This window comes from Osmerus eperlanus, chromosome 25, assembly GCF_963692335.1.
Source record: "Osmerus eperlanus chromosome 25, fOsmEpe2.1, whole genome shotgun sequence".
Taxonomy (NCBI): Eukaryota; Metazoa; Chordata; class Actinopteri; order Osmeriformes; family Osmeridae; genus Osmerus; species Osmerus eperlanus.
Genome location: NC_085042.1, coordinates 683206 through 827384, shown reverse-complemented (window position 1 = coordinate 827384; position 144179 = coordinate 683206). Strand labels below are relative to the sequence as shown.

Here is a 144179-nt window from a genome sequence, read left to right as displayed (position 1 = left end):
ATTAATATTATTGAAATTACATTTCATTAGGTTTACAGTGATTTATTGGGGGGACAAATCATATTTTTCCCAGGATGGGGGGTTCGTGTCCCCCCGGGATTTCCGCCTATGACCTATACTAATCTAAGACAAGTGGGGTACAGTTAGTGCAAGCATCAGCAATATCATATATAAAGTGCAACCAGTAGCTTGGGAGTCAGGTGGCTGTGATTTATGCATACAAGATCATTATTATTGTATTTTAATACATTTTTAGCTAAAATTCTCATTACCGCAACGTGTCCCCATTCATTTCAGTGGTTCTTTTACTGTATTTTAGATTGAATACATGAGAATAAAATTAATAAAACAATATGTATATTGTTTATTATGTATTGTAGTAATATAAAATAGGCTGCGTAATACAGTTTTACTTTCCCCCAAAAAAATTGTGTGGAAAAACACGGTGTCCGTGGGTGCAGTTCTCATCCTCCGCAACATTGTTCTTGTTCCTGTAAAGACTACAAGTATTTTTTAAATAAAGTTTTAATTTCCCAAGATGCATCACAAAGAAGAGAACCTACAAGATGGATACCAGGTAATATAAGTCTCTTCAATTTTTCATACTTTAAAATGAAAACTTCCCTCTTTAACCCCTGTACACGACATCATTGATTATCATTACCGTAACATGAAATATTACTTGTTAGAAAGAATAATTTATTATAAATATTTGATCAATATAAAGGTAGCTAAGTTCCTAACATGAACCATGATTTTATTTTTGCTTAGTGGCTTCTCCATTGTTAGCAACATATGCTAGCTCCTCTCATCCTCCGCAACACACATCTCATTTACCGCAACACTGTGATGCCTGTTGCGGTAATGATAATTGTTGTTGCGGTAGTGATAATTCATCAAGTTTTTAATGAGTTTTTGTTGTTTAAGTGAGTTATGTAAATATTTATTTAATTTTATATAGGTATTGTAAAAGCATATAGCGCCACCTACAGCTCTATGATTACATCTGAAATATAGTAGGCCCCCAATGTATAAATTAGAATATAAATATATATAAATAAATCAAATTAAATCTGATAGTGCCATTTTAGTTGGGCATTGTAGTGCCTGTAGCGCCAACTACAAGTCTATCTTTGAATTGATTAGCATATTAACATGACATTTAGCAGATTTTTATTGCAGGGTTAAAGCTAGTGTAAAAAATAAAGCTGCAGCAAGTGCTAGATTAAAAAAGCATAGAGAGAAGATATACAGCAACCCAGAACTCCTGGAGGAGTACAGGAGGAAGGAAAGAGAAAGGTCAGGAGTCAGAAAAGTCATTAAGCAGGGCTTGTCATGTGTAGCTGTTATTGCATGTTTATTTAGTTGTAGTGAGTCCCATTGGTTGTTATACACTGATCACTCATTCACCCATTCATTCACTCATTCCCTCACTCACTCAACATTTGTTGTGGTATTATATAAAACAATTAGTCAAATGGCATTTTATTGTAGAACTACAATAGCTCTACTGTAGAGGGAAACTTTAGTCGGATAATAAATATTTCACTTTCAGGTATCAGAGAAGAAAACAACATGGAATAATGAAAAAAACTGAAAGTATTATGCTAAGAATAAATCCCTGAATGCAATTTTGAATTTGACCCCTCCCTCCATCAATGAGCCAGATTCTGTACAGGTACATGATGTACAGGTAGCACCAAGTCCCCCACAAATGCTTTTCAACTGCTCGACTCCAGTGCAGACCTCCACCCCCAAAGCGGGAAGAAAAAGGAAGGCAACCATAACCTCACTGAGGTCGAAGTTGAGGGAGAGCAAAGATAAGATGGAAATCAAGGCCAGAACAATTAGTAATTTAAAGAAACAGCTTAGAAGGCTCCAAGAAAAAAAAGAGGTCCAGCTCAAACCACTAGTCACAAAAAAGCTACCCACCGGAGAGACCCCAACACCCTGCCCAACAACAGCCAGAGATGGCTGATGGGACATCTTGTCAGTCGTTTCTTGCACCAGGATGACAACTCTACCATAGTTAATGGCAAAACTGGTGAGGCCCGCAAGAAAGGTCAAGTATACCGGAAGAGGGCCTTAAATGATACATTGGAGAGACTCCATTCAAAGTTTATACGTCAGTATCCACAAAATAAGATGTCCAGGGCTCAATTCTGCAGACTAAAGCCCTTCTGGATTATCAAACCAAATATCTCACAAAGAGAAACATGTGCGTGTAAAAGCCATGAGAACATCAATTTTAAGATCAGGAAACTTCACCAACTGGGCATCATTGCAACCCCTAATGTACAGCAGATCATTGAGTCGTGTGTCTGCAGTACAAAAACATGGGATGCATGTACAGAAGGTGCATGCAATGTAAAGAACAAACCTTCCCTACAGCCATCGATCAGTCTACCAAAGGAAACATCATTTCCTGGGATGAGTGGGTCACCCGTACCATTCCAGTGACAAAAAAAGGCAGCAATGGTGCACTGGAAGAGATTGAAGTCAAAAATACCATACTTGAAAAGAAGCACACTTCAATAGAAAAACTTGCTGACCTTGCTCAGGAGCATGTTAACAAATTCACCATCCATCTGTTTAACATCCAGCACCAATTTCAGAGACTAAGTCACTCTGGGAGAGCCTGACCGAGAAGGATGTGGTTGTGCACATTGACTACAGTGAAAACTACAGTTGCAAGTACAGTAGGGAAGTGAAAGACACCCACTTTGGTGGGGGAAACCAGCAGGTTACGCTTCATACTGGGGTCAAATACCTGAGCGGTGGATGTGTGGAGTCTTTTGCCTCCCTGTCAGCGTGCCTGAAGCATCATGCCGTTGCAACATGGGCTCATCTTGATCCTGTGCTGAAGGCCATCCGAGAGGAGCATCCAGCAGTCAGGAATATTCATTTTGAAGATACGTATGTTATCAAATCTAATTATTGATGATGTGTCACTAAATTCAATCTCTGAGTTGAATCTCACCCAAAAACACTTTCTTTTCTGCTTATCATTAGCTGACATCGACAAAACCAGGGGTTATCCAGACCCGAGAAGTGTCCTGCTTTTGTGGCTGTGCATGTGGCTGCTTTTTCCCGAAAGAGTTCAATTTCAGAGAAGGCGAAAATGTGGAGACAGAGAAGGAGAATGTAGAGCCAGAACCAGTTTTAGAAGTGGGAAAGTGGGTCCTTGTAGAACATGATGCAGAACTTTTCCCTGGTACCATCACAAAGGTATATAGAACTATAGTTGGAGGCATGGACACTCCATGTTAATGATAAATCCTGAGTACTATTCTGTACCTTTTTATTTGACCTATTTCCTCTACAGATTGTGGGTGATCATTACGAGGTGGACACTATGAATTGTGCTGGAGAGAATAAGTTCTACATTCCGTCTATGAGATACAATGGAGAGATAGTGTGGTACTACTTTGATGACATCAAATGTATCATCCCGGAGCCACTACCTGCCACATCCTCTGCACATCATTTCAGTGTCGCGGCTGAGATCTTGGCTGAACACACAAAGAAACATGTCTAAAACGTATGTGTGGAGGTGGGGGTTCTATAAGTCTATGCTTGTTTCACATTTCGTCATGATTGTTTGTGTTCTGTTATTATGTATGTATGTTATTATGTATGATGAATTTTGTATAGGCCTACCTGTTTTTGACCAGAATAACTATATGAATTGAAATTCTTTGCAATAATATTTGCTTCATCAGGCCTATTTAATAACATTTGTAATAGAGTTTTTTATTAATTAATTTCTTAAATTGTATTTTCTTTCACAATTTCTTTTAAGCATTTACAATTTAGCAGACGCTCTTATCCAGTCGACTTACAGTAAGTACAGGGACATTCCCCCCGAGGCAAGTAGGGTGAAGTGCCTTGCCCAAAGACACAACGTCATTTGACACAGCCGGGAATCGAACCAGCGAGCCTCTGATTACTAGCCCGATTCTCTAACCGCTCAAACATGCGGTCCCTCTCCGTGCAGCTCCCATACCACATCAGTATGCTCTGTAGGCCCACCTATGGGCAATGGTGGGCCATTTGTGGTGTGGTAGTAACTCATGGCCTATACTTTCAATGTTTCAGAACTTGGACAACTTTTTACCATTGCATACAAAATCGGAAATGCAATAACACCAAGATCCACAAAGGCCTTCTGTAAAAACCAAGGAGTGAGGGTGGGGGCTTGGTCAGCCCACCCTTTTCAAAAAACCTTGGATGTGTGTGCGTCTCCCTAAGCTTGCATGTGCGTCAGGGGCCAGGATGTGTCTGTGAGAATTTGGAGCATGCGTGCTGTGGGGCAAGGGAGATGTTCATTGGAAGAAGCCCTAGCTTCATTGGAAGAAGCCCTAGCAATTAGCCAAGCATGCATATTTCAAATATTCACAATAAATCTACTTTTCTTACATTCAACTGTTTCTCAGATTTTTGTACTAAACATTGTCAAGAGTCTTCCATTGAACTTGTGATTGAATCGGAGTATCGATTAATGTATAGTGGATGTATAAAGCAATATTTTAGCGTTAGCAAAAACATATTTCCATTTCATTAAATAAATAAAGATATGAAATTGCCTTTGCACATGGTAACATTTTGTAATGTCTACCTCGTGTATGGAACAATGTATGGAACAGATCAAGTTCCTAAGTCAATGTGTCACTCAGGGGCGGACTTACCAATTAGGAAAAGTAGGCAACCGCCTGGGGCCCCCAGCTGCCAGGGGGCCCCTTGAAAGACTCCATAAAAATACTATATGATCAATAATAACGATAATAATAATACAAATCAATTAAAAGTCATAACCTTCCCCAAAAGTATCAACAAAGATACCAACAGAGCGTTTATTGGGTGTGCTCAAGCCTTCGGCGAGAGCACAACCTTTGTTCTCTCACATATATTTATTGTGAGAATGCTGTTAAGCATTCTCACTATTGTTTTCCTGTTTCTCTTTATTGTGAGAATGCTTAACAGCATTCTCACTATTGTTTTCCTGTTTCTCTTTATTATTATTATTATTGTGAGAATGCTGTTAAGCATTCTCACTATTGTTTTCCTGTTTCTCTTTATTATTATTATTGTGAGAATGCTGTTAAGCATTCTCACTATTGTTTTCCTGTTTCTCTTTATTGTTGGAATGCTGCTTCAGCATTCCAAGTATTGTTCTTTGAATCTTTATTGTTGGAATGCTGAAGCAGCATTCCAAGTATTGTTCTTTGAATCTTTATTGTTGGAATGCTGAAGCAGCATTCCAAGTATTGTTCTTTGAATCTTTATTCAACTTATTATTATTTATCTTCTATTTCTTCCGTGGCACCTTTCAGCGCCTTCAAATCTTCAGCTATTAAAACCGTTCAGCTATCAAAGAATTCAGCAGTTTCAGGCCATGGGTGCTATGACTTTTCAGCTTTGTACCTCTTATGCTTGAATTAATATAAATCAATATTCATAATATTTTTAACATGGGTTTCCAATGGAGTTTTCTTTCAAATCCTCTCAAACTTCTTTAAACTTCTTCAACTTCCAAATCCTTCTTCTTCCTCAATCTTTCAGCTAGAGCCACCATTTAAACTTTAAAATGTTGACAAAACCCTAAACTATTTGTAAAAAATTCAGCTTTTTGATATCTATTCAACTTTTTTCAATATCACTGATTATGTTTCATGACTTTTTCAAGCCGTTTCTGAGATTTACATGGGTTTCTATGTAGAGAGCTAGAGTGAGGCATTGGAATGTTGCGCAAATTCAGAGTGACAGCAGAGTCCGAAACCGTTTTTTTTTTAAATGGCACTTTTGCCCTCACGGCCACAATATTAACTTTTCAAGCTTCATTTTGGATCAAAACGATGCTGTGCTTGTGCTGGTCGGACTCATATGGGTATGGAAACACACAGTTATTTACTTTTTGCGTGAGGAGCCCGAGAGTGAGACAAAGTCTGTCTCAAGCCCCATAGAGACTACTGCAAATGTTGGGACAAATTTGTCAGAGAAAGCAAAAAGAACAAGATTTTGAAACTGCCGGTAGAGTCGTATTTCTGACCGCACAGAAATATAAAGGACATCTCTGGTTTCGGCAGAGTCTTGGGTCTCGGAAAATATCTGTGATGGCATTTTTTGATATAGTTACTAAGAATGTATTTTTAATAGACTGAGGTTGTGTTTAAACAAATGGATGTTGCAGTTGGTCTTAAGGTATTTATGGTGTTGGGTTATGATGCCTGATTGAGAAGCTAGGGGCACGGAGGTTGGGGGATGTTTGAGTTCTGTGGCCTAAAGGGAGATGGGTCAGTTGATCTAGCAGCCCTGACCTTTTGGCCGAGGAGATTGTGTCCTGTGTCCTGTTTATGTTTCATTAAGGGTATCTTTACTGTCCTCATTTAGAGAAAGAGCCGTGACATCAAAAGACTTTGGTCACTTGACCTGGGGGGTTATATTGTCTTAACTGTCACTGAGCAGTGCTGACCAATCACAGAGTTCAGAAAAACCATTTGATATAAAGTTTATATAAGGCAGGGTTTTGGGGTTGTTCTGTATCACTCTGGCGAACGACCTGTGGCTAGCACCTCCTTCGTTATGACTGATCACAAAGTACTTTGTTAAATCATGATCTGTATAAGCAAAATAAATTTATTGTAACCGCCATCTCTTGACTATTCAAATCTACACAGTGCCGCTAGAATTTCTACCATTACACTTGGTGGCCAGTAGGGGGATCCTCGTTGGTCTACGGCGTTCAGCAGGCGGCTCCCCTCGGCGAATTGATCTTCCGGCAAAAAAACGCCTTTCCTTCCGCCATGCGTGAGACAGCAGGGCCAGGGGGGGCGCCCGTTGGACGTTTTGTGGCTGACGCGGGGTCTTCAAAAGAACCGGTGAGATATTCTTTTGGTTACTGTGTGATATTGAGTTGTCTAAATGTGTGTTGTTTAGACTATGGTCAATAATTCGGTTTAGTTAGTAATAGGGCGGAGACTGGAGAAGAGCTTTGTCCTGTGCGTGCAAGTCGTACAAATTGGGAGAACGTTGGAACGTTGGTCCCGTTACGTTAGAGTCGTACAAATTGGGGGAACGTTGGAACGTTGGTCCCGTTACGTTAGAGTCGTACAAAAAGCATGCAGGAAATGTGCTGACGAGCGCATAAAGGGTAATAATTCACACGTGATATCGTGCTGTGTGTCTTTAAGGCCCTGGGAAATTGGGTCAGGAAATGTATTGATTTCTGAGTCCCAAGAGTAAAATGGTAAAAAGTATACTTTAGAGGATTGGTAAAGATTAAATTGGTAAAGATTAAAATTGGTAATTGGTAATCAGCTGAGTGTTTAAGAAAAAAAAAAGCTTAGGAGGTATTGGGCCTGTGAAATTTCAAAGTAGAGGTTTTAAGTTTGCAACACGCGTGTTCATTTTTTGTTTTAATTGCAAGTTATGTTTTTTGAGGTTAAAAGAAGTATGAGTAACTAATGGTGTCTATTATTCAACCTATATACAAATTACAAAAATCAAAATTTAAATTATTTTTCAAAAACTTTAATTATTTTTCGGTTTGAATATTTGTAATTTAAGATTGTGCAGTTATTTTCATTGAAAGTTGTGAAGTCGGAATTTAATTGTTTTTAGAAAAGAAAAGGGGTAATTGTGTCTTTATTTTCCGTCGTTGGTTATCGTTTATGGATTGTAATTCTGAAAATGAATGGTCTGGAGACAGAATTGACCTGTCCAAACATCGATTACATGAAGCAAAAGTATGGTAACGATAGTTTATTGCAAATGCAAATATGGATTGATAAATGTGGATTTTCGAGTGTGGAGTCGTTTTGTTTTAAGGACCTTATTGTATTGCGAAATGGGTTCGTGGAGAGAAATAGATACACGATTTTTTTTGAAGTGGAGAAAAGAATAGATTTTAGCCTGATTGGAGAGCTTTTTTTCTGATTGGATGGAGATAGGTAGAGGGATAAAGAAATATTAGGACAGAATAGTGTGGGGAATTTTTCATCTATTTCCCCACAGATTCACGATTGAGATTTTCTGGCTGTTCCGCAAACAAATTTCGCCTCATCCGCAGCCAGGGGTGTTGCGGCAGGATGCGCGGGCGCATGAGGGTTTGCGGGAATGCGAGAACAGAATACGAAGAGGTCAGACATTTGCCATTTCTTCTGACAGCCGGTTATATCTAGGAAAAGTCAAGAAAGTAGGATCCTGGAATGTTTTTTATAGATTTGCTTTGGATTCCCGCAAAGATTGAAGCTTGTGCCTTGACTTGCAATTGCCATTGTGTTTCCAAGAAGGAAAGGTTAAAGTCCTCTCCGGAACAAAGGGTTTGAGTCCCTGTTGTGTTTGGAATAAGCGTGTTGTGGGCTATGGTCAAAGCTGATGCAGAGCGTGTTGACATGCTGTTGAAAAAACATGTAGGCCAACACGAATTGCTAGGTAAGGTCAATCCAAACTGCGTGCTTTAATTGTGGGAATTTGAGCAAAATGTACGTGAATGTCCGGAGATGTGTCATCACTGTTGAAAGTTTTTTTGGAAATTGTGAGCGAACTCTCAAATCAGAGGGGTTCGTGACCGGAAGTTGAGTTCCGAAATGGTGGCGTACAATGTTTATCGGTTATGACACTGTTGGTAGAGGAGAGACGATTGTTTTACAACTCTGTGTTAACCGTTATATGTTTGATGTTAGACTTTACATCGGTCTGATTACCGCCAGAAGGCATTTGTTTTTGAAGACGGAGACATTCTGTTTTGAAAATGCTAATGTTAATTCTTTGACTGAATTCTCCACTTGAAAAGAGGCGCATGCGCTTGAGCCTAGCGGAAGTTGATTCTTTCAGTGAAGCTCATTCTGCGTGCAGTGCCCACACATGAGTGCAAAAAAAAAAAAAAAAAAAAAAAAAAAAAAAAAAATTCACTCATTTTATTGAGAATTTGACGTTGAATTGTGAAGTATATTGGTTGGGAAAACAGATGTGTGTTTCTGTTTCTTTGTCGAACTTAAGAAAATATTGTGAGTTGCCATACTCTTGATTTGGAAATTATGTACAGACCGATTTTCTATATTATGAGCTTGATTCGTTGTTGAATAACGCGCTGGAAATTTAGTGTTTGGGTAGGATAATTGGTAAAAGGCCAGTTTTGGCAATAAAAGCGGTATTCATTTTAAGAATTACAATCCCGGGGTTATTGAAACTTTTATAGAAAGTTATGTGTTCAAACGGAAATGTTATGTTGTTTAAGGAATATTTTTGTTTATGTCTGGAAATGTTCGATGGTTTTTAATTAATTTTGTGGAAGTTCACAGATGTTACTGTTGTTTAAAGAAATATGTAAAGGGTTATGAAGAAGTGATTAGAAAGATTGAGCCAGTCCGAGGGACTTAAGTGTATACAAGGGGAACTAGTTAGAGAGACTGAATTGCAATTGTTGTCAAGGGCAAAGGTGCTACATATGTGTGTTTATTGCTGCTGAGATGATTTGTTGAAATGTGTTGGGTTTGGTGGTATTCATATTTACCTATTTAAATGGACTTGAAGTTGAAGCTTTGTCCAACCAGAATGCTAATACATGGGTAAACTGTCGTCCTCTGACGAGTGATATTAGGTGCATATGTAGATTTCGGAGCCTAATTTTTATGTTGAAAATAAAATAGTACTAATGGTTGTAATTGTAAAGAAAATCTAGGCTGTGACTGTTGGTTAATGGCTAATGGTGAAAACGTGGAGGAAGTGCATTTTGTTCTGTCCTGAGACAAAGGAGAGTCCAGGAAGTTGAATTTGCAACTATGGCAACGACATTGGCCAACAAACTAACACACCGACAGGCGGGTACAGGCTAGTAAAGGAATTGCAGCTTGATATTTGAGATCCAGGATGAGTAACCGCATGACGCATGCGCAGATGGAAATTGAGAAATTGACTAAGACGAAAATTTAGAGAAATAGATCAATTTGAAGCGAATTTACATATTAATTTGGTTACTTTTGAAATATGTTACGTGATGAGTATTTTGAGACATTTGCTAACAAGGTTTTTGTTTGTTTGAGGACATTTTAAATGAGTTTCAGAAATTCCGAGGAAAGGTGGGGGCTACAAAAAAAAAGTCCCGTTACGTTGAGTTTTACAAAGGTGATCCCAGAGGGTGTAATTCTGCATACTTATGTGAGTATTAATGGTGAAAGATGTGTCCGTTTAGATGAATTCGAAGTTTGGTGGTTTACGAATGTATGATTTAACATTTGTTCTAAATCCTAGCCAAACAGGGAGGTAGAAGCCTTTCGGACCAGAACTTGTATTTACGAGCGGAAAATCTGTGGTGTGTGATGGTATCCATAAAAATGCAGAAATTAGACCATGGTTCATAAATTAGTTCTAATTGGATTGGAAAAGTTATACTTTAGCAAAATTAAGTGAATAGATGGTAAACGCCAACCATCTGTGTTGTTTAAAAGAGAAAAAAGGTTGAGACTTTTTTGCTTTGTTCCAGAGGGAGTTTTGAAATGCGCGATGGTTTATTTGAGTTGATACACTAACAACGAGTAATTGAGATAGCTGGTAAATATAGGAATATTCAAAGGTGTATACATTACATGCTTTGATAAAACTTTTGAGGTGTTAAAGAATAAGGTTTTGTTTTACGGGTTTATGTTAAATTGTGAATTTAAAGGTTTAAAAGAAAAAGGGAGAGTTTATATTTTCTTTTGTCTTAAGGGCATGGTACACTGTTTTGGGATAAACAGTTAGGCTGTGATGAGGTTGTTTTATTATGCTATTGGTTCATAAAGAGGGTTATGATAATTTGGTTTTGAAATAATTTGGGAAGACTCATTAAGTCTGATAAATTGTGGTCATGATGGTTTGTGCTAAGTAGCTTGTTCTGGACTGCAGCCAAAGCAAGTTATGAAGTTCTACCTATCTAACCTATATAGAAATATAGATGGGGTATAAGTTTGGCTAATGGTTACATTAAGAATATTTTATGGTCTATGTTTCATTTTGGAATCATACAGATTAAATTCTGGTTTAGGGTAGTGATGCTAGTTTTCTACAATGTCTTGGAAAAAGAGAGATTTGATTTGGTGAATTTAAATACAAAAAATTAAAAGGGAATCTGAAATATAAAGGTATTCATTTGAACTGTTCCTAAAGGTTTTTTGAAGAAAAGATAATAAGAGACTAAAAGTTGAGGTTATTCGTAATTTGGCTGTTTTCTAAAATAGTTTTATTGTATACAAATTGGTTCAAAAGTTGGTTGCTTCAGTGTAAGCTTGTTAATTCATAAAAGGGAAAATAGTTAAAATATTTACTGATAGTTAAATACATCATTGGTGTTACATATGATTTTGGGAAAGGTATGGAAACAGGAAGTTTCTGAGTTTGATCTGGGACACAACTTGCTGTATGCAAATGTGGAATTCACTCTAACAATTATGATTATTCCACAGGGAAAATGCTAGTGCTGATACTAGCTGGAGCAGTTTCTGGATTGCCTGAATGCATTGATGAACTAACTAGAATATGTTTTTGATGTTGATATGTTTACAGGAAGTGATGAGATGATGTTGATGATGTTGCTATGTCAGGATGAGCCTAACTTGACAAATTTGGTCTTACAGGACTCTTTTGAGGAAAATTGTTGTGTGACCTTGATACAACATTTGTTACAGATTCTTTAAGGGAAGCGCAGGCTTCTTAGAGAGGAAGAGGTGACGTTTAGGAATTTATGACTGACTGATGACTGACTGATCCAAACAGAGTGTGACTATGGGGGTTTTATGGTTTTATGAATTTAGCTTTAGTAGTTTGGATTTGTGATAGGATTGTGAGGGTTTGATATGATATTGCTGAGTTGAAAATATTGGACTGTATTTAACCCAGAGTGAGAATTTTGTTTTGTTTGAGTATATTTGATAAGAATTACAGAATACAGCGGACAGATGGAGAAAGGAATGGTGGAATGGAGATTCGAACTTGGACTAATCCACAAGAAAATGCGTTTTGGAAAAAGGAAGGATATGAGAATAAAAAATGGAGGTTGTATGGTCTGCATAAAACATTTATCTTGAGATTTTGCTAAGTTAACACATGGAAAGATCATGCCTCTACAGTTTGTGTGATATCAAGAATGCATCATTTTAGCATACAAGAGGATTTGTAATGGATGCATAGTCATTTTTTTGTTAATATTTCATATGTGGGACAAGTATTATGAGAAAAGGAATTTAAACACGATAAGCTTCACAGTTAAGGTTAGAGAAACCATTTGGGTATTGATAGATGGATTTTGTAGAGTTCAATTTTTGGAGAAGTGATACTGTTTAATGATTGTTGATGGGAAGAAGTTTTAGACTTCTCAGGGGCTCAGTGATCAAGCTTTTGTTAATTTAGATTATTTTCGATGGGATTTTTCTTTGAGGTTATGTAATGATAATGGGTCACACTTGTTTATGGAAGTTATTTTGGTGTTGATAGGATTCAACATTGTGTTAAACACTTTGGTTGAATGAGAGAACAGAACTTTGAAGACTAAGTCAGACGACAAGAAGTCAGTTACCTTTAACTGACCTCTGTGAGAATGTGCTTATCACTTGCAACCTGTGCAACCTTTTTGGAGTCTATTTTGTGTGAGATTCACAGGCAGGTGAAGGAGGCTATTCCTATGACTGGACCGCTGCATGATTTGATACCAGATGACTGGATCGTGGTGAAGGACCTGAAACGCCTGGTAAAACCCATGGTGGACGGGGCCATACCAGATTCTCCTGACGACTAATCCGGCGGTTAAGATCGAGGGGAGAGCAACGTGGATACACGCTAACCATTGCAAGCGTGCACCTTGTCCGGAGACGGAAGCAGAGGATACGCGTTCTGCGTAGTACCAAGGAAATTTCCGAGCTGTACGCGAAGTGCAGTGTCGTTGAAAGTTGCCCTGAGCAATTTGATCGTCGTTTGCAATCGATTCGACTAGACTACACCGCCTGACAGAAGTTTGCCTACATTCAACTGAAGATGGCCACTACGGATGCACGACCATGGCATCAGTTCCGACAACCTGGACTTTGTGGTATACGGGGTGCAGTGGGTTTTGTCTTGGGAATGGCATTTCTTATTGCTCTTAATGTATTTTCGCTTTTGTATTTTAATAAAAGTATGCATAATTCTGATGATACTATGACAATAGATCCAATGACTTCAACTGTTTCACCTGCAACGTTCCAGATGTTGAAAAGTGATGAGAGAGAGGTTGTAGATGAAATGGAATCGGAGATGGAGTTTAATTCTTGGTATAAGTTAGCAACATATTCAGTAAAACAAGTTTTAGGCGAAGAACACCCACCATGTGTATTGCCACCATTTAAGGATGAAGAGGCTACTGTGAGTGATATGTAATTCTCTTGTTATTTTTGGGGTTATGTTTGATTAAAGGGGGTTACTTTATTTTCTTGCCTCCATATCTGTATGGATGTTTTATATTTTTGTATGCTTATGCTTTTGTATGCCTTTGTTGTTTAAAAAGAAAAAGTAAGGAATGTGATGGCATTTTTTGATATAGTTACTAAGAATGTATTTTTAATAGACTGAGGTTGTGTTTAAACAAATGGATGTTGCAGTTGGTCTTAAGGTATTTATGGTGTTGGGTTATGATGCCTGATTGAGAAGCTAGGGGCACGGAGGTTGGGGGATGTTTGAGTTCTGTGGCCTAAAGGTAGATGGGTCAGTTGATCTAGCAGCCCTGACCTTTTGGCCGAGGAGATTGTGTCCTGTGTCCTGTTTATGTTTCATTAAGGGTATCTTTACTGTCCTCATTTAGAGAAAGAGCCGTGACATCAAAAGACTTTGGTCACTTGACCTGGGGGGTTATATTGTCTTAACTGTCACTGAGCAGTGCTGACCAATCACAGAGTTCAGAAAAACCATTTGATCTAAAGTTTATATAAGGCAGGGTTTTGGGGTTGTTCTGTATCACTCTGGCGAACGACCTGTGGCTAGCACCTCCTTCGTTATGACTGATCACAAAGTACTTTGTTAAATCATGATCTGTATAAGCAAAATAAATTTATTGTAACCGCCATCTCTTGACTATTCAAATCTACACAGTGCCGCTAGAATTTCTACCATTACATATCCTTATTTTTTGGATTGGACGTATAGTTTTGCGTCTAGGTCAACTTGTTTGAGGTGTGGATGCTAGGTAAATGTTCGTTTTTCTCTCTGCCTAGCTCGTTAGCCATCACAGCTGCGCCATCATCGTGGCAACCAAACAAACACGCACCAGGAAAGCAAAAGGAACACGTTTTTGAAACTGCAGGTAGAGTCGTATTTCTGACTGCACAGACATATAAAGAATATCTCTGGTTTAGGCAGAGTCTTGGGTCTCGGAAAATATCCTTATTTTTTGTATTGGACGTATAGTTTTGCGTCTAGGTTAACTTGTTTGAGGTGTGGATTCTAGCTACATTAGTTATTCTCTCTGCCCAGCTCGTTAGCGATCACAGCTGCTCCATCGCCGTGGCAACCAAACAAACACGCACCAGAAAAGCAGAAGGAACACGTTTTTGAAACTGCAAGTAGAGTCGTATTTCTGACTGCACAGACATATAAAGAATATCTCTGGTTTCGGCAGAGTCTTGGGTCTCGGAAAATATCATTAGATTTTGGATTGGACGTACAGTTTTGCGTCTAGGTTATCTTGTTTGAGGTGTGGATTCTAGCTACATTTCTCTTATTCTCTGCCCTCAGCGCGTTAGCAATCATAGCTGCACCATCACCATAACGACAGACACGCACCACTCAGTCTCTCACACAGGTGATTGGTACGTTTACTTGACCATGAGAAACACGATTACTAGCAATTGTCGGTTTATGCCAATAATACGATTACTCCGTTTACATGTGTAATTAGTTATGCGATTACTCAATAAACGCGTCTACATGATTCTTTTTTATTAATCGTTGTATGCTCCACGGACAAAACTTGCACCATCATCCTTCTGCAACAAAGTGTCGCCGTGTCTTCCTGTATCGGCTCTACTGCTGTATGTTTCATTCCATCAACACATTGAATCCTACTAAGAAAGCCGAGTAAACGCATAGGCTACATCTGCTACTGCTAATACTATCCCAACTATAATTTAATCTGTTAAAACGATAATATTCTTGTTATGACTAGCTAGCCTACTTCTTCTTCTGTTTAACAGTTCAGCTTTCAGCTTCTCCCACATTGTAGGCTATTTTAGCTCTTAGCTTTGTTAAGATGATGCAGATGATGCAGTTCAGCTTCCACACTGCCTCTTTTGTGTCACTCACACATTTTTGAAATTCATTTCAGCTTGCGGGTATTTTCTCATTTCTCACTTTTATACTTTTTAAAATATAAAGGTTTTTGTGCAAATTATTCTCCCTTTAAAAGTAATGGTAAATCCTTTCAAATCATTGTTGGAATGCTGCTCCAGCCCCTTTCAAAAATACCTTTCGGTTGCTTTGAAGCTTCAGCTTATAACTTTCTACTAAATATTCACTATTTTCAGCTTTTTTAGCATGGTCAGCTATCCCCATTCAGGTTTTCAGCATTCTCACTGCTGTTTCGCAGGAACAGCCGTTTCTAGTTATTGTGAGAATGCTGTTAAGCATTCTCACTATTGTTTTCCTGTTTCTCTTTATTGTGAGAATGCTGTTCAGCATTCTCACTATTGTTTTTCAACTTCTTAGTTCTTCCGCCGTTTTTTGGCCTTTAACTCGTTCTGCATACTTTAACCGATTCCTACAACTTTTGTATCAAAACGTTCAGCTCCTTCAGGAGATGATGGCTATGACTTTTGGTATTTCTCACTTTTATACTTTTTAAGAAATTAAGGTTTTTGTGCAAATTATTCTCCCATTAAAAGTAATGGTAAATCCTTTCAAATCATTAAAAAGCTTCCTCCTCTTTCAAACGTAACTACTTCAGCATACTTTCAGCTAGAGACACCATTCAACCTTTAAAATGTTCACAAGACATTCAGCTATTCCCAAATGATTCAGCTTTTTCAAATGTTCAGCCAATTTTGAATTATGACAGTTTGAAATACATTAAAATGTTTGCTCCTTCTTGATTTTTATGAACAAGCAGCAAGCAGAGTGGCACACTCTGCTTGCTGCTCTTTTTCTGATATTCAACTAATTTGTCAAACAAATTCCTCTAACGTTCATATAGTTTAACTTACAGAAACAAGTTATACCTTAAAATGTAGGAAAAATTGTCCTCTTTCAGCCAATGTAACTACTAAAGAGCTCACATTTACAGATTTTCAGCTATGAGCCTTGAAGCGAGAGCAGCCTTTCAAATTCTCTCACTAACTTCAATGGAGAGGTGGGTAAAATTCGTCAGAGAAAGCGAAAGAAGCAAGATTTTGAAACTGCCGATAGAGTCGTATTTCTGACCGCACAGACATATAAAGGACATCTCTGGTTTCGGCAGAGTCTTGGGTCTCGGAAAATATCCTTATATTTTGGATTGGACGTATAGTTTTGCGTCTAGGTCAACTTGTTTGAGGTGTGGATTCTAGGTAAATGTTCGTTTTTCTCTCTGCCTAGCTCGTTAGCTATCACAGCTGCGCCATCACCGTGGCAACCAAACAAACAAGCACCAGGAAAGCAAAAGGAACACGTTTTTGAAACTGCAGGTAGAGTCGTATTTCTGACTGCACAGACATATAAAGAATATCTCTGGTTTCGGCAGAGTCTTGGGTCTCGGAAAATATCCTTATATTTTGGATTGGACGTACAGTTTTGCGTCTAGGTTATCTTGTTTGAGGTGTGGACTCTAGCTAGATTTCTCTTATTCTCTGCCCTCAGCGCGTTAGCAATCATAGCTGCACCATCACCGTAACGACAGACACGCACCACTCAGTCTCTCACACAGGTGATTGGTGCGTTTACTTGACCATGAGAAACCCGATTACTAGCAATTGTTGGTTTTTGCCAATAATACGATTACTCCGTTTACATGTGTAATTAGTTATGCGATTACTCAATAAACGCGTCTACATGTTTCTTTTTTATTAATCGTTGTATGCTCCACGGACAAAACTTGCACCATCATCCTTCTGCAACAAAGTGTCGCCGTGTCTTCCTGTATCGGCTCTACTGCTGTATGTTTCATTCCATCAACACATTGAATCCTACTAAGAAAGCCGAGTAAACGCATAGGCTACATCTGCTACTGCTAATACTATCCCAACTATAATTTAATCTGTTAAAACGATAATATTCTTGTTATGACTAGCTAGCCTACTTCTTCTTCTGTTTAACAGTTCAGCTTTCAGCTTCTCCCACATTGTAGGCTATTTTAGCTCTTAGCTTTGTTAAGATGATGCAGATGATGCAGTTCAGCTTCCACACTGCCTCTTTTGTGTCACTCACACATTTTTGAAATTCATTTCAGCTTGCGGGTATTTTCTCATTTCTCACTTTTATACTTTTTAAAATATAAAGGTTTTTGTGCAAATTATTCTCCCTTTAAAAGTAATGGTAAATCCTTTCAAATCATTGTTGGAATGCTGCTCCAGCCCCTTTCAAAAATACCTTTCGGTTGCTTTGAAGCTTCAGCTTATAACTTTCTACTAAATATTCACTATTTTCAGCTTTTTTAGCATGGTCAGCTATCCCCATTCAGGTTTTCAGCATTCTCACTGCTGTTTCGCAGGAACAGCCGTTTCTAGTTATTGTGAGAATGCTGTTAAGCATTCTCACTATTGTTTTCCTGTTTCTCTTTATTGTGAGAATGCTGTTCAGCATTCTCACTATTGTTTTTCAACTTCTTAGTTCTTCCGCCGTTTTTTGGCCTTTAACTCGTTCTGCATACTTTAACCGATTCCTACAACTTTTGTATCAAAACGTTCAGCTCCTTCAGGAGATGATGGCTATGACTTTTGGTATTTCTCACTTTTATACTTTTTAAGACATTAAGGTTTTTGTGCAAATTATTCTCCCATTAAAAGTAATGGTAAATCCTTTCAAATCATTAAAAAGCTTCCTCCTCTTTCAAACGTAACTACTTCAGCATACTTTCAGCTAGAGACACCATTCAACCTTTAAAATGTTCACAAGACATTCAGCTATTCCCAAATGATTCAGCTTTTTCAAATGTTCAGCCAATTTTGAATTATGACAGTTTGAAATACATTAAAATGTTTGCTCCTTCTTGATTTTTATGAACAAGCAGCAAGCAGAGTGGCACACTCTGCTTGCTGCTCTTTTTCTGATATTCAACTAATTTGTCAAACAAATTCCTCTAACGTTCATATAGTTTAACTTACAGAAACAAGTTATACCTTAAAATGTAGGAAAATTTGTCCTCTTTCAGCCAATGTAACTACTAAAGAGCTCACATTTACAGATTTTCAGCTATGAGCCTTGAAGCGAGAGCAGCCTTTCAAATTCTCTCACTAACTTCAATGGAGAGGTGAGTAAAATCAGTCAGAGAAAGCAAGAAGGAACAAGATTTTGAAACTGCCGATAGAGTCGTATTTCTGACCGCACAGACATATAAAGGACATCTCTGGTTTCGGCAGAGTCTTGGGTCTCGGAAAATATCCTTATATTTTGGATTGGACGTATAGTTTTGCGTCTAGGTCAACTTGTTTGAGGTGTGGATGCTAGGTAAATGTTCGTTTTTCTCTCTGCCTAGCTCGTTAGCTATCACAGCTGCGCCATCACCGTGGCAACCAAACAAACAAGCACCAGGAAAGCAAAAGGAACACGTTTTTGAAACTGCAGGTAGAGTCGTATTTCTGACTGCACAGACATATAAAGAATATCTCTGGTTTCGGCAGAGTCTTGGGTCTCGGAAAATATCCTTATATTTTGGATTGGACGTACAGTTTTGCGTCTAGGTTATCTTGTTTGAGGTGTGGATTCTAGCTACATTTCTCTTATTCTCTGCCCTCAGCGCGTTAGCAATCATAGCTGCTCCATCGCCGTGGCAACCAAACAAACACGCACCAGGAAAGCAGAAGGAACACGTTTTTGAAACTGCAGGTAGAGTCGTATTTCTGACTACACATACATATAAAGAATATCTCTGGTTTCGGCAGAGTCTTGGGTCTCGGAAAATATCATTAGATTTTGGATTGGACGTACAGTTTTGCGTCTAGGTTATCTTGTTTGAGGTGTGGATTCTAGCTACATTTCTCTTATTCTGTGCCCTCACCGCGTTAGCAATCATAGCTGCACCATCACCGTAACGACAGACACGCACCACTCAGTCTCTCACACAGGTGATTGGTACATTTACTTGACCATGAGAAACACGATTACTAGCAATTGTCGGTTTATACCAATAATACGATTACTCCGTTTACATGTGTAATTAGTTATGCGATTACTCAATAAACGCGTCTACATGATTCTTTTTTATTAATCGTTGTATGCTCCACGGACAAAACTTGCACCATCATCCTTCTGCAACAAAGTGTCGCCGTGTCTTCCTGTATCGGCCCTACTGCTGTATGTTTCATTCCATCAACACATTGAATCCTACTAAGAAAGCCGAGTAAACGCACTCAATGGTAGGCTACATCTGCTACTGCTATTACTATCCCAACTATAATTTAATCTGTTAAAACGATAATATTCTTGTTACGACTAGCTAGCCTACTTCTTCTTCTGTTTAACAGTTCAGCTTTCAGCTTCTCCCACATTGTAGGCTATTTTAGCTCTTAGCTTTGTTAAGATGATGCAGTTCAGCTTCCACACTGCCTCTTTTGTGTGACTCACACATTTTTGAAATTCATTTCAGCTTGCGGGTATTTTCTCATTTCTCACTTTTATACTTTTTAAAATATTAAGGTTTTTGTGCAAATTATTCTCCCTTTAAAAGTAATGGTAAATCCTTTCAAATCATTGTTGGAATGCTGCTCCAGTCCCTTTCAAAAATACCTTTCGGTTGCTTTGAAGCTTCAGCTTATAACTTTCTACTAAATTTTCACTATTTTCAGCTTTTTTAGCATGGTCAGCTATCCCCATTCAGGTTTTCAGCATTCTCACTGCTGTTTCGCAGGAACAGCCGTTTCTAGTTATTGTGAGAATGCTCTTAAGCATTCTCACTATTGCTTTTCAACTTCTCAGTTCTTCCGCCGTTTTTTGGCCTTTAACTCGTTCTGCATACTTTAACCGATTCCTACAACTTTTGTATCAAAACGTTCAGCTCCTTCAGGAGATGATGGCTATGACTTTTGGTATTTCTCACTTTTATACTTTTTAAGACATTAAGGTTTTTGTGCAAATTATTCTTCCATTAAAAGTAATGGTAAATCCTTTCAAATCATTAAAAAGCTTCCTCCTCTTTCAAACGTAACTACTTCAGCTTACTTTCAGCTAGAGACACCATTCAACCTTTAAAATGTTCACAAGACATTCAGCTATTCCCAAATGATTCAGCTTTTTCAAATGTTCAGCCAATTTTGAATTATGACAGTTTGAAATACATTAAAATGTTTGCTCCTTCTTGATTTTTATGAACGAGCACTCTGCTTGCTGCTCTTTTTCTGATATTCAACTAATTTGTCAAACAAATTCCTCTAACGTTCATATAGTTTAACTTACAGAAACAAGTTATACCTTAAAATGTAGGAAACATTGTCCTCTTTCAGCCAATGTAACTACTAAAGAGCTCACATTTACAGATTTTCAGCTATGAGCCTTGAAGCGAGAGCAGCCTTTCAAATTCTCTCACTAACTTCAATGGAGAGGTGAGTAAAATCAGTCAGAGAAAGCAAGAAGGAACAAGATTTTGAAACTGCCGATAGCGTCGTATTTCTGACCGCACAGACATATAAAGGACATCTCTGGTTTCGGCAGAGTCTTGGGTCTCGGAAAATATCCTTATATTTTGGATTGGACGTATAGTTTTGCGTCTAGGTCAACTTGTTTGAGGTGTGGATTCTAGGTAAATGTTCGTTTTTCTCTCTGCCTAGCTCGTTAGCTATCACAGCTGCGCCATCACCGTGGCAACCAAACAAACAAGCACCAGGAAAGCAAAAGGAACACGTTTTTGAAACTGCAGGTAGAGTCGTATTTCTGACTGCACAGACATATAAAGAATATCTCTGGTTTCGGCAGAGTCTTGGGTCTCGGAAAATATCCTTATATTTTGGATTGGACGTACAGTTTTGCGTCTAGGTTATCTTGTTTGAGGTGTGGACTCTAGCTAGATTTCTCTTATTCTCTGCCCTCAGCGCGTTAGCAATCATAGCTGCACCATCACCGTAACGACAGACACGCACCACTCAGTCTCTCACACAGGTGATTGGTGCGTTTACTTGACCATGAGAAACCCGATTACTAGCAATTGTTGGTTTATGCCAATAATACGATTACTCCGTTTACATGTGTAATTAGTTATGCGATTACTCAATAAACGCGTCTTTTTTATTAATCGTTGTATGCTCCACGGACAACTTGCACCATCATCCTTCTGCAACAAAGTGTCGCCTTGTCTTCCTGTATCGGCCCTACTGCTGTATGTTTCATTCCATCAACACATTGAATCCTACTAAGAAAGCCGAGTAAACGCACTCAATGGTAGGCTACATCTGCTACTGCTATTACTATCCCAACTATAATTTCAGCTGTTAAAACGATAATAATCTTGTTACGACTAGCTAGCCTACTTCTTCTGTTTAACAGTTCAGCTTTCAGCTTCTCCCACATTGTAGGCTATTTTAGCTCTTAGCTTTGTTAAGATGATGCAGATGATGCAGTTCAGCTTCCACACTGCCTCTTTTGTGTGACTCACACATTTTTGAAATTCATTTCAGCTTGCGGGTATTTTCTCATTTCTCACTTTTATACTTTTTAAAATATTAAGGTTTTTGTGCAAATTATTCTCCCTTTAAAAGTAATGGTAAATCCTTTCAAATCATTGTTGGAATGCTGCTCCAGCCCCTTTCAAAAATACCTTTCGGTTGTTTGAAGCTTCAGCTTATAACTTTCTACTAAATTTTCACTATTTTCAGCTTTTTTAGCATGGTCAGCTATCCCCATTCAGGTTTTCAGCATTCTCACTGCTGTTTCGCAGGAACAGCCTTTTCTAGTTATTATTATATCAACTTCTTAGTTCTTCCGCCGTTTTTTGGCCTTTAACTCGTTCTGCATACTTTCACCGATTCCTACAATTTAGGTATCAAAACGTTCAGCTCCTTCAGGAGATGATGGCTATGACTTTTGGTATTTCTCACTTTTATACTTTTTAAGACATTAAGGTTTTTGTGCAAATTATTCTCCCATTAAAAGTAATGGTAAATCCTTTCAAATCATTAAAAAGCTTCCTCCTCTTTCAAACGTAACTACTTCAGCTTACTTTCAGCTAGAGACACCATTCAACCTTTAAAATGTTCACAAGACATTCAGCTATTCCCAAATGATTCAGCTTTTTCAAATGTTCAGCCAATTTTGAATTATGACAGTTTGAAATACATTAAAATGTTTGCTCCTTCTTGATTTTTATGAATGAGCAGCAAGCAGAGCACTCTGCTTGCTGCTCTTTTTCTGATATTCAACTAATTTGTCAAACAAATTCCTCTAACGTTCATATAGTTTAACTTACAGAAACAAGTTATACCTTAAAATGTAGGAAAATTTGTCCTCTTTCAGCCAATGTAACTACTAAAGAGCTCACATTTACAGATTTTCAGCTATGAGCCTTGAAGCGAGAGCAGCCTTTCAAATTCTCTCACTAACTTCAATGGAGAGGTGAGTAAAATCAGTCAGAGAAAGCAAGAAGGAACAAGATTTTGAAACTGCCGATAGAGTCGTATTTCTGACCGCACAGACATATAAAGGACATCTCTGGTTTCGGCAGAGTCTTGGGTCTCGGAAAATATCCTTATATTTTGGATTGGACGTATAGTTTTGCGTCTAGGTCAACTTGTTTGAGGTGTGGATGCTAGGTAAATGTTCGTTTTTCTCTCTGCCCTCAGCGCGTTAGCAATCATAGCTGCTCCATCGCCGTGGCAACCAAACAAACACGCACCAGGAAAGCAGAAGGAACACGTTTTTGAAACTGCAGGTAGAGTCGTATTTCTGACTACACATACATATAAAGAATATCTCTGGTTTCGGCAGAGTCTTGGGTCTCGGAAAATATCATTAGATTTTGGATTGGACGTACAGTTTTGCGTCTAGGTTATCTTGTTTGAGGTGTGGATTCTAGCTACATTTCTCTTATTCTGTGCCCTCACCGCGTTAGCAATCATAGCTGCACCATCACCGTAACGACAGACACTCACCACTCAGTCTCTCACACAGGTGATTGGTACATTTACTTGACCATGAGAAACCCGATTACTAGCAATTGTCGGTTTATACCAATAATACGATTACTCCGTTTACATGTGTAATTAGTTATGCGATTACTCAATAAACGCGTCTACATGATTCTTTTTTATTAATCGTTGTATGCTCCACGGACAAAACTTGCACCATCATCCTTCTGCAACAAAGTGTCGCCGTGTCTTCCTGTATCGGCCCTACTGCTGTATGTTTCATTCCATCAACACATTGAATCCTACTAAGAAAGCCGAGTAAACGCACTCAATGGTAGGCTACATCTGCTACTGCTATTACTATCCCAACTATAATTTAATCTGTTAAAACGATAATATTCTTGTTACGACTAGCTAGCCTACTTCTTCTTCTGTTTAACAGTTCAGCTTTCAGCTTCTCCCACATTGTAGGCTATTTTAGCTCTTAACTTTGTTAAGATGATGCAGTTCAGCTTCCACACTGCCTCTTTTGTGTGACTCACACATTTTTGAAATTCATTTCAGCTTGCGGGTATTTTCTCATTTCTCACTTTTATACTTTTTAAAATATTAAGGTTTTTGTGCAAATTATTCTCCCTTTAAAAGTAATGGTAAATCCTTTCAAATCATTGTTGGAATGCTGCTCCAGTCCCTTTCAAAAATACCTTTCGGTTGCTTTGAAGCTTCAGCTTATAACTTTCTACTAAATTTTCACTATTTTCAGCTTTTTTAGCATGGTCAGCTATCCCCATTCAGGTTTTCAGCATTCTCACTGCTGTTTCGCAGGAACAGCCGTTTCTAGTTGTGAGAATGCTGTTAAGCATTCTCACTATTGTTTTCCTGTTTCTCTTTATTGTGAGAATGCTGTTAAGCATTCTCACTATTGCTTTTCAACTTCTCAGTTCTTCCGCCGTTTTTTGGCCTTTAACTCGTTCTGCATACTTTAACCGATTCCTACAACTTTTGTATCAAAACGTTCAGCTCCTTCAGGAGATGATGGCTATGACTTTTGGTATTTCTCACTTTTATACTTTTTAAGACATTAAGGTTTTTGTGCAAATTATTCTCCCATTAAAAGTAATGGTAAATCCTTTCAAATCATTAAAAAGCTTCCTCCTCTTTCAAACGTAACTACTTCAGCTTACTTTCAGCTAGAGACACCATTCAACCTTTAAAATGTTCACAAGACATTCAGCTATTCCCAAATGATTCAGCTTTTTCAAATGTTCAGCCAATTTTGAATTATGACAGTTTGAAATACATTAAAATGTTTGCTCCTTCTTGATTTTTATGAATGAGCAGCTGCTCTTTTTCTGATATTCAACTAATTTGTCAAACAAATTCCTCTAACGTTCATATAGTTTAACTTACAGAAACAAGTTATACCTTAAAATGTAGGAAAAATTGTCCTCTTTCAGCCAATGTAACTACTAAAGAGCTCACATTTACAGATTTTCAGCTATGAGCCTTGAAGCGAGAGCAGCCTTTCAAATTCTCTCACTAACTTCAATGGAGAGGTGAGTAAAATCAGTCAGAGAAAGCAAGAAGGAACAAGATTTTGAAACTGCCGATAGAGTCGTATTTCTGACCGCACAGACATATAAAGGACATCTCTGGTTTCGGCAGAGTCTTGGGTCTCGGAAAATATCCTTATATTTTGGATTGGACGTATAGTTTTGCGTCTAGGTCAACTTGTTTGAGGTGTGGATGCTAGGTAAATGTTCGTTTTTCTCTCTGCCTAGCTCGTTAGCTATCACAGCTGCGCCATCACCGTGGCAACCAACCAAACAAGCACCAGGAAAGCAAAAGGAACACGTTTTTGAAACTGCAGGTAGAGTCGTATTTCTGACTGCACAGACATATAAAGAATATCTCTGGTTTCGGCAGAGTCTTGGGTCTCGGAAAATATCCTTATATTTTGGATTGGACGTACAGTTTTGCGTCTAGGTTATCTTGTTTGAGGTGTGGATTCTAGCTACATTTCTCTTATTCTCTGCCCTCAGCGCGTTAGCAATCATAGCTGCACCATCACCGTCACCAACGACAGACACGCACCACTCAGTCTCTCACACAGGTGATTGGTACGTTTACTTGACCATGAGAAACCCGATTACTAGCAATTGTCGGTTTATGCCAATAATACGATTACTCCGTTTACATGTGTAATTAGTTTTGCGATTACTCAATAAACACGTCTACATGATTCTTTTTTATTAATCGTTGTATGCTCCACGGACAAAACTTGCACCATCATCCTTCTGCAACAAAGTGTCGCCGTGTCTTCCTGTATCGGCTCTACTGCTGTATGTTTCATTCCATCAACACATTGAATCCAACTAAGAAAGCCGAGTAAACGCATAGGCTACATCTGCTACTGCTAATACTATCCCAACTATAATTTAATCTGTTAAAACGATAATATTCTTGTTACGACTAGCTAGCCTACTTCTTCTTCTGTTTAACAGTTCAGCTTTCAGCTTCTCCCACATTGTAGGCTATTTTAGCTCTTAGCTTTGTTAAGATGATGCAGTTCAGCTTCCACACTGCCTCTTTTGTGTGACTCACACATTTTTGAAATTCATTTCAGCTTGCGGGTATTTTCTCATTTCTCACTTTTATACTTTTTAAAATATTAAGGTTTTTGTGCAAATTATTCTCCCTTTAAAAGTAATGGTAAATCCTTTCAAATCATTGTTGGAATGCTGCTCCAGTCCCTTTCAAAAATACCTTTCGGTTGCTTTGAAGCTTCAGCTTATAACTTTCTACAAAATTTTCACTATTTTCAGCTTTTTTAGCATGGTCAGCTATCCCCATTCAGGTTTTCAGCATTCTCACTGCTGTTTCGCAGGAACAGCCTTTTCTAGTTATTATTTATTTTTGCCCCCCTAAATCTTTGTCAATATTTGGCCTACATAGACAACCTAGGTGTCAAAAGTTTCGTCTTGGTAGCGATTGAGTTGCTTGTATTTTTATTTACGTTCCGTTGCATGGTTTAGGCTGAAGTTAAGTTTTTGTGGCGAAAAGTGAAGCTAACGGTGGCTAATTTGCTAGCCACAGTCACTGACGTTACTAACGTCACTACGTCACTAACGTTACGAAAACACGCGTGACTACCTTTGGCAGAACATTCGTTTCGCATCTGTTAACTTGGGGGATAGCTAGGCTAACTATAGCTTTACTGCAAGGCAGCTGCAGAAACGCCACAAGCAAAGAGGCCAGGGTGATAACTATTTACTCATTTTACTTTGCGATATGACACACAATTGTGATGTGTAATGTACAATATAAGCTGATATTATTAAGGAAGTACATCTACTTTCGGAAACAGTAGTCTACTATTTCACTGAAGTATTAGCATCATGACATTAGCCCGTGTTGCCCGGGCAACACATACTACAGTGGTCTATGATGTATCTGTTTTCAATCGTTAAAATAAACATTCCTCACATATACATTTTCGTTGTAGGATTTATTATGACATTAGTAAACGATTTGTTGGTGAAATTACCATTACCTGTGGTTTCAAACCAGTGTAGCTCACTGCAACGCTGTAGCTTACGCGAGACACACTACAAAAACATCTACAGTACACCGCTGTTTAGGAAGTCAAACGGCGACAGAACATGTTCGGCACTCCCCTTACTTAAATCAAAAGTCTATCTAACTACTAATCTGAACTTCATTGCCACAGCCTAAACTTTGTCAATCTGTTCATGAAAATAATTAATTTCAGCCTAAACCGTACAACGGAACGTTATATCCAATTCAACCAACGCAATCGCTACCTAGACGAACACAGCAGTAGTCTAGTACTGTACCGTAGTAGTACAATTTACCGGGGCAGCTTCTCCACACAGGGCTATATCGCATTTTGCGTTGTTACTGACAATGATCGCTACCAGTGAGCTTTTTATGAATGAGCGATTTTCCACTAAATAAATGTCAAGCTTATTTACGTTTTGGGGGGCATATTTTCAGTTAGCAAATGGTACTGTTTGAATCGCGATTCTATCTTCTACTGCCGGGTAACGTCGTAGAATAATCTTCAAAGGGGGTTCTTTATTAATGAATGAATGCAATGAGTAGGCTAAATGCCTGAAAATATCATGAGAAGGGAAAAACTTAAAATGACGTTTAAGTCATAGAGATTAGATAAATTTTTACACCGGTCTGCCAAATTTATTCGTTTTGATTCAACTATGAGGCTGCCTCTTGCAGGGGAAATGAGAAGACATCTATTTCATTCTACACTTCACTCGTATTTTCAGTTGTAAATGAGCAGCAAAAAAAAAAGCTTTTAAATCTATGTCATCTTTATAAATAATAAGTATGCATTTTTATATAAAATATACATAAATATCAGTTGTAAAAATGTCATTCAAAAACGGACCCCTGTGCAACCGACGCAAGCAAGCACACCCTACAATTTCCCCAGAAATTGTACCCTCTCTAGTTCTATTTGTGTCAACCTAGGCTTCCCCTCCCACCCGATACTACTGTGGACTATTCCATCGATTGCAGCAACTGCGCAGCAAAGCACGTCATTTCAGTTGGTTAATATGAGACAGTAGAAGAGTTAAAGATCCTGTAAAGTAAATTCCATGTTTTGCTTCTAAGTACATTATATACGTGTGAAATGAGTTCCTGACAGCATGTGCAAAGCGCTAAAACTTTGTCACACTGAAATGTGGAGTTAAACAGAAGAACGGTTTCTCTTCCGTTTTCAGATCAGGTTTTAATGGGCGGAGCCAAAAAATGCCCTATCTACGTCATTTCGCCCTATCTACGTCAGATCACTGAATGGCTCCTCCTGCTGTACTGTTATTGTAGCCTACATCAGCTAGCTAGCTAGCTTCAGGATGTCTCCCACCACCCGCAACTCCATCTTCCCTGGATGCAAGAAGAACTACAGCTGCGCTGCAACGCCATTTAAGTTCACTATTGCTAATGAAAGGAAAAATAGGTGGATAGATTTTGTGAAGAGACACGCTCATGTAAAGCTTCGGATAAACTCCAATAGCCGCCTCTGCACTGACCATTTCACAGCGAACAGTTTTAACATGGACCAGAGACAGACGGGGTTCACCAACACACGGCTTCTCTTGCAGCGCGGAGCCGTACCGAGCATCGCCCCTCCGGCCGTTCATCCTCCGGTCGCACCTGGACCATCCACCGCCGCCAGCAGTTCATCACTCAGTTCTGTGTGCTTGTTATAATTATACTAGATAACTTTTCCAGAGGTATCTCTGCTATGAGTTAGTGCAAACCGCTAAATTGATATTAGGCTATTCGGTGTAGAATGATGGTATTTTGGTGAAATGGTAGCTAATGTGTTAGAAGTAGCCTAGTTGGAGAGCTCACTGTCTGCTGTCTCTGGTGTCCATTTTTACTGTTACAGCTCGGGAACATTTCATTTATATGCATCTGTATGTTTCACTCATTGAACAAATAAATACTAATTCTATACGGTTTTGTTCGGCTTGGCCATTATTTGGGTCGGAGGTAGGCACTAGGCAGCGAGGGGCGTAGCTTCAGCTCCTTCAGGCGACACGCCCCCCCAGTCTCAAGGAGAGAAGACTGCTGATTTTTTCACGATTTCAAAGCCTAATTTAACATACTTGTCGGTGTTATTTTTTCATTCGAATTTGGATGGGTAGTTAATAACACATTATTCTGTGATGTGGCGAACTTAAAACTCGTTTCCAGGTCCACTTTACAGGATCTTTAAGTGAATGCAAAAACCAATTTGCTAAATGAAACGCAACTCCCCGAGTGGAGCACAAAAGAGAATGACAAAAAAAGAGGAGAGTAAACAAGTAGTTGCCAAACTGAAACTACTGAAGGAAACGTCATTTTCCTCTCCACTGGTATCCAATGATGCGGCAGCTAAGTGCTGCTCAGTGAAGTTTGGCTAGCAACAGCAGCTACTGTAGGCTAGCTTGTTCGTAGCACAATTTACCGGGGTCAGCTTCTCCACGCAGGGCTCTAGACTGAGACCAAATTTGGCATTGTTACTGACAATGATCGCTTCCAACAAACCTTTTTTGAATTAGCCATGTCCCACTAAATAAATGTCAAGCTTATTTATGTTTTTGGGGGCATATTTTCAGTTAGCAGATGGTACTGTTTGAATCGCGATTCTATCTTCTGCCGGTAACACAGCAAAAACGTCAGTGTTATTTCAACTCCCATAGTGTTAAATTTAACACTTTCTCTGAGTTTATATAATCCTCACCAGTTCAGAGTTAAATTAACACTTTGGATAGTGTTAATATTTTAACTCCATAAGAGTGTTAAAAATGTAACTCAGTGTTGTTTCTTAACACATTTAAGAGTAGTTTTTACACTAAACTCGTGTTAGGAATTAACATTCAGTGTTATTTTATGACACTTTAAATAGTATTTTTAACTCTTAATCGTGTAACTCCCTTACTCTTAACGTGTTAATTTAAATCATTCAGTGTTATTTTACAACAATAAGTGTATTTTTAACTCTAAATCGTGTTACTCCCTTACTCTGAAAGTGTTCATTTAAATCATTCAGTGTTATTATAACACTTTAAAGTGTATTCATGACAGTTGTGTTACATTCGATGTTCTGAAAATGTTTTTTTTCACTACAGGAAAAAATAAACATACAATGAATTCGTCTTTTTTAATGAAGACAACAATATCCAAGCACCATACAACTTAAGTCTGCACATTTACAGAGAAAATAATGGTACAATATAAAGGCTATCATCACCACCATAAGCACTGTGTAAGTCAAAAGGCTTATAAATTTGAATACAGTCTGCTTTCACCACATCTTTTTCATCACTTTCAAACACATTGTAGGCATGAAAGTGCTCACTGAAATGGTCAACCATAAGCTTGTTCACCATGAAGTAGATCACACTGTTAACTAAAAGTATTTTTTTAATTCTGCAAAACAAAGGTATTTCGTGTTCCGTGCTACTGCAAATGACTAACCCGGCTCTGTACTCGACCCCACTGATCCTTACCCAGTTAGTAGAGAAGATGTCTTTTGCTACAGCGGGCAGGGCTTGGGTGAACATTTCACCATTTTCATCATTGTCCACATTAAATGTTTTCAAAGGTCCGTACTCAACATGGTTCAATGGAGATGTTTCCCAATTGGATGCTATGGACATTTGATGTTTTTTGGCAAGTGATACTGTGATGTTCTTGAAGTTTTTAAGTGTGCTTTTGAAAATCATACATAGCCCTTTGGAGAAAAAGGATCCTTCAGTGTGGGAAAGAGAGTAATAATTCCCAGGGCATACTTCTCCTTCTGCTGACGGGAAGGAATCCTGCTATAGAGAGAAGAAAGTTAATCTTTGATCATTTTTCTTCATGTAGTACAATAAACATTAGTTGTATAATTACAAGTTTACAGCCTTTAATTGCATTCCATTGTAATAAAAACCTTTTTAAATCTTACCCATGGCTCTCAGTCATATCACTCGCCAATATGTTGACAAGCTGTCTCCGAGTGCGGTGCTTAAGTGAATTTTCTGACTTGTACTCTTCAAGAATATCCTCTCCTCCAGGCTTCTTAAGCAAGGCCTTTTCTACCATCTACTCACATAACAGGAAAAGTTTTACGTTTTAGTGTTCAATTTTGTCTATTAGATAACATCACAACCACAACATGTCTATATAGACTAAGGGTGAAAGTTCAGTGGAATGTAAAAAAAACTGCAGTGTTGTGAAAGGTAAAAATTTAGGAAGGGGGCAAATTAATAACATTTTCTTTGATAAAAAGTGAGTTTGGAAGCAAATGCATTGATTAGTAATAATCTCAATTTAGTGTGCCACCTTATAATTGATGGTAAATCAATTACCTCCTTTGCCGCCTCTGACACAGAAGCCTTTGTTGCAGAACTGCTCCTGTCTTCTTTGTTGGATCTATTTCTGCCTGTGGGAATACCCAGTTCTCTAAAGTCACTTTCACTTGAAGAAAGTGATAGGGTATCCGTGAGGGAAGATGGTGTAGAATGATCTAAAGGAGAAAAGTCTTTGAAGAGAGAATTTGATTAACTTAACTTTTTGTGGCTTTATCCATTTTAGTATAAAACATGTAAGTAACCTTTAAGTATTCAGATGATATTTTTTTGTAATCTGTAACAAACTTGACACAACGTTGCCCACTGCCATGTTTGTTCCATGAAGAAAGGTCGATGTCAGCTGCATCACAGAGCCCTAACCATTAACATAGGTTTTCTGGCTGACACCTACCTTCATCTGAAATGCTGTCACGTACTGTCAGGCAAAAGTCTGGATTGCCCTCCAACAGCTCTAGAAGAATATCTTCCTCTACTGCTGTGTCAGTTTCATCAAAAATGTGAAGTTGAGCTGCATCATCAGGAAGCCCAAACTTGTTTTTGACTATAAAAGAGGGAATGTAACCAGATAAAGTCAACTTGAGCAAATTGTATATCATCCTGCTTAACTTTGTATTTCCTTATCTTGTAAATGTTAAACAAAAAGAATCTGCAGCAAAACGTATACTGCCATGTACTACTAATGTTGATGATTCCACTATGTACTGTCATTAAAAGTAAAGCCCTAAAATTAAACTAAAATTTGATACATTTTAATAAACTGTTAAATACAGCCAAAAGTATTTAAATAGTTCAGCCACAGAGAATCTTGTGCTGTGATTTGTTACTAAAGAGGCTACATATTTTGTTGGGCCTTTAACCTGTTTACGCTCCTGTTTCGCCCGCGAGACAAAAATGCTGCCTCCCCCTTCCTCAGTTACGACGCACTAAATTCTAAAAAATATATTTTTTAGACGCTACACATGTTATACATCGTTGGAAAGCTACGATTCTTGTGCTTCCATTGAAATAAACCAATTCAAGATCAAGTCGCAATAGCAAGCAAAGTCAACGTCTTTTTCCGGTGAACATTCCTTCAACAATGCCAAAGAAAAAAGTTGTACTCACCCTAAGTTGTTCAAATAGGTCCAGGTGTGCAAATCATGCCATCAAAACTTGATCTGCGTAAGTCCCAAGGGTTCAAAGTATCTAACCATGTAAAGTAATTCGTCCAAATACAATGTTTTACGTTCATGAATAGCCATTATCCTTTGTTTCATTATGCAAGTTAGCCGAAGGAAGAAACAACTTGTTCACATAAAAGTGTTATTTTCTCCGATTTATCAACGGAGTATTTACAAAATGAAGGTCTCAAAATGTCCGTTGAACCCTCCCCTTTTGATTGACACCTTGTTCGACCCAATAGGAGCTTCCATGCCCCGTTGACAGCCCTCTAAAGCCAACTAGGTCTGTGCGTCCTGCCCCCCCCCGCCCCCCCCCCCCACACTCGTTCTAAACAAATTTCTCGAACTGGCTTCGACTGGCTCTGAAATTAGCTCGTTAGCCTTGTAGCTGACAGCTAGCTGAAAATGCCAATACCTCATTTGTATGCGTCTGTGGAGCCTTCAAAATAACAGTCGATTGCGCAATATGGTTGACAGAATCAGTGTTCTTTGTGCGCCAATCCTTGGAATCAGATAAAGCACTCCAATGTGTTCATGCTTCAGTTTTTGTGTTTCAGTATTACTAATTAGGGATTTAGCTATTATATATGATATTTCTAAGTACCAGAGATGGGCCAGAGATAACAATTATGAAAAATAATACCTTTTTATTTGACCTTGACCTTGGTTACAAAGGGTCATTTTGGAGTCTCCAAAAGACCCTTTTAGAAAATTCCTGGATGTACTCTTATAAAAACATGTGTCAAATATGAATATATTGTGGTATTATGTTTGACTTTTGATTTGAATTGGGTAAGGCTTCAACCTGTGGTCCAATTTAGTCTTCCAGATAATACCTACCACCTCTAGGCCTCTTCAGGCCTCTGTTTTCAAAACAAAATCTAGGCGGAAATAGAAATTTTCACTTTCCTTGTGTTCAAGCTTCTATTACTCAACACTAGAAGGACTGACAGGGGTCCTGACAACAGGGGACATAACTTCAGAGTGTCAGCTTTCAAAAGAGATCATTTACATGCATGTACTCCAAATGGTTCAAGAACAGCTTCCAATTTACTTTGGGTATGCTGTTTAGGCGTTTTCAGGCAAATTTAACAGGAACATGAAAAGGTTAAAGGATAGCTATTTACCTTCCCTGATGAATTCTGAATAGGTGAAGCCTGAGTGCAATTTGATGTACTTCTTGATACTACAGTATTTCACCTTCAGCAACATGGTACATCCTGAACCTGCACCTAGTGAAGAAGAAAAAACAACAAGCAGTGAGATGTTAGCTTATATTTAAGTGGAAACCAACAACAGTGAAGATTGCTTATCATATGCAGGAAAAAAATCTAGTAATCTACAGCAGCGCAATTAAACATGGACGCAAACGGCGCGAAGCAAATATGGCCAGAGTGAAGACGCCAAACGCCTTGTGCAGGCCATCATCACAAACACTACCACCATAAAAAAAAGCCGCCTGCTTCACTGCACGCGGACGTGCACAAAGCATTTTGAACCTTACAGTACAACGACGACGCCACATTAAATGACTTTCATAAACGTTAGCTACGGTAGTGTAAAACACTGACTAGACCAGAGATTTTCTTATACATTGTTAGCTCTAAACACATGTTTTAACGTTATATTAAAACATGCTAACCTCATTTTACCGTTTTACAGTTGCTGTACTAACTTAACTTAGACAGTTAGGTAAAGACATTCTTTATCATTTGATAAATGTGGTTCTCACCCTTTAAACCGAGTATTCCTGGCAGAAATGTTCTCACACACCAACCGTCCCCATATTTAAAAAAGGCGACGATGACGCCCCACCCCCACATATTCAATTAGTGTAGCTAAACCCTGACTGGTATCTTCATAGAACCTTAGTAAATATACTGTTAGGAACTTTTATTACAAAACACGTATATTTTACCTCTAACGTTAACGTACAGTTGATTAACTTATGGAAAAATGTAGCATTATGCTAAGAAAAGTTACTTATAGCTACGTTAGCAACTAGCTAGCTAGCGTTAGCTAACTATAAGCTAGCAAGTACAGTAGCTAATATCCACACGTTGCCACATATCGACTGCATCACACCCCACTTAATGTTCAAACATGATTTAAATAACGACTAACAAGCTTTATAAATTGATAAATGTGGTTCTTACCTTTTAAACTGAATATCCCAATCCCACAGTTTTCTTCTGGGCGCGCTAATTCACTGGCAGCTGGCACGGTAAATCAGTGACGACAAATGTCCTTCTCGTCAATGAGCGCGAAAAAACCGGATGTGGAAAGTAACTCAGAATGAGTGTATGCTCCTGACTCCTTGAAATGACGCCCCCCACAGAGCCTTTTCAGCACTGCGAGTGTTAAAATAACACACAAATCAACACCCATTCACTCGGAATAATTTACACTGGGAATTTAACTCAAATTAACACTACAGATTTTGCTGTGAACGTCGTAGAATAATCTTCAAAGGTTTTTTTTTATTAATGAATGAATGCAATGAGTAGGCTAAATGCATGAAAATATCACGAGAAGGGAAAAACTTAAAAGGACGTTTAAGTCATAGAGATTAGGTCCATTTTCACACCGGTCTGCTAAAGAATATATTGTGCTTATTAAAGTTATGCATTGTGCTTATTAAAGTTATGAACTTAGAAGTGTGCTCAGGCTTAAACATTGGGTCTCACACTGGGTGTGGGAAGCAGGCTGTTCTATGTGTCTCTATCTCTTCATTTTCAGAAACAACCTTGAAACCGGGTGGAGACGGCACCCGAGCAGGTGGGACGCGTAGGCAAGAACAACTCCCTGATGCACGAGAGAACAAGCTCAACCCTTTTTTAATACTTGTGTTTCAATTGCACTGTATAAATATATGCTGGGGAGGGAAAGATAGCCAGTTGGACTTCGTGAACCAGCCCAAAACTCTGTTGCGGGTAGGGAAACGTAGACAACCCCAGAGCTCTGTACTTGTTGATTTCCAACTGCTGCATTAAAGCTGATATTATCGGACCTCTGCGACTCCAGACCACTCTTTCTAGAACACAGATTTGTGTCATTGAATTACCATCATTACATATTGGAATAGACACAAAGATTTTGAATCCTTCAAATGGTGACCCCGACGCTGAAAAGAGGGAGTCCAGAGGGTTCCGGCCCGACCGACGGATCGGGGGAGAGACCCATACACCGGTGCGAGGAGACAGACGTAATCGTCAGAGGCCTCAACATAAAAAAAGGTAAGCAGACACCTGTTAATTCAAAGTACTGCTATTCGGAACTGAGAACCAAATTTAGACGATTACTATGTTTCATCGTACCTAGTCAAACCAACAGTGGTGGGAAATCAACCGTTTTTGTGTTTTGTCCTTGTCCAAGGGCAGGTTCGAGTCTTTTCCAGGGGTTAGAGTCCCTAAACTCGTTGTCCTTGTCCAAGGGGAGGTTCGAGTCCTTTCCAGGGGTTAGAGTCCCTAAACTCGTTGTCCTTGTCCAAGGGGAGGTTCGAGTCCTTTCCAGGGGTTAGAGTCCCTAAACTCGTTGTCCTTGTCCAAGGGGAGGTTCGAGTCCTTTCCAGGGGTTAGAGTCCCTAAACTCGTTGTCCTTGTCCAAGGGGAGGTTCGAGTCCTTTCCAGGGGTTAGAGTCCCTAAACTCGTTGTCCTTGTCTAAGGGGAGGTTCGAGTCCTTTCCAGGGGTTAGAGTCCCTAAACTCGTTGTCCTTGTCTAAGGGGAGGTTCGAGTCCTTTCCAGGGGTTAGAGTCCCTAAACTCGTTGTCCTTGTCTAAGGGGAGGTTCGAGTCCTTTCCAGGGGTTAGAGTCCCTAAACTCGTTGTCCTTGTCCAAGGGGAGGTTCGAGTCCTTTCCAGGGGTTAGAGTCCCTAAACTCGTTGTCTTTGTCTTTTTCACTGTCTATTTGTGTGGAGTCAGATTGAGTTTAATAAAAATAGAGAGGAGTGTGTCTTTTCTTTGTCCTCTCCGGTACAAGAGGGTTACAGAATTGAATTGATGTGAAAAAGTAATATTTGTGTGGAGTCGGGTTGAGTTGAACGGTATTTTAAACATATCTGTGAAAAAGTAATATTTGTGTGGAGTCGGGTTGAGCTGAACGGTATTTTAAACAGATCTGTCGTTCTTTAAAAAATAAAATAAAAAGATCCACTAGGTGTCCTCCAAGGACCATTATTGCCTTCGGTGCAAAGTCTAACAAGTTTTTAAATTGTGAAATCACTCACTTTTATCAATCTCGTGCTTTTTTCTTTGACCAAGAAGTTACAGAAATCCTGAGGAGAGTTGGAGAAAGGTGGGGGCTAAAAGAGTCCTGTTACTTGAGATCTTACAAAGGTGATCCCAGAGGGTATAGTTCTGCATAATTATGTGAGTATTAATGCTGATAGATGAGTTCGTTTAGATGAATCCCAAGTTTGGTGGTTAACAAATGCGTGATCAACATTTGTTATAATTCCTAGCCAAACAGGGAGGGGTTTTTTTTTGAAGCCTTTCCGACCAGAACTTGGATTTATAGGCGGAAAATCTGTGATGTGTGAGGGTATTCAGTAAAAATGCAGAAATTGAACCCCTGGTTTATAAATTGGTTCTAATGCAATTGGAAGAGTTATACTAGAGCAAACCAGCTGTGTTGGTCAAAGAATGGTTTGAGGAAATGTATGTGAAAAATTATGAGGAAGCAATTGGAAAGGTATATGGGATAACATTTTAAGTCAAAATAGTAAAATCTAGGGTTTTTAACCCTTGTGTTATCTTCGGGTCATTCTGACCCATCAGTCATTGTGACCCACCGTCGTATTGCGACAACTTTACCGCATACAAAAACAAAGTGAAGCATTTTCTTTTAACCGTTGGGCTGTCTCAGACCCCCCACATTGCAAAGGTTAAAAGAATTTTTTTTTTATTTGTTTTTGTATTGGGTAAAATTGGGTAAACACAATGATGGTTCATTATGAACCTTTGGGTCATGTGACCCGAAGGCAGCACAAGGGTTAAGAGTTTTGATAAAGGTATTAGATGTAATTTGGTTAAAAATGAGAAAGAGAACATAACTAAATGTACTTTTATTTGGAGTTTAATTGTAATTTGGTTTCAAGTTTTATTTGAGAGTTTTATCAGAGCCTGGCATACTGTTTGGGATAAACAGTTAGGCTGTGATAATGTTGTATTAATAAATGGTATTAGTGCATGAAGAGGATTATTATAACATTCAGTTCTGAAATAATTTGGGAACACTCATCAAGTCTGATTAATTGTGGTTATGATGGTTTGAGCTAATTGGCTCGTTTTGAACTGCAGCAAAACGAGTTATGAAGTTCTACCTATCTGACCTTTATAGAAAATATATTTGGGAAAAATGTTTGGTTAATAGCTACATTAAGAACATTATTTGGTCTATATTTCATTTAAGAAGCATACGGATTCTGGTTTGGCATAATGAAAATTGCTTTTATCATATCTTTGATAAAAAGAGGTGTGATTTGGTAAAATAGAGAATCTAAAACAATATTGGTCTTAAACTTAACTGTTTTAAAAGACAGAAAAGGTTTTTTGGAGTGAAAGAAATTAGACTAACAGTTGATTTTCTAAAGAAGGGAACAAAGAAACAGATTGTCATTTCTAGGCATGACTAATAGGAGTTGAATATGGGGGCTCGTTATTAGATGCTGTTACATGTGTTTGCTCAACAATAAGAAAACTGAAGGGAAAATACTGCCTGGTAATTATAGATACAGTATGTTTACTATGTGAATTGAAGTCTTTCCCAGTCCTATACCAGATGCATAACACCATTTGAATTGATTTATTGGAGATCATATGTAATACCACAACTTAAACATTTCACATAACATGATGAAGAGATTGGTTAACAAATGGTTAACCAATTTTATAAAAAAATGCTAACTAGAAAAGAGATGTCTTCTGCTAAATTCTGTTCCAGGTGAAGCAGTAAACGAAAGAGTGGAGGAGTCAAACGAGGAGTTTGGGTATTGATTAAAGTTATCAATGAAAGGAGGGATCTTATGAAGCCTTTAAAATATCCTGTCTAATTTCTGGTTTTTCTATTTGTTTCGAATTTATTTTATTTTATTACAATTCTAAAAGCTTGGCTAAAGTTGTATGTATGTGGTGAAGGGGGCCTGTGAGCATGTCCAGGTCTGCCGTGGATACATGGATGTCGAATGTCCACTCTGGAGTGACGGTGGGTTTTCCCCTATAACATCATTAGGGGTTTCCCACTGTGTCCAGTGTGTCCACACCACTTGGCTATAACGCTGCATAGTCTCATCATTATTGTATGTCAACATTGTGTAATCGGTAATGGGATATTTTTTGAATTTGGGTTTGTTGTCACACCCTATAAGGGTGTGAAAGGAGGGATTTATTTGAACTTTAAAAATATCCACTTTAAATCCTGAAATGGGTTCTTGATTTCAATATCTGTGTTTAATCATTGGTGTTCGACTGTTCGCATCTCATTTGACTCAGTTACTGCTTGATCATGGGAGATAAGGTGATGCTGGGACTGTAACTCTTTTCTGCTTCAGGACGAGTCAGACCGGCGGGTCTGACTACCTAACCCCTGTTCTAAGGCCCCATTCCCCTGGAGACCCTGTCCCCCCCCCTTCTCACTGGATGATCTACCCCTTCCCCTTGGAGACCCTGCCCCATCTGCCCCTATGCCCCATCAGACCTAGGAGTGGTCTGCCCCCCCCCCTTCCCCTTGAAGACCCTGCCCCATCTGCCCCTATGCCCCATCAGACCTAGGAGTGGTCTGCCCCCCCCCCTTCCCCTTGAAGACCCTGCCCCACCTGACCCACCTGCCCCATTACGTCATCAGATGTTCGGGGAAGCCTGTTGTACATTTATGGACAGGACCATTCAAGGTCATCGAGAGAACCTTGCACGCCCTAAGGGTGCTGGGGAAAGGAAGTACGTGGTACCACTGGAGCATGTGTTGTGCTGCTCCAGAATCCAGTCATACGTTCCAGGAGTTGGTGGAGAAGGGCCAGGAGGGGCAGTGAACCGTTTGCTATTGCTACGAATGTGAGAGTCCGGAAAAGAGGGTTACGACTAGGTCAAGAGTGATACTGCTTGACCACACTAGAATTGTACTGGACTAAGAAGGTTTCCGCTATTTTACTTAAGAGTGTGCTATATCAATATCAACATGATTGTTGCTGTATCCCATGTATCAGGTCCCTGTGTAACAGGATCATTGTCTCGGCTGAGGAGAACCCGACGAAGGGGTTCCAAATGCCGTTGCTGGGGCTGGCTGACCAGGACGAGGAGACGGTGGTTGGTCCGGGCTATGTTGATTGATCTCTGGTGTTTTCAGAGATCAAAAGAGGGATTAAAGAATATATTGTGCTTATTAAAGTTATGCATTGTGCTTATTAAAGTTATGAACTTAGAAGTGTGCTCAGGCTTAAACATTGGGTCTCACACTGGGTGTGGGAAGCAGGCTGTTCTTTGTGTCTCTATCTCTTCATTTTCAGAAACAACCTTGAAACCGGGTGGAGACGGCACCCGAGCAGGTGGGACGCGTAGGCAAGAACAACTCCCTGATGCACGAGAGAACAAGCTCAACCCTTTTTTAATACTTGTGTTTCAATTGCACTGTATAAATATATGCTGGGGAGGGAAAGATAGCCAGTTGGACTTCGTGAACCAGCCCAAAACTCTGTTGCGGGTAGGGAAACGTAGACAACCCCAGAGCTCTGTACTTGTTGATTTCCAACTGCTGCATTAAAGCTGATATTATCGGACCTCTGCGACTCCAGACCACTCTTTCTAGAACACAGATTTGTGTCATTGAATTACCATCATTACATATTGGAATAGACACAAAGATTTTGAATCCTTCACTGCCAAATTTATTCGTTTTGATTCAACGATGAGGCTGCCTCTTGCAGGGGAAATGAGAAGACATCTATTTCATTCTACACTTCACTCGTATTTTCAGTTGTAAATGAGCAGCAAAAAAAAAATGCTTTTAAATCTATGTAATCTTTATAAATAATAAGTATGCATTTTTATATAAAATACAGAAATATCAGTTGTAAAATGTCATTAAAAAACGGACCCCTGTGCAACCGACGCAAGCAAGCACACCCTAAAATTTCCCCAGACATTGTACCCTCTCTAGTTATTATTATTATATTAATAATTATTAAATGGATTGAAATGAGTGAGAATAGGAGTTAGGGGGGCCCCATGCCTGTCTTCGCCTGGGCCCCCCAAATCACTAAATCCACCACTGGTGGCACTTATTTAAATATGTGCCACAGGTGCAAATTCACCATTATGTTAATAATTTGGACATTTTGTAATATATTCCTTATTGCTTTTCACCCTATAGGAAGACATATGTCCTACAAATCAGTTTCGTATTTCAAGTCAATCGGAGCTATGGTTCATGAGATTTGTGTAGGTTTGGACAAATCTTTATTGTACAGAAAAATCCAATATGGTGGCCATTATAGGTTCTCATGAGAAATAAGGCATATGTACTATATTTCATAATTTTGGGACTTATGGGCTGCAAATGGCATCACTTTGAAAATGGACAAATTGGGGCGTGGCCTGTAGTGCCACCTATTGTCTTACGTGGACCATGTTTGGTATGGTAGTTACTGCACTGCAGTTTCAACATGCCAAATTTCTCAACTTCTTACATAACTGGTCTAGGGGCAGCCATTGACTCACATGGTACTTTCATCCTACCGGAGAAACCCTAATAACAATAGGTTTCCTCCTCCCGGAGGAATTCTAAATATATATGAGAAAACAGTGTGTGCCGACGCAAGCACACCCAATTACAACAAGAAAAAGGTAGAAACACAATAGCTTTGCTGCTTGGCCACCAATAAAATGAGGCAAGACTTTATACTTGAAGGAACATACCAATTATTTTATTGGAGTGTTTGATATTTTCTTGCACACAATCACAAAATGCACTGCCACACTCTCCAGTTTGAAACTAGCACACATAGAAAATGGATGGAATAAATACTAGGTGCTGATCTCCTCTTCCCTGAGTACAGTGAAAACACATGTTAGGAACTGCTGGGCTGAGTAGGACGGATGGAACTAGCAGGGGTCTAGAAGAGTTCATGGAAGAAAACATTATTTGGAGAGAAAAGTGTTCTGGAATGTTTTCAAATCCACTATTGTGTTCTGTGCATTGTATAAGCAATTGGCATCTTTTACACGTGGACGGTCACTTATCAAGAAACATTCTACTGATTCTGTTCTATATTAGGAGATGCTGGCAGGATGGTGTGTTGTTAGGCACTGGGCAGGATGTAGTTTGTGGCCATGGCGAGAATGGGGGCACCAGTGGGAACTCCAGGGAACGGACCGCTGGAGCCAGCGATGTCAATGTGGGAGTAGGGTAGAGGCTGGTCTGAGTCCTGCCCATACTGAGGTAAAGAGTGACAGTTTCTCATATGAACTACAATCAATAATAATAACAACATCATCAAGCAACACGTGTGTGTACCTTGTCTAGGCCAGAGGCCATGATGAGGAAAGCCGCAGGGGTCTGGTGACCTCGGGGGGTTGCGGAGGAAGGTAGGTTGTTGCTCTGCAGGATCTCCTCGTACTCAGACTTGCCCTTGTGGAACTCATAGTCCTCGCGTCTGATACTGGACACCTCAAACATGTCCCCCAGCACCTCCCCAGCTACATTACCACCAGGGACACATCAACATCAGCAATATATCAGTGTACACCTCAAACACTTCCCCCAGCACTACCACCAGGGGCACATCAGCAGCTTACCTTTTTGCCACTGCAGGGCATTCCCGGAGCGATGGGCAGGTCCATTATCCATGATGATCTGTAGGGAACAGCCTCTCATCACTGTCTGATATCACGGATGCTATTCTAGATAATGGCAGTCCTGTGTGAGACAAACGTGTGTCTGTGTAGCAGACAGTGTGTGTGTGTGTGTAAATGGCAGACTAAGTGTGTGTGTGTGTGTGTGTATGTTTAGCAAACATTGTAAAACCGCATTTCCACTACAAAAACGTAACCCCGGAACTCACTGCCTTTCCACCGTAGGAACCATAATCCAAAAAGCAAGAACTGAGTTCCTGCTACAGGGGTTGTACTTTCCAAAATACAGGAACCTTTAGGGTCGGGCTTGCAGCGTCAAACATTTAAGATTAGTCGAGTACTCTTGGCAGCATTCTAGTATTTCAACCATCTTGTCATTTCTGAGGCAGCAAATAAGTACAATAATAATCTGTTCATGCTGCATCTGGACCCTTCTTGCTGCAAGCACACACACATTAAACATGGAGAACAAATTAACATGCTTGTAGCAGGGCGGCATTATCTGGGTAGTGGAACAGACAGGCTAAGGGAGAGAAGGACAGTTCTTCAATCTAATAAAAAATTCTCTGTTTTAGTAGTCTAACATGCACCTTAAAATGTATCTCCCATAGATATACACTGAATTTATTCTCCAAAATATGTAACAAAGCACACAAATCGGGGGGGGGGGGGGGGGGGGGGGGGCGAAGCGGGCTATTAATCAGAAGGTTGTTGGTTCGAATCCTGGCTGTGCCAAATGACGTTGTGTCCTTGGGCAAGGCACTTCACCCTACTTGCCTCGGGGAGAATGTCCCTGTACTTACTGTAAGTCGCTCTGGATAAGAGCATCTGCTAAATGACTAAATGTAAATCAGCGTATCAGGACTTCAGTTCATGTTTTCTAGTATCAAATTACGGGACGAGCCCACAGCAACTGGAATCAGCGACCGGCACTAAAAGTGTATTTTTCACAATGCTAAAAATTATATTAATGTCATTCTGTTTTTTATTTATATTCTATTTTATGTACGATGCACACGTCAGCTGACTAATTTTCCTAATCATGTGGTAAATTCCTGCAGTGGAAATGCGGCAAACAATGTTCTGCAGGAACCTTCTAGTAGTAGCTTCAAAGGTAGTTCTGGGAACTAAAAGTTCCAGAACCTTGCTGCATTCATTGTGTGTTTATGCATGTAGCAGCCCCTCAGTTTGACATGAGGTCATACTCACAGAGTAGTTGGGTCCCATGGCACGGATGGCGTGGCCAGTCAGAGTTGCGATGGTGAAGAGCTGAGGAGACACCTCACGTACCGCCTAGAGAGAGGGGGAATTCCTGAGGTGTGTGAGGAGGAAAAAGTGACATCCCCTCATTTGAATAGTCTGTGTTCTGACCTTCTCTTTCATCTCACAGAGCAAGTCCACCATAACCATGCGTCCCTCTGCATCAGTGTTCCCCACACGCACCCTGCGACCTGCACGCGACACCACTAGCTCATCAGCCACGTAGCAGTCTGCGCACACACACAGGGACAAATCAAACAACATGGAAAGACAGAGGGAGTTAAAAAAGAAAGAAAAAGAGCACTGACCTGCCCCTACGCTGTTCCTCACCATGGCCATGGAGCCAACTACTTTCAGATGCTTAGGCTTCATCTTGGCCAGGACCTGGAGTGAGAGGAAGTTAGATCAACATCACCAGTACTACCAGTTAGAACAACACTACCCATACTACTACAGGTAACAGTGGAGGTAATAGACCAGCCTCACTGACAATAACTGACCTGGAAGAAGCCAGCTACAGCTGCTGCTCCACACTTGTCCCTGTGCATCCCCGCCATGATGCCTCCAGCCTTGATGTCTGCTCCTCCCGTGTCATAGGTGATTCCCTAATGTAGGCACGTGCACATACACAACTTGATTAGAGCATAACAGGAGGTGATATACTTATGTTGGTGTTGGGGTCTCAGCTCTGTATTTGGGTCAAAGTGAGTCCCAAGTCTTATGTGGTGGGCCAGGGTCCCAGGTACTAAAGCAGCAGTGTTCTCACCTTGCCCACCAGCATGAGGGTGGTTTGGATCGGGCCTTCTCCACAGTACTGCAGCTTCACCACTCTGGCCTGGTGACGGGGCACCGCTACGAATATGCACTCACATTACAACAACACTCAGGAGAGAAACTTCACTCAACACTGCTAGTAATGGATTCATTGATAAAAAGCTTGCTGATGGGTGATAGTCTACCATTGGCACAACGGTTGACAGCAGCCAGACAGGGGTATTCTTTCTCCAGCACCTTCAGCTCACTCACCACCTCCACCTTTGGAAGAACATGAGGTCAGACCTCCTTACAGAACATGGTGTCCGACCAGCGACGGACTGGCCATCTGGAACACCGGGTGTTTTCCAAGTTGGCCGCTTAACAATTTGGTTTAGGGTTAGACCACACTTAAATAACAAGTGTAAGTTCATAATAGCTGCGACCACGTAACCGCATGCAACTTTTTGGGACGGGCCGAGCTGTAGAGCTGCTAGTTGCAGCTAAAAATAAAGTGCTGTGTGCCTGACTGGCCCAGGCGAATTAGCTTGATATTGCCAGACCAATTCACAATTGCGTATTAAGTCTGGAACCTCTCAGTTCCATTTTTAACCCATGGGTTAGGAAATGGGTCTGAAAAGGCACTCGTCATCACATCAACCACCCCCGACAAGAAGTGAGAGGTACTTAGCTGAAGCAGGGCTCATAACCTTAAAGATCTAACATTGTGTTATCATGAGAAGTGTGACACTACGACAGGACTATGACCAACTATGACCACAATCGTCTAGATCAGGGTTCCCCAAATAGATTTCCAAAAGGACCAAATTTGGTCAGGCATGCCAAACAAAGGGCCAACATGTTTTTTTGGGGGGCGACTGTTTTATGTGCGGATGTTACTTCTATTATGATTTTATCATTATTAGTAGTGGTGTTGGGAGTCACACAAAGAGAAAATTTTTCTCTTGAAACAAAATGATTCCAAAACCGACATTTAATTATGACATTTCCCTGGAGCATATTCTGTGCAAAGTCAGCAAACAAAAAGTCCAGCAAACACAACAGACAGCTGTTCCATGTCGGTTCGGTCACAGGACGAGTCTATTGCTATAGTGAAAATGCTTCTGTTTTCTAAAATCGGTGAGTAAACTGGAAAAACACTCCTCTGCTAAAACTTCGACTCTTCTGGTTGCCGTGTTATCCGACAGCGGAACTTGCTTCAACAGCTCAACAGCTTTTATTTTTTTCTCTTGGTTTAAAACTTAGGCAGCCATGTCAATTGCACATTGTTTAATTAACTCGGCAATCGGCAAATGGCTTGCAGAGCTAGGACTCTTGCAAGCTTCCAAGAAACGTGTAACGAGGCAGCTGTTGCGCTCTCTTGTGCCGATGTTGTTTTACACAGTTAAAACCGAGTGCTTGTATGATGTTAACATGCTTGCAATTTTTTGTTTGCGCTGCTCAGATTTTTCTGGGTAGTTTGCATTAACCCTTGTGCTGCCTTCGGGTCACATGACCCAAAGGTTCATAACGAACCATCGTTGTGTTTACCCAATTTTACCCAATACAAAAACAAATAAAAACTAGAGAGGGTACAATTTCTGGGGAAATTGTAGGGTGTGCTTGCTTGCGTCGGTTGCACAGGGGTCTGTATATTTTATATAAAAATGCATAGGGCCTACTTATTATTTATAAAGATTACATAGATTTAAAAGCATCTTTTTTTTGCTGCTCATTTACAACTCAAAATACGAGTGAAGTGTAGAATGAAATATGATGTCTTCTCATTTCCCCTGCAAGAGGCAGCCTCATAGCTGAATCAAATCAAATACATTTGGCAGACCGGTGTAAAAATGGACCTAATCTCTATGACTTAAACGTCCTTTTAAGTTTTCCCTTCTCGTGATATTTTCAGGCATTTAGCCTACTCATATTGCATTCATTCATTATTAAAGAACCCCCTTTGAAGATTATTCTAGGACGTTACCGGCAGAAGATAGAATCGCGATTCAAACAGTACTATCTGCTAACTGAAAATATGCCCCCAAAAACGTAAATAAGCTTGACATTTATTTAGTGGAAAATCGCTCATTCATAAAAAGCTCACTGGTAGCGATCATTGTCAGTAACAACGCAAAATGCGATATAGCCCTGTGTGGAGAAGCTGCCCCGGTAAATTCTACTACTACAGTACTAGACTACTGCTGTGTTCGTCTTGGTAGCGGTTGCGTTGGTTGAATTCGATGTAACGTTCCGTTGTACGGTTTAGGCTGAAATTAATTATTTTCATGAACAGATTGACAAAGTTTAGGCTGTGGCAATGAAGTTAAGGTTAGTAGTCAGATAGTTTCACCTATTGAAAGACTTTTGATTTAAGTAAGGGGAGTGCCAAACATGTTCTGTCGCCGTTTGACTTCCTAAACAGCTGTGTAGATGTTTTTGCCGTGTGTCTCGCGTAGGCTACAGCGTCACAGTGAGCAACACTGGATTGAAACCACAGGTAATGATAATTTCACCAACAAATCGTTTACTTGTAATGTAATGTCATAATAAATCCTACAAAGAAAATGTATTTGTGAGGAATGTTTATTTTAACGATTGAAAACAGATGCATCATAGACCACTGTAGTATGTGTTGCCCGGGCAACAGAGGCTAATGTCATGCTAATGCTTCAGTGAAATAGTAGACTACCGTTTCCGAAAGTAGATGTGGGCCTACTTCCTTAATAATATCAGCTAATATTGTACATTACATTTCACAATTGTGTTTCACATCACAAAGTAAAATGAGTAAATAGTTATCACCCTGGCCTCTTTGCTTGTGGCGTTTCTGCAGCTGCCTTGCAGTAAAGCTATAGTTAGCCTAGCTATCCCCCAAGTTAACAGATGCGAAACGAATGTTCTGCTACAGGTAGTCACGCGTGTTTTCGTGACGTTAGTGACGTAGTGACGTTAGTAACGTCAGTGACTGTGGCTAGCAAATTAGCCACCGTTAGCTTCACTTTTCGCCACAAAAACTTAACTTAAGCCTAAACCATGCAACGGAACGTAAATCCCAATAGAAGCAACTCAATCGCTACCAAGACGAAACTTTTGACACCTAGGTTGTCTATGTAGGCCAAATATTGACTGAGTTTTAGGGGGGCAAAAAGAATAATAATAATAATAATATATATGTGAGAGAACAAAGGTTGTGCCCTTGCCGAAGGCAAAGCACACCCAATACATTTACATTTAGTCATTTAGCAGACGCTCTTATCCAGAGCGACTTACAGTAAGTACAGGGACATTCCCCCGAGGCAAGTAGGGTGAAGTGCCTTGCCCAAGGACACAACGTCAGTTGGCATGACCGGGAATCGAACTGGCAACCTTCGGATTACTAGCCCGATTCCCTCACCGCTCAGCCACCTGACTCCCCCAATAATATATATGTGAGAGAACAAAGGTTGTGCTCTCGCCGAAGGCTTGAGCACAACATCATGGCAGCATGAAGAAAGTTAAAGCTGTCAGCGTGGGCCAGACATTTGGCTCTTGCGGGCCGGATCTGGCCGCTAATTGGGGTTGGCTGGTCTAGATAATTAATAGGAAACACTTTGGCTGACATGCGGTCAGAATTCGATACAGGATGACCAAGTGTTAATTGCATTTCTGGTACCTGAACAGGGCTGTCCTTAAAGAGAGCCTGGACGTATTCAGTCACACGAGGAGCAGCCATACGCTCTGGATCTGACCCTCCGATGTCCCGGCACACCAGCCTGAGAGGGTGGAGAGGGCAGCAGAGAAAAGAGGGTAGGGGCAGCGAGAGGGGGGAGGGAAAGACAGGAGCAAGGAAGTGAAATGGAGAGAAGTGGCAAGGGTGAGAGAGGCGGAGAGAAAGGGGATGGACAGACAGTTGGAGAGAAGAAAGGAGGACCAGAGAGAGAAAGAAAGATAAAGGTGTGGTTAAACAATCACACACATTAAAAATATCCAGTAACCAAGACTCTGGTTTTACATGTTGTGAATTACTTCTTCAAATCACAGCTTATTTCTGATGACTGTCTCACCTGCCACCCTCAAGAGCAGAGGCCAGGTCCACCAGTACCTGTCCCTGGGCCTGCTGGGCCACCCACAGTCCCAGGACACACACCTTGTATGGGCTGGGCTTTAGACTTGTCTCCCTCACCTCCAGAGGCTGGGGGACACAGGTACACACTGCTCTGAGCATCCAATCGGACAGTACAGTGTAGATAATGTGTGCGCATGTGCGTGTCTGCATGCATCTCACCATGTAGAGAGCATGCAATGCCCCCAGGGCAGCCACCAGGGTGCTCCTCTTGTAGCTGCTGTGGCATGGACAGATAAGAAGAGGGCGCTGCATACCTGCTTTCATGGCCCTGAGGGAGAAAGACAGAAATGATTACATGTTTAAAACTCTCTGCTTCAGTATCAGGTAGTCTTAGATGGCATGACTGACCGGTAGACAATGCAGTCTCAGGTCACTGACCGTTTGATACCACTAATGGCAGCATCACTGAAGCGCCTGATGTCATCGTAGTCACGGATAACAGGGCCAGTAGAGGAAAACACAAGGCGATTACCAGGGAGACCAGGGACCTTCAACACCACAACCTCCTCCCCTAGACCACTGTCAACCTGGGGGGGAGGGGGGTTAATATTCAGCATGTGTCCTCTTTATAATCCAACGGAGTGCAGTGTCACGATTGACATTGTTTGGATAAGCATTGACATAAAATGAAAATAATTCGCCTCCAGTTTAGCTTGCTCTCTTCGCGTCCCAGCCCCTTCACTCTGGTCTACAGCGAGTTTCCTACGAATATCTCGAGAACTGGGCACTCTGCGAAGTTCATATTTTGCAGGTGTCCTTTTTATAATCCAACGGAGTAATCCAACTAATGCGATTAACAAAGGCATTCGCAATGAAATGAAACTAAGCAAGGAAAATAGGGAAATTCGCTTTTACAACCGATAATCATCTGCTTTCAAAGGGGCTGGCTAGCAAACAGAACGACAATATAAAGTGGATATACTTTCAGTATAGATCAGTGAATTTTGTTGCATAAATGAATGTGTTTACTGATGTCAAAACTGCTCTTTGTAGTGGTAAGACAATTTAACAGAACCAATATAGTACATTTTGATCAACATAACATAAGCAATTTATAACGTAGGAAACAGAAAACAAATTAAGGCTACATAACCATTTGCATGAATGTAGACTACCACAGCATTGGCAATTTGACTAGAATAGATGTGGTTGTTGAACAAGTACTTGAGAGATGACAGAGAATTTAAATTGTGATCTGAGAAATATAGGTACCAAAAGCACTGAGAAGAACTGTCATCACCAGCTGCATCATGGGCACTGCTCACAGGGGCACACTATAATTCCAGAAATCTGTGTCACCGACATCATCGTGGGCACTGTGCCCTATCTGGGTGTGTGTGCCACCAATTTTATCACGGGCACTATGCACTATCTATAGTTCAAGGAATCTGTATTAGTGTGTTTCACTGAAATCTTAATCAACGACTGCATCACGGGCACTGTGCACGAGTACTAAAAATGTACTGACCTCTGCTTTCTTTCTGTGAAATGGAAAAACATTGGAGCACAAGACTGTGTGATTAACATTGTATGAAGAGATGGTAAATTCTTTCCGTAGACAAGATACTAATTATGTTAACATTCGGCAGACTCAGAGGTGACGACTGGACACAGGCTGTAGAGAACTGTTCATTAGGGCCGTCCCCGACTAAGATTTTCTTTGGTCGACCAAGACTCAGCTAAAACGACTGAAAATCGACTAATCGAAATGTGAAATGCTTCTTTTTTTTTTTCACACACAAAAAAACGTACAAACATTTTCCCGATCTGACTCAATGGCTGCTGGACATTGCAGATTCAGCCGCTAATAGCCTACTATTAATAAGACTCGTATCACCAGTACTGTTGTAACCGAATGACGATGGTATTTAGTATCTCTTACAATGTACTACAAATTAAAAATATTGTTTGTTTAACATGCAAATCATCAGAGCGCGCTTATCACTGCCTGAACTTGCAGCATGCGAACTTACATAGAAGCTGAGTGGGGAACGGTGCAACAGAGAAAGATGTTGTCTTGCCGGAGAAGATAATGTCATTCGATTTGGATGTGATTCTTATAAGAGGCATATTCATTTTTTAACCCAGCGCGTTAGCATGAGCGAAGTAGGGCTAGGCCAACTTACGTTTTTCATGTGGTAGGCTACATCATATTCGACGTCGAACTATGAAAAATAAACCGTTGTTGGCAGAGTTTGCATTCAACGTTTTTCGAGTCACCCGGTACTTTGTAAATGTACTTTAATGAAATGCTGCCATACCACAGATTTCTTTGCCATTTTGACTAATAACACCGACAAAGTAGGCTATGGCAGAGTTTGTAGTTCGGCAGCCAATTGTGCTCGTGCCGTGTGCAAAACATCAAACACAAAGCGCAGATTAACGAAAGGGAAAACAGTAACACCCTTAATTTAAATCTTAAATTTAGAGTTGCTTTATTTGTCTTAAATAATGTAATCTACAATTTCTGTAGAACATTTCGTTAATTCAGCAATGATGACACAAGCGGGAATCAGATCTCACACTGCCATATGACAGCTCGACTAAAAAAATCTTGACCAAGAGCATTTCCACCAGAAAATCGACTAGTCGACTGAGTGGGGACAGCCCTACTGTTCATTGTGACCACTAGTGTCGTTATCCAGTTCCAGCACTCTGTGTTCCAGCCTCCCACAGACCACAGTTGGACATTTTGCTCCATGGTACTGATACAGAAGAGGGAGACACTGAGCTGTCTCTCAGAGTTGTGTTGCGGGGTAGGTTAGGTCATACTCTCTGCTTAAGCATTAATAAAGGCTAATGTGGCTAAATGGCTTGTCTTAGTCTCACCTTTCTTGATACCTGGTAGAGTTGTTGTTTTTCTTCCCCACCACACATAGCACATACACTGGTATAAATATGTCATGTTGTTGTTTGTGTGTACCTACAGAGCTGTAGTCCTGCAGAGGTGCTTTCAAGCATTCCAGTTCTTGGGGCAGAGTTTCATGGTTCTGGGTGACCAACAAGATGCCATCGTAACTGGAGAGGGGTTAAGAAAAACATGGTTAGAAAGAGACACACATGCACACACACATTCATTATAATATTACTTACTTTTGGTTCTTGCAGTCAGTGGTCCACTCAATTGGCTGGACACTGGAAATAAAAACATTCATCAAACCAAAGCACACTTTAATGCTGTAGTAGAAGGTTCAGTCAAACAAGCTATGTTTAGCCTGTGGAGGATGACTGCTCGTGTCTAAGCATAGGACTGGAGCGCCATTGTAGTCTGACAGGAAGAGGTCATGTGAGTCAGAGGAAGTGGGTCAAAGTCTACCTTCCTCTCTGTCTTCTTTGTAGACCAATAATAGGAAGGCTAGCACTGCAGAGGGATAAAAACCTGTGCAGCACCATCTCTCTGAAATACTCAGGTTTCACTAACTCTCCTGGGCGATACCATCCCAGAATAGTCCTGTTACTAAGCTAAGTAGGTTAGTAACTAAGCTACCGCAGCTCATCAAAATATAGCCCGTTTAGTATATAATAATATTCAGTGGTGGTTTGTGCTGGTTGCTGTACTAGCACGTAGGCCTAAGTTATCCATATATTTAGGCCGAGGGTTCATTTAAGACCGTGTGTCTCAACTGGTGGGTCGCGACCCACTTTTGGGTCGTGCCCACCAGTTGAGACTTAATCGCGGACGCGAAACTATTATTTATAAGTTACCGAACATCCGATTGCGCTTTTATTTTGAAAGGTGCGTAGGTTCAGTCCGTGCCGCCCGCATTCAACTGAAATAAATTATATAGGCTAATGGTTCAAAAATTAAATATTTTGGGGTCGTGACTTAGCTAATGACCAAGGACAAATGTGGATCCTGAGGTTAAGTGAAGGACCACCGTGTTTCATTTTCTAGGCTTCATTGTTGGAGATTTAACGGGTGAACATCTACCCACCCTCAGCCAAGCACCATCGTTTTCCTTCAGATGCACCTCAGAAGATCAAGATAGCTATGCTGGATTAAAAAACGAAAGGCAAAAAAGATTTAAGTTCATAGTTGTTTATGATAAATCAGAGGTTCAGTCTCTTACCGAGTGCACATTGTTGGCCTTGCGACGTCTCCACAGGAAGAAGTAAACGTCAGCTGACATACACTCCCTTGTTCACGTGACGCATTAATCTCGCACAGAGTGTATCATGGGAGTTGTAGGCGTTTATCGGAAATATTAAACATTTCTTCCCAATCAAAATACCCAGTGGCTTTCGTATGAAATGTTGTACTTATAATTTTATATTATCAACATCAGTTTCATGGTTACGGTACTACGGATACATCATTTAGCCCTACAAAAGGCTGAACCAGGAACTATGCCCTCCGTTGACAGAGCCTTGCTTTTCCAACAGATAAGAGGGGAAGAGGTGAGTGGCTGTTTCAGTCCAAAGTGCAATGTCAAGTATGTATAATCTGCTTTGCATACCATAAAAGTAACATTCCCTAGTCAGCATTGAACTTTATCTGTGCAGGAGATAAGGCGCTTTAGTTTTTGCACAGAGCGGTGTGATCAGGTAGGCGACATTTGCCCTGCTGAAGTCTTGTGTGCCGTTGTTGTTGCTCTTTCTCTGATTAATTAGTAATGTATCTGCAGTTGTGGGTCGAGTATAGACATTGTTGGGATACTTTGAAAACGTATTTCGTTACAGAATACATGCCCAAAAATGTATTTTGTAACGTATTCCGTTACGTTACTGAATACTAGGATTACTTCCACATTGAATTGCATTTTATAAGTGTACGTAGTAAGCCTGCTTACTAAACTGCGTTTCCCGATAACGATGGATCTTAGTTGTTACAAGGGTTCTCTACGAACAAAATAACGAACCATCGTTATTTCTTATGTGCGTTTCCCGAACATGCTCGTAAGGAGAACCCTTGTACTTGTCTCTTAAGAACTACTTGAGAGTGGATGAGAGGCATGCTTTGGCCAACCATGGTACATGAGTTTGCATCCCTCGTGCATGTGATGGCCATGCATTGGCTTAGCCAATAGCATTGCAGAAGGAAAGAACGAGAGGCAATGACATAGGAGCGATAGATGTAGTTGTTCGTACATTGTAGGAACCACCAGATAGAAGTTCTGGGGCATGATGTTCCCGCATGATGTTCCCCCTCAACCAGCACATACACCCCCCGTCCCGGGACGCAATCAGGACGCGCGATATGCACCTGTCTCTACCAGATTGAGATTGCATAGCCAGAGAATGTCTAATATGGGGAGAACTCCCACTCTCGGGAAACTTCCGGGTTCTGCAGTTCCACTCTAGTTCCATATGAGGGCGCTAACGGTCGAGTGCAGAATGAATGGAGGTCTATGGAGCTTTACCCCTCAAAATCCACTTTTCTCAGGATATAATTCTTTGTCTAGTAATTTGAATGTTGTATTCGAAAGGGGAGGCCAAAAAAATACACACTGCTGTGTTTTAGATTTTTTTAAAGTCGCCTTTTGTTCTACAAAGCCTTTTAAAATGTCAATGACGTCATACACATTGTACGGCCAGAGATATCGCATTACGGCAAGCTCTGGTCACTTCCTTTTTTCTCTCGAGGCATCACAACACAGCTGACAGGTTAGCTAATTTACAAATTAGCCGTTTCATCAATAAAATAAGCACATTTTCAGCAACTACACTGCCCATTTCTCGTCACATTTTAATTCAGATGCTGATTTACATGTACTGTTTAGCTGAAATATGAATTGTAAAAACTTACAACAATGGCGGTCAAAGGATTTTGTTCTCTTGTTGGTCACGGCAATCCCGCCCCCGCCCCTGACGCAAGCGGTTCTTAATACGGACCAATCACAGCCAAGGGGTATCCGTAAAATGACGGACGGATAGTCAGGAAAATCAGGAGGTGCACGTAGAGCTCTCCGAGGGGCTCGGAGAGGGCACGGAGAGGGCGTTCCTTGACGGAGAGGGCGTTCCCTGTCTCCGTCTCCGTAAAAACGCAGAAGTATAAATCGGCCTTCAGGCTTTCCCTGTCAATACACATGCTAGAAAGAGTTTTGGCTTGCTAATGTTGTTGCTAATGCTCTGACATTCTGATTCCACTTCGGATGCCATCAAGCGGGATCTCTGGTCGTAGTCAGTGGCGGCTGGGACTTTGCAGAGGCCTCCCCGCAAAGTTGGAGCTCGAGGCCCCTCCCCTAAATCCACTCAAAATGTATCTCCATCTATTATCTTATACAACTGCCAATAGACTGATTGCTGTCTACCTTTAGCATATATTCAGCAATGTGAGAGAGAAATAAAAAAAGTTTAAAAATAACAAAAGCACAATTGCCTCAGCACAACAGCAGCCTATTTGTCATTGTTCAAAACCAGTGGCGATTTCTTTAAGACTGCAAGGGAAGCTCAGCTTCCCCAAACATTTCAAAAAATTCATAGTCAAATATTTACTATTGTGTTAACATTTTAAATGCGTTAGAACACGTTCATATCGAAGAATCATCGTTCAGAATCAGCTACATATATTAGCATGTCAACTGACTGATTTCCATCTCATACATTCCCGTAGCGCCACAGTGCATTTCCCTGTTGAAGCTCAGCTTCCATGGACTTCAATGGGGCGCTGCTTTGAACAGTTTTTTTCAGTGCTTCGAAACTATACGGTCATTGGATAAATGCTGCAATTATGTCCCGCCCTGGACGTTCAGCATCTCTGGGGTTGAATGGAGGAGTGGGCTGGCCTGGACGCTGGGTTGCCGCGTGATGATTGGAGGGCCTGTCGAAAGACTGCATCTCCTTTTGATTGACAGTGATTTTGTACTATAAAAAGTCACCGAAGCTATTCAAGCTCATTTTCCCCTAATATTTCAAAATATTAATGGTCAAATATTTACGATTGTGTTAACATTTTAAATGTGTTAGAACACGTTCATATCGAAGACGAGTTCGTTCAGAATCAGCTACATATATTAGCAGGTCGACTGACTGATTTCCTTCTCATACATTCCCGTAGCGCCACAGTGCATTTCCCTGTTGAAGCTCAGCTTCCATGGACTTTAATGGTGCTGCGTTGAACAGTTTTTTTCAGTGCTTCGAAACTATACGGTCATTGGATAAATGCTGCGATTATGTCCCGCCCTGGACGCTCAGCGTCTCTGGGGGTGAATGGAGGAGTGGGCTGGCCTGGACGCTGGCTTCTGCGTGATGATTGGAGGGTCTGTCGAAAGACTGCATCTCCTTTTGATTGACAGCGATTTTGTACTATAAAAAGTCGCCGAAGCTATTCAAGCTCAGTCCCATCGCGGATTTTGCAACTGTAGTTGAAAGAAAAACTGCTGCAACCTATTTCTTGGAATTTGCTTGGCGAAATTGCAAGCCAATTTTCATCACACATTTCATACAATTATACATCACATTCCTTGTTTCAGTTTAACCTAATTCCCACATTTCCTTCGGGTTTAAATATTTTTTCGTTAGATCGTTCGTTCATTCATTCATTCATTCATTCATACAGTAGGCTAGGCTAGTGTCGTAGGGGTGAACTAGCCAGTGAACTGAAAATGTATATGATGTAGGCCGAAAATGAGCTTCCCCTGTTTGAAAGACCAGCAGCTGCCACTGTTCAAAACCAAAGACGGCGCTATAGCCTTTTGATAGTTCAGCACCGCCGCTGAAATAACACAATCAATGGAGGGAAAGGAAAACATTCATTCTTGACAATAAGTAAGCAAGTATATTAGTTGCTGGTGAAGACGTGGTGCTGCTAGCTACCTGCTGCTGTGGTAGTGTTTCGTCTGTGGAGATGCTGATGATAGCTTCCTCTCTGGCTGGTCTAAAGTGTGTAATCTTTGGGTATTTTGCTCGAGCTTGTTCAGACAACAATATATTGCTGCGCTTTTGAGCACCGCTTGCATATTTTCTTTTACTTAGGCTATGTCTCTACCGTCATCTAGAAAAACGTAAAGATTAGCATTTTTGAAATGTTCGCGTTCAAGAGGCGTAATGGTGTAGTAGTGCACTTAAGATACGCAAAAGCCATTGTTGCCAGATTTAGGGATTTTGAGACTATTTAGCCCATGGAAGTGGATGAAGATCTGTTACGTTTCCTACATTACGGGATTCCTTTACCCGGTAGTTGAAACTTGGGACTCTCAATGAGCGGCCTCAAAGTTTTTTACTTTTTAAAATATATCTTTTTTTAGTCTGTTTTTTGCTATGCAGGGCGGGGCCTGGGGGCCCCCCCCGCCTCGCGGGGGCTGCGGAGGCACCCAGCCACCACTGGTCGTAATCAGTCCTTCACTATGTGTTATGGGCAACAACGACTCACCCTGTAAGAAATCGAAAGGACATAAGTACTCGTTCATTCAAATTTTGACCTATAATCCATGTTGAACATGCAAAAACTACAATCAAATCTGAGATTTACATTTACATTTAGTCATTTAGCAGACGCTCTTATCCAGAGCGACTTACAGTAAGTACAGGGACATTCCCCCGAGGCAAGTAGGGTGAAGTGCCTTGCCCAAGGACACAACGTCAGTTGGCTTGACAGGGAATCGAACTGGCAACCTTCGGATTACTAGCCCGATTCCCTCACCGCTCAGCCACCTGACTCCCTCAACGATTTCTCAACGAAAATCAGGTGAAAGAGACAAATTTAGCCGTTTAGCTCCATAGACTCCCATTTATTTTGCACTCGACCGCAATCACTCCCAACGGAACTCTGGTGGAACTGCAACAAAATTTGGTACAATGGGGGTTAATAGGGAGTGGGCAGACTCTCCTTAAACAGCATTTGCGGGCGTCGGGGAGCCAATAGGGGTTATGCGGAGTGCCCAGGAAACGAACCGGAAAACAGATGTAATCATTTCCACTGCTGTGCTAACCAAACGGCAAACCCAGCTAGTTCACACAATCAATAACATTATTATAATTATGAGCATTTTGGGCGTTTAAATTATTTCACTTTGAAGACCATGTATTTATCCAAACCGTTTAAGTACCAGATGCGGGAAAATCCGAACAGTGATTTTTACTGCGTATCTCAGTGTGAAATGTCCGGATGACCTGATGTCGTACCGCCTGGCTAAATGCAGAATTCCCATATATCTTGAAAGCTGCCCTCCTCGACCTTTTTGGTGTAAAATTGACTGACACAATTATTTACTTTGTGACATGACGCGAACGAGACGTGGTCGCCTACAGTAGCCTAAGACTATGCAGTCTAACGGGCGAGCCGTTCTCACTCAAATAAGACTATCACGACCCAAATCAAAATTCAGAGTCGACAGATCATTGGGGAATCGCTTTTTCTTCTAAAGGCTGCCATCCTCGACCTTTTTGGCGCAGAATTCACCGAGATATAAAATTGGAAACTGGAGGTATCTTGTGTAAAACAGCACCATGTCAGCATAGAGCGTACAGATCCGGAAGTGATGATGTCTGTTTTACCGAATACGGAAGTGTTTTCCGCATAACCCCTATAGGGTCCCTCTCCAGGCCCCTCTAAACCAGAACTCTCTCCTCAGGCCCCTCTCTCCTCAGGCCCCTCTTTTCATGTGTATCCGAGGTATTAGCGCCACCGCTGGTCGTGTGTTTAACATAGCGTAAATTAGCATTGCGGCTAGCGTTACGTATGGCGAACATTACGAACATTATCACAAAATATTGTTTTAAAATGATTAAATTAGCTGTCTAGAACCACATTTATATCATGAACGTACAAATCAAGGGGGAGAGAATTTTTAGGTTTCATTTAGCAGACTTTTGGATAGAGACGCTCTGATTTCAACTTCCAGTCGCAGGCAACGATTGTCGCAAACAACGTTATGGTACCATAAAAAAACATTGGATATCTATACTGCTAATCCAATGCTGCTTCATCAATCACCACCTCAATCATAAAGATGTGTAATAACAGTACTAAACATATATTCCATATTCCAAATGTGATCAATGTATTCATTTAACCCTTGTGTTATCTTCGGTTCATTCTGACCCATCAGTCATTGTGACCCACTGTCGTATTGCGACAACTTTACCGCATACAAAAACAAAGTGAAGCATTTTCTTTTAACCGTTGGGCTGTCTCAGTAGCTTGGCTCTACCCTCCTATGTACTTCCGCTCAATTTTGATTTTGCTTCTGTACTAGGTCTGGCCATTCAGTATGTAAGTCAGATTTTTCAGGTTGATTTTCAACCGGCCAATCAGCGAACAGAGGGAATGGCTGAGAACGATGACGTTGATGTTGTGCGCTAGTTTGTGTTGTAGTTCCGTAATGGCGGCGGAGAAAGATGCGAGCGAAGCCATTCGGTCCGTTTTGGCAACACTGCCGAATATCTATAAACTAAAGCCGGAGCAAGAACAAGTTTTGCTGAGTTTTGTTGGTGGCCATGATGTTGTGGCCCTCCTCCCCACGGGGTTCGGGAACAGTTTGATTTTCCAGCTACGGCAGCTAGCTCTGTTACAGTAGTGGTGAAGGAATTGGCGAACGCTAGCGATTGGTTATGGCAGATCAGAGTGGCTCTGGGCAGATCCAATAGTTTTAAACTTCAACAGTGTACCCGCCTACAAGGAAGTCAACGCTTGTCAATGGAGCGAGGCCAGACTCTGTACAAATGAAATGTACGAGAGTCTGGTTAGGACCAGGCTACTGTCTCAGACCCCCCACATTGCAAAGGTTAAAAGAAAATTATTTGTATATGTTTTTGTATTGGGGAAAAATTGGGTAAACACAACGATGGTTCATTATGAACCTTTGGGTCATGTGACCCGAAGGCAGCACAAGGGTTAAGAACAGATGAGCTTGACTCTAGACTGTTCTCACGAAATCCTTCGTTTTTAATAGTAGTGCACAAAACTCGATACGGCTCCAACACTATCTGTGACTCTACTTTGTGAAGCTGCACTTATCATCGACTTTACTATTCTAGACTGAAGACATCCTGGTGTGTTGTATTCATTGTTTGATTGCATCATTTCTTATCAATAAACTACAAAGATCTTGGTATGGCATTTAACCTTGTATTCATCTCCACCTAGATTTGACACACTTTACACTATCTACTGTATCACAACTGGATCCCCCTGTGATCCATATAATGTGGGTAAAGCAGAAAAGCATACGCTACAGCACCAAACATGCAGGAAGTTTGAATCTTTTATTCAAACAAAGAAACAAAGAAACACTTTGTGGTGATTGCCTGTCTGTCAAAAACAATAGCACAACTTTATTTGATCCTAAAAACAGCACACACAGGAATGTCTTCTGTGTCCCTGACTTGAAGTCCTCTTTAAATTAAAAAATAAATAAAAAATTGTCAAGCAATTCTTGTCTTTCTTCATCACAGGTCATTTTTTTGCTGGAGTTGCTCTTTTTGTTCTTGTCCCATATTTAGAAAGGGAGGCTCATTTACCTCCCCTTTCAGCCGGTGGAGGTTTTTCAGTATCCACTCTGCTCCCAGGAGTGTGCTGATGCCATAGTCTACAAGACAAAAACTGTTTAAGTCTCTTATAGTGATCCATAGACACCACTGTACAGTTTTAAACCTATGTTCTTTTTCTATATTAATATCATTTAACACTTTATCCTATGGGGGGGCATGGTCAACTTGAACCTGATTTGTGTTACCACTGACACGTTTTTCACTGCAGGTGCTAGACACAGTAAGACAGTACTGGTTAAGAGAAGCATACCAATTCTGTGGGACACATTACCAGCTTCCCTCATTTTCTCCAGTTCAGGAGGTATTATGTCAGGCTGTTCCCTCCCTTTAAAAACATGAAGTAATTTTAGAATTGCTTAAAACCCCCAAAACAATACCTGAAGCTTCTCCATTTGTTAAATTTCTTTACCTACCCTCACACAACATACACATGTATAGAGGCCAATTATTGAGACCAGAAAATATTCAACACACCTTAGAATTTCTTGTTGATCTACTCTTAATGTAATGCAGAACAATGTCTCACTTGGCTTCCAACATCGCCTCTTCATGGCGCTTTTCAGTAACCTGCCTTTTATTCTCTTAGTGTGAGTTGACTGTGGATGTGCCTAAAGAAAAGAGAATCTGTTACGATCACAGCTATGCCACAAGAAGTATGCACAAACTGAAAAAGATGAATTTTAAAGCTCATTGTGTCTTGGTTTTAAGAAATTCTAAAATTACGTCAAATCTAGGTGGAGATGAATACAAGGTTAAATGCCATACCAAGTTCTTTGTAGTTTATTGATAAGAAATGATACAATCAAACAATGAATACAACACACCAGGATGTCTTCAGTCTAGAATAGTAAAACAGTCGATGATACAAGTGCAGCTTCACAAAGTAAAGAGTCACAGATAGTGTTGGAGCCGTATCTAGAGTTTTGTGCACTACTATTAAAAACGAAGGATTTCGTGAGAACAGTCTTGACAGAAGTCAAGCTCATCTGTTCTTAAATGAATACATTGATCACATTTGGAATATGGAATATATGTGTAGTACTGTTATTACACATCTTTATGATTGAGGTGGTGATTGATGAAGCAGCATTGGATTAGCAGTATAGATAATATCCAATTTTTTTTATGGTACCATAACATTGTTTGCGACTATTGGCCTACTGTGTTTGGATCAGTCATACAATCGTTGAATGCGACTGGAAGTTGAAATCTGAATCTCTATCCAAAAGTCTGCTAAATGAAACATAACAATTCTTCCCCTTTTATTTGTATGTTTATGATATAAATGTGGTTCTAGCCAGCTCATTTAATCATTTAAACAAGAATATTTTGTGATAATGTTCGTAATGTTCGCCATACGTAACGCTAGCCGCAATGCTAATTTCCGCTATGTTAAACACTATTGACCTATTCCAAAAACCGAAGTTCAATGTAAGTTAGCCTATTAATATAAATAGCCTAGAGTATCCTCCGACCAGCTGTGGCGCTAATACCTCGGATACACATGAAAAGAGGGGCCTGAGGAGAGAGTTCCGGCTTCAGGGGCCTGAGGAGGGAGCGCTGCACTTGGACCCTTCTCATTGGCTTACGTATATAAATGCAATACATCGTCCGACCAGCGGTGGCGCTAATACCTCGGATACACGTGAAAAGAGGGGCCTGAGGAGAGAGTTCCGGTTTAGAGGGGCCTGGAGAGGGAGCGCTGCAATTGGACCCTTCTCCAGGGAGCCGCTATTGAAATGCGGGAGACTCCCGGGAGACTTGGGATGTCTGGAAATGCATGGGGTTGCCTTAATTTATTTAGAGAGTGAATAAACTCGTGAAACATAAGTATTGTACTGTAATCCATTGATTTCAACAATGTAACTGTATTCTAAATACCAACTATTTAAATTGTAACTGTAACGGAATAGTTACTCATTTGTATTATGAATACGTAACGCCGGTACATGTATTCCGTTACTCCCCAACGCTGAGTATAGATAAGATGGTGATAACTTGTATCATATCTGCAGTTTAAGACATTGATGTTTAAGACAAAGTGCTCTTCGATATCAAGACTGAAGCTTTGTTTTCTTCATCTCCATGTCCACTTTTCCAATTTCTCCCTGCTTGCTTCCATATTCATTCTGTGTTCTACACTGATTCTCTCCCTCCTCAATAATTTTGTATCCTTTGAACCTTTGATCTCAGTAGAGGACACTAATCCTCTCACTTTGCTGATTTTGAGAGGATTCTCTGATAGGCTGTCAAAGTACAGGACGGTGGAGCATCTACGTGGTGCAGCAATGCGGTTGGTGCAGTTCCAGTTCAGCAATGATGACGGTGGAGTCAGGGTGGGCGTGGAGCAGAGGGAAGGGCTTGGTGTGGTGGACCTCAAGGCCTTCGATGCCTCCATGCCTTCCACCATGATAGAGTTTCTAGAGATGGGCCATAAGGGCATGGAGTGTGCTCAGAGGTACATAGTATACTTCTGAGAGATCCTCATCACCATGCCCTCATCCCCACCCTTCCAAGTCCATGTTTTTGTCTGCCTATTTGTCTGCCTATTCAGTCAGAAAAGATTATATTAAGACACATAGTAGTGAAGTCATTACCTTAGATCCAGTCTATCCAACCTACCTTTCTCCCCACCTAGGGCCCTGTCCTCAGGCCAGTGTATAGTGGCTAGGTCGGAGGTGAGGCTGCTACCCCCGGTCTTGACCCCACAGAAGGTGGTGTGCGTGGGCATGAACTACCGGGACCATTGCCTGGAGCAGAATGCCCCCATCCCCAAGGAGCCAATAATCTTCAGCAAATTCTCCAGCTGCATCACCGGCCCCTACGACAACATCACACTGCCGGATGAGAGCCAGGTGAAGGAGGGAAGAAAGGAGAGAGATAGATGGGTAGAAAAATTGGAGGAAGAGGAAAGGAGAGCAAGAAAGAGGATTAAGACATGTAATTACTTCACGGTTAAGTGTTAGAGTGAGCTACTCTGGCAGGTGTAGTAGGTGCATGTGTAGTAGAAACAAGAGATTGGAATAAGCATACATTTGTATCAGGCGTGGCTTTCCCCAGATTTGGGCTCACAGAGTAGCAGGGACCAGGAGGGAGCTCAATACTTTTCTTCTGCATTTCTGATTGAAGGAGGTGGACTGGGAGGTGGAGCTAGCCTTTGTGATTGGACGGAGAGGGAAACACATCAAGGTGAGTCTGATACCTGATGCAGATCGTCACTGCATTGAAGTTCGCAAAACTGAGATATGGTCATTGACGTATTTAACTTCGGACTTGTCCGGTCTTGCGCAGAACAGTGGATCGCCAATAAATCTCCAAAATGTCATGTGTGTATGATTTACCGTCTCACGAGAATTTGCGAAAACATTTCTGAATATAATTTTTTTAAATAAAAAACACATTGCTTAAACCCCTCAATATAACATTTGAAAAATAAAGAGAAAAACAAGCTATGCAAAAAGTGCATTTGCACAGAGGCCTAAAGGGCAAGTGCTTGAGAAACACCTGGGCCAAATGTATCAAACTCTGTATAAATTCATCTGTAAAAGTATGCATACGGACAAAACAGGAAAGCTCTGTATGCAACGTTTTTCTCAGATTTATGAACACATTTGTCTTCATAGATTCCACTTAACTTGTGATTGTGTACATGTGAACAAGCTCATTGTCCACACCCTGTCAACTCCCATATTTTAACTTACATGGTTGCTGAAACAGCCATATTTTGTCAGGTTTCTCACTCAACTTCTCAATTAACCCATTGTGAACAATGAATGATTCTAAGAAATGGCAAAGGCAAAAAAAATGATTAACTTTTCTGAATGTGAAATGGAGATCTTAATTTGCAAAATAGGATGAGCATCTTGTTTGGTGGCCTTAGGCTAGCAGTTATTTGAACGTTGGAGTAAATAAAAATAAATAAAACAATTACAAAAGAGAATGAATAAACTCATTGTGCCCTTATCGTAACATGTGCAGTCGATAGCACTGATTACATTTGGGAAACGGTTTTCTCTGCAAATTACGCTTTAATGTTGGCCTGTTAAAACGTGGTGCAAGGGAATCTAATGTACCTTGGGGACAGGCGGATCATGTCTAGGTTTGGGTATCGTTTGGATTTATACGATTCTGATGCCGAACCGGTACTTTTAAAACTATTCAGGTTCCTAAACGATTTCTAAACCGATTCTTGAAAAACGGAAAAATTAAAGTAATCAAAAAAAGGCTCTTTTATAGTTTTTTCTAAATGGAAAATTATTTAAATGTAACAATATATTAATGGTTTAAAGTAGCCTACTTAAATATAGGCCTATAATAAGTAAACCTAAGTCACCTAACACACAACTACAATAAATAACAGTTACACTATTAACAAGTAACAACAAAATAAATGTTGAGTTGGTATGCTAACTAAACCAGCTTCAAATTTTAGCAGTTCTTTTGCTGAAAAATTACCATATTTGCCTTCTCTGGCAAGATATGACAGATACTGACTTATGGCATGTCCTGCACAGGAGAACTCTCTCAGATGGTGTCGAAGAGGCCTGTACAAACAGGTATGAGGCTGAAAGGGCAGACAAATTGGGGAGGCCCTCCCTGGTCCCGGGACCAGGGACTGATGTCCGCAAGCTGTCGAACACGGTGCATCCCTCTGCTTTAAGAAGTATTCTGTGTGTCGCCGCATGTTTCAATAAATTTGACGTGCTTCCCCCTTTGCACGTAATAGTTTAGAAACTATTGCATTTTGCGATGTCGGAATCCTTGGCTGTGAAATAAAGCCACACTCTCGACCGCTTCGCTTTAGGCATTTTAAATGCACTAAAAGCTAGCTAACGATAGACTAGCAGAGCTAGTGTAGCCTAATATGTTTACTAGCTAACGGTAGACTACAGAGAAAGTGTGATATTTTACGTCGGTTTCGGAGCGACAGAGGGTCGACACATTAAGTGGAACCGAAATGAGGAAGCGAAATGTGCATTCTAATCCGGTCCGATTATTACAGGTTGCGTAGGAACTGGTTCCATAGTGGATCCGGGTTTCGGTACCCAACCCTAATCATGTCATCCCACACAGGGCTTGAAATTGCGACCATTTTTGTTGCATATGCTACCGAAATTGTGTCTGTGCGACCTCAAAATATTGTAATGAACCAGAACCGCCCAAAAGGAGGGGGAACCAATTACCAGGTTGTTGTGGATAACGCTGCCACCACCTTTGTATAGCCGGTATGGTCTGGGTCAGAGGTCGGCACACACACACTACTATATATATATTTTAAATATTATAAGCTCTTTTATTGGTTCATTTACAGGACATTGGCATAATTCATAATCAGCGCAAGAAATCAGCAGAACACTTCCCAAGCCAACAACGAACCCAGCCGTCACTAAATGGCAGGACTAAGCTTTAAAATAATACTGCACGCCAACTCAAAATGACTGCACACTTTGCACCCCAAAAACAACCGGCCTGCCACACTAGCCTGACACACAGTGATAGCTCACAACAAGATTGGGGGTTCTTCCCGGGTGACATGGCTCACACAACCCAAACTAGGTTAACCATGCAAGACGCTCCCCCGCCTGACATTAGGGCTGTATAATGGTTTGGCATGTAATGGTCACTAGATGGCGCTTCTTGCACAGAGTTGAAGGCAAGGTCGGAAAATGAACGTGCCTTCTTCAATTGCCATTCATTTCCGTGTTGTTAGTCGGTGATTATTTCATTAGAACGTTTGATGTCTAGCCCTTCAATCATTCAGCAAAATGTAATTTATTATAAAGGTTGTTACACAAGTTGGGGGTTGGACTGCAGTTGGTCTATAAATGCGTAGCCCGACATCAACATTCTATATTGTTGGCTGACAATGATCACTTTGTTGTGTCCAGTCAAAAGTATTGTAGCGACCCGACAAAGGGAGTTCTGTGTTCGCGGTTCGGCCTTTCAGTAGCATATATTTACAAACAGGGACATCATAAACATTCAAGGGTCTGATAGATCCAGTTATTCTGGCAAAACAGTTATTGTTCTTTATTTATTGACAGGGCTAGTATTGCAAAAATGAGAGAAGTGTAGGTTGATTAGTTTGGAACTTCTAAGCTAGAAGCTACAATCTCTGCTTGCTCTCCCGTTTATGCTGCTCTCACATGTTTTCTCCCTGAACAATAAATTGGACTGTGGCTTGTTTGTTTACATCAACATGAAATGGTGCAAAAGCTCTATGCTAGTTTCTAATTAGGCTACTGCTCATCGCTGATGGAGCTTGTGGCTATCGTGTTCACACTTTTAGTTCTGTTCTCTTGGTCAGGACCCAAAAATAAAATGATAGCAAACCAGGACTAAATGTAGGCTAACAGAGCAATTGCATCAAAGTTTGTTTTCATCAAACCAAACCTGCGAAGTATGAACACACCCTTAGATGCAGACTATTTAATTTACCACTGGAGTTTACAACTGTCCTCTAGGGGTGGAACAATACATGTCATAATACGGGCGTCACGGTTCGGTGCATGAAATTACACGGAGAATACATGGTATAAAAATAAATAAAACTTGCGTGCAAATTAATGTAATGCGAAACTACTGTTAGATACTCGTGTTCTTTCGGGACATCTAATCTGTAGCTCTGAAGCTCTGATTGGCGTCGCCGTGAGTCAGAGATAGGCTAGCTAGCAGCACTAAGGACGAGTATGGCGAGCGGTGGCGACCCACGAGAGATAGAGGACCCGCCGGCCGTTTTAAGATTGCAAGTTTGGGAAAACTTTGGTTTCCCATTCAGTTACAGTAGTACAGGCGAGAGAGTGGTGGATAACACGAGCACTGTGTGTCGGCGTGGTTCAGAAGTTATGGGCAGTGACGTGCAGTCTGGGTAGGCAAGGTAGGCACTGCCTACCCTGCCAAAATTCAAATGTAATTTTTTTTATTAAATCATTTCATTTAGTAAACTTGTATTTGTATTTTTACTGTTTATTCTTGTGATTTATATATGCAATGTGTGTGTTATTGCAATTGTTTAGACGTTACGATGACGAATGTAGCAGTTACGCGAAATCAAATACCAAAAAAATTGTAGAATAAGCAGTGCTTTTACTGTCCGTTCACTGCGGATGACAAGCGAAAAACTCACTTGCGCACTTCGATCCTGTATTCTTCAACATGTACATCTAACATGCTAAGCATATAACGCATCTGGCGTGTGCTAAATAGGGAGTCAGGTGGCTGAGCGGTGAGGGAATCGGGCTAGTAATCTGAAGGTTGCCAGTTCGATTCCCGGCCGTGCAAAATGACGTTGTGTCCTTGGGCAAGGCACTTCACCCTACTTGCCTCGGGGAGAATGTCCCTGTACTTACTGTAAGTCGCTCTGGATAAGACTGCATCTGACACAAGAAACAGAGGGGGAGGGGTGGAGCCTGTTAAGAAAATGTGATTGGGCCAGCCGAGTGTCAGTATGGAAAATGAACCGATGAGCCACTGTCCCTGTTTTATGGGCCGGTCGTTGGCCAATTTTAAGTTTATTTAAAAAAATATATACAGTACTGTGCATAAGTCTTGGGCACCCAAGATTTTTTACACAAATAATGTCTTATACTGTATTTCTTCAATTAAATGCTACAGCTTTTCTTGAATTACATGTTTCGATGAGGGCGGTGTGTACACAAGGGCAGCTTTTATTATTAATATTTAATTTGTAATTAAGAACAAAACAGGAATTGCGCAAAGCAGTTTATTAATTAGTAGGCAACATCTCTGGTGTCTCGTCGGTGAGGAGGCAGATGAGGATACTAATAGTGATGCAGAAAGTTTTGTACCGTACCTATTTGTAGTAAAAATAAATTAGAATTATAGTAAATCAAAATTTAATGTTGCTGCATTTTTTCGTTTAAGTGTATCAGATTTGAATGCAACTGGCCCCCACCTCGGCTACTTAAACCACATCTCTGTTATGCTAATCCCCGAATACAGACTGCTCGTCAGACGTTCCAAACTGGGTTTGAAGCAAATGGCTCCTCCCTGAGTCACCACCTTACCGCGGTGGAGGGGTTTGCATGTCCTAGTGATCCTGGAAGCTATGTTGTCGGGGGCTTTATGCCCCTGGTAGGGTCACCCAAGTTAAACAGGTTCCAGGCGAAGGACCAGACAAAGCGTGGCTCATAAACCTACCATGAAGAAAACAAACAATGGTTCTCAGTTGCCCCTGTCACCGGGGCCCCCCCCTGGAGCCAGGCCCGGGGGTGGGGCTCAATGGCGAGCGCCTGGTTGCCGGGCCTTTTCCCATGGGGCCCGGCCGGGTACAGCCCGAAGAGACAACGTGGGACACCCTTCCAGTGGGCTCACCATCCGCAGGAGGGGTCATGGGGGTCGGGTGCAGTGTGAGACGGGCGGCGGCCGAAGGTGGGGGCCTTGGCGGTCGGATCCTCGGCTGCAGAAGCTAGCTCTAGGGACGTGGAACGTCACCTCGCTGGCGGGAAAGGAGCCAGAGCTGGTGCGCGAGGTAGAGAAGTTCCGGCTAGATATAGTCGGCCTCGCCTCAACGCACAGCATCGGCTCCGGAACCAGTCTCCTTGAGAGGGGCTGGACTCTCTTCCACTCTGGAGTTGCCCTCGGTGAGAGGCGTCGAGCTGGGGTGGGAATACTTGTTTCCCCTCGGTTCGGCGCCTGTACGTTGGGGTTCACCCCGGTGGACGAGAGGGTAGCCTCCCTCCGCCTTCGGGTGGGGGGACGGGTCCTCACTGTTGTTTGTGCTTACGCACCAAACGGCAGCGCAGAGTACCCACCCTTTTTGGAGTCTCTGGGAGGGGTGCTGGAAAGCGCTCCTCCCGGAGATGCCCTCGTCCTCCTGGGGGACTTCAATGCTCATGTGGGCAATGACAGTGAGACCTGGAGGGGCATGATTGGGAGGAACGGCCCCCCCGATCTGAACCCGAGCGGTGTTTTGTTGTTGGACTTCTGTGCTAGACCAGGCTTGTCCATAACGAACACCATGTTCAAGCATAAGGGTGTCCATATGTGCACTTGGCACCAGGACACCCGAGGTCTCAGTTCGATGATAGACTTTGTAATCGTGTCGTCGGATCTGAGGCCGAATGTCTTGGACACTCGGGTGAGGAGAGGGGCGGAGCTGTCAACTGGTCACCACCTGGTGGGGAGTTGGCTACGATGGTGGGGGAAGACGCCGGTCAGGCCTGGCAGGCCCAAACGTCATGTGAGGGTCTGCTGGGAACGGCTGGCAGAATCCCCTGTCAGAAGGAGCTTCAACTCCCACCTCCGGGAGAGCTTCGATCATGTCTCGGGGGGGGCCGGGAACATTGAGTCCGAATGGGCCATGTTCCGGGCCTCCATTGTTGAGGCGGCTGACCGGAGCTGCGGACGCAAGGCGGTCGGTGCATGTTGCGGCGGTAACCCTCGGACCCGGTGGTGGACGCCGGAGGTGAGGGAAGCCGTCAAGCTGAAGAAGGAGGCCTATCGGACTTTATTGGCTGGTAGGACTCCAGAGGCAGCTGATGTGTACCGGCAGGCCAAGCGGAATGCGGCTTTGGCGGTTGCGGAGGTTAAAACCCGGGCGTGGGAGGAGTTCGGCGAGGCCGTGGAGAATGACTTCCGAACGGCTTCGAAAAGATTTTGGACCACCATCCAGGCGACTCAGGAGGGGGAAGCAGTGCACTGTCAACGCTGTATATGGTGGGGATGGTGCGCTGCTGACCTCAATGGGGGACGTCTTGGACCGGTGGAAGGAATACTTTGAAGACCTCCTTAATCCCACCAACACGCTTTCCGACGTGGAGGCAGAGTCTGGGGACATTGGGGGGGGCCCTTCTATCTCTGGGGCTGAGGTCGCCGAGGTGGTTGAAAAGCTCCGCGGTGGCAGGGCCCCTGGGGTGGATGAGGTCCGCCCGGAGTTCCTTAAGGCTCTATATGTTGTAGGGCTGTCTTGGTTGACACGACTCTGCAACATCGCGTGGACATCGGGGACAGTGCCTCTGGACTGGCAGACCGGGGTGGTGGTTCCCCTCTTTAAAAAGGGGGACCGGAGGGTGTGCTCCAACTTTAGGGGGATCACACTCCTCAGCCTCCCTGGGAAAGTCTATTCAGGGGTTCTGGAGAGGAGGGTCCGTCGGATTGTCGAACCTGGGATTCAGGAGGAGCAAAGTGGTTTTCGTCCTGGCCGTGAAACTGTGGACCAGCTTTACACCCTCGGCAGGGTCCTGGAGGGTGCATGGGAGTTCGCCCAACCAGTCTACACGTTTTGTGGATTTGGAAAAGGCGTTCGACCGTGTCCCTCGGGGGCTCATGTGGGGGGTGCTCCGGGAGTACGGGGTACCGGATTCCCTGATCGGGGCTGTCCGGTCCCTGTACGACCGGTGCCAGAGTTTGGTCCGCATTGCCGGCAGTAAGTCGAACCTGTTCCCGGTGAGGGTTGTACTCCGCCAGGGCTGCCCTTTGTCACCGATTCTGTTCATAACTTATATGGACAGAATTTCTAGGCGCAGCCAGGGCGTTGAGGGGTTCCGGTTTGGTGACCTCAGGATCGGATCGCTGCTTTTTGCGGATGATGTGGTCCTGATGGCTTCATCGGGCCGTGACCTTCAGCTCTCACTGGAGAGGTTCGCAACCGAATCGCGAATACAAGCGGCCGAAATGAGTTTTCTACACAGGGTGTCCGGGCTCTCCCTTAGAGATAGGGTGAGAAGCTCGGTCTTCCGGGAGGGGCTCAGAGTAGAACCGCTGCTCCTCCGCGTCGAGAGGGGCCAGTTGAGGTGGCTCAGGCATCTGATAAGGATGCCTCCTGGACGCCCCTGGTAACCCTTCCTTTTACAGTCCCTTAAGTACTAGGTATTTACATAGAAAGTAAAGGGTATGTGATGTGTTTTATTGGGTATTACCGATTGGTACCAAGGTGGTAAATACCTAGATAATTCGAAGTATTTACCCATTAACTAAATACCAATGTGCTGGTCATTACTGGGTATGTTTTCTGTTTTATTGGGTATTACCGATTGGTACCAAGGTGGTAAATACCTAGATAATTCAAAGTATTTACCCATCAACTTAATACTAACGTGCTGGTCATTACTGGGTATGTTTTCTGTATTATTGGGTGTACCGATTGGTACCAAGGTGGTAAATACCTAGATAATTCGTAGTATTTACCCATTAACTAAATACTAACGTTCTGGTTATTACTGGGTAATTTTCACAGATCCTAATTAGGTAAAGACAGAAGACAAAACTTAGTATTTACCTGGAAACTTATAAATATTACTATTTAAATACCGCTGGTAGTAAGTTGGTAACTACGGGAGATATGGTAAATTATAATGTGTTATTGGGTAAATACCATTGCTACTAAGTAGGTAAAGACGGCCAAGCTCCAGCAGAATTACGAACAAAATACTCTACTATTACTCTGCAGTTACCTAAGGTTTATGTCGGTAACAGTCCACGTCTAATGAGAAGGTAATATAAGATAGTACTTTACAATAAAATACCTTTTCAGATACATTTATCGATGATGGCCTCATTTACTTGGCTGGTAGGCCTATACCTACCTCCGCGGGAAGAGTTTTCCTCTACTGTCATGGTAAATCTTCTTGGATACTGGGTATGTTCTTGTGCATGTTTGGACTATTTACTCAGTAAGTAATCTGAAACTGGACTGTAAAAGGAAGCCGTGTTTGTTTCCATGGTGTTACCAGGCTCTTACCATACCCTTTTTACCCAATAAAATCACATACCCTTTACTTTCTATGTAAATACCTAGTACTTAAGGGACTGTAAAAGGAAGAGTTACCAATTAGTGGATACTCTGAAACTAGTTTGAGATCATAGGTCACATGACCATGGATCAATTAAATTACAATGTTTGAAACATTCATGTAAAATCACCTGATATGAAAATTGACAAAAATACAAACCCCTACTCGCTTTTAACCATTTATTGAAACTGAACAACTGGAAATAAATAAGAAAATAAATCAACATCAGCAGATGACATAAGTTTGGTTCCCTTTATATCTGCAACCAACTCAAAGTTCCTTTCAAGATGTTTCACAAGTAGCTTTGCACATCTTTAGTGTGTTCGGTTTACATTCCTGGCAGATTTCATACGATTTGTTCCCTTTGGGCCAACATACCAACTAAATATAAGAAATAGGTTAGTCAGACAGGTTCTGTCTGTTTGAGCTACATTTACATTTAGTCATTTAGCAGACGCTCTTATCCAGAGCGACTTACAGTAAGTACAGGGACATTCCCCCGAGGCAAGTAGGGTGAAGTGCCTTGTCCAAGGACACAACGTCATTTTTGTATGGCCGGGAATTGAACTGGCAACCTTCTGATTACTAGCCCGATTCCCTAACCGCTCAGCCACCTCACACCTGAGCTAGTAAAGAATAGACCTTTCAGGCTGTGTCTGGTAAGTGGGGTATCCCATCCCCCCTCCTAAAGACCGCATCGCAAATCAATAGATTTGGTGTCAAGTCAAGTTACCTACAACATAGTCAACTCGAGTTCACGTCAACATTCCAAGCACGTCTTTGGTGCATTCTTACTGCATTTTCCACAGACAAGTCACTTACATGTCTGGCAGAGCTCAGTTTTGTTCCCTGAACTTCTGCTGCTGACTTGACCCCTTCTCCTTTTCGCAGACGGGGAAGGAGTTTCAGGCAAAAGTCGCTTATGTGCCTCCACTGCCATTTTCTGCTGCTCACACAGCTCCTTCACCAGCTCAAGGATGAATTTCCATCTGCTTATTGTTACGTTCATGCACTCTTTGTGCAAAACATGGGCATTTATGGCAGGCAGGTCTCAGATGTTGTACAATACAGCTACCGGACAACGGCGGCTGCCTCTCTTTATCGAATATAGCCATGCCATCTGGTCCATAACATCCACGCCATATTTAGTGCTGTTGTAGTGGGAAATTGTATTGGGTAGTTTCTTTGCACCATTATCAGTAGAAACTGTATGATGCATTATGCTCAGGATGCATACATTTTTCTTTATTTTAGCCTGGTAAATCGTGACTGAGACTTTTCCAGCTCTCAACACCTTAGTGGAAAATCTTTCAGGCTGTGCCTGTGTACAAGGGGGCATCTCTCGTCTTTTTGTATTCATTGTACCAACAATAGAGGTTTTATTTGCCAGAAGGTTGTTTGCGAGTGCCAACAAGGTGAAGAAATTGTCTGCCGTCATATTTCTTCTTTTCCCCAGGAAAGGCTCCACCAGACACATAACAATATTAGCCGGGTTTCCCAGATTCGTTAAGAAGCTCTTAACGCCAAGAGCTTCTTAGGAGCGCTCTTAGAACGCTGTTCTAACTGTTAACTGTTCATCTACAGTTATGTTCTCACTGGGCGTGTAAAAAGCAATACTGTTTTTCACAAACTTATCGAATACTTCCCATATATAATCGCAAATGTATCCGTCACAAGGCGGGCAGCCCTTGTGTTCTTGTCATCAAAGCGCAGATAGCACATGATATCTCTGAATTTCTGTTGAGACATTGTTTATATGAAAATAGGATTTCCCAAGTCGGCCGACCAATTATCATCCAGTTTCATGCTTTTACCGCCAGTAATACCTCTCAAATAAACAAGACCCACGAATGCTTTTACTTCGGCATCTGTCACTTTGAACTTCCCAGCATTATTTCGCTCAGCTTTTGCTTCCATGTATTTTCGAATGTTTGTCCATATGTGTCAAACACTTCAAACTGCTCAATGGACTAATATTTTATTTGGCATAACATGTCAGCCCATGGGTTTCTCTCATGATATTGCCCTCTCGTGCTCTACCCCGAGGGTTGCCAACAGTTTGTTCAACCCATACTGTGCCGTCTCTCGCCACCTCTTGAAATGTGTCCCCAGCACACTCAATTTCAGAGTCTGATTCTGACTCAGAATCAGTTTCAATATCATCGCCACTTCCATCCTCTCTCATCACCTTTCTCCAAATCATCATCTTGTTTGCCCTCCGATTCCATCTCATTAATATTTTGAAGCAAGTCCAACACTTGTTGTGCCGTCATTCGAACCCTTCTATTCATTGTGAGTTTGTAAGCACATATATCGCGCAACTTGTGTAACCGCCCAAACTGTGTAGCCACCCAACTACACAGTCAGCTCTAGACCTGTTGACTCATTTATAGCTCCCGATGTCTCAGAAATGCTATTGCAAAACAAATTATTATGACAGCCCCGCCCATACTACTAATTTCAATAGCTCCGGTCATGTGACCTTTGATCTCAAACTAGTTTCAGAGTATCCACTAATTAGCCATACAAACAGTTCATTTTCATATTGGTGATTTTACATGAATGTTTCAAATGAAACAGCGTTCATCCAGAACCATGGTGCTGCATGAAACACATGAGACTACATAGGACTAAATAAGACCTACACATTTTTACAGTGCACGTGCAAACATGTGCAACAAGACAATATGCGGGACAAGACACAGTGCATTACCGACCAGTAGCTTACACAATTCTAGTGAGGAGCCACTTGCTTCAAACCCGGTTTGGAGCGTCTGACAACCAGTCTGTATTCGGGGAATAGCAGAGATGTGGTTCTAGTAGCCGAGGTGGGGGCGGATTAGACCAGTTCGCTGATGACCCTATAGTTCATGGAGTGCCTCCTTAGCATTTGCACTTAGGGAAATGTAGTCTACACAGGACCGTTATAAATTCCAGTGGTCAATAAAATCGTCTGCATCTGGGTGTGTTCACACTTGGCAGGTTTGGCTCGATGAAAACGAACTTTGATGCGATTGTCATGTTAGCGAACCAGGACTAAATGTAGGCTATAATTTTATTTTTTGGTCCGGACCAAGAGATCCAAGAGAACCAAACTATAAGTGTGAACACGACAGTCATAAGCTCCATCAGCGATGAACAGTAGCCTAATTAGAAACTACCATAGAATTTTGCACCATTTCGTGTTGATGTAAATGTAACAATGGTTATTCTGCAATGTATTCCAGTAGGAGTCTGAGTGGAAAACACTCAGACTCTGGAAGTCTTGGTGTAATTCTTCAGAATTTTGTGCAGTCAGGTCTACAACTACTGCTCAATTTCACATCAGGATGATTTGTTTACAGAAAGAATACAAATCTCCTTCAAACATGACAAATACATCAGAACACACAACTTATCTAATTTCATATTTGGAGCAACATACCTGAGTGGAAGACGCACAAAAACAAATTACTTTGTCTCACAGGTGTAATTCTTCCAAATCTGGGCATGCAAAATACAATACAATTTACATTATCATTTGTCTGCTAGCAACAAGAAAGTGGTAACTGGAATGAAGAACGTTGCTAGCTAGCATACAGAACCTGGGTCAAATGCCAAATGTTCATAAATTTATAATTTGTCTATTAACCTATACAGAAACTATCACAAAACATGCCAAAACTAAAAGTATATGTTACATCTGGCTCACGGATGCAATCGGAAAAGAGACGTAGGCAAAACTGGACGGCTAGCAATAGTTTTTCCCATGGTGGATGACAAAGAGTACACGTTATCAAACTGGGGGTCAGCTCAGGCCCCCTTCCCCCATCCCTGGAGCAGGTACTTGAAGCCTTGGTACAGGTGCGTCCAATCAACCCAATCAGCAGGGCTCGCAGGAAAGGGGAGGGCCGTCAAACCCCCCCCCTTAAGAGGGACCCCCCCAGGGTCCCCAGGCCCCACCGGTGTCCCAAGGACAGCCCCTAGTCCGTCCAGGCCCAATCCAACCGCATGGCTCCCACCACAGCACCCCTACTGCATGTCCTAAAACACAGGAGCAGAAAGGACAAAACAGACAGAAACGGCATGGTCACCTAGGCACAAGGCGCGCGGGACAGCGCATCAGCCAACACATTCTCACAGCCCCTCACATGGCGGACATCCAGATGATAAGGCTGCAAAAACAGACACCACCTCATCAACCGCTGGTTCGGGTTCTGCAAGGAATGTAAGAAGGTAAGTGGGTTGTGGTCAGTGTAGACAACCAAAGGACCCGTCCCAACATAAACCTCAAAATGCTGCAACGCCCAGACCAACGCCAATGCCTCCTTCTCGATTACTTAGTAATTCAACTGGTAAGAATTACACTTTCTGGAGTAAAAACTGGACACTCGATTCCTCCCGAACCAGCCTGCAAAAGCACCGCCCCCGCCTTGCTAGCATCCACATACAAGGCAAACGGCCGGTCCAGTTGGGGAGCAGACAACACTGGGGCAGAACAGAGCAAAGACTTAACCTCCTCAAAAGCTCTCTGGCAACCAGGGGACCACACAAATTGAACCTTGGAGCTTAACAGGTGGGTTAGGGGCTCCACTACGGTGGAGAAGTTAGCACAAAACACTTGGTAATACCCCACCATCCCTAGGAACCTGGCCAGCTCCTTCTTGGTGACCGGAGAAGGAAACTGGTCAATGGCCAGTACCTTAGCTCGTATGGGACGCACCTGGCCATGGCCAACCACCTTCCCCAAGCCTGGGCAAACTCACACTTGGCCAGGTTTACTGTAAGCCTCGCCCAGGCTAAGCGTAGGAACAGAGCCTGAATCCGCTGCAAATGTTCATTCCAGGTGTTACTGTAAATCACCACATCGTCCAAGTACACCGCGCAACCGACCAGCCCGGAAACAACCCTGTTCATCAGACGCTGGAAGGTTGCAGGGGCATTACGCAGACCAAACGGCATAACGGTGTACGAGTACAACCCTGAAGGAGTGATAAAAGGGACTCAGAGTTCCTTAGTCTCCCTCTGAGCACAAAGTCATCCGGTGAGGACAACTCCTCCTCAACCCCCCCTGCCAGGAAAGGAGGAGAGTCGGCCACCCCCACAGCCAAAGCCACGGGTTTCACCTCTGGTATGGAGTCTAAAGGAGAGGAACGGACGTAATAAGGTTTTAACAGGTTGACATGACACAACTGGATTGACCTTTTCCGAGAAGGTGTAGCGATCAGGTAGTTCTGATCTGAAACCTTGCGAACCACCGAGTACGGACCAGTAAACCTGGCTTGGAAAGGAGACCCTACAACCGGTAACAATGCAAGTACCTGATCACTGGGGCTAAACTCCCGGCATTCACCACGGTGGTCGAACAGACGCTTCATATTAGTTTGACAGGCTTCAAGATTCACCTTGGCCATCTTCCCAGCTTCATACAACCTCCGCCGAAAACCATTTACAAAATCCAGCAGGTTCACTGGAGGCGCAGAGGCTTTCCAATCATCCTGTAACACAGCCAGGGGACCACGAACGGCATGGCCGAATACCAAATCGTTTGGACTAAAACCTGTGCTCTCCTGCGTCACTTCCCTAGCTGCCAACAACAACCATGGCAAACCTTCCCAGTCGCGATCCATTTCCAAGCAGTACGCTCGCAGTAACAACTTCAGGGTAGAATGGAAACACTACAGGGCCCCCTGACTCTGTGGATGGTAGGCGCTAGACAACGAGTGTTTAACTCTGAGCAGCTTTAGGATGGCAGAAAACATGCCAGAGGTGAAGTTAGAACCCTGATCGCTTTGTATTACCTTGGGGATGCCAAAAATGGAAATGAACTGGGTCAACGCCTTCACCACCGACCTAGTGGTGATGTTACGTAGAGGGTACGCAGCAGGGTACCTGGTGGGCTGACACATCACCGTCAGCAAATAGGTACTACCGGTTTTGGAACGGGGCAGGGGACCAACACAGTCGATGATCAATTGTTCAAAAGGTTGACCGACTGCAGGGATTGGATACAGCGGGGCAGGTTTAACTGTCTGGTTAGGCTTACCAGTCAGTTGGCAGACATGGCAGGTCTTTATATAGGCCGAAATCGTGGTCTTCAACCGGGGCCAGAAAAAGTACCTCAATACTCGGTCGTAGGTTTTCCTAACCCCTAAATGTCCCGCTATGTCATCATGTGCAACCTGCAACACAACCTCCCTGAACTTTACCGGCATCACAATCTGAAATACAGCCTCTCCCACAAAATTATCACTTTGAGGCAGCCATTTTCTCACCAACAACCCCTCCCGAATAAAGTACCCCTGGCCAGAACTCTCCATGTCCTCCACGGGAAGAACCTGGTCAAACAACTCCTTCAGTGTAAGATCGTCCTTCTGGTCTCTCCCCAGCTCACTGCGAGAAACAGATAAAGGGAAAGCACGCACAGGGAAAGAAACTGACTCTGATGTATCGACAACAACCTCACCGTCTCCAGCATTTGCACGGCCCATGGCCCATGTCACCGCGCAGACCGGAAACACCACTGGGTCCCCACACGCGATGGGCTCTCCCCCCCCTTCTGGCGTAGAAGTAACCCCCAGGGAAGATGGTAGAGCAGGCCAAACCTGGTTTCCAGCCAGGGTGTTCCCCAAGATCACTTCCACCCCATCAACTGGCAAAGTTTCTCATTTAAATTACAGGTTTATCCCACAACAACTTGTAGAAAGACAAGTACACCATGATATATAGTAGACACAGCGAGCCTGCTCTTTAAAGATCCTGTAAAGTGGAATTGAAAACGAGTTTTAAGTTCACCACACCACAGAAGAATGTGTTATTAACTACCCATCCAAATTCGAATGAAAAAAAACACGACAAGTATGTTAAACTAGAGAGGGTACAATTTCTGGGGAAATTGTAGGGTGTGCTTGCTTGCGTCGGTTGCACAGGGGTCCGTTTTTGAATGACATTTTTACAACTGATATTTCTGTATATGTTATATAAAAATGCATACTTATTATTTATAAAGATTACATAGATTTAAAAGCATATTTTCTTTGCTGCTCATTTACAACTGAAAATACGAGTGAAGTGTAGAATGAAATAGATGTCTTCTCATTTCCCCTGCAAGAGGCAGCCTCATCGTTGAATCAAAACTAATAAATTTGGCAGACCGGTGTAAAAATTGACCTAATCTCTATGATTTAAACGTCATTTTAAGTTTTTCCCTTTTCATGATATTTTCAGGCATTTAGCCTACTCATTGCATTCATTCATTAATAAAGAACCCCCTTTGAAGATTATTCTACGACGTTACCCGGCAGTAGAAGATGGAATCGCGATTCAAACAGTACCATCTGCTAACTGAAAATATGCCCCCAAAACGTAAATAAGCTTGACATTTATTTAGTGGAAAATCGCTCATTTATAAAAAGCTCACTGGTAGCGATCATTGTCAGTAACAACGCAAAAAAAATAGCCCTGTGTGGAGAAGCTGCCCCGGTAAATTGTACTACTACGGTACAGTACTAGACTACTGCTGTGTTCGTCTTGGTACTGTAGCGATTGCGTTGGTTGAATTGGATTTAACGTTCCGTTGTACGGTTTAAACTGAAATTAATTATTTTCATGAACAGATTGACAACGTTTAGGCTGTGGCAATGAAGTTCAGGTTAGTAGTTAGATAGACTTTTGATTTAAGTAAGGGGAGTGCCGAACATGTTCTGTCGCCGTTTGACTTCCTAAACAGCTGTGTAAGTTAGATGTTTTTGTCGTGTGTCTCGCGTAAGCTACAGCGTTGCAGTGAGCTACACTGGTTTGAAACCACAGGTAATGGTAATTTCACCAACAAATCGTTTACTAATGTCATAATAAATCCTACAACGAAAATGTATATGTGAGGAATGTTTATTTTAACGATTGAAAACAGATAACGCTACATCATAGACCACTGTAGTATGTGTTGCCCGGGCAACACAGGCTAATGTCATGATGCTAATACTTCAGTGAAATAGTAGACTACTGTCTCCGAAAGTAGATGTACTTCCTTAATAATATCAGCTTATACTGTACATTACACATCACAATTGTGTGTCATATCACAAAGTAAAATGAGTAAATAGTTATCACCCTGGCCTCTTTGCTTGTGGCGTTTCTGCAGCTGCCTTGCAGTAAAGCTATAGTTAGCCTAGCTATCCCCCAAGTTAACAGATGCGAAACAAATGTTCTGCCAAAGGTAGTCACGCGTGTTTTCGTGACGTTAGTGACGTAGTGACGTTAGTAACGTCAGTGACTGTGGCTAGCAAATTAGCCACCGTTAGCTTCACTTTTCGCCACAAAAACTTAACTTAAGCCCAAACCATGCAACGGAACGTAAATTCCAATACAAGCAACTCAATCGCTACCAAGACGAAACTTTTGACACCTACGTTGTCTATGTAGGCCAAATATTGACTGAGTTTTAGGGGGGCAAAAAAAAAAAATATATATATATATAATAATAATATATATGTGAGAGAACAAAGGTTGTGCTCTCGCCGAAGGCTTGAGCACACCCAATTATAGTTGGGATAGTATTAGCAGTAGCAGATGTAGCCTATGCGTTTACTCGGCTTTCTTAGTTGGATTCAATGTGTTGATGGAATGAAACATACAGCAGTAGGGCCGATACAGGAAGACACGGCGACACTTTGTTGCAGAAGGATGATGGTGCAAGTTTTGTCCGTGGAGCATACAACGATTAATAAAAAAGAATCATGTAGACGCGTTTATTGAGTAATCGCATAACTAATTACACATGTAAACGGAGTAATCGTATTATTGGTATAAACCGACAATTGCTAGTAATCGTGTTTCTCATGGTCAAGTAAATGTACCAATCACCTGTGTGAGAGACTGAGTGGTGCGTGTCTGTCTTTACGGTGATGGTGCAGCTATGATTGCTAACGCGGTGAGGGCACAGAATAAGAGAAATGTAGCTAGAATCCACACCTCAAACAAGATAACCTAGACGCAAAACTGTACGTCCAATCCAAAATCTAATGATATTTTCCGAGACCCAAGACTCTGCCGAAACCAGAGATATTCTTTATATGTATGTGTAGTCAGAAATACGACTCTACCTGCAGTTTCAAAAACGTGTTCCTTCTGCTTTCCTGGTGCGTGTTTGTTTGGTTGCCACGGCGATGGAGCAGCTATGATTGCTAACGCGCTGAGGGCAGAGAATAAGAGAAATGTAGCTCGAATCCACACCTCAAACAAGATAACCTAGACGCAAAACTGTACGTCCAATCCAAAATATAAGGATATTTTCCGAGACCCAAGACTCTGCCGAAACCAGAGATATTCTTTATATATCTGTGCAGTCAGAAATAAGACTCTACCTGCAGTTTCAAAAACGTGTTCCTTTTGCTTTCCTGGTGCTTGTTTGTTTGGTTGCCACGGTGATGGCGCAGCTGTGATAGCTAACGAGCTAGGCAGAGAGAAAAACGAACATTTACCTAGCACCCACACCTCAAACAAGTTGACCTAGACGCAAAACTATACGTCCAATCCAAAATATAAGGATATTTTCCGAGACCCAAGACTCTGCCGAAACCAGAGATGTCCTTTATATGTCTGTGCGGTCAGAAATACGACTCTATCAGCAGTTTCAAAATCTTGTTCCTTCTTGCTTTCTCTGACTGATTTTACTCACCTCTCCATTGAAGTTAGTGAGAGAATTTGAAAGGCTGCTCTCGCTTCAAGGCTCATAGCTGAAAATCTGTAAATGTGAGCTCTTTAGTAGTTACATTGGCTGAAAGAGGACAATTATTCCTACATTTTAAGGTATAACTTGTTTCTGTAAGTTAAACTATATGAACGTTAGAGGAATTTGTTTGACAAATTAGTTGAATATCAGAAAAAGAGCAGCCAGCAGAGTGTGCTGCTCATTCATAAAAATCAAGAAGGAGCAAACGTTTTAATGTATTTCAAACTGTCATAATTCAAAATTGGCTGAACATTTGAAAAAGCTGAATCATTTGGGAATAGCTGAATGTCTTGTGAACATTTTAAAGGTTGAATGGTGTCTCTAGCTGAAAGTATGCTGAAGTAGTTACGTTTGAAAGAGGAGGAAGCTTTTTAATGATTTGAAAGGATTTACCATTACTTTTAATGGGAGAATAATTTGCACAAAAACCTTAATGTCTTAAAAAGTATAAAAGTGAGAAGTACCAAAAGTCATAGCCTTCATCTCCTGAAGGAGCTGAACGTTTTGATACAAAAGTTGTAGGAATCGGTTAAAGTATGCAGAACGAGTTAAAGGCCAAAAAACGGCGGAAGAACTAAGAAGTTGAAAAACAATAGTGAGAATGCTGAACAGCATTCTCACAATAATAATAATAAAGAGAAACAGGAAAACAATAGTGAGAATGCTTAACAGCATTCTCACAATAAAGAGAAACAGGAAAACAATAGTGAGAATGCTTAACAGCATTCTCACAATAATAAAGAGAAACAGGAAAACAATAGTGAGAATGCTTAACAGCATTCTCACAATAATAAAGAGAAACAGGAAAACAATAGTGAGAATGCTTAACATCATTCTCACAATAAAGAGAAACAGGAAAACAATAGTGAGAATGCTTAACAGCATTCTCACAACTAGAAACGGCTGTTCCTGCGAAACAGCAGTGAGAATGCTGAAAACCTGAATGGGGATAGCTGACCATGCTAAAAAAGCTGAAAATAGTGAAAATTTAGTAGAAAGTTATAAGCTGAAGCTTCAAAGCAACCGAAAGGTATTTTTGAATGGGACTGGAGCAGCATTCCAACAATGATTTGAAAGGATTTACCATTACTTTTAAAGGGAGAATAATTTGCACAAAAACCTTAATATTTTAAAAAGTATAAAAGTGAGAAATGAGAAAATACCCGCAAGCTGAAATGAATTTCAAAAATGTGTGAGTCACACAAAAGAGGCAGTGTGGAAGCTGAACTGCTGGCTGCTCATTCATAAAAATCAAGAAGGAGCAAACATTTTTATGTATTTCAAACTGTCATAATTCAAAATTGGCTGAATATTTGAAAAAGCTGAATCATTTGGGAATAGCTGAATGTCTTGTGAACATTTTAAAGGTTGAATGGTGTCTCTAGCTGAAAGTATGCTGAAGTAGTTACGTTTGAAAGAGGAGGAAGCTTTTTGATGATTTGAAAGGATTTACCATTACTTTTAATGGGAGAATAATTTGCACAAAAACCTTAATGTCTTAAAAAGTATAAAAGTGAGAAATACCAAAAGTCATAGCCAACATCTCCTGAAGGAGCTGAACGTTTTGATACATAAATTGTAGGAATCGGTGAAAGTATGCAGAACTAGTTAAAGGCCAAAAAACGGCGGAAGAACTAAGAAGTTGAAAAACAATAGTGAGAATGCTGAACAGCATTCTCACAATAATAATAATAACTAGAGAGGGTACAATTTCTGGGGAAATTGAAGGGTGTGCTTGCTTGCGTCGGTTGGACAGGGGTCCGTTTTTTAATGACATTTTTACAACTGATATTTCTGTATTTTATATAAAAATGCATACTTATTATTTATAAAGATGACATAGATTTAAAAGCATTTTTTTTTGCTGCTCATTTACAACTGAAAATACGAGTGAAGTGTAGAATGAAATGGATGTCTTCTCATTTCCCCAAGAGGCAAGAGGCAGCCTCATCGTTGAATCAAAACGAATACATTTGGCAGACCGGTGTACAAATTGACCTAATCTCTATGACTTAAACGTCCTTTTAAGTTTTTCCCTTCTCGTGATATTTTCATGCATTTAGCCTACTCATTGCATTCATTCATTAATAAAGAACCCCCTTTGAAGATTATTCTACGACGTTACCCGGCAGTAGAAGATGGAATCGCGATTCAAACAGTACCATCTGCTAACTGAAAATATGCCCCCCAAAACGTAAATAAGCTTGACATTTATTTAGTGGAAAATCGCTCATTCATAAAAAGCTCACTGGTAGCGATCATTGTCAGTAACAACGCAAAATGCGATATAGCCCTGTGTGGAGAAGCTGCCCCGGTAAATTGTACTACTACGGTACAGTAGTAGTACAGACTAGACTACTGCTGTGTTCGTCTTGGTAGCGATTGCGTTGGTTGAATTGGATTTAACGTTCCGTTGTACGGTTTAGGCTGAAATTAATTCTTTTCATGAACAGATTGACAAAGTTTAGGCTGTGGCAATGAAGTTCAGGTTAGTAGTTAGATAGACTTTTGATTTAAGTAAGGGGAGTGCCGAACATGTTCTGTCGCCGTTTGACTTCCTACAGCTGTGTAAATGTTTTTGTAGTGTCTCGCGTAGGCTACAGCGTTGCAGTGATACACTGGATTGAAACCACAGGTAATGATAATTTCACCCACAAATCGTTTACTTGTAATCTAATGTCATAATAAATCCTACAACGAAAATGTATATGTGAGGAATGTTTATTTTAACGATTGAAAACAGATACATCATAGACCACTGTAGTATGTGTTGCCCGGGCAACACAGGCTAATGTCATGATGCTAATATTTCAGTGAAATAGTAGACTACTGTTTCCGAAAGTAGATGTACTTCCTTAATAATATCAGCTTATATTGTACATTACACATCACAATTGTGTGTCATATCACAAAGTAAAATGAGTAAATAGTTATCACCCTGGCCTCTTTGCTTGTGGCGTTCCTGCAGCTGCCTTGCAGTAAAGCTATAGTTAGCCTAGCTATCCCCCAAGTTAACAGATGCGAAACGAATGTTCTGCTACAGGTAGTCACGCGTGTTTTCGTGACGTTAGTGACGTAGTGACGTTAGTAACGTCAGTGACTGTGGCTAGCAAATTAGCCACCGTTAGCTTCACTTTTCGCCACAAAAACTTAACTTAAGCCCAAACCATGCAACGGAACGTAAATTCCAATAGAAGCAACGCAATCGCTACCAAGACGAACCTTTTGACACCGCCATTGTGTATGTAGGTTGAGGTAGAGTTTTAGGGGGGCAAAAATAAATAATAAATAAATATATATGTGAGAGAACAAAGGTTGTGCTCTCGCCGAAGGCTTGAGCACACCCAATTAGGCTTTGAAAGGCGTGTCGCCTGAAGGAGCTGAAGCTACGCCCCTCACTGCCTACCTACCACCCAGATAATGGACGCTACGTCAAGCCGAACATAACAGTATAGAATTAGAATGTATTTGTTCAATGAGTGAAACATACAGATGCATATAAATGAAATGTTCCCCTGAGCTGTAACACAGTAGTAAAAATGGACACCAGAGACAGCAGACAGTGAGCTCTCCAACTACTTCTAGCACATTAGCTACCATTTCACCAAAATACCATCATTCTACACCGAGTAGCCTAATATCAAGTTAGCGGTTTGCACTAACTCATAGCAGAGATACCTCTGGAAAAGTTATCTAGTATAATTATAACAAGCACACAGAACTGAGTGATGAACTGCTGGCGGCAGTGGATGGTCCAGGTGCGACCGGAGGAGGAACGGCCGGGAGGGCGATGCTCGGTACGGCTCCGCGCTGCAAGAGAAGCTGTGTGTCCCTGAACCCCGTCTGTCTCTGGTCCATGTTAAAACTATCCGCCGTGAAATGGTCACTGCAGAGGCGGCTGTTGGAGTTTATCCGAAGCTTTCCATCAGCGTGGCTCTTCACAAAATCAATCCACCTATTTTTCCTTTCCTCATCAGTAGGGAAATTAAATAGCTTTGCAGCGCAGCTGAAGTTCTTGCATCCAGGGAAGATGCAGTTGCGGGTGGAGGGAGACATCCTGAAGCTAGCTAGCTAGCAAGCTGATGTAGGCTACAATAACAGTACAGCAGGAGGAACCATTCAGTGATCTGACGTAGATGGGTCAAAATGACGTAGATAGGTAATTTTTTGGCTCCGCCCATTAAAACCTGATCTGAAAACGGAAGAAAAACTGTTCTACGGTCTTACTCCACATTTCAGTGTGACAAAGTTTTCGTGCTTTGCACATGCTTTCAGGAACTCATTTCACACATATATAATGTACTTAGAAGCAAATCATGGAATTGGCTTTACAGGATCTTTAAAGATGGCGTCCCTAATCATTTCTATGGAAAGTGCTCAATGGCGCAGTACGGCAAGCATGAGCGCGAAATGGACCGCGCCATCTTTCCATTTCCGGCCCGTCCGGTCTTGCGCAGAACATTGGCTCACTATGCTCCTAGCTCCGAGGCTCTTAAAGGGGCGATTTACTGTTTTTTGGGGGTATTTCACACTGTTCCTTAAGGTCTCCGAATAGGGTATGTAACATTGGATGGGCTGAAAATGGCCCGGGTGCTGTTCAATGCCCCCTGATGCTTCCAGTGAATTTGTCCCGGGAAAAAACTCTAGGTTTTCTCCTTTTATGGTATGCTCATGAATATATATGAGCTGCGCACTGATTGGTTGGTCTACAATGAGTGAAGCTGCGGAGCAAAGACACAACACGGCCAACACTCACTGAAACATGAAGGTGGAGACTTCCAATAAAAACGTACAAATAAATCTATTCTGTCTACACAACACTGTTTTCAACAGATTGACTAGATATCATTTGAAATGATTACGTTAGTTGTTTCCACTTCTGTTGTCGAAGCAAACAGGATCGACTTAGGTGGGTAACGTTAGCACTACATCTTAGCAAACAAACTATCGTGATTCAACTCAGCTTCAGTTATCTCTAGCTATCTTGCTGAAAAATAGATCTGGACAAACATGCATCTTGAATTGTAGATTTACATGACAACATGGGTTATTTATTTGAATGAAACACAGTCAGGAACATGAAATAACGTTAGCCCCATTGCCAGTAAACTTAATCATCACACATTCTACCGATACAGTCAGGATATGTTAGCATTGCTAATAACTGTTAGCGACAACATCATACTACAGCTTGTGGTTGTGATGAACATAAGGTCGAAACCTCTTTTCAGCAACAGCTTCATAGCAAATCCTGCTTTACATTGTCCCAGGTTTTCAAAACTGTCCTCGGTGCAATGGTTCGAGCAAATGTGTAATTGAGGGTCGAACTGCACAGGGATCTTCTCATAGACAAACATCACAGCCCGTCGAGTGTTTGGTTCCTTGGGAAGACTCTGAAAAGTGTCAGCATTCCCTGTACAGGCTGGAACACTGCATTTACGACCGTAGTCCATTTTCAATATCCTTGAAAAACGTTCTTTGTAATTCCGTGGAAGTACACAGAGCAGCGCGCAGCAAATTTTGGGGCGTGACAAAGGTACTGACCAGAGCCAAAAAAGGCAAAAACATTTTACAGCTAAATTTTTTAATTGTGAGATTTGCACAGGAAAGAGGTGTCAATGGACTTTGGGGTTCACTGTATGTCCATTTTACCCACTGAACTGTCGTTATTCAACTGTGACAAGGTAAATTCGGTTCTGCAATCAATGACCCCTTTAACCCTTGTGTTCTCCTCGGGTCGTTCTGACCCATCAGTCATTGTGACCAACCGTCGTATTGCGACAACTTTACCGCATACAAAAACAAAGTGAAGCATTTTCTTTTAACCGTCGGGCTGTCTCAGACCCCCCACATTGCGAAGGTTAAAAGAAAAGTATTTTTATTTGTTTTTGTATTGGGTAAAATTGGGTAAACACAATGATGGTTCGTTATGAACCTTTGGGTCATGTGACCCGAAGGCAGCACGAGGGTTAACCCTTGTGTTATCTTCGGGTCATTCTGACCCATCAGTCATTGTGACCCACCGTCGTATTGCGACAACTTTACCGCATACAAAAACAAAGTGAAGCATTTTCTTTTAACCGTTGGGCTGTCTCAGACCCCCACATTGCGAAGGTTAAAAGAAAATTATTTGTATTTGTTTTTGTATTGGGTAAACACAACAATGGTTCGTTATGAACCTTTGAGTGACCCGAAGGCAGCACAAGGGTTAAACGATCACAACTTGCTGTACACGTCATACTTTGCGATAACTAGTCACGAGCGTGTGAGCTAACAGTGCGTTCACACTGCAGCGACGCGAGCGACGCGACAACATGCTTTCCATTCATTTTCAATGGAGCCAGGCGAATCGCTTGCGTGGTGCATTGTGGGTAGCAACGCGATTTGAGTTGAGATTTTCTCAACTTAATTTAGCTTGCTTTGCCGAGCTAGAACAACGACAGAGCCAGATATTCAAGTTTACAGTTTCTGTAATCCGACACAATATGCTACTTAAGCAGTCAAACCAAAAACACGAAGCAAAAAGAACAATGTAGCCTATAAGCTATATGGTAAGTCTGAGTCATGTAGTAGTAGTAGTAGTACTTTATTTTGAACATGTAAAAAATATATATATATACAGACATGCATACATATATAAAATTAAAATAACAGCTTAATAAGGTCATGTACTTCTCAGCATAATCTTCCAAAATTATTGTAAGTAATTCAAATGAGAAATTCCCATGTTCAAAAGGGAGTAGGAAGAAGTTCATAACAAACTTTTCAAGTCCTACCCTCTTTCTCTATCTTTATCCTTTAGTTAAATACGAAACAATTTGATGCTTCTCTTATACATAAATCTTTACATACACCGTAAATCTACCTACCTACTGTTCACATAAACCCATGCATTCACATAGATACAGATGCATACATGCATACACATTCACATTTTTTTCTTCTTTCTTTTCCATCTATCTATAGCAAATCAAATAATAACACCTCCATACTAGACTTAATAAGTAGACCAAGGAACTGAAAGATTCATATATCTATGTGTCTATTCCAATATGTAATGATAGTATTCAATGACACAAATCTGTGTTCTAGAAAGAGTGGTCTGGAGTCGCAGAGGTCCCATAATATCAGCTTTAATGCAGCAGTTGGAAATCAACAAGTACAGAGCTCTGGGGTTGTCTACGTTTCCCTACCCGCAACAGAGTTTGGGCTGGTTCACGAAGTCCAACTGGCTATTTTTCCCTGCCCCAGCATATTATATACAATGCAATTGAAACACAAGTATCAAAAAAGGGTTGAGCTTGTTCTCTCTTGCATCAGGGAGTTGTTCTTGCCTACGCGTCCCACCTGCTCGGGTGCCGTCTCCACCCGGTTTCAAGGTTGTTTCTGAAAATGAAGAGATAGAGACACAAAGAACAGCCTGCTTCCCACACTCAGTGTGAGACCCAATGTTTAAGCCTGGGCACACTTCTAAGTTCATAACTTTAATAAGCACAATGCATAACTTTAATAAGCACAATATATTCTTTAGAACCTGTATACAATACTATCACCTCGAGTCCTTTTCGTATCCATTTAGTATATTCTTTTAAAATTACTCATTGTTGTACATAATTTCATCTCTTCACTGCAGCTGTTCCATACATTAACTCCTTTGGTTGTGATGCAGTGATATTTAGAATTTGTTCTCATAAGTTTCTTTTTAAATACAAATGTTCCTCTTAAGTGATGTTTGCTCTCTCTCATTTGAAACAACCCTTGAATACTGTTCGATAGCTGTTGATTAGTTATTTTGTACAGAATTTGTGCAGTTTTGAAGTCAACAATATCTCGTATTAGTTGAGTAGTTGGTGCTCTATAAGTGATTTTATTTACAATTCTTAAGGCTCTCTTTTGAAGAATGAGTGTAGGTTCAGTGTTGGTTTTGTAAGTGTTTTCCCATACTTCCAAACAGTAAGTAATGTATGGCAGTATGAAGGAACAATACAACGTGTACAATGATTGTTGATTTAATAGGTAATTGGTCAATAGCAATTGATTTTGATATTTTGGCCTTGATATAGTGTATGTGGCTTCCAACATACTTTTCCATCGATTATCACTCCAAGTTATTTTACTCTTTCTATTTCGATATCATTTATCATAAGTTGAATATGTGGAACGTATGTTCCATCTAAAATAGTAATATTTCTAAAAAACAAGTGAAAGGAATACTACAGTACTAATAGGATTGATTTTCGTAAAGTTCACATGTATCTGCTTCTTGATCGGACTTCTGACAGTTTTCTGCAATGCCTTAGCTCCATAGATATACAGTTAGGTCCATAAATATTTGGACATTGACACAATTTTCATCATTTTGGCTCTGTATACCACCACAATGGATTTGAAATGAAACAATCAAGATGTGCTTTAAGTGCAGACTTTCAGCTTTAATTTCAAGGTATTTACATCCAAATCAGGTGAACGGTGTAGGAATTACAATACATTTTATATGTGCCCCCCCCTTTTTAAGGGACCAAAAGTAATTGGACAATTGGCTGCTCAGCTATTCCATGGCCAGGTGTATGTTATTCCCTCATGGGAGTTCGTTATTTCATTGACAAGGAGCAGATAAAAGGTCTAGAGTTCATTTCAAGTATGGTGTTTGGAATCTGTTGCTGTCAACTCTCAATATGAAGTCCAAAGAGCTGTCACCATCAGTGAAGCAAGCCATCGTTAGGCTGAAAAATCAAAACAAACCTATCAGAGAGATAGCAAAAACATTAGGTGTGGCCAAATCAACTGTTTGGTACATTCTTAAAAAGAAAGAACGCACTGGTGAGCTCAGCAACACCAAAAGACCCGGAAGACCACGGAAAACAACTGTGGTGGATGACAGAAGAATTATTTCCCTGGTGAAGAAAAACCCCTTCACAACAGTTGGCCAGATCAAGAACACTCTCCAGGAGGTAGGCGTATCTGTGTCAAAGTCAAAAATTAAGAGAAGACTTCACCAGAGTAAATACAGAGGGTTCACCACAAGATGTAAACCATTGGTGAGGCTCAAAAACAGGAAGACCAGATTAGAGTTTGCCAAAAAACATCTAAAAGAGCCTGTACAGTTCTGGAACAACATCCTATGGACAGATGAGACCAAGATCAACTTGTACCAGAATGATGGGAAGAGAAGAGTATGGAGAAGGGAAGGAACTGCTCATGATCCAAAGCATACCACCTCATCAGTGAAGCATGGTGGAGGTAGTGTTATGGCGTGGGCATGTATGGCTGCCAATGGAACTGGTTCCCTTGTATTTATCGATGATGTGACTGCTGACAAAAGCAGTAGGATGAATTCTGAAGTGTTTCTGGCAATATTATCTGCTCAGATTCAGCCAAATGCTTCAGAACTCATAGGACGGCGCTTCACAGGACAATGACCCGAAGCATACTGCGAAAGCAACCAAAGAGTTTTTTAAGGCAAAGAAGTGGAATGTTCTGCAATGGCCAAGTCAATCACCTGACCTAAATCCAATTGAGCATGCATTTCACTTGCTAAAGACAAAACTGAAGGGAAAATGCCCCAAGAACAAGCAGGAACTGAAGACAGTTGCAGTAGAGGCCTGGCAGAGCATCACCAGGGACGAAACCCAGCGTCTGGTGATGTCTATGGGTTCCAGACTTCAGGCTGTCATTGACTGCAAAGGATTTGCAACCAAGTATTAAAAGTGACAATTAGATTTATGATTATGTTAGTTTGTCCAATTATTTTTGGTCCCTTAAAAAGGGGGGGGGGGGCACATATAAAATGTGTTGTAATTCCTACACCGTTCACCTGATTTGGATGTAAATACCCTGAAATTAAAGCTGAAAGTCTGCACTTAAAGCACACCTTGATTGTTTCATTTCAAATCCATTGTGGTGGTATACAGAGCCAAAATGATGAAAATTGTGTCAATGTCCAAATATTTATGGACCTAACTGTAAACTCCTCAAAAAAAGTTTGGAAACGTTATTTCGGTCGAGTATTCCTCCCCTTCAATAATACCAATTGGTATTGTATTTTATATCGTTGGAAAGCCTGATTAGTCACCTTTACAACGAGGTACAACTTGTAAGGATCGTGCATTCGTGGAATGAGCAACACAGCTAACCGTGTGGGTAGCGGCCCAAAAAAGTTTGCCAAAATCCTCTGCAATATTCTTCTGTTAGTATTCACTCTCGTTTTGAGCTTCAAGTGGGATCAGCTTGGGCATGCTGTATGTGCCAGAGTGACCAACGCAAACATGTTGGCTGACTTGCGACAAATCCTGGTTGAGGAATGGGATGCCATCCAACAGCAGTGTGTGACCAGGCTGGTGACCAGCATGAGGAGGAGGTGCCAAGCTGTTGTGGCTGCTATGGATCTTCCACACACTACTGAGGTCCCTGACAGTGTAAAATTAACAAAGTGTAAAAATGGCCAATATGTGTTGTCTTTTCCTTATTACTGTGGGAGAGTGCAATTATCCAATCCACCAAGCAACTAAAAACGAGAGTGAATACCAACAGAAGAATATTGCAGGGGATTTTGGCAAAAAAAATTGGGCCGCTACCCACACGGTTAGCTGTGTTGCTCATTCCACGAATGCACGATCCTTACAAGTTGTACCTCGTTGTAAAGGTGACTAATCAGGCTTTCCGACGATATAAAATACAATACCAACTGTTATTATTGAAGGGGAGGAATAATCGACCGAAATAACGTTTCCAAACTTTTTTTGAGGGGTTTATATAAAGGCCTTTATATATATCTATGCTTAGCTCCGGCTCACAAGCTTGCGACTGGTTGTCGCAAAGTATGACGTGTACAGCTAGTTGCAAGCATGCATGAGTTTCGGAGCTAGGAACAAGCTTCTGCACTAGTGATGGGCATTCCGGCTCTTTTTCGTGAGCCGGCTCGTATGGCTCAGCTCACTAAAAAGAGCCGGCTCTTTTGGCTCCCGAACGGCTCTTTAAAAAATACATATTTTAACTATGAATTTGACTATGATAGGTGTGAAAACAATTTGAATTAAATTATTAAATGAAATCATACTCGACCGTAACCACATATCTTTAAAAATGCATTGATTTGTCATGGCTCTCCTCCGAGTTTTGACTACTCTCTGACTGTGTGTGAGTTGGCTCGGCCCTCCCTCATGCAGGATTGACAGGAACCGAATGTGAGGATGATCGTGTGCGCCTTTAAGCCTACAAGTATTTTTTTGTTGTTCTTTGAATTAGTCAATTATTTTAAATACAATTAAAATTCATTATTTCATAATCATTTAGTTTTTATAGGCTGTATTAATCTATTAAAAATAGAGTCGGCTCTTCAGATATGCGAGCCAGCTCCCGACGTTCACCTTCAAGAGCCGGCTCTTAGAGCCGGATCGTTCGCGAACGACCCATCACTATTCTGCACAAGACCGGACGAGTCGGTCTGGAAAGATGGCGCGGTCCATTTCGCGCTCGCGCTTGCCTCACTGCGCCACTGAGCACTTTTCATAGAAATGAATGGGGATGCCATCTTGGAAGAAAAATCTAGCTGTGTCTATTAATATATAAGTTTATGGTCAATACACATGCTAGATAGAGTTTTGACTTGCTAATGTTGCTAATGCTCTGACATTCTGGTTCCGCTTCGGCGGGATCTCTGGTCGTAGTCAGTCCTGTAAAGGCGGAAATTCAAGCGGCACTGTGTAGATCTGAGTAGTCAAGAGATGTGGGTTTATTACAATTTATTTTGCTTATACAGATCATGATTTAACAAAGTACTTTGTGATCAGTCATAACGAAGGAGGTGCTAGCCACAGGTCGTTTGCCAGAGTGATACAGAACAACCCTAAAACCCTGCCTTATATAAACTTTAGATCAAATGATTCCTCTGAACTCTGTTGATTGGTCAGCACTGCTCAGTGACAGTTTGAAACAATACATCTCTGGTGACAGTTTGAGTTGGCTGTTCCCACGGTTAGGGTTTGGCTGTTCCCACGGTTCTTTAATGTGGCCTCTCTCCCCAAACCAGTAGATAGTAAAACCACAGGAGTTCACCAGTCAAATGGTTAACTGTCCTTTGTGTGGGCACTTCAAACAAGTATTTGATTAACCCCACCCAATGCAACAGGAAGGGTCAGAGCAGCAGATCACAATAACAATACAGTTGAATACACATTGTCTCCAGACCAGCTGTCTCTTCCTCCCCAGGTGACAAGAACCCTCTCAGGTCACCCAGACTTCCCGTCTCTTCGACTTCACGTCTCCTAGTTATAAAACTGCAAATGGCATCTCTACCAAATGGGTTGAATCGACTGTCACTGTATTAATCTTCTTAGACTTCCCTTAAAACACCTTCCTCATATAAAACACACATATTATAACTGTATTCCAAAATTTCCACGACAATGCCACAATTTTTTTTTTTTACAATAGCATAAACCCAAACAATTAATCAAGAAAAATTAAATTCAAACATTAACATAAGAAATGCTAGTCCCAAGACAAAACCCATTGTACCCCGTACACCACAAAGTCCAGGTTGTTGGAACGGATGCCATCTTCAGTTGGCTTGTAGACAAACTTCTTTCAGGCGGTGTAGTCTAGTCGAATGCGCACAGCTCGGAAATTTCCTTGGTACTACGCAGAACGCGTATCCAATTCTTCCGTCTCCAGACAAGGTGCACGCTTGCAATGGTTAGCGTGTATCCACGTTGCTCTTCCCTCCGATCTTAACCACCGGATTAGTCGTCAGGAGAATCTGGTATGGCCCCGTCCACCTTGGGTTTTACCAGGCGTTTCAGGTCCTTCACCACGATCCAGTCATCTGGTATCAAATCATGCAGCGGTCCAGTCATAGGAATAGCCTCCTTCACCTGCCTGTGAATCTCACACAAAATAGACTCCAAAAAGGTTGCACAGTGATAAACAAGCACATTCTCACAGAGGTCAGTTAAAGGTAACTGACTTCTTGTCGTCTGACTTAGTCTTCAAAGTTCTTTTCTCTCATTCAACTGAAGTGATTAACACAATGTTGAATCCTATCAACACCAAAATAACTTCCATAAACAAGTGTGACCCATTATCATTACATAACCTCAAAGAAAAATCCCATCGAAGAATAATCTAAATTAACAAAAGCTTGATCACTGAGCCCCTGAGAAGTCTAAAACTTCTTCCCATCAACAATCATTAAACAGTATCACTTCTCCAAAAAATTGAACTCTACAAAATCCATCTATCAATACCCAAATGGTTTCTCTAACCTTAACTGTGAAGCTTATCGTGTTTAAATTCCTTTTCTCATAATACTTGTCCCACATATGAAGTATTAACAAAATGACTATGCATCCATTACAAATCCTCTTGTATGCTAAAATAATGCATTCTTCTTGATATCACACAAACTATAGAGGCATGATCTTTCCATGTGTTAACTTAGCAAAATCTCAAGATAAATGTTTTATGCAGACCATACAACCTCCATTTTTTATTCTCATATCCTTTCTTTTTCCAAAACGCATTTTCTTGTGGATTAGTCCAAGTTCGAATCTCCATTCCACCATTCCTTTCTCCATCTGTCCGCTGTATTCTGTAATTCTTATCGAATATATTCAAACAAAACAAAACAAAATTCTCACTCTGGGTTAAATACAGTCCAATATTTTCAACTCAGCAATATCATATCAAACCCACACAATCCTATCACAAATCCAAACTACTGAAGCTAAAGACATAAAACCATAAAACCCCCATAGTCACTCTCTGTTTGGATCAGTCAGTCATCAGTCATAAATTCCTAAACGTCACCTTCCTCTCTAAGAAGCCTGCGCTTCCCTTAAAGAATCTGTAACAAATGTTGTATCAAGGTCACACAACAATTTTCCTCAAAAGAGTCCTGTAAGACCAAATTTGTCAAGTTAGGCTCATCCGGACATAGCAACATCATCTCATCACTTCCTGTAAACATATCAACATCAAAAACATATTCTAGTTAGTTCATCAATGCATTCAGGCAATCTAGAAACTGCTCCAGCTAGTATCAGCACTAGCATTTTCCCTTTGGAATAATCATAATTGTTAGAGTGAATTCCACATTTGCATACACAAGTTGTTCTATAAGTGAAAATAAGAAACTTCCTGTTTCCATACCTTTCCCAAAATCATATGTAACACCAATGATGTATTTAACTATCAGTAAATATTTTAACTCTTTTCCCTTTTATGAATTAACAAGCTTACACTGAAGCAACCAACTTTTGAACCAATTTGGATAAAATAAAACTATTTTAGAAAACAACCAAATTACGAATAACCTCAACTTTTAGTCTCTTATTATCTTTTCTTCAAAAAACCTTTAGGAACAGTTCAAATGAATACCTTTATATTTCAGATTCCCTTTTAATTTTTTTGTATTTAAATTCACCAAATCAAATCTCTCTTTTTCCAAGACATGTAGAAAACCAGCATCACTACCCTAAACCAGAATTTAATCTGTATGATTCCAAAATGAAACATAGACCATAAAATATTCTTAATGTAACCATTAGCCAAACTTATACCCCATCTATATTTCTATATAGGTTAGATAGGTAGAACTTCATAACTTGCTTTGGCTGCAGTCCAGAACAAGCTACTTAGCACAAACCATCACACCACAATTTATCAGACTTAATGAGTCTTCCCAAATTATTTCAAAACCAAATTATCATAACCCTCTTTATGAACCAATACCATAATAAAACAACCTCATCACAGCCTAACTGTTTATCCCAAAACATTGTACCATGCCCTTAAGACAAAAGAAAATATAAACTCTCCCTTTTTCTTTTAAACCTTTAAATTCACAATTTAACATAAACCCGTAAAACAAAACCTTATTCTTTAACTCCTCAAAAGTTTTTATCAAAGCATGTAATGTATACACCTTTGAATATTCCTATATTTACCAGCTATCTCAATTACTCTTTGTTAGTGAATCAACTCAAATAAACTATCGCGCATTTCAAAACTCGAATCAAACAAACAGCGCCCCCTGGAACAAAGCAAAAAACTCTCAACATTTTTTCTCTTTTTTTCTTTTAACCTTTTCATGTTCCTGTTAAATTTGCCTGAAAACGCCTAAACAGCATACCCAAAGTAAATTGGAAGCTGTTCTTGAACCATTTGGAGTACATGCATGTAAATGATCTCTTTTGAAAGCTGACACTCTGAAGTTATGTCCCCTGTTGTCAGGACCCCTGTCAGTCCTTCTAGTGTTGAGTAATAGAAGCTTGAACACAAGGAAAGTGAAAATTTCTATTTCCGCCTAGATTTTGTTTTGAAAACAGAGGCCTGAAGAGGCCTAGAGGTGGTAGGTATTATCTGGAAGACTAAATTGGACCACAGGTTGAAGCCTTACCCAATTCAAATCAAAAGTCAAACATAATACCACAATATATTCATATTTGACACATGTTTTTATAAGAGTACATCCAGGAATTTTCTAAAAGGGTCTTTTGGAGACTCCAAAATGACCCTTTGTAACCAAGGTCAAGGTCAAATAAAAAGGTATTATTTTTCATAATTGTTATCTCTGGCCCATCTCTGGTACTTAGAAATATCATATATAATAGCTAAATCCCTAATTAGTAATACTGAAACACAAAAACTGAAGCATGAACACATTGGAGTGCTTTATCTGATTCCAAGGATTGGCGCACAAAGAACACTGATTCTGTCAACCATATTGCGCAATCGACTGTTATTTTGAAGGCTCCACAGACGCATACAAATGAGGTATTGGCATTTTCAGCTAGCTGTCAGCTACAAGGCTAACGAGCTAATTTCAGAGCCAGTCGAAGCCAGTTCGAGAAATTTGTTTAGAACGAGTGTGGGGGGGGGGGGCGGGGGGGGGCAGGACGCACAGACCTAGTTGGCTTTAGAGGGCTGTCAACGGGGCATGGAAGCTCCTATTGGGTCGAACAAGGTGTCAATCAAAAGGGGAGGGTTCAACGGACATTTTGAGACCTTCATTTTGTAAATACTCCGTTGATAAATCGGAGAAAATAACACTTTTATGTGAACAAGTTGTTTCTTCCTTCGGCTAACTTGCATAATGAAACAAAGGATAATGGCTATTCATGAACGTAAAACATTGTATTTGGACGAATTACTTTACATGGTTAGATACTTTGAACCCTTGGGACTTACGCAGATCAAGTTTTGATGGCATGATTTGCACACCTGGACCTATTTGAACAACTTAGGGTGAGTACAACTTTTTTCTTTGGCATTGTTGAAGGAATGTTCACCGGAAAAAGACGTTGACTTTGCTTGCTATTGCGACTTGATCTTGAATTGGTTTATTTCAATGGAAGCACAAGAATCGTAGCTTTCCAACGATGTATAACATGTGTAGCGTCTAAAAAATATATTTTTTAGAATTTAGTGCGTCGTAACTGAGGAAGGGGGAGGCAGCATTTTTGTCTCGCGGGCGAAACAGGAGCGTAAACAGGTTAAACAACACAGATGGTTGGCGTTTACCATCTATTCACTTAATTTTGCTAAAGTATAACTTTTCCAATCCAATTAGAACTAATTTATGAACCAGGGTCTAATTTCTGCATTTTTATGGATACCATCACACACCACAGATTTTCCGCTCGTAAATACAAGTTCTGGTCCGAAAGGCTTCTACCTCCCTGTTTGGCTAGGATTTAGAACAAATGTTAAATCATACATTTGTAAACCACCAAACTTCGAATTCATCTAAACGGACACATCTTTCACCATTAATACTCACATAAGTATGCAGAATTACACCCTCTGGGATCACCTTTGTAAAACTCAACGTAACGGGACTCTTTTTAGCCCCCACCTTTCCTCGGAATTTCTGAAACTCATTTAAAATGTCCTCAAACAAACAAAACCTTGTTAGCAAATGTCTCAAAATACTCAGCACCCAACATATTTCAAAAATACCCAAATTAATATGTAAATTCGCTTCAAATTTATCTATTTCTCTAAATTTTCGTCTTAGTCAATTTCTCAATTTCCCTCTGCGCATGCGTCATGCGGTTACTCATCCTGGATCTCAAATATCAAGCTGCAATTCCTTTACTAGCCTGTACCCGCCTGTCGGTCTGTTAGTTTGTTAGCCAATGTCGTTGCCATAGTTGCAAATTCAACTTCCTGGACTCTCCTTTGTTTCAGGACAGAGCAGAATGCACTTCCTCCACGTTTTTACCATTAGCCATTAGCCAACAAAGTCACGGCCTAGATTTTCTTCCTCTCAGATCCCAGCTATCCTAGCAATTTGTAAAAGACTTGGTTCAACAGACAGCGGACTGGCAAATTCGCTAGAATCATGTCAGCCTTCGGATTTCTTTCTAGGGACAAGTCTACCCTCTTACAACATGTAAAACAATTACCCATGGTTATATTTACAACAGAACCTCAATATTTACAATTCTATCAACTATTAGTACTATTTTAACTTCAACATAAAAATTAGGCCTTAACAATCGCGCTTCAGTCTCGACCTGGTTCCCCATGTATACACTTCAGTCCCTTGGACTGGCTCAATCTTTCTAATCACTTCTTCATAACCCTTTACATATTTCTTTAAACAACAGTAACATCTGTGAACTTCCACAAAATTAAAAATTAAAAACCATCGAACATTTACAGACATAAACAAAAATATTCCTTAAACAACATAACATTTCCGTTTGAACACATAACTTTCTATAAAAGTTTCAATAACCCCGGGATTGTAATTCTTAAAATGAATACCGCTTTTATTGCCAAAACTGGCCTTTTACCAATTATCCTACCCAAACACTAAATTTCCAGCGCGTTATTCAACAACGAATCAAGCTCATAATATAGAAAATCGGTCTGTACATACTTTCCAAATCAAGAGTATGGCAACTCACAATATTTTCTTAAGTTTGACAAAGAAACAGAAACACACATCTGTTTTCCAACCAATATACTTCTCAATTCAACGTCAAATTCTCTATAAAATGAGTGATTTTTTTTTGTTTTTTGTTTTTTTGCACTCATGTTTGGGCCACTGCACGCAGAATGAGCTTCACTGAAAGAATCAACTTCCGCTAGGCTCAAGCGCATGCGCCTCTTTTCAAGTGGAGAATTCAGTCAAAGAATTAACATTATCATTTTCAAAACAGAATGTCTCCGTCTTCAAAAACAAAGCCTTCTGGCGGTAATCAGACCGATGTAAAGTCTAACATCAAATATATAACGGTTAACACAAAGTTGTAAAACAATATAACAAGTCAATCGTCTCTCCTCTACCAACAGTGTCATAACCGATAAACATTGTACGTCACCAGTTCGGAACTCAACTTCCGGTCACGAACCCCTCTGATTTGAGAGTTCGCTCACAATTTCCAGAAAACTTTCAACAAAGATGACACATCTCCGGACATTCACGTACATTTTGCTCAAATTCCCACAATTAAAGCACGCATTTTGGATTGACCTAGCAATTCGTGCTGGCCTACATGTTTTTCAACAGCATGTCAACACGCTCTGCATCAGCTTCGACCATAGCCCACAACACCACTTATTCCAAACACAACAGGGACTCAAACCCTTTGTTCCGGAGAGGACTTTAACCTTTCCTTCTTTGAAACACAATGGCAATTGCAAGTCAAGGCACAAGCTTCAATCTTTGCGGGAATCCAAAGCAAATCTATAAACAAATTCCAGGATCCTGCTTTCTTGACTTTTCCTAGATATAACCGGCTGTCAGAAGACATCGGAGTCATAGAGAAATGGCAAATGTCTGACCTCATATTCTGTTCTCGCATTCCCGCAAAACCTCATGCGCCTGCGCATCCTGCCGCAACACCCCTGGCTGCGGATGAGGCGAAATTTGTTTGCGGAACAGCCAGAAAATCTCAATCGTGAATCTGTGGGGAAATAGATGAAAAATTCCCCACACTATTCTGTCCTAATATTTCTTTATCCCTCTACCTATCTCCATCCAATCAGAAAAAGCTCTCCAATCAGGCTAAAATCTATTCTTTTCTCCACTTCAAAAAAAATTGTGTATCTATTTCTCCCCACGAACCTATTTCGCAATACAATAAGGTCCTTAAAACAAAACGACCCCACACTCGAAAATCCACATTTATCAATCCATATTTGCATTTGCAATAAACTATCGTTACCATACTTTTGTTTCATGTAATCGATGTTTGGACAGGTCAATTCTGCCTCCAGACCATTCATTTTCAGAATTACAATTCATAAACGATAACCAACAACGGAAAATAAAGACACAATTACCCCTTTTCTTTTCTAAAAACAATTAAATTCCGACTTCACAACTTTCAATGAAAATAACTGCACAATCATAAATTACAAATATTCAAACCGAAAATTAATTAAAATTTTGATTTTTGTAATTTGTATATAGCTTGAATAGTAGACATCATTAGTTACTCATACTTCTTTTAACCTCAAAAAAAAACATAACTTGCAATTAAAACAAAAAATGAACACGCGTGTTGCAAACTTAAAACCTCTACTTTGAAATTTCACAGGCCTATACTTCCTAACCTTTTTTTTTCTTTGTTCTCCACCTTCAGGGACTCAAACCCTTTGTAAACACTCTCACTCACACAGCTGATTTCCTCACAAGTATACTTTTCTCTCGGTACTTAGAATCACGTTTAGGCCGTTAATAAATAAGAACTGCACCAATGCCAATACAATTTCTCAAACATATAATAACAATATAACAATAACAATAACCCAACATATTCTAATCCTTAGGGTCTCAAAAAGACACAACACGATAAAACATATGATTTATCTCCCTCTATGTGTTTGTTCGTCAACAACACTACCTCTGTGTGTGTCCGTCGACACACTTCTGCAGACATTTCTTTTACGACTTTCACGTAAAAGGTAGGTTCAACAACCTTACCTTATTAATTCGTACGACTTTACACGTACAGGACAGTTTTACCTCTGCCCAATTACTTACTTAACCGAATTATTGACAATAGCCTAAAAAAAACCACACATTTAGACAATTCAATATCACACAGTAACCAAAAGAATATCTCACCGGTTCTTTTGAAGACCCCGCGTCAGCCACAAAACGTCCAACGGGCGCCCCCCCTGGCCCTGCTGTCTCACGCATGGCGGAAGGAAAGGCGGCTTTTTGCCGGAAGATCAATTCGCCAAGGGGAGCCGCCTGCTGAACGCCGTAGACCAATGAGGATCCCCTTACGGGCCACCAAGTGTAAAGGCGGAAATTCAAGCGGCACTGTGTAGATCTGAGTAGTCAAGAGATGTGGGGTTATTACAATTTATTTTGCTTATACAGATCATGATTTAACAAAGTACTTTGTGATCAGTCATAACGAAGGAGGTGCTAGCCACAGGTCGTTCGCCAGAGTGATACAGAACAACCCTAAAACCCTGCCTTATATGAACTTTAGATCAAATGATTCCTCTGAACTCTGTTGATTGGTCAGCACTGCTCAGTGACAGTTTGAAACAATACATCTCTGGTGACAGTTTGACTTCATATCAAGTTCCCACGGTTCTTTAATGTGGCCTCTCTCCCCAAACCAGTAGATAGTAAAACCACAGGAGTTCACCAGTCAAATGGTCAACTGTCCTTTGTGTGGGCACTTCAAACAAGTATTTGATTAACCCCACCCAATGCAACAGGAAGGGTCAGAGCAGCAGATCACAATAACAATACAGTTGAATACACATTGTCTCCAGACCAGCTGTCTCTTCCTCCCCAGGTGACAAGAACCCTCTCAGGTCACCCAGACTTCCCGTCTCTTTGACTTCACGTCTCCTAGTTATAAAACTGCAAATGGCATCTCTACCAAATGGGTTGAATCGACTGTCACTGTATTAAGCTTCTGAGACTTCCCTTAAAACACCTTCCTCATATAAAACACACATATTATAACTGTATTCCAAAATTTCCACGACAGTCCTTCAGTAACCAATCAGCATTCATTAGCAGAATGCTAGCGTGTTATGGGCAACAACGACTCACCCTGTAAGAAATCGAAAGGACATAAGTACTCGTTCATTCAACTTTCAACCTATAATCCATGTTGAACATGCAAACAATCAAATCTGAGATTTGTCAACGACAATCAGGCGAAAGAGACAAATTTAGCCGTTTAGCTCCATAGACTCCCATTCATTTTGCACTGGACCGCGATCACTCCCAGTGGAACTCTGGTGTAACTGCAACAAAATTCGGTACAATGGGGCTTAAAGGCCATATGGCAGGTTAAACACTACTGTTGATTAATGGGTACATGAAGCACTCAAGATATGTATATCATTTAAAATATCTCCAAATGGTGTCTCCAAATGGTGTTAAAGACCAGTTTTTGTCGTTTTTGGTGTATGCATTAGCATATTAGCGCAAATCGGCGATGATGTCACGTTGGGGAGTCGTGGAGGAGAGTAGCCTCAGCCTAGTACTAGAACTAGTACTGACTGGGATGTAGAAGAGGTGGCAAAAATCATTTTGAACCAAGTAGACATGAGAGGGCAAATGAGGAATTGCCGAGACTTGATGGCCGTCAAAGCCAATTAAATGGATGGTCCGAGGAGAATGAGTGGAGAGTTGGTGAAGAGTTCTGGTGAGTTGCTATCATTTAGCAACGCAGCAACGAGCTCTGGAGCTAGTCTACGAACAGCAGTGCACATGTACAATTATTTTTTTTACTGTCAGTGAATAGCACCGAGTGAAAGTCAACGTTTTCTTTATATCTAGTGACAGTGATCATTCAGGGCCTGACATTAACTTTTTGAGGCACTTGTCCTTTGGACAAGTAGCCTACATTTACGTTTCGTCCATGCACAAAAGTCACGTCCGGGTAAAGATTGTGCCTTTGACCAACGAAGATGAGCTGTAATATTATACGAATGATAACAATTGAGGTGTTATAATTTTTTTATTTGTTACATTAAACATTTACACAATTTATGCAGAATGAAACACTTTCTGTTATGTACTGTATTGCAGCTTCGTCCCAATATCTCCACAGACCGTGCAGCTAATTTAATGCTCAACTCTTGAACGGGGGCTTATTACTTGAAAGAGGAATTATTTACTGCGTCTTCTCAGTTACACTATCAGGGCTTGGAAATACTGTGGCTTGCAAAAGTAGGCAAATGGCTAGTAGGACATAACATTTCATAATAATTTCAGTCAATCAAACAGCTGCAAGACCCAGTGAAATGTTATATAGGGAGTCAGGTGGCTGAGCGGTTAGAGAATTGGGCTAGTAACCAGAAGGTCGCTGGTTCGATTCCCGGCCATGCCACATGACGTTGTGTCCTTGGGCAAGGCACTTCACCCTACTTGCCTCGGGGGAATGTCCCTGTACTTACTGTAAGTCGCTCTGGATAAGAGCGTCTGCTAAATGACTAAATGTAATGTAAATGTAATATATACAGCTAGCAAACTAACGTTAGCTAGCATCGCTAACGACATTGGCTAACTCAACTGGTTGAGTTAGGTAGGCTATCCTCAGTATTTGCAAGTTGGCCAATGCAAGTAACATGGCATTTTATTTTGTTTGATTTTAAACTTGTCCAGTGGGGCAAGTACATTTCTCTTCCACTTGCCCTACAAAAAAATCCACTTGTCCCGGACAATCATGTTGTTAGCTTTAGTTCAGATAAGTAGACTAGTACTACCGGTAAACTTATCTAGATCTAGAAATAGAAGACATCATGCTAGCTATGGGCTAACTTGCCAGTCCCACCTAGAAATCCCCCCAAGATCATCCCTAATTAAATATTTTCCCCGACGTTGTAAACACATTTCCGATTAGATGTCCCACGTTTTGATGGTACTAGCAGAGACCATATTAGACATTCTCTGGTACTAGCCTAGTGTTTATTTCTAATCGATTTCAGTGGTCTCTAAGCGGGCTTTGGTCGGTCGTCTCCCCAATGTGACGTCATGCAATGCATTGTGGGGGAAAGAAGAATCATTGCAAAAAGTAGCTACTTTTTCGTATTTTATTCAGGTTTGTGAGACCCAACAACATCAAATACAATGGATAACAGTTTAAATGTTTATTACCAACAAGCAAATGGCGCAAATTCGTTGGAAAAATAAACCTGCCATATGGCCTTTAATAGGGAGTGAACAGGCTCTCCTTTAGACAGGCTCTGGTGTCCCTATCTGCCTTTGATCTTGTGCAGCTGCATTGGTCTGAAGATAACCACGCCCCTCTCGTTTGCATGTGAGATTGGAAATAAATACAGCACAGAAATATATGTGACGTTAGGAAATAAAAGTCTCAAAAAATAAATAAATGTGGCATTAGGAAATAAAAGTCCCATGAAATAAATAAATGTTGTCTTTACAAAAACGTCATTTTGAAATAAGTACATTTATTTATTGATGTAGGTAAATTGATTCAGCTACATATGATGCTATATTTATATATTTATTGCCATCCTTTTTTTCTGTGGATGTCACTGGATATTGTAAAGGGGCAGCTGAAGTTTGTGTTAGCAAAACAAGATAAATGTTTTTATCTTGTTTTGATCCCCCCCCAAGGAGGAGGATGCCATGTCATTTGTGGCAGGCTTCACCGTGGCTAACGACGTCACCGCTCGTGATTGGCAGATGAAACGCAACGGGAAGCAGTGGTTGCTGGGAAAAACATTTGACAGCTTCTGTCCTCTCGGCCCTGCTTTAGTGACAAGCGATGCTGTGAAAGGTAAGAAAAGTATAGGAAGACTGGGAGAATAGTTTGATTTAGATCAGTGGTTCTCAACTGGTCTAACTTCAGGACCCACATTTGTCCTTGGCAATTAAGTCACAACCCCAAAATGATATCATTTCCGAACCATAAAAATTTATTTCACAAAATATGTGTACAGTAATACACAACATCTACATGTACAGCTCCTGTGCGCTGCAGCTTTGATTGACACCTTGACATTTATGATCAAGAATGCGGGCGAACTGCATGAAGTTTGCCCCCCACCCAACGCAAAACATCTTCAAAATAGTCTCAATCGTTTGTGCTCCGTATGTGCTGCAATTATTTTAGTTTGTGCTGCTTTCATTTTTTAGATATTAAAGAATGTTTTATAGGTATATATGTTTTATATCCTGAGGTCACTCAGCCCCCCACATATTCCAAATGAACCCAACATAGTCTCAATCATTTGTGCTGGTTTGTGCCGTTAAAATTGTTGTTTGTGCTGCAGCTGTATTTTTTATATTAGACATTTAATTATGGGCGATGACGTCACCAGCCCCCACACATATTCCGAATGAACCCAAAATAGTCTCAATCATTTGTGCTGGTTTGTGCCGTTAAAATTGTTGTTTGTGCTGCAGCTGTATTTTTTATATTAGACATTTAATTATGGGCGATGACGTCACCAGCCCCCACACATATTCCGAATGAACCCAACATAGTCTCAATCATTTGTGCTGGTTTGTGCCGTTAAAATTGTTGTTTGTGCTGCAGCTGTATTTTTTATATTAGACATTTAATTATGGGCGATGACGTCACCAGCCCCCACACATATTCCGAATGAACCCAACATAGTCTCAATCATTTGTGCTGGTTTGTGCCGTTAAAATTGTTGTTTGTGCTGCAGCTGTATTTTTTATATTAGACATTTAATTATGGGCGATGACGTCACCAGCCCCCACACATATTCCGAATGAACCCAAAATAGTCTCAATCATTTGTGCTGGTTTGTGCCGTTAAAATTGTTGTTTGTGCTGCAGCTGTATTTTTTATATTAGACATTTAATTATGGGCGATGACGTCACCAGCCCCCACACATATTCCGAATGAACCCAACATAGTCTCAATCATTTGTGCTGGTTTGTGCCGTTAAAATTGTTGTTTGTGCTGCAGCTGTATTTTTTATATTAGACATTTAATTATGGGCGATGACGTCACCAGCCCCCACACATATTCCGAATGAACCCAAAATAGTCTCAATAGTTTGTGCTTCGTTTGTGCTGGTTTGTGCCATTAAAATTGTCGTTTGTGCTGCAGTGGTATTTTTTATATTAGACATTTAATTATGGGCAATGACGTCACCAGCTCCCCCACTTGCTCCAAACTGATTGTAAATAGTCACAATCGTTTGTGCTCCGTTTGTGCTGGTTTGTGCTGTTACTCTTCTCCCATGTGCATTCACGTAAGTGTTAACAATTACAAGAAAGCACATGGGAGAAGCGTGACAACAGATTGGCCTTTACCTATTCTTTAACCCTTGTGTTCTCCTCGGGTCGTTCTGACCCATCAGTCATTGTGACCCACCGTCGTATTGCGACAACTTTACCGCATACAAAAACAAAGTGAAGCATTTTCTTTTAACCGTCGGGCTGTCTCAGACCCCCCACATTGCGAAGGTTAAAAGAAAAGTATTTTTATTTGTTTTTGTATTGGGTAAAATTGGGTAAACACAATGATGGTTCGTTATGAACCTTTGGGTCATGTGACCCGAAGGCAGCACGAGGGTTAATATCTCAAAAATGACAGCAGCACAAACTAAAATAATTGCAGCACAAACCAGCACAAAGGATTACGACTATTTACAATCAGTTTGGAGCAAGTGGGGGGGCTGGTTACGTCCTGCAGCACAAAATACCACTGCAGCACAAACGACAATTGTAACGGCACAAACCAGCACAAACGAAGCACAAATGATTGAGACTATTTTGGGTTCATTCGGAATATGTGGGGGGCTGAGTGACCTCAGGATGACCTATAAAACATTCTTTAATATCTAGGTTCAGTAACTTATTAAAATAAAAGTTAGGCTTTTTGACGGAGCCAAAGCACACGTCCCTCTGCACACCAGTTCGCAACCCAATTTTGGGTCTGGACCCACCAGTTGAGAAACATGGATTTAGATAACATGAAACTTTAGACAAAATCATAAATGTACTCAAGCTCTTTACAGCAAAGGTCTGCATCTGTACTGTACAATGCTGTGATGTCTATACTGGTCAGACCCTCACATGCTGGGGATCCGTTGCCTGGTTAATGGAGCAACGGTCCAGGACAGCAACACGGACCAGATGATCTTCAGGACAGAGAAGCTGGTGGCCTGGGTTTCACAGTAAGCTGTTGGCCTGGGACCTGGGTTTCACAGTATGCTGGTGGCCTGGGTTTCAACAAAAACTTGGCTGATAGACATAGATGATTGTGTGATTACATTCTTTCACGGTTCGGTGTGTCTGTGTGTGTCAGGTTTGTGACCTTGTCCCCAGGTGATGTGTTTCTAACTGGCACCCCCCCAGGTGTGGGCGTGTTCCGGAATCCTCCAGTCTTTCTTAAGGTGATTCTAGTTCTCCAACCTTGTTGTCCAGGGGGTATTCCAGAGAGGGTTTAGTGAAAATCTTGAGTTGGTTAACCCTGAAATGAGTCAAAATCTGGGTATTTCCGTTCTAGAAAGAGAATGCAAACGCAAACTGTGGGTCAGTGTCCTTGGTAACTGACTCTGTGAAACTAACCTGCTTTCTGGCAGGTTTTCCTTAAAAGAAATCTGCATTTCTACCTATCCCACTTTCTGAGCCTGATAAAGTTAGCATACATGGGTTGTCCATTACTGGTTCAGCCGACAGATCTCCAAAAATCCGCTTTGCCTTAAATTGAGAGAGGATTATAAGACTGCGATTTAGATGTGCTTTCATTCCGTTTCACGTCACATTCCATCATTGATTTTATTTAAATATTCTCTGCCCTTACACTGCTAATGTTACACACCATGGACGTGCACTCAGAACCAGTGGCGGGCCGTGCATTTCACGCCTAGGCCTTCAGTAACATCATACTTGGTCCTACCTAAATTAATACATCTCATAATACCATCAATATGACACCACGGCTCGAGAATCCATACAGAATCACACTTACACATTACATCACCTGAATATAGGCTAATCGAGCAACACTTAATTTCTGGAGCATTTAAAATCAATAAGCTCGCACAATTAAGACTAGGAAAACTAAGATCACGGATACTGTCAAAACTCAAAAATAAAAGGCGATTTTAAGAGATGAGTCAACAAAGTTTGTCTACCAAAAGTACGCTATGTGAGCTTAAACAAGTTTGTGCAATAAACTGCGCATTGTCGCCGTTTCATAAAAGTCACCAACGAGACGATAACGAAACAAACTATTCATTGAAAATCAAAGTAAACAGATTATTTGCATTTGTTTTTGAGAATATGCAACAGCAAAACAATTGACATGTACATGTCCTGTGATGTCACAGGGCATGTACATGTCAAATTCCGCATTAGACCTTCTTGCTGACCTTGGTGTCGCAGACTCGAGATCTGATTGGCTATCGCAACTGACTGTCTCCGTTCACTTACGCGCACGGGAGCCTGCTCTGTTGATTCTGAAGGCCTCAGGCAGATTTCATAGAACCTGACAACACAAGCTATCTGAAATATGATTGGATGAAAACTATCATAATATACAACACTGTCAGCAGCTCAACCAAGTGGATATATGACATGAGAAGAACAGACTATGGAGAATATCTTTATTGTTGTTGTTATTTATGTCAGTGTATTTATTGAATGACTTTTATTAAGATGGGGAAATATTATTAAGAATATTTACATATTTACGAAAAAAAGAACGACCAAATGCTTTTTGGCACTGAAATACAAATAATTGAAATTGAATTGGGTCTTTATTGCCTACAAATAGAAATCCAATAATGAGTATTTAGATATTATTCCTACAATCAACATTATTCACCTGTGACCATGCACCCACCTGTAACTGGTGTTACAGAAAATAAATTTCAAGATCAGCCTTCCTAATCTTCTGCCCCAAGTACACCATCTCTTGGTCAGTTTTTTGCACTTGCTTCCTGAGATCCAGTTTGTAAAAGTCCTTTACTGGTAAATGGGAATATATTACAGGTCCGTAGCCAGCCTATTGGAAGGGGGGAGGGTTTTTTTTCTCCAAAAGTGGACCCTTTTGCAGTTTTTCCCCTAATTTTGTATTTAATTATGAGGTAAAAAAAAACTACTTAAATTCTGGACCTTTTGTCGTTCCACTTACCTGAACCCCCCCGGTCTACGGGCCTGCATTAGATTACATTAAATTCCATAGTTTTAGATGCAAAATTCACCTGCCATTAACTGAACATCTCACTGTGTGTAGCTATGCAGGCTGATGGACCCCCCTCCTGGCAATGCCCATCCATGCTCTGTTTAACAGTTTTTCCATTCATAATTCTTATCACTTCAGTATACATTTAACCCTTGTGTTATCTTCGGGTCATTCTGACCCATCAGTCATTGTGACCCACCGTCGTATTGCGACAACTTTACCGCATACAAAAACAAAGTGAAGCATTTTCTTTTAACCGTCAGGCTCAGACCCCCCACATTGTGAAGGTTAAAAGGAGTCAGGTGGCTGAGCGGTGAGGGAATTGGGATAGTAATCCGAAGGTTGCGAGTTCGATTCCTGGTCATGCCAACTGATGTTGTGTCCTTGGGCAAGGCACTTCACCCTACTTGCCTCAGGGGAATGTCCCTGTACTTACTGTAAGTCGCTCTGGATAAGAGCGTCTGCTAAATGACTAAATGTAAAAGAAAATTATTTTTATTTGTTTTTGTATTGGGTAAAATTGGGTAAACAACGGTGGTTCGTTATGAACCTTTGGGTCATGTGACCCGAAGGCAGCACAAGGGTTAAAACTGACAATTCCACACAAGACTGTAAATAAAAGTACACAGGGAGAGAACTACCAGTAGCTAGCTACCAGACATGTAGGCCTCTCTGCATCCCTCTTGGCAGCAGCAATCAACGTCTCTTCATCATCATCATTCTGTGATGAAAAGCATTCTTTTGGGGGTTACTGCTACTACAAGTTGAAATGGGCACGAACCGATATTTACTTTGTATCATGTCAAATGTAAGGGTACAATTTCTGGGGAAATTGTGAGGTGTGCTTGCGTCCGTTGCAGATGGGTGCGTTTTTTTAAACTTAAATTGTAAGTAATATTTCGGTAGTTTAAATAAGTATACATACTTGTTATTTATTAAGATTACAAAGATTAGCACGTTTACATTTGTTGCTGCTCATTTACACTTCAAAATAGTAAGAGTGAAGTGTATAATGAAACATTGTTCTTGTCTCATTTCCCTGTGATTCTTCTCATACCCTTCAAGAGGGGATGGTGATAGTCTATGTGGCAGCCTCACATAGTTGAAACGGTTGCATGAAAACGAAGAAATTGGGCAATCTCGTGTAAAAATGGTCCTAACCCATGTGACTTAAACTTTCCCTCAAGTTTTTTCCTTCTAGTGATATTTTTAAGCATTTACTCATATTGCATTTCATTAGTAAAGAAACCCCTTTGAAACAAGCTTCTAACAACGTTGTCACTGGCAGTATCTTAGCTGGAATCGCAATTCAAACAGTAGCATCTGCAAACTGAAAATCCCCCCAAAAACGTAAATAAGAACATGTATGACCATATATCATCACATATCATATATGTTGACCAGTAGAAGATATGAGCTTGCCGAAATGTGCCCCCCCCCCCTACAACTTGCTTCCCTTGTCACTGGAAATACTTTTTGTGGCACAGTCTACTGGTCAACACGAGGTACCATAATGACTCAAGTGTCAGACCTTTAAGTGTCAAGATAGCCAGGGGGATGAATTTCGTAAAAAAATATTTAAGAGTGGGAAAATTATAAATAAAAAATAAGAAATGTGTGCCTTGCTGATGCAAGCGCCCACAATAAATGTGTGATTACATTTAGTCATTTTAGCAGACGCTCTTATCCAGAGCGACTTACAGTAAGTACAGGGACATTCCCCCGAGGCAAGTAGGGTGAAGTGCCTTGCCCAAGGACACATTTGGCACGGCCGGGAATTGAACCTTCAGATTACTAGCCCGATTCCCTCACCGCTCAGCCACCTGACTCCCCATTACAATAGGTTGTGTTCAGGCCCGGAGTGGCCATCGGGAGAATCGGGAGAATTCCCGGTGGGCCGCTCTGCCCGCTCATAAATTGGGCTGGCAGATCGCCTGCTTTCTCTATGTGTTAAGTTTGTTAAGTTACTGTGTGACTGACAGGGCCGGCCCAAGCCTTTATGGGGCCTTAAGCAGAATTGATTTGGGGGCCCCTCCGAATTTGTATAATTACCATTAACATAATATATATTATTTTTTAATTGCACTGTAATTTCATGTGCGTGGGTCAGATGGCTGAGCAGTTAGGGAATCGGGCTATTAATCAGAAGGTTGCCGGTCAGTTTTCCATTTAAGGGTAAATCTACTCGGAGTTCAGGGTTAGGTTCACAATTTGTTAAATCCACTTTCTGGAATACACCCCTGGGTTGTACTGAAAAAAATATAATGATGATTATACACATGCCCATGTTTGTCTTTGTTTTCTAGAGCAGACCTGAGAAAGAAAAAAGAGAAGACAAAAATGGCTATAATCAGTTATTTTGTGTTCTGTGTTCTAGAAAGGAGATGTGGTTGAGTGTCAGATCGACCAGGTGGGGGCAATACGGAACACCGTGGTCTGACACTGATTGGAGTCCATCGTCAGACAGCATTGATTGCGAGGCTGATTAAGCTCTTTTGTGACGCTAAATACCACTAAGTCAGATGACAAGTGAAGCAACTGGCCCACCTCATCCTGTAACAACAGAGGTGACAGATGCAGTATTGTCTTTAGAAAACAGCTAATTATTCTTTGAAACAATTATAGTTTGAATGATTAAATATTTCATCATTGTATGTATGAATTGATATGGTGTGTGCATGTGTGTGTACTTCAGAGCAACACTAGATGGTAGTGGTGTTTCAGAGTAAACCCACTGTTGTAGGAAACATTCCAATCTGCCAGTCCAACAGGACTAGTGATAAACTGAGAAAAGGTCCAGTCATCTCTCATACCTTCCTCCCAAACCCTAACCCTGATCAACCCTAACCCTCCCCTGGAACAAATAAACCTCCAGGAATGAGGGCTAAAGGATGACTGACTGAACATGACATTCACTGGATGAAAACTGATTTTAATCAAAGTTGAACACGGTATCACAACAAGATAAACCGAACACACAACACTGTTTACAAAACTTAAATCACTTTTCAAACATTTCTTGGGTCCAATTATGAGGAAATGAAAGCATCATTCATCAGGAACGGCCCTTCTCTGCATGGATACTCAGACCACAGTATTGCTCCACAGTATTGACATTTTCTGTTTCAATATTGAACTGAAAGTTTGATTAGTAATGTAACCAGGCCCCTCTATACTATCATGATGCTGGAACTATGGGACAACAACCCCTTCTGGTCCAAAGCGGGAACGCTTGAGGTAAACAGAGACAATAATAAACACATGTCTTTATGGTTCATATCTATCAGTTAGTGGTACACAGTACATATGAACTTATGTGAGAGTGGTGTGTGTGGGAGTTAGTCAAACAGGTACTGTGAGATAAAGCGTTGCAGTTGTTGCTGGTTGTCCAGTTGCTGGAAGAGAAGACTGACCCTGAGGAACACTCTCCCTCCCTGGAGCTGCTCCTCCAGGACCTGGTCACACACACACATTGAATACAATAAAAGAAAGCCATGTCACACGCCTGAGCTCTAGTCTTCACTTTTTTGGGGGGGATATATTGTTGGTGGCATTTCTGGCTTTTTAAAAATGATTATTTATGACAGAAACTGAATTTTTGGAGAGGACAGGAAATTGGGGTAGAGGGAGAGAGGGGAAGGTATGCAGTTAAGGGCCTAGGCCGGATTCAAACCCAGGCCGGTGCAAGGCCTCAGCCTACATTGGTGCACGCATTGGTTCACGCATTGGTTCGGTGAACCACTGGCGCCCTCTAGTCTTCACTTTTGCTGTCTCTTTCCCATTCACATCATGACTCACCCCAAGGTATATCAGTGTTCTGACTGTGGTGCATGCCACTTCCTCTGAGCAGCACTCTGTAGGAAAAGGAAAAGACACACATCTTGAAATAATGCAGTAAGTATTTCCTTTAGCTCAATGTCAGAGTGATCTAATGTCATTCTGTGTGTATGTGTGTGGCCTCACCGTAGTGATTTCTCACTCTCTCGGCTGTTTCACACAGATGGGAATGTACCCGAGTCAAACACACTGGCTCTGGAAAAAACAGACATGTTTAACACACACTAACACACACAAATCCAAAACCACACAGCTCACCTGGTAGAGGTGTGTACAGGAGGTGCAGTCCCTCTGTGGCCCAGCAAAGCGCCCTCAGCTGGCCAGACAGCAGACTGCAGAGGAAAAACAGCATCTCTGGACACTGAGAGGGCTGGCTGACCTAGGGAGGAGTGGAGAAGGATATTATGCTTAAGCACAGGCACATTTGTTGTGGAAAAAAACATACTGTGAATGAAAATGGGTAATGATTATGGATTTATATGATTTAAAATGAAACTCTTAATCACCTTTTTAGCATATGCTATATTACTGAAAACCAGATGCAAAGCTGTTGACTGATTATTATTGCCACTAAAACATATTAAGCCCAAAATGTAAAGATCTGGATTAAGGGCTGAGTGTGTCATTTATGGCCCTATGCCCAGAACCTAGCAGCTGGCCTTCAAGGCCAGAGCAGGCCTAACAATGAGAGTTTTCTATGCAAAAAGCACCTGATCTGAATCTCCTAGGACAAGGAAACCAGCAGGGTAAGAATACATAATGCATTCGGTGACCAACAAGTATTGTACCAATTGCAGAACATCATAAAATAATTGGGAAAATATATGAGAAATGTCCGTAGAAAAAAATCCAGTCTGATCCCGGGATTTTGCTCACGTTTGTTGTAATCTCTGTCACTCTGAATTCTAATAAACACTTTGCATTAAACTTTGCCGAGTTTCAGTGCTGTTTCAAACTGAGAATTGGTTGAAGACATAGTACATATTTTTCACTAAACCTGGTAGGAGAGTGTGTAAGTACCATGTGTGTGTACCTTGTAGGAGCATGAGTGTGTGTACACCATGCAGAAGGGAGTGAGTACATTGTATGTTTGTGTAGAAGCATGAGTGTTTGTGTGCCATGTAGAAGTATATGTCTGTATGTGCACCTTGTAGGAGCGTGTGCATGTGTACCTTCTAGGAGAGTGTTTATGTGTACAGTACCTTGTAGGAGCGCATGTGTATCTTTGTGTACCTTGTAGCAGCATTCCATTGATTCTTGAAACAAAACACATTACATGGGTACCATGTAGGAGCGCGTGTACCTTGTCGGGGCGTGTGTATGAACTTGTAGAAGTCTGAGTGTGTGTACCATATAGGAGCGTTTGTGTGTGTACCTTGTATGAGTGTGTTTGTGTACTGTACCTTGTAGAAGTGCATGTTTGTGTGTCTATTAGGTTGTAGGAGCATGTATGCGCGTGTACACCTTGTGAGTGTGTTTGCATCTTGTAAGAGCGTGTGACTACCCTGTAGAAGCATGTGAGTGCTTATCTTGAAGCCTGTGTGTGTAAAGCTGCATGTGTGTGTGAGTACCTTGTATGAGCGAGAGTCCTGCTCCTCATGGTCAGAGTCGCTGTCAGGGTTGTCTGAGGAGCTCCAGGTCTGAGGACTCCGCTTGGTCCAGAAGTCACACAGAGGTGTGTCTCTGGGAACCTAATCACAAAGAAGGGAGCATGCACCAGCAACATGCTGATGTTGAGTTTTCTGTGTGTGTGTGTGAGAGAGTGTGTGTCTATGTCTTACCTCCTCCATAACAAGGATTCCACAACGCACCAGACTGTCAACTGCATCCAGAGCAAAACTATGAGTAGACTGACAAGGCTGAAGATAGAGACAGAGGGATAGAGAGTGACAGATATAAAGGAATAGTATTTCTATTTGAGAAAGAGACACTAAGACACCATGCTGCTCAACTTTGTCTTGTTCTTATGTCGAGACAGAGTGTGTGTCCACTCACAGGCAGCAGCCCAGGTGGCAGTAGGAGACAGAGCTGCAGAGCCCTCTCTGTCAGCTCTTCTTGGCAAAGCACCACGTCAAACTCCAGATCCTCTCCGACTTCTTGACCTTTCTCCCCAGACCCAAAGCCCATCTCACTGCCTGCCACCTCCGACAGCATGGCCGACACTGCACATGCTAAAGACACAAGTTTATTCAATTGGTTTTGTGGGGGCCTTGAGATATTTGTTAAAGAAGCAATAAGTCCTTTTCACCTCCAACTGCCTCCAGGATGAAGGTTGCTGTGACCTTCTGGGCATAGAAGGTCAAGGTGAGGGTTGTGGAGAGGGAGGGGTGAGGGGTGATGAGGGGGTTTTTCCTAGATGGAGAAATGAAGGAGGAGAAGTAGGGGAGGAATGAGAACAAGGAGGAGAGGGATAAGAGGGAGAAAGACAAACATTTGAATGTAAATGGGCAAAGCTTGTTCAAGCATGGCACGCAAACTGCGCATTGCGTCATCAGACTCACACAATCCCTGCAGGTGTTAGTTTTTTTCAGATGCTTACACACATTTTTTTTTACTTGTCCTCTTTCTTTCAAAACTTAACACACAAATCCAAGAACTGCACACACAAAATGCAAAATGCCTCGCTTCTCTTGCAAAATGAAGCACTGCATTCAAAATATCACAAACACGTCTCAAAAGCAAACATTTGTCTCATGTTGCAAACACTTTTACCATTATATTACATTTTTGGATATATCATATACACACAGTTATTCAAAACCTAAAGCTCTTCTTTCATGAGCTCCTATGTACATTTCTGTACAAGATTGAAATCTTGCCGAATAATTCATGGTAAACACGAAAACAAGATTGAAACCGAACTTATTTTTTTACTGTAAGCATTTGTGGTTGTGAATACAGTATTATACAGTACGAAAGAAAGAGTGTAGTAGGACAGAAACCAAACCTAATTTTGAAAAATTGATTACGGAATGGTGTGTGTGTGCCATGAACTGTAGCATACAGTAATATATACTATTTTCTACAATATTGTCAGAATGTCTTCTTACAGTCACTGTACTGTTGCACGGTATGATACAGTAATCCACCAGACTGTGACCAATCATGCAGTGCACTGCAGTCAATGGATGCTAAAATATATGTTTGTGTATAGTATACCGTGTGTTGTGCTGAAACAGCTATTATATGTACATTAGAACATGCGTACATTACAGTAGATTGTTGCATACCTGTTATCATTTAGTTGGAATTGTGTGTGTTAAGTGGAGAATTGTGTGTTGTGTTTTGCAAAAAGTGTTTTATGAAATTGAAAACTGAGTCTAAGGCCAAAAATGTGCGTATGGTTTTGCAGATTTGAGGTGTGGTTCTGGTGTTTGAGTCTCAGTTTCAGAAATTGTGTACAAAGTAAGGAATTTGTGTGTAAGCATTTGAAAAAAACTGTAATTGAAGGTCATGAGCATAGACACTGACATCACATTGGCAATTATCCTCTTAGGATGATCCATGACACAATGAAATATAAAGCATTGCACCTAAATATGTACTCAGTTTTTATTTCCACAATCCAGAAACAAGTGGAATACATTTAATTAGATTCATTTCATCAATATTTTAGGTTAGCCTACGATGAGTAGGATAACCAATAGCCCTACATATCTGCATTTTGAAACTCCCTGGGTTTTATTGTAATATGTTACTGGCTAGCAGTTTTAGGTGGAGTAGCATCACCTGTGAAATTTGAATATTTTCACTTGGGTCGGTCCAAGTTGATAAATATCAATCAATTCGTCCACAAGCAAACGATTTGTCAAGATGACTTGATGCCATCCAGATTCAATGCGTATTGTGAGGCTTCGCCGTTAGGCTGCTGATCCACTGACATTGACAAAATGTGTTCATATCTGCCTATTTGCTCCTCGCTAAGCGCCTGGGTATGGAGGTGGGAATAGTAGGGCTGTCCCCACTCAGTCGACTAGTCGATTTTCTGGTCAATATGCTGTGCGATATGATTTTTTTAGTCAAGCTGCCATATGGCAGTGTGAGATCTGATTCCCGCTTGTGTCACCATTGCTGAATTAAAGAAATGTTCTACAGAAGTTGTAGACTATATTATTTAAGACAAATAAAGCAACTCTAAAAATATATAATTTAAAAGAAAAGGTGTTATTGTTTTCCCTTTCGTTAATCTGCGCTTTGTTTTGGTTTTTTTTGCACACGGCACAAGCACAATTGGCTGCCGAACTACAAACTCTGCCATAGCCTACTTTGTCGGTGTTATTAGTCAAAATGGCAAAGAAATTTGTGGTATGGCAGAATTTCATTAAAGTACATTTACATTTACAAAGTACCGGGTGACTCGAAAAACGTTGAATGCAAACTCTGCCAACAACAGTTTATTTTTCATAGTTCAACGTCGAATATGATGTAGCCTACTAGAGCCCAACCGATATATCGGCGGGCCGATATTATCGGCCGATATTGGGCATTTTCCAAACTATCGGTATCGGCATTTATAATGGCCAATAAATGAATATTAATGTTTTTTTAAAGGACTTTAAGTTTCATATCTTAAGTTTGTATTTTTATACATCAGAAACTGCATTAACATATTATTTTAGTAATATAATAATAACAGGAGTCAGATGGCTGAGCAGTTAGGGAATCGGGCTATTAATCAGAAGGTTGCTGGTTCAATTCCCGGCCATGTCAAATGACGTTGTGTCCTTGGGAAGGCACTTAACCCTACTTGCCTCGGGGAATGTCCCTGTACTTAGTCGCTCTGGATAAGAACTTCTGCTAAAAGTGACTAAATGTAAACTACAAATAACTACTGTTAGGGAAATCAGTTTGTTTTGTTACGTGTTTCTGGATTTTATTTTTTTTTTTATATCGGCCGATATCGGAATATCGGATTTTTAAATCACCAAATATTTGGATCGGTATCGGCCTTAAAAATCCTTTATCGGTCGGGCTATATAGCCTACCACCTGAAAAACGTAAGTTGGCCTAGGCCTACTTCGCTCATGCTAACGCACTGGGTTGAAAAATGAATATGCCTATTATAAGAATCACATCCAAATCGATTGACATTATCTTCTCCGGCCAAGACAACAAAATCTCTCTCTGTTGCACCGTTCCCCACTCAGCTTCTACTTAAGTTCGCATGCTGCACGTTTTCAGGCAGTGATCAGCGCGCTCTGATGATTTGCATGTTAAACAAACAATATTTTTAATTTGTAGTACATTGTAAGAGATAATACATAATAACCAATCAGGCATTTTGTATTATATCGGCATTCGGTAACAAGACTGGTGACACGAGACTTATTATTAGTAATTAGCTTATTTTATAGCTGGAATGTCCAGCAGCTACATTGAGTCAGATCGGGAAAATGTTTGTACATTTATGTTTGTCTAGTTGTCAATCTCCCTTCTTACGTATGTATTTCTTTCATATTATCTAGTGAGGTAAAACATCACACAAAAGGGTTTGATGAAAAACATTGTGACATTGATAGAAAAAAAAAAGTTTAAAAAGTGTTTAGTCGAGTCTTGGTCGACCAAAGAAAATCTTAGTCGGGGACAGCCCTAATGCTCAGAGCACGTTTTAAAACGTGTTCTTAAAACACACATTACTGTTTTAATAAATGCTCATAATAAATCATAGCATAGCAAACCTAAGGTAAGCACAAAATATGATACATTTGCGACCCATTAAAAATTACGGTCGCAATGGCATGTCAAAAGGTCGCAAATGCGACCATTTCGGTCGCAGTGTAGTGCCCTGATACACAGAGAATACACAATCACATAATGCTAACATGACCTTGAGAATATTCTGAAAGCACCTTATTTTCTTCATTAGTAACCCAGTGGGACATAATAAGATCCTTTCCACGTAGAATACTTCTCTGGTGTGTGGTTTGTATTTTGGAGGATTTATATCCAATATAAATATATATTTATATATATGCTCCCTGCCTTGTTATTGTATGCATGTGTACTATGCTAGCTACTCCAAGGCAGAGAGATTTCCCATTCTATTTCCATTGCGATATTTGGACAAAGCAAGTTCTGATATGGCACTGGTGCTGCCCATCCTGTCATCAGCTGACATCAGACTCACACAATCCCTGCAGTTGTGTTAATTTAAGGTCATAAGTCTTCCTCTTTAGGCGACAGATACTGCATGCATTGTCGGAACAGGACACACATTCTTACTATTCATACATTGCTAGCTATATACCTGCAAATTGTGCAATTGCTGCCACCCTCCACTCCTCCTCCATATGGTCTTTCTGTATCTTTTCTACTGGACGTTCTTAAATGCCAAACTATGTTGTGAAATGTGTTTCAATCTACTGGAAAAATGGTCTCCAAGTACAGTCTGCATATTTTTGCCTTACCAACCATCTTTGGAGGAGGGGATCCCTCACTAAACTTCTCTTGAGGTTTTTCTATTCTTCTCTCAACTTTAGGAAGTTGAGAGAACCTTTACTGAGGTTATTTGCTGATCAGTTCCTCTCTGTGCTACACCCATAACATTTCTTGTTCAAATGGCAAAACACTAAGTTGGATGTGATTTCCTGTCCACTGAGGCATTTATTTTCTACAGTTCTTGACTTGTTATTGTATATACTTGTGCTATGTTAGCTGATCAAAGGCAGGGAGTTTTCCCCTTAGATAGAACCACTCCGCCAAAGTCAAACCCATTTCCATTCCAATAAAAAGTTAGCTGAAAATGTGAGGGACTTGACTGAATTGAAGTATACAGCACACTAAATGCTATCACATATACAAACACACACACCCAGGCGTACCTGGAGGGAAAGTTGGTGAGGAGCAGGCAGGGTTGGAGCAGAGTAAGTGCATGGTGGACCACATGGACCAGACTTCCCCCAAAGCCCACATCCTTGTTCCTAAACAGGACCTCCTCAATGAGCCAGACCAGGTCCCGACACAGAGTCTCCACACTAACTCCCTGAAGGGGGGGAAAGGGGGGCACAATGTTTAGCCCTCACCTTCAACCAGACCCGCTTTCTCACTCTTACACTCACCCACATTCATTCTCTCCAAGACCCTCACTCTCACCCATACCCAAGACAAGGTCCCCAAACACTCACTGCTTAGACACACACACCCTGGACACATACACACACAGAGTGGTACCTTGCGGTGTCTGTGCAGCAGAAGACAGGACATTAGGCTGGTGCACATCAAAGCCATACAGGAAGTAGTAGCTATTGACAGGAAACAAATGTTTACATCTACTCTGTACAGGATACACATGGCATAGATTGAGCAGATCAGGGATTAAAAGAGGGTAAGAAAGGAAGAAAAGAGGGAGAGGGGAAAGAAAGCAATAGGAAAGAGAGAAAGGGGGAAAAGAAAGATAATGTATACTGTCCCCCTTCCTGTTGACCTCTGATGACACTGCTTTTGTGGAGGGTATCAGGGATGGTCAGGAGGGGGAGTACACACAGGACCACACACAGACACCTCACTGCAAACAACGCATACACTGGACACACTTGGAACACACTAGTGAGGTCACTACAGACAACAGACACACCTGGAACACACACACTGCACTGCAGACAGCACACACTTTTCCTGGCTCAAAAATAGGCTTAAGTGGTGGGTCGTGTGTTTGCGCCATTTCTGCTAGAACGCGGTGTTAGAAAAGCCTTAGGCTGGCCGCCTTAAGGCCGATTTATACTACTCAGTTTTCACGGACACGGACACAGGGAACGCCCTCTCCGACGTGGAACGCCCTCTCCGAGCCCCTTGGAGAGCTCTACGTGCACCTCCTGATTTTCCTGACTATCCGTCTGTCCGTCCGTCATTTTACGGATACCCCTTGGCTGTGATTGGTCCGTATTAAGAACCGCTTGCGTCAGGGGCAAGGGCGGGGTTGCCGTGACAAACAAGACGAACAGAATCCTTTGACCGCCATTGCTGTAAGTTTTTACAATTCATATTTCAGCTAAACAGTACATGTAAATCAGCATCTGAATTCAAATGTGACGAGAAATGGGCAGTGTAGTTGCTGAAAATGTGCTTATTTTATTGATGAAACGGCTAATTTGTACATTTGCTCAGACTTTTCGATAACCTAGCTAGCATCGCAGTGCAGTGCCACCTACTCTTCTGGCGGTGAATTGTTTTCAGCACCCACAGCCTTCGGAGTACTATAAATTCAACGAATCCGTCCGACTCTGTCCGTCTGTCTGTCCGCAACGGAGTCGGAGTAGTATAATTCGGCCTTTAGTCTTTTCAATGCAGGAAGAACCCTGACACTCCTGGAACACGCATCACAGCAGACAGCACAGACATCTACGCACTGTACAGACACATCCAAGCACTGTAGACACACACCTCACTGCAGACCACACATACACACACACCTCACTGCAGACAGCACATACACCTGGAACACACAATGACACATACACCTCACTGGAGATAGCACACATATCAGAGAGAGGGAACAAAGAGAGGGAGAGGGGATTGAAAGTGAAGGGAAAGAGAGAGGGGGGGAAGAGAAAGAGAGAGTATCAAACCTTGCAGACTTACAGTACAAGAGGTGGAGGGTGAGGGTCATGCCCACCTCTCGCTCTGATTGGCTCAACTCAGGCATGTACTGAGGAGGAAGGACCCACAACAACTTCCTCTGACCAAATATGGATTCCTTTCTGGATGGATTGCACAGAAAGGAGGGAGGGAGGAACGAAGGAGAGAGAAGAGAAAGTATATTAAGTGGTGCTGAGCTCCCACTGTGACCTCTGTGAAGCTGATCAATTGTCCACGAGTGTGTGAATACAAATTACTTCTCAAAGTTGGACTGCTGGGATACACCCTCCCCGGAACCTCAGCGTGTATGCATAAGCATGAGCATACGTGTGTGAGGGCAGAGTTTTTTTCTTACAAATTTACTAGTTAATGGTTTCTGGTTAATGGGTTCCGGTCTATCAAATGCAAAATTTGCATCGCATAAGCAAGAATGTGTATGTAGAGGTATACTCAAGGCTTAAGTGGAACTTCAGTGTGAGAGCATTATTCAAGGTCCCATGACATGTTCACTTTAGGAGGTTATTTAACATTAATATGAGTTCCCCTAGCCTGCCTTTGGTCCCCCAGTGGCTAGAAATTTCAATAGGTGTAAACCAAGCCCTGGGTATTCTTCTCCGCCTTTAAGAAAATGAGAGCTCAAACACTCGGTTTTGAAAATCCCCCTATTGTGACGTCACAATAGGGAAGGTTACCTCCCCTTTCTCTGCTTTGCCCGCACAGAGAATTTGGCCCACCAATGAAAAAAATTAGCTACAACCGTGCGAGCGTGACATTATGGCTTGCAAACGACCAAAGCATGGCAGTTAGCCCCGCCTCTTTCTTCCTCATAGCATTTAAAGCTAGACACAGAAACGTCACGTCCTGAGGAAAGCTCATTGTGGGACTGCTCGTAGTGGTTGTAATTCTGCACCAAGGCTGAATTTTGGGAAAGAGACTTCAGATACAGTATTAGGTAACCACTAAGGCCTATATAAAAGCATCCAAAAACAGCAAAAACAGTCATGGGATCTTTAAGGCTGCTTAGCTGTGTTTGTCTAAAGAAACCAATATTACAACAGGACCTGAAGCCCAAGTAACAAAAGATACTAAGATGGGAGGATAAAGTGTTGATGATCAGTAGTTTGTGTGTGTGTGTGTTTGCAGGCAAGTGTGTGTATCCTTCACTCTTAACTAACTGATATTTGATTTACCTGTTCTCTAGGATGGCAGGAAGCAGCAGATTATGTAGGGGACGCCCTCCATCCAATCTGCACCTCCCAGACTCACACATCTCCTACTCACACACATACACACAATCCATACCATCAGATGTAAAACGTAAAAAGACAAATCTACAAGGTTCTGTAGAGAAAGGCTCCTCACCTGGAAAGAGAAGGGCTGGGAAAAGTGGACCCTGACACTGCCTCTGTATCTGCCCTGGAGCATTGACCACACACACCTCACTGCAGACCGAACACCCACCTGCAACACACATACACAGACAGCACACACATCACTACAGGCCTACACACACACCTCACGGCAAATTGTGCACACACCAGGAACACACACACACTTCACTGCAAACCGCACACACACCTCACTGCAGACCACACACAAATATCTCACTGCAGACAGCACACACACCTGGCACACAAACACACCTCACTGCAGACCTTGCACACACTTCAGTGTTTCCCCTATCATCATTTTGGCAGGGCGGCCCCAAAAATGACCTCCCTCCCCCTAAAATAATTACAAAATATATATATATATATATATATATATATATATATATATAATTGTCCTATATACTCCAAAAAACGTGATGTAAAACTTCTCTCACTACCAGGGTTTCTGCAGGTTTCAGTAAGTCAAATTTAAGACCTTTTTAAGACCATAAAGATCGAAATTTAAGACCTACACGACGCATTACCAAAATTCAAATCAAAGAAATTCTGAAAAAAACATTTTATTTAAATGAATTCAGTCATTGAAAAAGCATTAATTTTACCTTACAGGTAACACTTTAGAATAATGGTCCGTTGTTAACGAGTAGCTATGCAGGAAGTAATAGGTAGTTCTACATTAACACCGAATTTAATACTATTAACTAATATGGAACCAAGATTAACTAAGCAGTAAGTAATAGCTAATTTACGACAAAGGTAGTTCCTTGGTAGGTATTTGATTATTACTAAATAAACATATCCTCATTGAGAACTACTTGTGAACTATGACCAATTAAGAAAGAATAACCAATGAATTACTAATCACAAAAGTAATGTCAATTGTGTTTTTTCTTACTCTTAACATGGTCATAACATTTCAGAAGCTTGTGCCTCAAATGAGTTCTTTGTGGAAACCAGTTTATGAATATTAACGTTATAACACGTCCCCCCCAATATTTGATCATACTGTATGATTATGCGGGCAATTTCGATGTGACTGCTATTACGTCTTTCTGCAGCTCAGAAAATATCAAATCCTGGCCGGTCCATTTTCCAAATCCAGTCGACTTAGCTTACCGAAACCTATTTGTCCTGAAATCCATGTCATGTTTTCCCTAAACCTATACTCTGGTGCAACGTCAATGAGTGAGTTTGGAGCGCGAAATCATTCGGCACATTTTTATGGATGGTAAATATCCAGTATTTGGCTGGATATTTACTACTCACTCATTACAGAGTGAGTAGGCCTATACGTTAATTTGGGTTAGGGTTAGCCATGTACTATTACTTGTTTAGCCATTATGTTTGATTCAGTTTCTCATCATAGTTTGTTGAATGTGATGAGAACATACGTTAGGCCTATACGTTAATTTGGGTTATGGTTAGCCATGTACTATTACTTGTTTAGCCATTATGTTTGATTCAGTTTCTCATCACAGTTTGTTGAATGTGATGAGAACATACGTTAGGCCTATACGTTAATTTGGGTTATGGTTAGCCATGTACTATTACTTGTTTAGCCATTATGTTTGATTCAGTTTCTCATCACAGGTTTGTTGAATGTGTATGTTTCATTCCAAAATACAGAATTTTTTGTTTAAATGCTAGGTTTCATCATTGTGCCAAACTAAAAAAATTTCATTCAGACATATTTTACAAAATTCTTTATTCTTGCATGCCCATGTGCATTTTTGCATTATGTAGGATTTTCTTTTTTTACCCAATCACTGCAGTTGTTTTATGTAGTAGATCTTGCGAGGTGACGTGTTAACATGTTTTTCACTTTAAAATAATGGTCCAGATTACAGTTACTGCGGGATGACAGGGTAACGCTTGAATAATTAGTGAGGAGTTAACATGTTTGTCACTTTAAAATAATGGTCCACATCACAAGTAGTTCCTGCAGGATGACAAGGTAACGCATGAGTAATTAGTGAGGAATTATACTGGTTTTCACAAGTAAGTCTAATAAGTCTAATTTTATATTTGACACATACGGTACAGGCATACATTTCTGTGAGGCACTAGTGATATTCTAACAAACAATAATCTGGAATATGTGGTTTTACGCTTATCGCAACATAAATGCAGGATGCAAATTGTTTTTGACAAGAGAACATCAATGTTTATATTCATATCCTAAAGAGAAGTCCTTCTCAGGCGGCTACTGTAACATAAAGGTAGGTCTTTGGAGTCTGAGACATATTGAACTGACACTTAAGAGCTCATAATAGTAAACTAATCCAATCATGAGCGTGTCAGCATCACTTCCTAATTATTAAAAATGTTAAACAAGTTATCATTATTTGTATTATACCATGTTTAAGTTTGAAATAAACAGAGAACATACGTCCATCCTTTGGTAAGAGTAGTCACAATCTCAACCTGTAGCTAACGTATTTGGGGGGATATAATATTCATAAACGGGTTTCAACAAAGAACCCATTTGAGGCACAAGCTTCTGAAAAGTTATGACCATGTTAAGAGTAAAACAACCAAATTGTTAACTTTTTAGACATGTTACTTTTGTGATTAGTAATTAATTGGTTATTCTTTCTTAATTGGTCATAGTTCACAAGTAGTTCTCAAGAGGATATATTTATTTAGTAAACCAAATACCTACCAAGGAACTACCTTTGTCATAAATTTGCTATTACTTACTGCTTAGTTAATCTTGGTTCCATGTTAGTTAATAGTATTAAATTCGGTGTTAATGTAGTACTACCTATTACTTCCTGCATAGCTACTTGTTAACAACGGACCATTATTCTAAAGTGTTACCATTTTACACATTAGGTTAATCACATTAGTAACCTTCCACACTCAACAACGTGCCAAATCCCCAAAACCTTATCCCCAAAATGAAAATAGGGTAAAACAAACTTGCCCTCAAATAGAGAGAGAAAGTGTGTGAGTGAGTGTGTGACTTGGGTAAAACCTTTTTTAGACCTGACTGGATTAAATTTAAGACCTCGGATGAAAATCTAGCAGTTTTTAAGACTTTTTAAGGCCTTAAATTTTAAGTTCAGAATTTAAGACTTTTTAAGACCCCGCGAAAACCCTGACTACAGGCAATCCGCTTCTTGCTCGTCTTCTGAACTTGTGTTGTTCTGTGCACCTGACAATATAAAACTTTAACTGTGTGATTGTGGTTGGTAGGTGTAGCGAAGCCAGCTAAAAAAAAATATATCCTGGGTATGTTGAACTTGCTTTGTAGTATAGGCCTCAGGTGTTTGTGTGTTTTGCACCATTCTACCTGGTGTGTGTCTCTTTCACACTCAAAAGTTTCTGGAAGCCCAGGGAAGTAGAGGTCTGTCCAATTTTTCCTGCCCGTCGTCACACACACACGGACCACACACCTCATTGCAGACAGTGCACACATCTCAGTGCCGAAAGCATAAACACCTGGGACACACACACATACATCACTATAGACAACACACACACCTGGAACACACACACACCTCACTACAGAGAGCACCTACACCTGCGGCACATGTACACATCTTACTGCAGACAGACCACACACCTGGAACACCTGGAGTATTTGTGGGAGTGTGTATGAGTGTCTGAGTATGTGTTTGTAAGCTCCATACCTTTGTGCTGTCCTGGGGAACACAGTCGTAAGAAATGCCAACGGGCACCAGGCAGACAGTGGGCACAGCCCCCTCCAGCATGATTTGACGGAGTCGTGCCAACCACTGCCCTCCCTGCCCACTCAGCCCAGACACACACACACTCACGGCCTGCCCCTCACACAACAGCTCCCCCAACACCTGTAGGAGAGAGGATGGGGGAGAGCAGGGGAGAGGATGGTAATGGTGGAAAGCAATGGGAGAGGAGGAGAGGATAACCAGTGGAGCAGCAGGAGAATAAACAGGGGAGTGAAGGGAGAGGAGAAGGATAAGAGAGAAGGGGAACAGGGGAGAGGAGGAGGGTGAAACAACTGCTAGGCTTATTTAAAGGAGCAGACCTTGACGCAATAAACTACAAAGAAACAGCTACCGATACAGACCCCATCACAATTCACTGCTACATTCAATAAACTATCAACTCAGTCCGTCCCAGCCAAAAGAGCAGCAGCATTGTCAGTGTTGCAGAGCAAAGAGGGACCTGGAGTCAGGGTGTAGGGTTGTACCAGGCTCTTGCCCTCTGTGTATTGGTGTGTGTGCAGGTCTCTGTCACAAACGGAGGCAGACTTACTGAGGTCATGATTGGTGAGTGGAGGCTGTTAATATGAGCATCCTCTTCACTGTTGGCACCAATAGGGAGGAGAACCACGCCCAGCTTTTGCAGGACAGACCTGTTGGAACAAGTTATCCATGTTGAGAAGACAGGAACAACAACTACCTTACAATGCTATAGATAGGTGTGGGTGTGTGTGAATGAGAGAGAAAAAAGTTGTCGTGTGTGTGTGAGAGAGGATATGTGTGTTACAGAGGTGGTGTGGGTGAGAGGAGGTGTGCGTTTGAGTGAGAGACAGAAAGAGAGAGAGGTGGTGTGGTATCTGTGTGTACGAAAGAGAGAGGAGGTGGTGTGTGCACAGGTACCGTATCCAGAATGTGTGTATCTGCAGAGGGCAGATCGTGTACGGCACCCTAAGGTTGTAGCAGAACAGGACCAGGGGCAGCAGGACATAATCCACCGCACTCTGACGCTCACATACGTACACCAGGGGGCAACCCTGAGACACACACACACTTTGGATCTCTTATCATGCTCTAGACATGTTAAAACATACAAGTGAGACTGTGTGTGTGATGTGTACCTGCTGTGCAGCTCTCTGTAGGGAAGCCAGGTGGTTCAGGTTAACTTGAACACTACAGAATACACACTTTAGGAGCTTCAGCACCAGCCAGCCTATTAAACTGGAGAGGGGGGAAGAAAGAGGGGGGGGGAGGTGAGGGGGAGGAGGAGAAGGGAAAGAGACAGTAAGAGACAGACTTGGCACAAGGAGGATGGACAGCAGTGTTTCCCACACAGACTAATTTGTGGCGGTGCGCCACAGAATCAACACCGGCCGCCACATATTGCGTTTTGTTATTCTTTTTAACATTTTGTTTACGCTATTTAAACACGCAGCGTATTCCTTCAGCTGCATTTTCTTTCCCTGCTCTCTCTGTCTCTCGGTCACTCACACGTCTCTCTCACATAGACACACAGTCACAACGTCAGCACACGTTAGCAACGACGCATAGATACGCCGTTCTAGACAGACAGCGATATCAGCGAGCCCTCAGCATTAGTACCATAGCTTAAAGTCTAGGAAAGTTGGTTACTTTTCGCTAGGTAGCTATGAACATGTCTTAATCTGCTAGACAAGTGGGTTCCTCTTTGTTCTTTTGGTGAGTAATCTCACGTGCCCTACTTACCGGCGTCATGGAGCCAACCAGCTAAATAGTTATTTAGCACTAGCGTTGCTACATACTTACAGCTGGCAGCTCCGTTTTTCTCCTAGATTCAGATCTAGCCCCGGTAAATTGTAGAGCTAGCTAACTACTACACTTCTGCAGTAGTGCAGTAACTACTACACCCCACAATTTCCCCAGAAATATTTTCAGGCTTCAAGCAGAAAAACAGGGTCAGGGAGAGAAAGAGATAGATTCGTTAGGCATTGAAGAAAGAGTAGGAGAGGAGGACAGCATCCAACATGCTGCCGTGAGAGAGCCAGCTGAAGCAACAGGTGAGGTGGACAAACAGATGTAGAAATAGGGAAGTAAGAAAGCAGGTCTCAGGATAAGGGAACACATTTCTATTCCGTTTCTGGCAGATAGGACTTGAATGGGGTGTGAATTTTGTATAGGGTGTTAAATGTGTGTATTTTGGGTTGGGCGTGTGATTCATCTTTGATTCATATTATTTAATATAATAAAGTTATGTGTAACAAATGATTAATGAAGGAATTATATTGAACCCCCCTGGTCTGACATGGTACCACCACCCCCCCCCCCCCCCACAAATTGCTTTCTAATCTGTGGGAAACACTGGACAGACTTCAAAGAGGATGACAAAGGCACTATTTCATGACAGAAATAGGATTGAAATCACAAAGAGAAAATCCGAAGATAAACTTGAATATGAATTCCATCTATGAAATCTCAGAGTTCAGAATGTATAAGCTAGTTCCTAATGACGAGGTTGTATGACGAATGTTACACACACGCATACCGAACAAGAGGTGGGTAGATGCAGGTGTTGATGAGGAGGTGGTAAGGGGAGAGACGAGTAAATGGCTCCTGAATGTCTTCCAACATAGAGGGTGTGTGGGGGATGGAGAGGGCCTTCTGTACCCTGAAAAACACAGTTTTTTTACACACCCACACATTATACACACTCATACTCTTCCAGACTCTGCACCCTCCTACCTGTCACTGTTCCAGAATCCACCCCTCCCTCACTTGTTCTCTTGCAGAGTTTGCACCCTCACCTGTCACTGTTCCAGGGTCCACCCCCCTTTACCTGTCACTCTTCCATACTCTGTCCAGCCTGTCAGTAGCAGTACTGGGCTCCACCCTGCGTCCCCTGACAAACAGCACATAGCACAGCCTTCTCACCAGCCAGCCTCTGTACCTACATCAAAGGACAAAGGTGTGTGTGCGTTGCAAGTCAGGTCATACAAATTCCCCCCAAGAAGACTTCAACGGCCCCCATATTTTGCAATGCCCCCCCGACGTTCTCTGATCGCCCCTTTGGGGCGGTATTGCTTGCATTGAGCAACGCTGATGCAGTGCAAACACCACCCTTTCTACGTGAAAACGTTCATAGCTAGTAAATTGCTCAAAAATGACGTTCGAATATTCCCTTTAAAAAAAACATATATTCGAATATATTCGAATTTCTGGTTGCCCATTAGGTACGTCAATAACAGGACAAATTAATACAACGAGATACAACTACTTGTATACTGTAGGTAGGCCTAATTTATTTAAGTTTAAACATATTTAACAATATATTACCTACACAAAAAGAAGTCAATTAACTAATGGCCAAGACCGCAGACCTTGGCCTCTCGCTCGCACACACGCACTCTTTCTTTCTCTCTCTCCCCCGCACAGTCGCGCTCTCTGCGCATAGCGGTGTAAAATGAACGACAACAATAAACAAATGCCGAGTTCTGATCAAGAGTTTTGTGCAAGCAATTTAAGGTTGCGATTCTTGTCCCAAATATGGCAGGCTTCATTCAGTTATTGAAACAAATATTATTAACATTAATTGAAGTTTTACAGTATAGAACCGACATTGAACGCTCCGAGCGAGCTGTGCTGTGGTAAACATGGAGATGTAGCCTCAAGTTGCTAGTTGTTGAATGGTAAGCTAACTCTGGCTTACATAGCTTACACACTACTTTAGCTGTAGGCTCAACAAGTTTACCATCAACTGACCAAAATCCGAAATATTTCCAGACATCACTCTTTAGATTTTTGGGGTTACAATCACTTTCTTTGCTGCGGTCAAGATGGGTTCTGCACTTTCTGCCATCTTCCACGCAAGTCAACTGTCAGCAGTGACGCTGAGGCGTGCGCCCACCTGCAAAGCAGACAGACGCGCCGCTGCTGCCGCGGTTGTGTTTTTATTTTTTTACATTCTAATATTAATTTTCACATTCGAATTTCTGTTTTTAACCACTATTCGAATATGGAATATTCGTTGACAGCCCTAATAGCTAGCTTGTGAAAATCACACTTCTGTGTGATTTTCCAAGAATTTCAGTGCCCAGTCTGAACTTGTGTTGTTCTGTGCACCTGACAATAAAAAACTTGAACTGTGTGATTGTGGTTGGTAGGTGTAGCAAAGCCAGCTAAAAAACGATATCCTGGTTATGTTGAACTTGCTTTGTAGTATTGCACCATTCTACCTGGTGTGCGTCTCTTTCACACTCAAAAGGTTCTGGAAGCCCAGGGAAGTAGAGGTCTGTCCATAATTCCTGCCCTGAAACACACACTTGTTACTCACATTCTACTCTTCATCCCTTTTCATATCCTTGATATCCCTCTCACTCCCATCCCTCTATCTTTATTCCACCATTTCCATCCCTCTATATTCCACCAACTCCATCCTGCTCTCTCGCTCGCTCACTCACAAGGCTGTCAGGGGTACACTGCTGGCAGCACTGGCCGACACTGGGTCTGAACTTGCCAAGGTGGGGAGCCACAGTCTTTAGCTTCTTCTTTAGCTTCAATCCCCAGGACAGCTAAGGGACAGAGGACCACATACATCACAATAACTCACACTTCACAATAGTGATGTCACAACCGGTACCAAGTTGGCACTCAACCAGGGTTGGGGAGTAACGGATTACAAGTAATTGGATTACTGTAATCTGATTACAAAATAATTGTAACTGTAATCCGTTACATTACTGGCTAAAAAATAATAATCGGATTACAGATACTTCCCAAAAATATTGAAGATTACTTTGAGATAATTTTACATTTGGGAGTAGTCATTTTTTTTTTTTTTACATTTATCCTTTTAATTGCAAAATTTTACATTTTCTCTGAGACGTTTCACATGTGCTTAACAGACACTACTAGCTTGTTAAAACTTTGATCATGGCTGCCTAACAACAACGCAACATGTCGCACCAACACACTGGATTTTTCTCCCGGCGTTTCAACGAAAAAAAAAAGGCAAAAACATAACAGTTCAATGCAAGCTATGTATATATACACTTTTAGTTCACTTTTGATATACTTTTAAGTAGGGCTGCACAATTATGGCCAAAATGATAATCACGATTATTTTGATCAATATTGAGATCACGATTAATTATCATGATTATTTGTTGATTTTAACCAAAACAAATGTGATCATCACAATGCATTGTCCCTGCATAATGGATGTGAATAAAACTCAAAATATACAGAATGTAACCAAATGAGAACATTTCAGAACTATGGAGAAAAGACTAGTTTACAGGTTTTTATAAGGAAACACTAGCCTGTCAACATTTTCTGTCTTGAGGGATGAGCGAAGGCAGGTCACCACATTAACTCTTTATTTCCCCTCTGCGTTTTCTGTACATCGCAGGTAGTGCCACCTTGGAAAAATAATTGCGCGAGGGGATCACGTATCGTTTATCAAGAATTTTAAGCCTTCGTTTGTCACCGTTTTTACTTGGCACGTCTTTGGCCAAATGCTCCTCCCTGAGTCACCACCTTACCGCGGTGGAGGGGTTTGCATGTCCTAATGATCCTGGATCTAAGTTGTCGGGGGCTTTATGCCCCTGGTAGGGTCACCCAAGGCCCAAACAGGTTCCAGGTGAAGGACCAGACAAAGCGTGTCTAAAAAAAAAACCTACCATGAAGAAAAATAACAATGGTTCCCAGGTTGCACTTGCCCGGACGCGGGTCACCGGGGCCCCCCCGGAGCCAGGCCCGGGGGTAGGGCTCGATGGCGAGCGCCTGGTGGCCGGGCCTTTTCCCATGGGGCCCGGCCGGGCACAGCCCGAAGAGGCAACGTGGGACCCCCTTCCAGTGGGCTCACCATCTGCAGGAGGGGTCATGGGCGTCGGGTGCAGTGTGAGACGGGCGGCGGCCGAATGCGGGGGCCTTGGCGGTCCGATCCTCGGCTGCAGAAGCTAGCTCTAGGGACGTGGAATGTCACCTTGCTGGCGGGAAAGGAGCCTGAGCTGGTGCGCGAGGTAGAGAGGTTCCGGCTAGATATAGTCGGCCTCGCCTCGACGCATAGCATCGGCTCCGGAACCAGTCTCCTTGAGAGGGGCTGGACTCTCTTCCACTCTGGAGTTGCCCTTGGTGAGAGGCGTCGAGCCGGGGTGGGAATACTTGTTTGCCCTCGGTTCGGCCCCTGTACGTTGGGGTTCACCCCGGTGGACGAGAGGGTAGCCTCCCTCCGCCTTCGGGTGGAGGGACGGGTCCTCACTGTTGTTTGTGCTTACGCACCAAACGGCAGCTCAGAGTACCCACCCTTTTTGGAGTCTCTGGGGGGGGGTGCTGGAAAGCGCTCCTCCCGGAGATGCCCTCGTCCTCCTGGGGGACTTCAATGCTCATGTGGGCAATGACAGTGAGACCTGGAGGGACGTGAGTGGGAGGAACGGCCCCCCCGATCTGAACCCGAGCGGTGTTTTGTTGTTGGACTTCTGTGCTAGACACGGCTTGTCCATAACGAACACCATGTTCAAGCATAAGGGTGTCCATATGTGCACTTGGCACCAGGACACCCAAGGTCTCAGTTTGATGATAGACTTTGTAGTCGTGTCGTCGGACCTGAGGCCGAATGTCTTGGACACTCGGGTAAGGAGAGGGGCGGAGCTGTCAACTGATCACCACCTGGTGGTGAGTTGGCTACGATGGTGGGGGAGGACGCCGGTCAGGCCTGGCAGGCCCAAACGTAATGTGAGGATCTGCTACGATGGTGGGGGAAGACGCCGGTCAGGCCTGGCAGGCCCAAACGTAATGTGAGGACAGTGCCTCTGGACTGGCAGACCGGGGTGGTGGTTCCCCTCTTTAAAAAGGGGGACCGGAGGGTGTGCTCCAACTTTAGGGGGATCACACTCAGCCTCCCTGGGAAAGTCTATTCAGGGGTTCTGGAGAGGAGGGTCGGTCGGATTGTCGAACCTCGGATTCAGGAGGAGCAATGTGGTTTTTGTCCAGGCCGTGGAACTGTGGACCAGCTCTACACCCTCGGCAGGGTCCTGGAGGGTGCATGGGAGTTCGCCCAACCAGTCTACACGTTTTGTGGATTTGGAAAAGGCGTTCGACCGTGGGGGGTTCTCCGGGAGTACGGGGTACCGGATTCCCTGATCGGGGCTGTTCGGTCCCTGTATGACCGGTGTCAGAGTTTGGTCCGCATTGCCGGCAGTAAGTCGAACTTGTTCCCGGTGAGGGTTGGACTCCCCCAGGGCTGCCCTTTGTCACCGATTCTGTTCATAACTTATATGGAATTTCTAGGCGCAGCCAGGGCGTTGAGGGCAGGCCTCTAGAGTGCGACCAATTTGGTCGCATATGCGACCAAAATTTGTACGGATGCGACTAAAATTTATACTAGGTCGCACCGGTGCACCTAACCTCCTCGCATCCACTGCCTCTCCAGGAACAAAGCGTTTGTTTCTTCTTTGACGGAACTCGCACTCATGGTTGGATCATATCGTGGTCTAAACTAATCAGAGACAGAGATGGGGCGGGTCTTTGCCTCCGATTGGCTGTGGTCCAGATATTCCTGTAGGCCTACACTGCTCCGTGCTGTGTGATTGAAATTACGATCTGAGCACCAGAGAATCAGTTGCCAATGCCCAGACCTGGGCATTGTACGGCCCCGCGGGCCACAACCGGCCCACAGGCTGTTCCAATCCGGCCCGCGTGAGGTAAATCAAAAATAAATAAATGTGTTGAGCGGTTGTAAATATGTAGTCCTGAAACACTAGTGATCAGGCAATTTACATATGTGCGCTTGCGCAACCTCACCGACAGGAGAGTTAGCTGTTGGTTAGCCCTCGAAAATGAAAAACGAAAGGTTGATACAGAATGTAGAGTTTTTAACAAGACATGGACTTCTAAGTATCTGTTTACTGAGGTCAAAGTCAAAGCTAGTTTTGGAGAACAGGTCGCTGTGTTGAAGGATTACAATTTGAATCAGCACTAAGGGACTCAAGAAAAAAAACTAACGCGGACATAAGAACTTGACTGATTCAGTGGGCGCGGGCTGATGGCTTGCTAGTTAAATTGCACACTCGGATCATCACCTGTCAGCTGTCCTTCGCATACCCACCTCAGACATTCAGCCAGATTTCAATGCACTTGTTCAAGCCCACTGGATTCCTCTCACATAACAAAATGAACTGCAAAAAAGTATAGCTTTTTGTATAAAGTTGATCAATTGCATATCTTTAACATACTGCAAAACAACTTTTCAGTGTTGGTGAAGATTAACTAGTTACAAATAAAATGAAACACTGATGTAATGATTATTTTAGTTTTTACTGTTACTTCGATAGTCTTTTCCTAGTTGACCAACATGTAAAATATTTATATAAATATTTACAGAATATCCTTATTCTTCTGATAACCAGTAGCAGCTAATCAAAATATATACTTTAGTGCTTTTTACAATGGGGGAAAATGAATAGTGAGCAGAATTAAGTTCAAGTTATCGTTGATGCGGCCCTCCAACACATTTCAGGTTTCTCATGTGGCACCTTGTCAAAATTAATTGCCCACCCCTGAGTTACGGAGCTGGGCCATGGAGCTAACCCATGGAGCTAGGATGTTGATGCTAGGGAGAGTGTGGCAAGCTGGTTTAGCCAAGGCCAAAGGGCAAGAAAGCCAAATTACAGGTGTTGGCCATCTGAAGGGCATGCGACAGCAAGGGGGGACCCGCTATAAGACTTTGAGCCATGAAATGTTAGGTCTCAGTTCAGGGAAGCACTTTTAAACAGTAGCACTTTCTAGTTTTTTATTTTGCTTGCAATGTTTTAGTTTGGCAGCTCAGTGAAGCACTTAAAATATTTTTATATACAGTTTAATTGTGCGTCAAATAAAACCAATATTTACCTACACCTTATTCTTGTTTAAGGTCATTTACATAATATATATGAATGTATATGGAGCATGATAAAAAGGTGACCTTGAAATTGTGGCGACGCAAGGAAAAATTTGGGTGCACCTAAATTTTGTGCTGGTGCACCTAAATAAAAAAGTTAGGCGCACCAGTGCAACCAAGGGAAAAAGTTAGTCTGGAGCCCTGGAGGGGGTCCGGTTTGGTGACCTCAGGATCAGGTCGCTGCTTTTTGCAGATGATGTGGTCCTGTTGGCTTCATCGGGCCGTGACCTTCAGCTCTCACTGGAGCGGTTCGCAACCGAATGCGAAGCGGCTAGGATGGGAATCAGCACCTCCAAATCTAAGGCCATGGTTATCGACCGGAAAAGGGTGGAGTGCAATCTCCGGGTCGGGGAGGAGATCTTGACCCAAGCGGAGGAGTTCAAGTATCTCGGGGTCTTGTTCACAAGTGAGGGAAGAATGGAGCGCGAGATCGACAGGCGGATCGGTGCGGCGTCCACAGTGATGCGGGCTCTGCATCGGTCCATCGTGGTGAAGAAAGAGCTGAGTCGAAAGGCGAAGCTCTCTATTTACCTGTCGATCTACGTTCCTACTAGTGGTGGGCCGTTATCGGCGTTAACGCGCTGCGTTAACGTGAGACTCTTATCGCGCGATAAAAAAAATATCGCCGTTAATCTATTCTCAAAGTTGGGTTGGGAGCTGGGTCTATACTACGCAAGCTATGATGACTTTCACCTTGATATTTTAGCGTGGATGTATACCTAGCCGAATTGCACTGTAGGGGGCGAGAACGAATCTTCAAACCTGTGTGTATGCCTCGTGTATGAAATTATCACATCAAACGTGACGTGCTAACATGGATGCAGCTATGAAGCCGCCTGGTTTGCTTCAGGGAAAATGTATTTTTAAGAAGCTTCCCAATGGAAACCTCAACAAGACTAAGGTTGTTTGCACCTTGTGCTATGCAGAATTAGTTTACTGTAGGAGTTCTTCCACTCTCAAATACCACCTAAACGCAAAGCATCCCTTAGTTAATGCGGAAGATGCCGGGCCAAGCACTGATGTAGCGCAGGGGAAGAGTCGTCGTCAAACTACAATGTTTGAGTGCAACCGAGGCAAGCCCGTCAGCACAGCTCTATCAGCCAAGCTAACTAATCTAATAAACAGTTAATAAACACAAGTACATCTTATTGAACATAATTTATTTTCATCACCAATTATCATAGTAGAACAGCTTTCTCAAGCGGTTTGTGATGCATTTTGGAAACAGGAGATGAGCTCCTGGTCTAATGCGCCACCTGGCTTGAGAAACCCGTTCTCAAATACTTACTTTTAGTCATTATTTGGGTAGCACCCATATTCTGAATGCCTTCGGCGGAATTCAAATGAGCCATTTTAATCTAGATTAACGCCAAGATAACAGTAAGATTAATCTAGATAAAAAAAATTAATCTATGCCCACCACTAGTTCCTACCCTCACCTATGGTCACGAACTGTGGGTAGTGACCGAAAGAACGAGATCGCGAATACAAGCGGCCAAATGAGTTTTCTCCGCAGCGTGTCCGGGCTCTCCCTTAGAGATAGGGTGAGAAGCTCGGTCATCCGGGAGGGGCTCAGAGTAGAACCGCTGCTCCTCCGCGTTGATAGGAGCCAGTTGAGGTGGCTCGGGCATCTGATAAGGATGCCTCCTGGACGCCTCCCTGGTGAGGTGTTCTGGGCACGTCCCACTGGGAAGAGGCCCCGGGGAAGACCCAGGACACACTGGAGGGACTATGTCTCTCGGCTGGCCTGGGAACGCTTCGGGGTCCCCCAGGAAGAGCTGGTGGAAGTGGCCGGGGAGAGGGAAGTCTGGGCCTCCTTGCTTAGGTTGCTGCCCCCGCAACCAGACCAAGCGGCAGTTGACGGACGGACGGACTTTGGCCAAATGAAATGCGACTGCATTAGTTGTTTCACTGTGTCTTTGGGAGGTAGATGGGTATGGTGATGCGCTAAAGAGGCTCGCTTCGATGGATGCCTGAGTTGATGTTGTGTTTTGATTAGTCTTTGCAACGCATTTCTTGGCCCTCATACATTCATCGTATTGAACTTTATGGTGTTTTTTTAAGTGGTTAAAGAGGTTCGTTGTGTTGCTTTACGGCACTGTTTGCATATGACCTGTTCTTGTTTTGTGTCACTTGCCTTGAACCCAAGATACTTCCACACAATGGATGACGATCCGATTCTCGGGACAAGGCCCTCGGCTACGTTAGACATTCTTTTGTTTTCTTTGTTAAGATAGTTTAAAGCCTTATGACTGACTGCTCACATTACTCTGTCCTCTGTGACTGTCTACATCTAGAAACTAAGCTGCGCGGGGCAGGGAACAACTCTGATGTATCATGGAGGCACATGATCAGACAGTAGGTGTATTCGACTTCATGCAGCGCCGCAGCCGGCTGCAAATTGGAGAAAGAGTTTAACATAGCCCAATACATAAAATGACAACATTTCCGACTTCACGGAGCAGTTTATAACTCCTCCCCGACTGTAAGCAGCAACTCTCGCTGGTCGTTTCATGCAGCCGCAGCCGAACGCACCTATTGGTTTACGGCGCGCTAGATTGGCTTTGCCAAAAAAAAAAAAAAACTTTAATACGGAGCGTTCTATGAACGGAATGACGCATTTTTTATATCGCTCGATCACGCGAATTTGATCGTGGGAAGCCGAAATCGTGATCGTGATTAAAATTTGATTAATCGTGCAGCCCTACGTTTAAGAAGTATACTTAGTAAATTGTTCACTTTTGATATACTTATAAGAAGTATGCTTAGAAACAAAAAAATGTATACATTTCTTCTAAAGTAGGATGTACGTTTTCTTTTATTATACCATGGTCTGGGTGAATACTCGATTCTGATTGGCTGCAGGGGTGTCCATTATCGGGTGATAACAGACACCTACTACGTAATTGCAGCAAAACTGTCTTTTCACCGTTCTAAATTATTGCGCTGGCTACATAGTATCATGAGCCTGTACAAAGTGTCTGTAGTGTAACCATAACAACACAAACGCAGTCAAAGCCTCCATTTACAATTTTGAAAGACTAACAAGCCAACTTGTATTTACAACAATGAGTGACTTGAATATTTATTTTAACCTATTTGAAAAATGTTACTTTTCTGAATCTACTATGTCAGTGTCACGTAACCGCTCATCTCACATTCCATTCGCTATTCACCTCTCTAGTCAATCTACTTCAGACAGGCTGCGGCCAACACGACAGTAGCCGCAACTCGACACATGGCCTATTATTTTCTTCTTAAAAATCTTGATTTTATTTTAATGACATGGCTCGATAGCTGGCTAGTATTGTTGTTAAACATACTGTCAAATTATAATTACTGTTTGGAGAATGTCAAATTTGATGCGGTCATCTCACATCCATTTTCTATTCAACTCGCTCCAGAGGCTGCAGCCGTACTGTAGCCTAGTACTAGTATATGGCCGATACTTTGTTCGTGAAAATCTTGATATTGATTTTGGGACAGTGACATGGCTGGTTAACTAGCAAATCTTCTTGTCAAACATACTGTAAAATTATATTTACTGTTTGTCAACCGTACACAATGTTATTGCCTTTTAATCTTGCTAGCATAATGTTAGCTTTTGGGCTAATAGCTCATCCAAAGGAAAGCCGGAAAAACGTTAGATTTTCTTTTGCAAAACGCATGAAAACATAAATTAATGTTTGTAAAAAAAATTGTTGGCAAGTGACCATGTTTTTGCTGTATAAGTAAGGGATAATATTGAACACCTCGTCGGGCATTATCCCTTACTTATACAGCAAAAACAGTCAAAAGTACATTACAAGTTAAATTTTTTAGATCCATCTTGTATATTCTAATTATTCATGTTGAGGAAAATCTATTATGCATTGCACATTGAATCTTTTTTTGTTACTGAAGCTGTAACCTTAATTACTGCCAAAACATTTTGAAGCCCTATACTTTTATACTATGCTAATAATTATCAATTGGAGTATTAATGGGAAAAACGAAAAAGATACTTGAGAAAGAAGCAGACAGAAGGGTTGCATTATGCATTTGAAGGTTATGCTGTCAAACTGACTGAAGAACGAAATAACAATGTGAAAAATTGAAGATAGCGTGGCTCATTGGCTGGTCAATTCACATGATGCAATGCAATAAATAGTGTTCGAATTTGCTGATAAGTTTGCCGTTTGTTCGAAATACAAATGTAACTTCATGAATTTCGTTTTTTTAATGTGTCTGCTTACAATGTATTGTTTTGTTGCGTGGCAATTGTCATTGTTGTGCTGGTTTAACATTGTAACCATGAGTTAAATGACTTACGTTTGATAAGAAGAGCTGGATTATTACAACACGAGTGCATACTCAGTAAATATCTTCTTTCAGCTAATAATCTGCAGTGTCACTTGGCGAGGGCCCCCGTTCTCGTCAAGTGACGCAAGATCGGCGGCGTTTGAGGGATATTTAAACATTTAAATATTAGTAAATCATAATAAATGGACATTACGTTTACTTCTTGAAATACTTACATTAATTGAAAGTGCTTTTGAAGTATACTTCATGAACTGAAAGTGCACTACACAGGTTACTTTAGAGTATTCAAAGGTATATTTAGAGGTAATTTACAAAGTATACTTCATAAACTAAAAGTGCACTACACAGGCTACTTTACAGTATTCAAATAAATTCGAATAAACTTCAAATACACTATAATTGTACTAAATGACCTAAAAAGTGGTAGCCTGTGTGCCAGCCGAACTTGGCCCCGCCCACAAAAAATGTTGGGTCTGGGGTCGCTCGGTTGGGGGAAAACTATGTCCGAACAAGAGCTGTTCGGACCAATCAAATTGTCAGGGCGGGCTTTATACGATGATGGACAGATGGGGTAATCAACCACGTCACCAAAGAGCGCTTGGGTTGAATTTGTTTTCAACAAACATGGCTGCCGCTGGGCTGAGATGTGTAGATTCTGCCATCGAGTCTGTTTTAGAAGACATCGACAGCGCATTCATTTTGAAAGAGGAACAGAGAAACGCGATCAAGGAATTTGTCGATCGAAAATATGTTTTTGTTGTCCTTCCTACGGGATTCGTCACATACTACGTTGCTCTGATTGGTTGTAGGTCTATCCAATTGAGCGAAGAGGCATTTTTTGTCCGAGTCCGGTCGAAACACGCCCCATACTCACAGCCCAGCGGAGTGGTATCAGACTCATATTCTGACTAGAATTATGAGTATGACAACGTCAGGCTAGAATTTTGGGACAAATGGGATGCAAATGGAATCACTTTGAAAATTGTCAAATTGGGGCGTGGCCTGTAGCGCCACCTTCTGTCTTAAGTGGCCCATGTTTGGTATGGTAGTTACTAATGCTCTGCAGTTTCAACATGCCAAATTTCACAACTTTTTACAGTTCTGGTCTAGGGGCTGCCATTGACTCCCATTGCACAATAAAAAAGCCAACAATAACAATAGGGTTCCCTCCTACTGGAGGAATCCTAATAAGAAAAGGTAGAAACACTTAAGTGGCTCCGCAGCTTCGCTGCTTGGCCACCAAATATATCGTAATCTTGTTATCTAATGTAGTGTAATATAGCATAGTGTAATCTAGAATATCTCACGGCAGGTTTTTGCTGAGCTGTGGGTAAATGCCTTGGGGCTTCTCTGAGGACTTCATCCACATCTGGAAGCATGATGGTCCAGTCCACAGGAGTCTGTCCCTTTATCAGAGTCCTACCATCACACATCAGGGAGGGAGGGAGAATGTAGGGTCAACAAGGGTCTGAAAGCACGATAGAGACATAATACTGTAGCTGGAAGCCATCTCTACAAAGTGCTTGTTGCTAACCGCTCAGCCATCTGGGGGGTATTCCAGGTAGCAGGTTTAGTGAAAACTTTGAGTTGTTTAACCCTGAAAAGAGGCTTACTCCGAGGTTTCCGTTCCAGAAAGAGAGGTAACGAAACCTTTTGGTAAGTTTCCATGGTAACTTACTCCGTGAAACTAACCTGCTCGCTAGAAGGTTTTCCATGCCAAACTCTGCGTTTTTATCTATCCCCTTCCTCTTTCTGAGCCTGATAGCGTTGGCAGACTAGGGATATCCTTTCCTGGTTCAGCCAACCGATCTCGAACAAAATGTAATTCGCTTAGTTATACGCCGGGAGAGGATTTTAAGACTGCGATTCGATGTGCTTTAATTCCCTGATGAATACCTAGGTTAACGTTACCGTTTCCCGTCACAATCTGTAATGTATTTTAGCAACATTGTCAGCCCTTAGGCCAACATCGCTAATGTTACTCGCCGTGGACGTGCACTCAGAACTGACCAAATGCTTTTTGGCACTGAAATAAAGACAAATAATTGAAATTGTATTTGGTCTTCTTCATTGCCTACAAATAGAAATCTAACAATGAGTATGTTTATTGGCTATTGTTCCTATAATTTACATGATTCACCTGTGACCATGTACCATCCTGTAACTGGTGTTTCAGCAAATCTATTTCAACATTGTAGGGGGTCAATATTGGCCAAACAACAAACTAATTCCCCTATGGTTTGAAGGAAGATGGGAAACTGAACAGCGTATTAACATTAACCAAATAATGCCAATACCAATGGAATTACAGTTATTCGACTATGGGTTAAATCAGAGCAAGAATGGTCAAAGTAAGGTTAAATAATATAATAATTTAATCATATTGCAAATGAATGAAATCAATGAAGGTTAACTCTTACCTACTCTACCATGATTATTGTAAACTTGAGATAGAAAGCAAGAGGTGAGGAAGAAGGAGTAGGACAAGCCAGAGCTGAGGAGAAGGTCTCAGGAGATCAAGAATCCACAGATGCTTCACAATTCCTTTTATACCCAAAACAACTAATAACACCACAATCTTGACCCTTACTTATCACAACTCTGACATAACTTAACGTTCTAAAATAATTTAATTTCAATTATATATAATTGAAATTTTATTTAAAAGGGTTATAAAAAGCTATTTTATCAAATAATCCTGCACCCGCTGTAAAATTGCCTATGACCATACATGACATTGTATGCCGTAGTGCAGGGGTCCCCAAACTACGGCCCGCGTGCCGAATACAGCCCTCCCACGCATTTGGACCGGCCCTCTGAACAATGCCAGAGACATTTTTATTTTATAAAAAAACCTAAACAGTTCACACTGATTAATATGCATAAGTAAGTAAATGTTTTGATTTCAATAGTAATGAATATGAAAAAAGGTCATTGCGATGGTAATAATGCTCTTTTAATAGGCTATATATCAGAATGGGTTTTATTCGCCATGAAAGTTTGCACAGACAAGGAATTTGCTTTGACAGGAAGGTGCACACATTAAACATATAGGAATCTTAAATTTAAATATGAGGACTAACTATACTAAGGGTACATAACTAGCAATAGTAAGTGGAATTAGAATGAAAGTAAAATATACAATAGAATATAAAATAAAATATAAGTTGCCGTAATTTACAATATAAAAATACAAATATTACAAAAAATACAAATGTACAAGATACAATTTTGTAATGCAGTGCAGAAAGCAGTGTGTTTTAAGCAGGAAGTCATTAGAGTCAGTGTGGACCCTTGGCCTTGTTGAAGAGGCCAACAGTGGAAGGGAAGAAACTTTTGTGGCTTGAGGTATTGGTCCTGATGGAGCGCAGCCTTCTGCCGGAGGGGAGTGACTGAAACAGGGAGTGTCCAGGGTGGGAGGAGTCGGCCACAATCTTCCTCGCTCGCCTCAGGGTCCTCGAGGTGTGCAGGTCCTCGAGGGTAGGCAGATTGCAGCCAATCAACTCCTCAGCAGTGCGGATGATACGCTGCAGTCTGCTCTTGTCCTTGGCAGTGGCAGCAGTGTACCAGACGGTGATGGAGGATGGACTCAATGATGGCTGAGTAGAAGTGCACCATCATCGTCTTTGGCAGGTTGAACTTCTTCAGCTGCCGAAGGAAGTACATCCTCTGTTGTGCTTTCTTGATGAGGGAGCTGATGTTCAGTTCCCACTTGAGGTCCTGGGAGAGGATAGTGCCCAGGAAGCGGAAGGACTCCACAGTGTTGACTGGGGAGTCACACAAGGTGATGGGGGGTGAGTGGGGCTGTGTTCTTCCTGAAGTCCACAACCATCTCCACTGTCTTAAGAGCATTGCGTTGTAAGTTGTTCTGGCTGCACCAGGTCACCAGGTTGGCTGCTTCCCACCTATAATCAGACTCGTCTCCACCAGAGATGAGCCCAATAAGGGTGGTGTCGTCCGCAAACTTCAGGAGTTTGACGGACGGATGACTGGAGGTGCAGCTGTTGGTGTACAGGGAGAAGAGCAGAGGAGAAAGGACGCAGCCCTGAGGTGATCCGGTGCTGATGGACCGGGAGTCAGAGACTTGTGTTCCCAGCTTAACGCACTGCTTCCTGTCAGACAGGAAGTCTGTGATCCACCTGCAGGTGGAATCAGGCACGTTCAGCTGGAAGAGCTTGTCCTGAAGCAGGGCGGGGATGATG

At 41.5% G+C, this 144179-nt stretch overlaps 4 protein-coding genes across 8 annotated transcripts; 1 reads left to right on the top strand and 3 right to left on the bottom strand.

Annotated features, from left to right (window-relative positions):
• Positions 1-30495: 30495 nt before the first annotated feature.
• On the bottom strand, positions 30496-33501 carry LOC134011993 (uncharacterized). Its single transcript, XM_062451583.1, has 5 exons — positions 33417-33501; positions 31521-31670; positions 31127-31284; positions 30724-30860; positions 30496-30595 (listed from the first exon to the last, which is right to left on the bottom strand). Exons 1-5 carry the CDS (start codon positions 33499-33501, stop codon positions 30496-30498), a joined length of 630 nt encoding a protein of 209 aa, XP_062307567.1.
• A 7682-nt stretch (positions 33502-41183) lies between these two features.
• On the bottom strand, positions 41184-52430 carry zgc:152830 (uncharacterized protein LOC767682 homolog). Of its 2 annotated transcripts, XM_062451366.1 has the most exons (16): positions 52325-52430; positions 51348-51389; positions 51182-51272; positions 48633-48781; positions 48414-48522; positions 48193-48320; positions 47802-47901; positions 44353-44428; positions 44160-44245; positions 43894-43998; positions 43702-43777; positions 43505-43623; positions 43343-43426; positions 42077-42134; positions 41796-41977; positions 41184-41715 (listed from the first exon to the last, which is right to left on the bottom strand). In XM_062451366.1, the coding sequence occupies exons 1-16, from the start codon at positions 52333-52335 to the stop codon at positions 41581-41583; spliced, it is 1551 nt and encodes a 516-aa protein (XP_062307350.1). In that variant the 5' UTR covers positions 52336-52430; the 3' UTR covers positions 41184-41580. The 2 variants fall into 2 exon arrangements, with proteins under 2 accessions (XP_062307350.1, XP_062307349.1); XM_062451365.1 differs by lacking the exon at positions 52325-52430 and having other exon boundaries at positions 51348-51424.
• Positions 52431-52670: 240 nt separating this feature from the next.
• fahd2a (fumarylacetoacetate hydrolase domain containing 2A) lies at positions 52671-111942 on the top strand. 3 transcript variants are annotated; one of them, XM_062451368.1, is made up of 8 exons: positions 52671-52799; positions 61878-62142; positions 62323-62539; positions 62814-62873; positions 104722-104884; positions 107153-107261; positions 107393-107480; positions 111654-111942. In XM_062451368.1, the coding sequence occupies exons 2-8, from the start codon at positions 61973-61975 to the stop codon at positions 111714-111716; spliced, it is 870 nt and encodes a 289-aa protein (XP_062307352.1). In that variant the 5' UTR covers positions 52671-52799; positions 61878-61972; the 3' UTR covers positions 111717-111942. The 3 variants fall into 3 exon arrangements, 2 of the variants coding, with proteins under 2 accessions (XP_062307352.1, XP_062307351.1); XR_009928511.1 differs by lacking the exon at positions 52671-52799 and having other exon boundaries at positions 61751-62142; positions 107413-107480; positions 111654-111709; XM_062451367.1 differs by lacking the exon at positions 52671-52799 and having other exon boundaries at positions 61751-62142.
• A 250-nt stretch (positions 111943-112192) lies between these two features.
• gpat2 (glycerol-3-phosphate acyltransferase 2, mitochondrial) lies at positions 112193-141392 on the bottom strand. 2 transcript variants are annotated; one of them, XM_062451362.1, is made up of 22 exons: positions 141285-141392; positions 131198-131308; positions 130973-131046; positions 129577-129687; positions 129286-129408; positions 127886-127985; positions 127668-127801; positions 127321-127420; positions 126714-126893; positions 123050-123148; positions 122878-122960; positions 121691-121809; positions 120284-120354; positions 119935-120095; positions 115362-115465; positions 115109-115284; positions 114895-114972; positions 114685-114804; positions 113372-113492; positions 113240-113308; positions 113075-113130; positions 112193-112731 (listed from the first exon to the last, which is right to left on the bottom strand). In XM_062451362.1, exons 1-22 carry the CDS (start codon positions 141354-141356, stop codon positions 112615-112617), a joined length of 2379 nt encoding a protein of 792 aa, XP_062307346.1. In that variant the 5' UTR covers positions 141357-141392; the 3' UTR covers positions 112193-112614. The 2 variants fall into 2 exon arrangements, with proteins under 2 accessions (XP_062307346.1, XP_062307347.1); XM_062451363.1 differs by having other exon boundaries at positions 129577-129639.
• Between the last annotated feature and the right edge of the window lie 2787 nt (positions 141393-144179).

Bases quoted from the DNA above. Each gene is read 5' to 3' on its own strand.
- LOC134011993 (XM_062451583.1), bottom strand. From the start codon at position 33,501: ATGTTGCTGAAGGTGAAATACTGTAGTATCAAGAAGTACATCAAATTG. The intron at 30,861-31,126 runs GTAATTGATTTA...TTATGTGAGTAG, and splicing joins TGTCAGAGGCGGCAAAGGAG to ATGGTAGAAAAGGCCTTGCT. The intron at 30,596-30,723 runs GTAAGATTTAAA...TTCTCTCTATAG, and splicing joins GATATGACTGAGAGCCATGG to CAGGATTCCTTCCCGTCAGC.
- zgc:152830 (XM_062451365.1), bottom strand. From the start codon at position 51,409: ATGAATGTTTTTATTTCCAGTGTCCAGCCAATTGAGTGGACCACTGAC. The intron at 48,523-48,632 runs GTCAGTGACCTG...TTTCTCCCTCAG, and splicing joins GCCATTAGTGGTATCAAACG to GGCCATGAAAGCAGGTATGC. The intron at 43,624-43,701 runs GTCAGTGCTCTT...GTGTGTGCGCAG, and splicing joins GAGGAACAGCGTAGGGGCAG to ACTGCTACGTGGCTGATGAG.
- fahd2a (XM_062451368.1), top strand. From the start codon at position 61,973: ATGCGGTTGGTGCAGTTCCAGTTCAGCAATGATGACGGTGGAGTCAGG. The intron at 62,540-62,813 runs GTGAAGGAGGGA...TTCTGATTGAAG, and splicing joins CACTGCCGGATGAGAGCCAG to GAGGTGGACTGGGAGGTGGA. The intron at 107,481-111,653 runs GTGATTCTAGTT...TCTGTGTTCTAG, and splicing joins ATCCTCCAGTCTTTCTTAAG to AAAGGAGATGTGGTTGAGTG.
- gpat2 (XM_062451362.1), bottom strand. From the start codon at position 141,356: ATGCTTCCAGATGTGGATGAAGTCCTCAGAGAAGCCCCAAGGCATTTA. The intron at 126,894-127,320 runs GTAAGTCTGCCT...TCTCTCCTACAG, and splicing joins ACTCACCAATCATGACCTCA to GTGTTGGGGGAGCTGTTGTG. The intron at 120,096-120,283 runs GTACCACTCTGT...CCCCCCCTTCAG, and splicing joins TGCTGCACAGACACCGCAAG to GGAGTTAGTGTGGAGACTCT.